This window comes from Panthera leo, chromosome C2, assembly GCF_018350215.1.
Source record: "Panthera leo isolate Ple1 chromosome C2, P.leo_Ple1_pat1.1, whole genome shotgun sequence".
NCBI lineage: Eukaryota > Metazoa > Chordata > Mammalia > Carnivora > Felidae > Panthera > Panthera leo.
Window position 1 is genome coordinate 2678497 of NC_056687.1, and position 140943 is coordinate 2819439.

Sequence of the window (140943 nt, forward strand, 5' to 3'; positions counted from 1 at the left end):
ACGGGGGAAGAGGGAAGATGCTCGTTTTACAAAATACCGTAAGACCACCAGCATTAATGTAAATCATTCCCATTTTTGGACTTCCAAGCCCCCTTAGCAATCTTCCTAGGAAAATAACATGCATCAAATAGAAAATTGGTATTCTAAATACATTTTCTTCATGTGACACATTCTTGTTGTGGGTATAGGTAATGAGAATGAAAACCTTTTTCTTCTTCCTTCCTTTCTTGCCAAAATGTAGGCATTAAAAGTAAACCACAGCAAACCTAGTGAACTCACCCACAGAATGGAGTCAGGACAGATGGAGACAAGGGTGGATGGAGCCCAGGGCACCCGGGTCCAGAAGCATCGCGGGACCGGCAGGCGCATCTCTAGGACGCTCTGCGGGGGCCTCTGAGCAGACGGGCGCGCGTGTGCCACGAAGGGCAGGCCCGCGCTCGGCCGCAGAGCTGGCGCGCAGTCTTGCTAAGACACCTGCACGCTGCTGGATTATACGGCCCGTCTTTAAAGCTAAAGCGAGAACTGTTAGAAAAATAATCTGGCCAAGGATAACAAAACGTTTTTTTTTTAAACAAAAACTTAAAAACATTTGAATATTCAAATCTAACCTTTTCACACGATCCGATTTGGTTTTGAAGGTGATTTTAAGTATTTTACCAAATGCAGCACATAACCCCATGCAAGCACCACCACAAAGTCACCTCGTACGTTAAGACTTCTCGTCACAATGACTACTTGACAGTTCAGTGTTTGTTAGTTTCCTCGTGGCCTAATTGTGACAGCTTTAACACAGAGCAGGCAAAGGACAAGGGTTACGCTTCCTTCCCTAGGGGTCACCTGACCCTGCAGAAGCAGTATTGGAGATGAAGCCCTGCCACGATTACGTGATTAAGAAACCAAAATCAAATCAACACAGTCCCACGATCCCGGGGGCGCCTCTTGTCACCCGAAGTGGTGGCTGGTCCCACAGAGGCAATGCTGGGGTCCCCTCTGGGGGAGGAGCGATAGGGGTGGCAGCTGTCACTCCTGGGAGGTCCCCTGGGCAGAGAGCGGGCCAGGGAAACACTGGGCACCCGCGGGCCGGGCCTACAGACCCCCAAATCTCCTATCTCTTCCTCAAGTGTGCGATTTGTTATTTCGTTCACTCAAAAAGGAGCTGGGGCGCCCCGGTGACTTTCCTTGGGCAAAGACCTGATGTCTGAATCTGTGCCCCGTCCATCACGCGGGCTCAAGGGACAGACGTAACTTCCCTATGCTCTGTTCCTGTTTTTCCAACTGAAGTCTGAGTGCCTCCCACTGATGTGTGTAATTAACTAAAATCAGAACTCTATGAAAATCTCAAGTGCAAGCTTCAGTATTTCAGATAAAAGGTAGCTGCGAGCAAATAAATATGCACGAGGAACCCTTAGCGGCTGCTTATTTCTGCCTTCTGGCAGGAACTCGGGTTTTCAGACGCTGTTGCCACACCTCTGAAGAAATGAATTTTAATCTGAGTTGGGAAAGCTGCTTTTGGGGACACCAGTCACTTTGGGTGCTGGCGCAAAGGCTCGCGTGTAAAGAGGAAGGGAACCGGAGCACGAGCCCGGGAGGAAGGCGCGTGCTCGCGGTCCCAGGTGAGAGCCGAGGAGGGGCACTCACCGGTGAAGACACTTTGGGCTGGCCTGAGAGGTAGGAACACAGGGAAGGAGACGGGCCCAAGGGCCGGAAAGAGGCGCCCCGAGGACAGAGGCTCTTCTCCCCCCGCCCCCACTGCAGGGACACTCCCCCCCCCTCCCCCCCCGTGCTGGGCACGCAGAGAAACTACCACCGAGTTGCTGACTGGGGTTCGAGCCCAACACAACCTGCCAAATGCCCGCAAGGCCAGGGGAAAGGTGGAAAGCCACTGGAAACCAGCCCAGCACGGCAGACGCAGCGCTGAGCACCCAAGCTCCAAACAGTCGGCTGGCCAGGACGTCCCCTCCAGGCTCCCCCGGGGCCTGCAGCAGGGGGAGTGACGGTCACACAGCTCAGCTCCCGCACCGGTGGGGGTCAGAGAAGTCAGCCGCGAACGTGAGACCCCGGAGGGCTCACGCACCAACAGCGTTTGTGGCAAAACCATCACCAAGATGCCCGCAGAGGGGTGGAGGGCTAGCGGCTCTGCTCAGACCTCGTTTGTACGATTTACGGTGATTTATAAAACAATAAAAACCGCCCACCTTTTCAAAGTTATAATTTATAGAATATCTGTACAAAAACAGTCTCTAAAAGGACTCTGCTGCTGCCCTAGAAAAAGTCCATAGCCGTGGGCCTTCTCTTTGGCGTGGCGCTCAGCGGCTTCTTGGTCCCCAGGGGGGCGCCGGTGGGTGAGCCGGTGGCGGTCTTTAGCACGCCGTGGAGGGGCCTCTGCTCAGGGTTGAAGGCCACTCGGGAGGGGCCCGTGGGGCTGACCAGGATACTCTTGTCTGTCTTCTTGAATTCTGTGGCGGGTGAAAGCAAGGCCACGCGTCACCAGGACCCGCATCTCTCCGTCCCTCCCGCCCGCCCGAGCAGCGTCCCCCGTCGGTGCTCTCGCCGCTTCACACCGCCGGTGGCCTCGCGCGGGCTGGGCCGCTCGCTCCGTCACGAGGCCCTGCAGCCAGCGGGCCGGGAGCTTTTTGAGGGAACGGGAGTCCCTATCGAGGATGCCTCACGGGAGCGCGTGAACAAGTGCCGAGGACAGCGCTGGGGGGGGGGGGGGGCGGGTTCTGAGAGGGACTCTGGGGGCCCGGTGGCGGCGGAAGGCAGACGGACCCGAGGCTCGAGCGGATGCAGGAGGAGCCTTTCTCTGCAGGTGACCTGCCACTCCGGCCGTCTCCAGCTCCCGGGACAAGGCCTCCCTGACGGTCCCTCCCCACCCTGCACGCGCACACGACTACTTGTGGTCCCTACGAAGAGTCAGGTCTTAAACTCATCGTGTACTTTCAGAACGTGTGGTTTCCGTTGAACCGAACCAAAGCAGTGAGCGGCACCAACACCAAAAGCAATGAGACGAGACTGTCTCTCTTTTCCTGTCTCCTCGTGGGCAGGTGACTCCACGTGTCAGCAGAGGCAGCTATGGCTGGGGGGCCGTCAGATGCCCCCAGGCTCTGAAGCGTCTGGGTGGGCAGGTCCGGGGACACAGCCTCCTTCCAGAGGCCCCGAGTCCCCACGACCCTTGCAACTCTGGACAGCAGGACCTGCAGGTGCCCCGCGGGAGACGCGCCCCACACTCACCCGCAGTCGTGTTTCTGTTCAGCCCGAAGGTGACCTTCTTGGAGCTTGAGGGCGTCTTGTCTCGCTGCAAAGGGAGAACAAAGGGGAGTAAGTCGGTGGCGGTGGAGGCCCCGGACCTGGCATCTCTGGCCACATAGCGGCCTCGTGCTACGTCCTTGGGGAGGGAAGCTGAGCACGGTGGTGTCTAACAGCTTCTAAGCGACGGCAAGCAGCTCGCACTTCAAGGCCGTGAGGACCCCACCCACTGAGTTTTAGTTTTAGCGTGTACGTGGGACGGGACCACGCACCGGGACGGGCTCTTGCTCAGGGGGCAGGACGCGCCTCCCAGAGCCTCCCAGACTCATCTCGGTGTCCCAGCAATTCATCAGTTAACTAAGTCGTTTCTCATTTGGGAAACTCCTGGACGTGGACCACTCTGCATGATGAAGCACCTGCCTTTGCTGCGTGGATCCCACGATTCCACTCTGCACCGTAAACGCTTTACCGGAGGAACTAGTCCTCTGTGCGCCAAGTCTCAGGCCCTCAGGCGAGTGTCCCTACGACGCCCTACCTGGGACTAGTTAACATGGCAGTCACGGGTCCAAGGCTATTTACACAGCAGCTACTCCCCGGCGAGCCTGTGCGCCGGCCTGTCCCTTGATCCGCAGCACTCAGGGGCAGCTGGCAGAGCTGACCCTGTGCTCCACGACAGCCGCCGCCCTCTCCCGCCACTGTGACGGGGACAGTGCCTGCTCCTCCCCGCACCTGACCAGCCCCGAGTCCTGGGCGAGGGCCCTTGTCCCGGTCCTCCCCGTCCTCTAGGCCCGTTTCATGAATTCTAAGGTGAGGCACCACCCACCTCACCTGCAGGTGCCCTGACCAATCCCTCAGTCCCTCCCAGGTCACCAGGAGACAAGCCCCAGGACGGCTCGGGCCCTCTGCCCAGCAGACCCGGGCTCCCTGAACAGGCCCCCAAGTGCCATGCCGTGGGCAGAAGCAGAGTCCCGGCGCACAGGGCCCCAGGCGTGGCCTTTAGGCAGGAAGGGGCTGTGTGGCTGTGGGGAGGGCGGAGGTGGGGGCAGGGGGGCCCAGGGCGCTGGGCAGAGCTCACGGACCTGCCCGGCAGGGCGCACAGAGACGGCAGAGGCACTGCTGCTCTTGGCTTTTCTGAAGAACAGGGGCTTCGGTAAGAAGGGGGTGTCGAACCTCACGAAGTCATTCTCCGTCCTCAGCTGCTGCTTCTTTGAGGGGCTGAGAGCCCCCTCACCGCCCTACGTGAGGGAAGGGCGAGAGGAGAGGAGAGGAGAAGGGAGGGGAGGGGAGGGGAGGGGAAGAGAGGGGAGGGGAGGAGAGGAGAGGGGAGGGGAGGAGAGGGGAGGGGAGGAGAGGGGAGGGGGGGAGAGGAGGGGTCACACCCAAGCACAAGGAGGTGAAGCGGGACGGGGGAAGGGGTGCGCACGCAGCCAGGCGGGGCCCCCAGGATGCAGCGTCTGCAGCTCAGACACCCCACGCCCGCCGCTTCCCAGACGAGGTTGACGGCACCTCTTCACGTGGCAGGGCGCAGTCACGCGCACACGACGGCTTCGCTCTCGTGGCACCGTGCCCACCGGGCCAGAGGGTGCCTATCCTCCCACCCACAAGACCCGCCTTTGTGTATCTTTAAACTTAGGTCCCCTGTTCTGAGGATTTCTGCCTTTCAAAGGCCACCTGTTAAGTAATTCGTTTTCTTTTTTCTTTTTTAAAGTTTACTCATTTTGAGAGACAGAGAGAGCAGGCAGACGCAAGGGGCAGAGGGAGAGAGAGTCCCAAGCAGGCTCCACCCTATCAGCGCAGAGCCCAACGAGGGGCTTGAACTCACGAACCACGAGATCACAACCTGAGCCGAAACCAAGAGTCTGACGCTCAACTGACAGACCCACCCAGGCGCCCCCATTTTCTCATTTCTGATCCGAGACATCGTCCTCCACTGAAAGTTCGGTAAGAAAGGGCAAGGGTGACATCTAGTGAGGCCCTGCGGGTCCCTTACGGGCAGATAAGGAACATTCACTGGGTGTCTAACAGCTGACCAGCACCCACGGCAAGGACCCCGCTCCAGCTCTGGGGTCCCCGGGGTCCGGGAAGCCCAACGTAGCGGACGTCGCGTTGCTAGCTTCCACCAGGTCTTGGTGTTCCTAGCTGGGGAGCGGGCTGCCTGCCCTCGCAGAGCCCACAGCGCTGCCGGCGAGGGGCAGACCCGGGGGGCCTCTCTTGTGGACCTTCAGCCCCACTGGCGGAGACACAGGGCCTCGTTTGGGAGGAAAACCTCCCCGTGACCCCGGGGCTTACTTCGCGGTAGTTCTAATCCCGAGAGAGGCTGCCAAGGGCCGGAGGAACGAGACAGATTTCCCTGATGTTCTCGGCAAGGAAAGAGCGGCAAGTGAACGTGTGAAGGGCCAAGGGGCGACGGTACAGGCGACAGAGCTGGTCAGGGAAAGGTCAAAGGTGAGAACAGGCTTTCCCGGAGCCCGCTGGAGAGTTCCGAGGGCTTCCCCGGCGAAGACTCGCTCTGACCACAAGCTGAGCTAACCGCTCGGAGACGCCGTCGTTCTGGGATCAGCACATAGCCCGGCCCACTCAAGTTCCCGCTGAGCAAGGCCTCGGCGAGCTAACCGCGCACGGCAGCGCCGGCAAGTGCCAGAGCGGGACGCGGTGAGCAGGCCTGTCCTGGAAGGGCGGGGAGTAAATACTGCGGCCCCCACGTGACTGGCGTGGCTGGTGTCCCAGCGGCACTGTGCCGTCACGGGTACAGATGCCTCCCAGAGCTTGACCGCTCGCTTACGCTGGCTCAGACGTATAAGCAGAGGCGGCCTCTTCGTTAGAGAGCACAAGAGAAGAAAATCCCGGGCCCCGTCTTCTGCCGAAAGGGCCTGAGGACCGGCCGGGAGCTGCTGATGAGCCGAGGCCAGCGCCTGACGGCGACTCGGTCTGCGCACTTACGCTGCGGGACGGCGGCGCCCCCCACGGCCCCACCCTCCCGCAGCCTCGGGGAAGCCTCACGGGGGACGGGGAGGGCCACCGAGAGTCTCGATCTCCTCGAGGCTGGACGTGCCCCCCGCCTGCCCCGCGACGGCGGCCTTACCAGAGCCCGGACGAGCCCGGCTTCGGCCTCCGACCCTCCGCGGCGCTCTGAGTCACACGCCTCTTTCACCTTCTTTCTCTTCTCCAAGATGGTGGCCTTCTGATGAGGCGGGGCGCAGAGGTCAAGGCCGCTGGGCTCCCCCTGCCGTTTCTTCGGTCTCCTGCCCGGGGGCAGGCCGGCCGGCCGGCCCTGCTGCTGGGCTGGGGGCCAGGCCAGCGCGGGGGGGCCGCTGCCGTCGATCGGGAGGGCTCCGGGCGTCCTCTGCCTCTTGTGCACCGGGGCTCCGCTGGCAGGGGGTGCCGGAGGGGACGGTCCCCGGGCCTCGTCCCCCCGGGGCAGTGGTGGTGTGGACTCCGAGCTCTCGGCCTGGACCCTCAGGCTTCTCTTCCTCGGTCGTTTCCTCTTACCCTGCGCTGGGGCGGGCCCCGAAACGCTGTGCTCCTGGGGGCGAGGGGCAGCTGGTGCCCCCGGCTCAGCCGCAGGCATCTTCTGGGCTCTTCCCGGACTTCCCTCCGGCTCCCCGCCCCCGTTCTGTTCTGGGGGCAGGGCCGGAGCCCCCGACCCTAAATGCTCTGGTTGGAGATGGACCTTCCTCCTCTTTTTCCCTTTTCTCTTCTGAACACTGCTTTCGCTCTCCTCTTCTTCAGCAAGGAAGGACTTGTTTCCTAGGGACACACACGCCAATACACAGGTGCCCACGGCGGGGAGACGGCTTCCCCGTGTCCCACCCCCAGAAGGGCCCTGGCCCTCCGTGTCCCCCACACCCCGCAAGCGTTGTCGTGGGCGCCATTCCCTGTCCCAGCTGGGACCACAAACCCTCCTAAGGCCTGTTCCCACAGGGATGGGACGGCCATCACCACGGTTTTCAGGCCCTACGGCACTCCCCACGGGCCCGGGGCGGAAACAGAACACAGGCTCCCGAGGGCGGGGTCTATCTGGTTCTCCACCTCCTTGCCACCACCCTGAAGGGGCCCGAGGAGGAAATGAACGCTTGTAGCTTAGGAGGCTGTAGCGGTTCCGCAGAAAACAACACACATTCAAAGCTGACGCTCGGCTCTGGAAGGACCTAGGGAGACCCGGCCCAGCCTGCCAGGGCTGCAGGGGCGCACGCCGCTCCCCGTGGGCTGCCCGCATCCTCCACCCCATCCCGCATCCACGGCAAGCTGTGCAGCTCACCTCCTTCTTCCTCCGGGTCGCTTTTCTCTAAAAGTTTATTTCCTTTTTTCTTGTGCTTTCCTCTGTTGAGCGTTCGGTCATCTCCCTCAGCAGAAATGTCCTCAGCAAAACTGAGCCGGGATAGGCTGCCTGCTGGACACCAAAGCCACTCTGGTCAGCTTACAGACTGGCAGACTCTGTCCCCACCTGACACGGGAAGATTCCCCACCTGAGTCCTGTGTGCTCATCTGGGCTCCTCACCGCCTCCCCAGCCCAAGCCTGCCAGCTACCGATGGGGACCGCACACGACGGGTGACACTGTGGGGCCTGCCCGTCTCTGCACCGCAACCGGGGTTGGGCAGCTGCCCCCATTCTAAGTGCCCAGGCGCACGGGGGGCTGGGGGAGCCACCAACTCACTCGTGTCCCTGTGGACAACAGCTTTGCTCCAGGGGCTCAACTGACCACAACAAAGGAAAGGGGCCCCGAGAGCTTAACTTCTCTTCTTCCTAAGGAATCAAACTGGCACCTTCCTCGACCACCAGAAATCCTTCCCGCTAAGACAACGATGCCCCCCTCCCTCCGGCCTCAGGTCTGGATCCGCTGGGTCCCCGGGACGGGAAAGCGGGCCGGCTGGAAGAGGCCCGGCACCGTGGCTCTCACAAGGGCCCTGCCGAGCTGACGCCTTTCACAGGAAAAGGCTGCTATGTCTTGTGTTCCCAGTCAGTGTCACTCAAGCCCGTGTTTCGGTATCTGGCGTGAGCGTCTCAGTGGGGCCCTGCTCACGTAACGTCGTCAGGGGTAATCCTCAGACATTCTCACCTTCGGAGAGATCCCGAAATCTGAAAGAGAAATCAAGAGAAGTTCTGAGAAACCCCCTTCTTTCCGTGCTCTGCAAACACCTGCACATAACTTTTAAGATGTGCTATTTGGACGTGTGTTAAGTTCACTTCCTTCTCCCTCTAGAAGGGGAGGCTTGAGGCAAAGGCCCAAAGTGGAGGACGAATCGCCCTCAAGGCCAACATCCTCCAGGATGTGGTGATCCAGAGATTCTATCTTGGTTCATTCACATAAACTGAAGAGATGAAAACTTCCTTCTTCAGGTTGAAGCTGCCCCTTCTCTTCTCTGTTCGCCCAGAGGAGAAAACGCTCCACCCGGTGCTGGTGTCAGGACAAAAGGGTGAGGGGCCGCGTGCTGGCGGGAGGCAAGGACTCCGGCGGCAGAGCACCGGGGAGGGGGGCGCGGACAGCAGGTCTGAGTCCAGCCCTGCCACCTGGTGGCTGCGGCCTCGGGCCAGCCGGTTACCTGCCCTGTGCCCCGGCCGGCCCATCTGTGAGGTCAGGAGTGACAGGTCTTACGGGGCCTCTCCGAACATGACATGATGCATGTCAAGTGCCCCGAAGGGCGCCTGCTCCACAGAGGACAGTTAACTTCGGGTGCCCCCTGCCGCCAACCACGGTGCTCTGTGCCAAACCGCCGGGATGGCCACAGTGACACCCACTACCACATCTGGCCCGGCTGCGGTGGGGGTGAGGGAGTGGGTTCTCGAAACCCCTGCCCACCTCGAGAACACCTAAGCAGCATACTTCATGCCCTCAGGACGCGGCCCGGGAGGGGAGCTACGGGCACGTGAAGCATCCGCTGCAGAGGTGGGGGGGGGGGGGGCAGCCACGTGCGTGCAGTGCTGCTCTGGCTACAAGCGAGGAAGGCCGGGCGGACGTCAGCGGAGCGCCCGCCAGTCACTCACTTCTTGATGAGTTTGGAGAGACGCTTCCTGTTGAAGGGAGGGGTGTTCTTCCTGTTGGTGATTTCCAGGAGTCGGTCAGCAACAGCCTTGTAGTCGAACTGCGTGAGAACAACGAGACGTAAATGAGACGTAAACCCGCAGCCAGACCGCTGACTTAGAAAGTCATTCCCACTGCTAAGAGAAAGCAGCAGCGTGGATTCCAGAAGCATCCAGCAACAAGACGGTCTTATCAAACACAAACGAGTGCTAAGGTTTGGTGACCAGATGGTTAAGCAGTATCTTTGAAAAATGTGCTGTTTGTTCTTGGGGAAACGATTCTTTATCTGCTTTATTTATTTGTTTATTTAAACAACAACAACAGCAACAACAAGACCTGTGGGAAAGCACACCACATAAAGTTTGCCTGGGTGTGTGCTTCTTCGCAAATTCAGCCTCGGTGTCCAACTCACACTCGGTGACACGGGAACCTTTCCTTATGGGAGAAGCACCGAGCTGGCCTTGTCGGTACGAATGGAACAGATCCCAACGGTTCAAGCCAAAGCGAAGACTGACATCTTTCAAAATTCTGTCACGTTTACGTTTCTTTGTCTCCAATAAGCTCGTGTAAGGAAGGTGACTTCGGCGGGTGAAGGGATTAAAGACGACTTAACAGGCAGGCCTCGTGGATAATGAGCTCTGACCCTAATTCCCAGCCGGCCGGGCCGCTCCACGGCAAACCTACGTCGTACCGACCTGGAGCAGGGGCCCGGCGTCCTCCAGGCGCCCGCCGCCTCTCGCCCCGTCGTCGCGGACGCCGTCCATCCCGGAGCGCTGCTGGCTCAGTGCTGTCAAAACACACCCAAGACGTAGCTGCAAACACAAGGCAACGACTTCTTCCGGAGGAGCCACTGCCTCACTCAGCGTCTCCTTGCAGAGAAGCCCCTGCAAATACACTTATGATCTCCCCGAAGAGTCTCGTTAGAGGAACTCTGGGAGAAAGCACACATCACACATTCTGCCTTTTAATCACATCACAGACACATCAGCTGCCGCCCTCCGCGCCCCCGGCCCAAGGCCAAGGGGTCGACCTGCGGTCGTGGCAAAAATCTACACCGTTATCACACTAACTTCTCACGGAGCTGCTGCAGGAGACAAATTAATACCGATGCGACTTGTAGCAGTCAAAGGATAATTCAAGGAGTGCTGAGGCCCATGAAGAAGTAGATAAAGACTCACAATTTTTCAAATCCTGTGAGTTCGTTAGTGGTGTGGCCTCAGGGCACAGCCTGGAGAAGAGAGCAGGACCTTGTGCTTGCTAACAAGCACGACAGAGGAGCGTGGGAGAGCGTCTCTGGTTCAGACAGAAACCTGGTGCGCAGGGGTGAGCCAGAGACAGGTCCCGTGACCACACGACACTTGCTCAAGGTCATCTGATTAATTCTGTCACCTACGTGGAATTTAAGATGAGACTTTTTCTCCCTTTTTAAGATAATGATTTTTCTGGTTAAAAACTAATGTATGGTCACTGTGGAAAACTTACAACAGACAAAAGTACAAAGAAAACAGAAGTCACCCATAACTGCCACGCACGACCAACAATTGACATTTTGGTATCTTTCCGGATTTATTTTTATTTTTTTAAAGCTCATGTATTTATTTTGAGACAGAGAGCAAGAGAGCACGAGCAGGGGACGGGCCAAGAGAGAGGGAGAGAGAGAATCCCAAGCAGGTTCTTCACTGAGTGTGGAGCCCGATGTGGGCTTGAACCCACGAACCGTGAGATCGTGACCTGAGCCGAAATCATGAGTTGGACGCCTAACTGACTGAGCCATCCAGGCGTCCCTCTTTCCAGATTTTTAAAGGCACAATGTTAAAAACACACTTGGCTCCTTGCACAGAGAGAGTTTGGTGTTCTGTTATTAAAAAATGTGTAGATTAAATCCCATTACTTTTTGAAATCTTTGCTTTTTAAGGGCTAAATGACATTTCAGTGCCGCGCCGAGACGCCGTGAACCACCGCCAGATTGGATGGGCTGCAACTTGGGACGCAGGCTCCACGTGCAGCCGCTACAGACGCAGGAGCAGTCCGCACGGTGTCCGCACGGTGCCCGCCCACAGCGAGTGTTATCCACCCAAAGCGAAGGAGCCCTGGAGGGACCTGGGAGACCAGGCAGCAGAGCTACAGAAACAAGCGTGTGTTTGCAATGTGACTGCTGAGGACCCCCTTGCAGATACAAGTCAACATTAGGATGTTTTAGACATCCAAAAACCCAAAACAATAACAACAAATAAAAACCAAAGGAAGAGCAAAACAATGTAAAACCTTCGAGGGAGTCGTGGTCCCGGGAGAAGGCACGTGCCCGCCACCCAGGGCCCCTGGGCAGGTGTGGGCCTTCCACGCAGCTCTGCGCCCTTTCTCTGGGGGAGCCCACGGCCGAGCCACCTGCGCTGACCTCCAGGTCGTAGTCAGCAAGATTCCAGCACATATATCAAAAAGTGCTCATCCGATGAGAACTTTGTGTAAAAAAAAGACTGCCGCAGGAAATTCTTACCGGTCTTCTTTCTACTGACGGTTTGTCTCCACACCACCTCGTTTTCAGGCGTTTCTTCTTCAGAGGGCTCACCCTCGCCCGCCTGAGGCTTCTGTTCCTCGAGGGTCTCTTCAGGTCCAAGAGGAGACTGGTCCACGATGACTTCAAGAACACCCCTAGCTATAGTCTGCACCAATGTCTGGCTGAGGGTGTGTAAGAAGAGGGACGAGAAGCTGGTTACAACAGAGGGCCTGGCCCTGGCCCGGGAGGGGTGTGGCGGGGAGAAGCCACCGGGCACCTGGTGTCACCCACTGCCGTCACCCACCGGCTGCCGCGCTCCAGAGCCGGCCAGGTGCGGCTGTGGCTGTGCAAGGCCGGGGGTGGGGCTTGTGCTGAAAGCAGGCAGGGCTGTGGCCGAGGGAGGGCGGGGCTCCTGGAGGCCTGAGACCACACCGCAAAGCCAGTGGAGCCCAATTAGGATTCCGAGCTTCCAGAGTCCGGCTTCCAGAAATTCGGAGCTCAGCCGTCCCGGCTCTGGATTTTAACCAGCCCAGGTACTCGCATGGCACTTCACAAGTTTACCACCATCACCCACAATGAAGCACCAAATGAAACAGAAAACAAACACGGCAATCACTTACTCCTTAGTCTTGGCAGCGACTTTGCAGAATGGATCAATGAACCTGAGATTCTGATCTGCCAAAAGCTGAAATTTAGAAACAAAGTAGGGAAACAATGAGGGGAGAAAAAGAGCCTTTGCTCCTGATAGGTCCTAGAGAGAGGAAGCATTTGCAGTTTTCACGTAGGCTGATGAAGGTCAACACCTCTCCCGGAGAGCCGCTCCCAAGATCCGCTCTGCGTGAATCATCCAGACGCTCTGGGCCAGGCTAAAGGTCATCTAAGGGTCACGGCTGTCTTCCAGCCACCGGGGCATCAAAGAACCCCCCCCTCCCCGCCATCAACCCGTGCTACTCTGCGTTCTCTCCCTTACAGACAGGCTCTGCTCGGACACCATCGGAAACTGTTCGGACCGAGGAACTATCCCTGCTTTCTTTTAATGAAAAGAATACGTGTTCGCTGCGGAACACTCGTAAAATAGTGTGAAACTAAAACAATAAAAAAGGCCTGGTAATTCCAAATGCAGATGATCACCTGCAGGCTAAAAACACGTCTCCTTTCCCGCACTGTCCATTCACGCGTAAACAGCGTGGGAAGAGGCGCGCCACTGGCACTGCGGCGTCTGTGGCTTTTTCCCTCCTGCTTTTTAAAGAGTCAACACCGCGAGCACATCCTGCTGTTATGACTGGACTGTGTAAGCGGCTTTCAACTGTTTTACAAGGAAGCCTTCCGAGAGCGCCCTCAGTGCACGATCTTCGTTCACGTGCCCCACTGGCCGCTTAGGATACATTCCCGCACGGGTAAGGGTTTGTCAAGTCGGGTGGGAGAGGCGCTGGGGACACAGGTGGCGACAGCAGCCTGTCCTCCGCCCTCCAGGCCCACGTGGGGAAGAGCCAGAGTCCGGACCAGGCGAGCAGCCGTGTCACTGCCGCTGGCGGGAAGTCTGCTCCTTACCTCTCTCCCTCCCACTTTGGACAGTTCGTCCAGGTAAATGCCGATGAAGTGGAACTTCACTCCATCAGGAGACTGGCTCTCAGGGTGCAAGATCTCCTTCATCAAGACGTCTAAGAATAGCTTGATTCGGCTGAAGAACACAAAGCACACGGCTCCATTAACCGCAGCGTGGCCGAAGAACACAGTCACGTTCACCCCCGGGGCCACACCGCCTAACACGACGCAAGGCTGAAACAGTCCCACGAGGGAAAAGCAGCCACCGAAATCGGTCTGAAGTGCGGCGTGTGTGCTCAGCCCCTCGAGAAGCCTCTACCGGGCTGTGAGCTCTTCACGCGTGGGGAGCTCTGCCTCTCACAGCAGGTAAGAGAACGGGAGGCAAAGAGGAGCCACTTCGTACGAGCTCATGGAAAGGCTTGAGAACACACTGCTACCTCGCAGGTTTCGAGGCTGCCCAGTGCCTTCCCAGATCCTTTACCGACCTTTCTTCCCAGCCATTTCGCTTCAGAACTTCAAAGGACTGCCTCAGGACCAGACGGATCAGCTAAAGACGGACAACAAATTGGTTAAAAAAGGAAAAGAAAGGTCAGTTGGCACAGCAAAGACCCCAATGGAACTGCTACAGCCTGCATCTCCGAAGTGAAAATATCGTCACGACAACCGCATTTACCTTTTCTTTTTCAATGTTTGTTTTGAGAGAGAGAGAAAGAGAGAGAGACAGAGGGAGACAGAATCCAAGCAGTCCCCACACTGTCAGCACAGAGCCCGACGCGAGGCTTGATCTCACGAACCGTGAGATCATGACCCGAGCGGAAATCAAGAGTCGGACGCTCAACTGACTGAGCCGCCCAGGCGCCCCGCATTTACCTTTTCCTTTTCCGCAGAGAGTGTTAACTAAGGATCCCAAACTCCTCCCCAACAGCTGAAAGAGCAGAGCCGACTTCGAGCACATATTCGAACGCCCTCCCTTGATCGCGTTACCTCTCAACACACTAAGCCTGGAGCCCCCTCTGCTTCACAGATAAACCTTTTCCCGTTGTTCTCAAGACGCTCAACATCCCCCCTTCAGGGGCTTCTGAAGCAGACGGGGTAAGGTGCTCAGATCTTACCATATAGTACTTGCCCAGGCGCAGCCGGTCTATCCCCTTCCACTCTCGATTCATCGTTTGCCAGAAGGTTTGAATGAACAGGTGTTCTGCAGTGAACAAAAGGCTTTGAATGCTTGGTGTTCACACTCATGCGTTACCATAAAGCAAGAAAGTAACAGAGAAACAAACTAGCATCACTTGTCATTTACCTTCTCCAAGGGTTTTCGGCAGCTATTTGGTCAATAATTAAATACGCTCGGTGATTTCCTTTGTGTTTGAATAAAAACCTACTAAGACAGGAAGGCTGGTACTATCTTGATGTTCAGCTACAATGCTCTGTGTGGCCTTTGTCTTTATCGACTTACAAGGCCAAGTCTATTACAATACTTCTATTAAATATTTTACTAAAATATTTTTGGTCTATTAAATATTTTTATTAAAAAAATATTTCTATTAAAATAAAAAACTCTCTGAGCCACATCTACGGGCCCTTCCCACCCACCTACACCTAACAATGGATCCAAAGCCCTTAATTTTGATGAACACTTGGACGAGCTGCGTAGAAACTCAGCTTTTTGTTTCATGTTCTGTGTCAGCTGGATGAGCTCTAACAGAACATTCTATTTTTGTCTTCTGGGCCATGAAACTACCACTTTTCCACCCAAAAATAACTGTTGATTTTCTTGGTTTGTTTTACTTCTTTTTGCATAATTCTTTCTTGATAAGTGAAAACCTAGACGATATTCCACGTGCGGAAGTCGGCTGGGACCTGGCTGAGACCTGGACAGCCACTGGGGTCACTAAGGCCGGGTGGATGGCTCTGCTCCAAGGAGCACCAAGCAGCACCCACCAACTCTGCCGTCTGTTTCTTCCTTTGTCAGTGATCAAAGCCTGAACGTCTCAGGAAGAATTCACCTCTCCCTCCGCTCTTCTTGGTACAGCGGGGCTATTTTACGGTTTATTACCAATGACGACCTCAACTGGCTCCGGTCTCCAGGAGGACAGCCAGGCATGCTGAGCTTATAGCGAACACGGGCACAAGCACAAGTGGCCCCTGGGAGTGTTAAAGCAACTCAGAATCTGGAGACTCTGGAGATTTTCATTTCTTAAACCACTGTTTTGAAATCTTTTGAGATGTCACCCGTGATTCAACCGCACAAGGTGCCTCTTTTATCTGCCCTCTTTTGGGATCAACATCTAAGCTCATCACGGCTCTCCCACAGGGAAGGTTTGTCGCCTGACATCTGCACACTGGAAGGAAGCCCCAGGTTCACGTACAACAAGCCCCCTGGAAAACTGGAACTTGAAGGAAGGAGAAGAAACAATATTGCCTAGTTTCCTAGGCAAGTTACCAAAGCTGATGAACAAGAAAGTTTGGAAAGTCATGAAAACATCAGGACTTACGGGCCTCCGAGTTGTTAACAACGTGGACGAGCTGGGAAATAGTGTTTGCTAGCTCCTCCTGCAAAGGCGGGGTCGGGGAGAGACAGCGGGGTTATTAGGCGGCAGCACAGAGAAGGGGACAGCACCGCAGCCTGCTCTCCTCCCGCATCTGCTGGGGTCTGGACCTCCTGTCACGTCAGGATTTGAATTTTACCGGACGTGGAACTTCTGATCCCAGCGGACTACAACGTAACATGCCCGTGAGGGTCACGCTGCCTGGTTAGAAAAGTATCTCTAGCTTCAGCTCCAAACGAGCCGTCAATTCCTGGCTTCAAAAATATAGACCTTAAAGTGAGATTCTTTTCTAAGCCCCCAATCCCGGAACACGGGAGCCGGCGAGGGGAGCGCCGACGGGTAGACCCGGGGACTGCCACTCCGCAGGGGTGCGTGTGGAACCAGGAAGTCCTGTGCTGGGCTTGCTCGGAGGCAGGCTGCAGAGGCGGGGGTGGGGGGGTGAAGCAGAGGTTAACGGCTCCCCTCCAGGCTCTGTCCAGGGCAAGGGGTCAGGTGCAGAGCGCCTGCTACAACGCAGCAAAGCTCATTTGTGGGGAGACTTGGCCGGGCTGGCTCTGAGAAGAGGCCCACCCTGGGGAGCGTCAGCGAGAGAATCCTGTTCACAAGTTACGAAAGAAAAGAACAGTCCTCCTCGGCATTCCTTGCGCTTCACCTGGCCTCGAGTCCTCCTCCCCCATTTTAACTGAACTCCAGACTGGAAAATGACGCTCTCGTTCACGTTTTCTTCCTCCGCTAAAGCCGTCGGCTGTTACTTTTGAATGTAACTTACAAATATTTTGCCCTGCTGTCCTACTCAAAATATGTTCAGTGCAGTAAAAGCAATAAACCAAAGCCCGCTACTACGCGGTCTGGGAAAGTGGCAAAGTTGCACGTTAAAATCCAGACAAATACAATCTGTGGCGTTTTATCTATCGAAGCGTTTCACACCGCGTTCCTCAAGGCTTAGCCTCCACTAGCTGTTACACACCAGAACAAAGGTCTGCGGACACCGAAAGCCGTTTCCCTACAGCGCCTTGGTGGTGGGGCTCAGGGTGCTTGGCAGACGGGTCCAGAAGCACGTGCACATCTGTGCGTCTCCACGGACTTCGAGGGTGGGATGTCGGGTGGGGGGCCACCGCTTGCTTTACAGAGATCCTGGCCCCGGCAAGGTGGCTGCCCGGTCCTGGCACCCACTTAAATCATGGCAGAGGTGAGCCCAGAGCCCGGTGCTCACAGGCTCTCGGACTAGTGCCGTGCCCTTATCGACCACGAATAATAGAAGAGGAAACAGAAACTAAAATAAGTCACGTGACACCTACCATGGAACCAGCCTATGAAAGCATGACAGCGAAATACCCAATCTCCCTTTATCCATATTCTTTGTCGTTTGAAAAGGTGACTTGGGCACCGTGTCCCTCTCTAGATGGACGAGAGGTGGGCAACTGAACCCCGGGCGGTGACTGCGAGCTGTTTCTGTGCACGGGGGACCGACACAGCAGGGAACGAGCAAGCCCCTTCTATCCATCTGGGCCACAACACCCAGACAGAGGACAAGGGAACTGTGTGTTACCTGTAGGAGGGGTTCGTCCTGCACCCACATGCAATAGAAGAGCCCTTTCCATATTTTTAGGAGTTCTTCTTGACTGAAACCTCCTAGGGGACAAAACAGCACAGACGTCTTACTTCAGAATCCTCCCATTTCCTGTCCCAGCACCTCGCGCTGCCTCACGGGCAGCGACAGCAATACCACATTTTCATTCTTTCGCCCGCAATGTCTTTTTAAATTTGAGGCACACACTTCCTTGTGGTACAAAATAAACACACACAGGCCATGTAGCTTTATCATCTCATCCTGCACACCAACACTTTCATCAGTCTTACAAAATAACACCGCAAATCCTACGAAAGATGAGGATTCGCGTCCCGTATACCCGGCCCCACGGAAACCGGCAGAGCCCTGGGATATTGTTGCAAGGATACCTTTTTAAGGATCCTGCCAAGAGGTCAAACTCGGCGAAACCCTGATCTCTTTCCCTCCTGGTTATGGTTTTCGTTTACTGGGCAACGATAGCCTGTTTGAAGGGACATCAACCTGGTCAGCCTTCTTCTGACTCATTTTCAAGCCCCGTACCATACCTCTGACTGAGCTACATCACACATAGCCTTCTAGGTCCTGGGCAGACCCCAGGTGTCATGGAGAACAAACACAATCCTCGAGTCTTGGGGCATGTTGCAAACGGCCTGTGTTAATACCTCACTAGCAGGTACTAGGAAAAATCTTTCGGAATATCGAAGTAGGACAAACGAGGTAAACCTCACAAGTACCTCACAATACGCATACGTTTGGAATCAATGTAATTTCAATGTACCAAAAGAGAATTAAAAAGTGGCAAACAAATCCTTTTTGATGTACTGAAGTTTACTTAGTATATTCGGAGTGAGCTTCGTACCTTTAAAGATATTTACATACCTAGGTATTGGTTTCCAAGTTATTGAAGACCTTTCTCATATCAATAATTTTATTAGGGCACATTTTTATTCTTTGTGATAGTTTCTCACTTAAAATCCATATACCAGAAACTACAGTGAAGTTTATTACAATACATTTCCTTTAGGGGTTGGGCAAATCATGTGGCAACTGCCCCCCCCCCCCCCCACGCTTGTTATGGCACAAGCCACGCCTGGGCGCCTATCGCTAGCACAACTATGGCGCCGGTGACTGATTCCCCCGGACCCCCAGATCGGAGACCGCCGCAGTCAGGACCACAGGAACTCTGTCAAAGTGACCTGTACTTACATTCAGTCCTGTTAAGACTAATGAATTTGGGGTTGGGGCAAGGATCACCAATGGCTGGGAAAGCATCAGATGAAAAAGCACAGTGGAACTTGGAATGGATACATGAGGCCGGCAACACCCAAACCTACTGACCCATCTGGGCCCGTGACGCCCGCTGGTCCTTCGGGGCCCGCAGACCCGACTCTCCATTCAATGCAAGATGTGATGCAAAAGAAGGGCACAGCACCCCCCGGTAAATAGTCTCACCGAAACGAACCGACATCATGTCGAATCTATTTAATATCAGCTTGGGGGGAAATACAGGGGACAGAGGAGTATGTCAAGTGAGACCATGGCATGTAGCTAGCAAAACCCCAAACACGAGAGACTCCACGGGGCAAATGGCGCAGTTCCGGCAACAAGCAAGCTGCAAGAGGGAAAACCACGGATGGGCGCCGCAGACCGAACGACCACAGGCAAACCGGGTCCTGCTTGGATTCTGATGAATCCTAGAAAAATGGAGATGATGACGGGAAAACCCAACAGATTAGGTATTTCATATAAAGGAGTTTTTTTAAGAAAGATGTGATAAGGGTACTGTGGTCATGTTAGAAAGAGTCCTCATCTTTTAGAGATACATACTGAGGTACGTGGGGAAGAAATGAGATGTCTGAGATTGCTTCCCAAGGCTTTCGTGGGAGGAGGAAGTGGGCAGATTACACAAACCGGGTATTAACAGATGCTGCAGCAGAGTGACGGGTACACTTTTTATATGTTTGAAACAGTTGTAATAAAAAACAAGGAAACAAGCACTGTATGAGGTCACCACAGCGTTACCATGGGCTGTTTCAGTTCTCTTTGTGTAGAAAACTCTTCACAAGGGGACTAGAAAGCCATAACCACAGGCAAACTTACGAGCAAACAAGACTGAACGTCGCTGGTTCCTGTGTGAGGCCTGGTGCTGGGTATCCCCGTTTCTGCCATACCGTTTGCCCCTCCAGCGCTGCCCCCTACCAGGCAGGGCCCAGCGGGGGAGGCAGGGGTCTAGGTGGGGCTCGCCAGACACAGAGGGGAGCCGGCAAGCTGGGCTTATTCCAAATTAGCCTGAGTCCTCTTGGCCACAGGGCTGGTTCGAGGCACAGACGACCTCCTCGCCGAGGCTCCTGCTCAGGCTTCAGGAGAGTCGCTCTCTCCCAGCGGACTGGAAGGGGACACAGTCCGCACCTGCACTCGGCCACCGTGCCACGTGCTGGGGAGCCTGCCTGAGAAGGGAGCCGATCTAGGGGAGCAGAGTCCGCTGTGTAGGAAACAGTTCTGGCACTATCAGTCGAGCTCCTGCATGAGGCTGTGCTTGGCTTTTCCCCTTCAAACTAGTCTGGCTTGGACATTCTGTCAAGTTGTAACTGAAAGAGTCTCATTCAATAACACACTTTTATTGCAAAAAATTCCTATTCGTATATTACACCAGAAGTTACACAATCAAAGGTGCCTTGTTCACTACCTCCTGGACCCCAGAGGGACCACTGCTATCTGCCTGAGGTACATCTTTCCATCCAGATCTTTCCTGTGCTTCGACGTAATACTTACATGCAGCACAGAAATGCACAGATGCATAGCTGTGTATACAACCCGAAAAGCATCGCATGTTCTACATACTCCAAATTCTGGCCTTTTTCACTTAAAAATAGCACCGTGTATGTTGATCTCCGGAGGACTGTTCTAAATGCACCCGTGTGTCAAATCAGCACCGAGTGACGATGCGACAGACCAAGTAACTGTGCCGAACCCACGCCTGTAGGAGTTGGAGGTGCGGCAAGCTCTGGAGAGGCTTATGTAACGGAAGACTGTGGATTTCAGCAGAGTAACAGAGCGACAGTGGATCCCAGACGGCGGGCAGGAAAGGGGCTGCACGTGAAGACATATTCTCAGTGTTTCATCCTACGTGAGGCAGCAAAAGTGTGGTGGTCACAAACCCACGGTGAGGCCCCAGCTTGCTACTTACTAGCTGTGCCGCAGCAGAAAACCGTCAACGAGCCCGTAGGCCTGTGTCCTCGCCTACAATACGTGCACGGCTTATGGTCAGGGACAAAACTGAAAGCACGTATGAGAAGCGCTTCGTAAGAGTGAAGCACGACCCAGTTGGCAGGTGTGAGGATTGTCTCGTGTTCTCCACCCATAGGCCACTGGAGCTCTCTTCCCTTTGCAAACATGTATTTTCAATACACGTAGAAAAACCACTCATTTTCACCCAGGAGTTTAGGCGGTAAAAACCAACTACCAGTTTCTTTTAAACTTGTTTTTAAGTCTTTTTAAAATGTTTATTTACCGACTGAGAGAGAGAGAGAAAGGGAGAGAGAGAGGGGGAGAGGGGGAGAGAGAGAGGGAGAGAGGGAGAGAGGGAGAGGGAGAGGGAGAGGGGGAGAGAGAGAGAGAGGGAGAGAGAATTCCAAGCAGGTCCGTGAGGAGCCTGATGTGGGGCTCGATCCCAAGAACCATGAGATCATGAGCTGAACCAAAACCAAGATTCAGAGGCTTAACCGAATGAGCCTCCCAGGCGCCCCTGGGGTTGAGTTTCTTTAACTTAATGTCGCTTAAGTTTCTGGCAACAACATAGGTTTAGTTATTTCACAACAAACGGGGTGAACATGAAGTGAGACATGGGCTGAGTAAATTCCAACAAGCTGTGAAATGAGAAAGCCTGACGGCCACTGTCAGCGCACGATGAGCTCAGGAGCCATGTGAGGTGGGTGTGAGTCCACACCAGGGTCAGTCAAAACATCCACAGCTCTTGGGGAGCCTGGGTGGCTCAGTCGATTAAGCGTCCAACTTTGGCTCAGGTCATGATTTCACGGTTTGTGGGCTCGAGCCCCGCGTTGGGCCCTGTGCTTGACAGCTCGGAGCCTGGAGCCTGCTTCCGATTCTGTGTCTTCCTCCCTGCCTGCCCCTCCCACTCTGTGTCTGTCTCACCCTCTGTGTCTGTCTCTCAATAATGAATAAATGTTAAAAAAAAAAGCAAAAACAAAAAAACAAAACCACATACACACACACATCCACAGCTCTCATTTATTCTCGCTTCTCGGTCCAGGAACCCCCAAACGTGTCAGAATGAAGAGACACTTTCCCCATCACTGTATCTGAGACCCCGGCAACTCTCAGTTGTACAGTTATTTTATGTGTCACCAAATGAAAGAGGGCAAATAAAAGTCACAAGGTGGACTTCAAGATACATCTCAGTTTCTGTAGATGTAAAATGTATCAAGTTGCAGAATCGATAAAACTGGGGGGGGGGGGATTTGTCTCTTTTGTTCACTGCCCTATCCCTGGGGCCAAGAATAACAATAGCACGCAGTAAGTGCTTTGTGTTTGGTGAAGACAGACGGATGATCTCTCGTGAGTAAAACCACAGACAGTGGTCATTCTGTGAGTGCTCTGTGTGAACAGTTAAAGCACCAGAGCAACATTTAGCTCCTTTAAGCACTACAAAGATTTCCAGTTTGTTTCCAAAATTACAAGGCTACGGGGGCGCCTGGCTGGCTCAGTCAGTAGAGCATCTTACTCTTGATCTTGGAGTCCTGACTTTGAGCCACATGCTGGGTGTAGAGATTACTTAAAAACAAAAAATCTCACAAAGCTATTTATGTTGCTCACGGGCAGTTCTTTGCATCAGTAACATTTGAGATTTTATTTACTATGCCCGAGACAAAAGGCAACAGACTTCGGGCCTGCCGGTGAGATGCAAATGTCAGGACAAGTTATTTCCCACCTTGCATCTCACGTTGATGGGAGCATAGTGGAGGCAGAGGCCTTGCCTATTTTGCCGCGCCTACGACATTCGCCTTGCAGCTCCTCTTATGCAGGCCCAGCTTACTCCACGCAGCGTGGACATGGTGGCAAACAAAAGCGTGAAACAAATCACTCTCAGTGTGATGGGCGCAGAGCAGACAGGACCCTGGGGGCACTGGTGTAAACCCCCTGGCATCATGGCCCTGTGTCCCCTCAGCATCTCAGATCCTGAGCCTGCTCATCAAAAAGGTTTGAGCAACAGGTTCTGTCTGGCCATCTTGGCCCGTATGTACTGCATCTGGCCTCTCTTCCCTTCTTGTGTTCAGACAGGTGAGTCCGCGGATGCCTGCACGCGCTCCCACTGCTCCCACTTCCAGCCAAGCAGACAGACTGGAAACTTCCACTGCCGGGTGGGGGGGAGGGGGCGCAGAATGATACACTATGATACACTAACAGGTTAGGAAGAAGCGACCTAAGTGTTGCCACTGAGACCCACTGGATAGTTTGGAATCCTGGAGGGGTGGGGTGAGATGGGAGGCAAGGCACTCTGGAGGAAGCTGTGTTGAACGGGATGCTAGGAGTGAACAAGAGAAGCAAAGGTAGAGAGCTGAGAAACAATGCGGATCCAGGACGAAGCAGTCACGTAGGGGCCGAGGTAGGAAGAGAAAGGGAGGACGGACCATTACCTGCAGACCCGGAAACCCAGGGACGTAGGTGACGTGATCGGAACCGCCTTAGGAAGATGGCCCTGGGCTGGTTGGCGGAAGATGGGTTTAAGAGCGGCGCCGACGGAGTTAAGGAGACTGGTTAGGAAGTGATCAAGTTCAGAGGTCTGGCTGAGATGAAGGGGGTCTTCAGTGAGGTCAGAGGATGTCAGACGGGGAAAGATGGTAGAAGCAAGACACAATGGGTGAGGGGTGGGGAGCGAAGATCCGGAAGGAGTCTAGGCCGTCACCACGTGTCCAGCCAGAGTGAGCAGAGAGTGGGGACAGCATCCAAGATACGAGAACACAGGCGGCAGACGAGAAGCAGGAGAGAACGGGTTTTAGGGGGAGGAAAACGAGTCACCTGTGGGCCTCTGAGTCCGAGGTGCCCAGGGGACACCCTGGCGCAAGTGCCAGATCTGCTCTAGAGACTTAGACTTAGGAACCTTCAGTGTACTGGGGATGCCCGAAACCATGTGAATGAAACCCCTCAGGGAGGTCTCCCTAACAGAACTGAAGTTACGAATTCGGTCCTCATTCCTTTCTAGCAGACTTCCCATCAGACTGTTATTTTCTTTTCCCTGGGCAGTCTTTTTGGGATTTCTCCTCCAAACAAAACAAACTAAGAAAGTCAGTACTGGGATAGATAGTACCCGTTCTTTCAAGTAGACTCTAAATGCATTAGCATTAGCAGTAAATCCAAATTCATCCCTGCACAACGTAAAAGCTCCACCGCCTATGGTGGTTCATGCTCTCGAGGGTTTACAGACCGCACCTTGGCTCAAGTAAATGAAATCCTTCAACAGCACCCCACTGCAGTTAAGAAACGAACTAGAAGGCCCCGTGTGACCTGGCCACTGCTGTCTTTTCCAACTTTAAGTCCTAACACCCTCCCCCTCTCTCACTTAACTGGTCTTCCAGCCACTCCTAGGGCAGCTTCGCTCTTCTCTCCCGCCTGTTGGAATCCGTTGAACGTCACCCAGAGGCCTTCCTGGAACAGCCTATGTAGAGGAGCTCCCTCTTCCCGTGATTTTCCTTTCCTTGCCTCCACTTGTAAAACTCTCTTTTAGTTATCCAGCCCCCGCCCCGATTTACTAGTGCAACTTTCAAAGTAGGGATTCTCTCGTCTCCTGTAACTCCCGCACCTCAGGTGGGTGTGGGTCAGATAAACACGTGCATCAACGGAGAGCACAGCAGAAGAAACCGGGCTCAGTTTGGTGACTCAAGGGGCAGGCTCGGGGTCGGACAGACTCGTCCACTCCCGGCTTCGCCACTCGCCGAGACCACCTCGCCCCTGCGGGCTGCAGCCCCTCCACCGTCACACCCGGCTGGCCCCAGCAGGAAGCGGGTCCCACCGCGCGGAGGCACACAGGGCCGCGGCGGGAGTGCGAGTCCGCGCCCGCCGCTCTCCAGGCTCCCCCCGGCCCCCCTGCCCGGCCGCCATGTGGCGCGGCTGACCGCCGGGCGCCCACCTGTCTCCCTCTGCGTCTTCACGCTGATGTACCGGCGCAGCTTCTTCACCGCGCGGTCCCGGATGCCCTTCTCGTGGGACGCCAGCCGCTGGGCGAACTGGAGCTCGGCCGGCTGCATGGCGGGGGCCATCGCGCCCGCTGGACCATCCCCGGCCGCAGCCTCCCGCCGCCCGCAGCCTCCCCCCGCGCCGCCGCCGCCGCCGAGCAGCCCGGGGCCGCGTCTGCGCAGAAGGCGGCTCGCTTCGGCGGCGGCGGCGGCGGGCGGGGGCGGCGCGCGGGCTGATGGCGTCACAAAGGCGCCGGCCACCGCTCGCAGCGCGTTCTGGGTGCGAGCGCGGCAGACCCAGGCAGTGGGCGGTGCAGCCCAGCTCGAGTTCCGTCTCGGTTTCGCTCTCCTGCGCCTCCGCTGTCTCTTGTCGCCACATCTCTGGGCGTTTGGCGGCGAGGTTAGCTAGCGATGGGTCTTGGCCGGGAAGAGATGGATGGCCGTAGTCTACAATCTTTAAACTCACTCTACAAATCTCCATCCGATCGATTACTCACCTACGAGATAGCACTGAGTTTTTAATTGTATTGGACTCCTCGAGCCGCCTCTGCCGGGTGGAGACTGAGAAGATGGCAGTCCTTGGGGTTTTTGGCGGGATGTTGGGGACAGCCCCATTAAGGGGCCGTCTTGACGGGGTCCAGGTCTGAGCCTCTGCTGCTGGCGGAGGCAGGGCCCTCCAGCGTCTCCCAATGTCCAGGTCCCGGGACAGGTCCCAGGGCAAAGACAAGTCCTGGTACAGGGGCAGGGCAGGTCCAGGGACAGGGTAGGTCCTGGTGCAGGGGATGGTAGGGCCAGGGTCGGGTCCCAGTGCAGAGGATGGCAGGGGCAGGTCCTGGTACAGAGGATAGCAGGGGCAGGGCAGGTCCAGGGACAGGGCAGGTCCCGGTGCAGGGAATGGTAGGGACAGGGTCAGGTCCCAATGCAGAGGATGGCAGGGGCAGGTCCCGGTGTGGGGCAGGAGTTTGGAGGGAGTGCTTGTGAGTCCATCCTTAGGCCTGGAGAGCATTCAGGGAACTCTGGCAGTGTTGGCTTCCTGCCAGCTTAGAAATAAACGACGTCTTAGTTATCGTAGTAACCCAGTACATTTGAACCTACAGGCTGCACCCTATTTTGTGAATTTAGTGGTCCTACTGGGGCAAGTAAATGGACTAGGTGGCATCTTATATGGTGGTCGTCTCAGTTATTTAGCCAGCTGGCTAGACTGACCTTCCCTATCCAGGGCTGACTTCGCGAGGAGTCTGTTGTCGGAGAGTTTCGAGCCTTGCTATTGGAGCTTAGAGCCCTGCGTGGGAGCATGGCCGCCGGCTGCTTGGCGGCTGTTCCTTTGAACACACAGCCCGTTGGTCTAGCGTCCCTTGCCAAACAGGAAAGGCCCAATCCCGATTTGACTTATTTAACTTGACACTTACACTTGGGTTTCACTGTACTTCTATTTTGCAGTTAACGAGTTTAAAGCCCCGGCTAAGCCAGGAGAGCCGACGCGGGATCTCACCATGCCCAACCCTCGTCCGTAAGACCGAAAATGCAGCGCGAACTCTGCGAGGTTTGAGCCTCGTGGCTCGCCGTCCTGACCACCCCCGGCGTGGATACGTTCCCGCTCTTTCTGGCGTGAGGGGGTCAGAGGGCGCGCCGCCGCGCAGGCGCACGGAGCTTTGGCTGCGGCGGCCATGGGCGAGGCAGGCGGCGCTGAGGAGGCCTCACGGGTCAGTGAGGGGTCCGGGCGGCCGCCATTCTCTTTCTCGCGCCGTGTGGCTGCCCTCCTGGGCTTGCCCAGGGCTCCTTGGACAGCCCTGGGCCTCGTCCGCGGGGCAGCGTGGCCCGGGCGGGGGGCTGGAGGCGTGGCGGGGACCCCCGCGCGGGGGCCGTGGGCGCGGCGGCGGGACATGCGGTCCGAGCCCGGCTCTCCTCGCAAGGCCCTAACGCGCCTTCCAAGGCTCAGTGCAAGGTGCAGGGAGAACGCAGGCCACAGGTCGCCACGCTGTCGCCTCCACAGCAGGTGATGCGGGAGAGACCCGGGTTCACGGTCCGGTTCTGTCCCGTTAACGGCGTTACCCTAAGGAGGTCACTTAACCTGCCTGTGCCTCTGCTCGTGACCCGGACAACCTTGAGGGGTTGGGGATGCCAAGTGAGATGACCCCCCCCGCAGGCCAGGTGCCCCCAGCAGGAGTGCAGTGACCTTCCCGTTGCTCCCGAGGAGCCGGGTGCCGGGCCTGTCCTTGGCTTTCAGGAGGATGGCTTCAGGCCTCGGTGCAGGGAGAAGACAAAAACTGGCTTCCCCTTGCAGCCTGTGGCTCCAGCTGTCAAGATGTACCCTACGGAGCAGAGGGCGGGCTGGGTAGAGCAGAGCCCTGCTACGGAAACCTTCAGGAACGTAGAGGCGCTAAGGAAAGGAGGCTGCCTAGGGCTGTGGGTCGGGTCGTTGTCCTCCACAGAGGAATGTTAATAATCTTAAGATCTGCTTGTTGTTTCAGCAGGTGGGATCTAAAGAAGAATTTGTGAAAGTCAGAAAGAAGGACCTGGAACGCCTGACGACTGAAGTAATGCAAATCCGGGACTTCTTGCCCAGAATTCTAAATGGGGAAGTGCTGGAAAGCTTCCAGAAGTTAAAGATTGTAGAGAAAAGTGAGTCTTACCCTTAGCAGCCATCGACGGCGACGCTGTCTGTTCCAGCAGACCAGTCTCCCGTTAACAACCGTGGGGCAACTGTGAACACGCCTCGAGGTGCTGCTACAGTCCTTGTAATTCCTTTTGGGAGAGTCAGATAAGACCTAAGGAACAGAGGTGCCCTCACATGAGGGGCTCAGACGCCTAAGCTCGTGTTGGAAGAAGGGCTGCCAGCTCTTCCGGAGTATCGCACCAGCGTCTCTTCCCCTCCACCTCCCGTCCCTGGCAAACACGGGTGACGCTTTTGTCATTGAAAAGCGCTGCTCTGAAAATTAAGCGCGGCAGTTGAAGATCTTGCCCCGTGGACGGCTTGCATGGAGTTAAGCGTGTGTGGAGAGACCGGCGCGTGCGTACTTGTCTCTGGGTGGACGGACAGGTCCGTGTCTGGCCCTGATTGAAGTGCGGGACTGCCAGGACTTGTCCGTTCAGAGTTGGAGATGTGAGCTGGGCTGCCCGTCGGGTAGCAGTCTGGGCGCCCGTTGACGTCCTCAAGGCAGCCTCTGGGGCTGACTCTGCGCTTGCGTAGCTGAGGCCGAATTATAGCTGAGTCCGCCCGCGGCGCTCCAGGCTGACGCGCCACACTGCGTCGGACCGCTCACCATCCCCGGTGGTCTCTAGGAAGGCCGCAGGTCCCCCGCGCTAGTGCCGACGAGAAGGTGTGGGGATGGCACGCCGGGTTTGCGCGCGTGTCCCCGGCGGAGGGCGCAGCCGCGTCCGCTGGACGGGGAAACGCGCATGCCTGCCGGAGTTCCCTGCCCTGTTTGTTTTCTCTTTGGAATCCTCAGACCCGCTCTCCTCTGCCCTGTGCTGTGCGCCCCCAGCAGTGGGCTCCTGCGGACTGCCCGCCTCTGACTTCTTGCTGGCTGCCCGGGGCTCACCAGTGGAAGGCGTCAGGGGCGGAGACAGGGGTTGGGGTGTTTCCTCCTGTGGCCTCCACAGCCGTGGCTTCCACCTCAGGGCCCCGGAGACGGTCTCAGCTCCCGCCGAGTCTCTCCCATTCCCTCGTCGGGTGCGCTGTCGCTAGTTTCTGGGTGCCTCAGCAACCCCGTTGTGTCCCCTATGCCGCTCTCCTCTCTGTAAGTAGTCCTTTCCGTGCATCTCAACATCTGGACCTCTGTTTCCCGCTGGGACCCTGCCGCATGTGCTCGTGTCACTGGTTACGCTGTCGCTGCAGGTCACTGGCCTCTGAGTCCCTGCTTCTGGTCCCGTGCTCCTCCGACGACCCTCGGAGAGCAGTCCCTCGCCGCACGCGTTTGTCTTTGGGGAGGCGACGTGCCGACCCGTAGCAGGGTATGTCAGCGTGCTGGGTGGTTATGTCTCTCCGCGGGGTAGTCAACCTGCGCTCAGGGTCTCACGGATTGGTCAGCACGAGTCAGTCTTTTTTTTTTTTTTTTTCTTTTTAAAGGCAGAGATGAGGAAGAGCATTGCTTTTTTTTTTCTTTTTTTTTTTTTTAAGCATGAGTCAGTCTTTAGAGACACCACGTCAGATTGAGGTGCGTGCAGGAGCGAGGGCCACAGAAGCATCCGCGGTGACTCGATCACAGGCTTTGGGAGCTCTTCCCGCCCATCCCCTGGTCTTCCTCAGGCCCCGCGGCCATCTCTTCCCGCTCTCTGGCCATTCTGTCTTGGCCTGCTTTGCCGATGTGTCCTCCTCTGCGGCAGCCTTTCGACTAGTGGAGCTGCCTGAGGTTCAGGCCTAGGCCCCTTCTCCCCTCACTCCGTGGCTTTTCCGTGGGTGGTCGCCTGCACACACAGCTTCATGTCTGTCTCCATGCCAGTGGCTCCCGGGTTGATCTCTGGTCCTCGGCTCGGCCCAGACCCCCAGGCTTGCGGTCCTGTATCCGACTCCTCCTTGGTGTTTCTTCTTGCTTTTTTTTAACGATAGTTTCCAATTCTCACTATTTGTCTTACAAGTAGCCAGCCTGCAGCCATCAGGAGGGACCCGCAGCCCGACGAGGGAGACCACACAGCAGAGGAACGGTGGGCCTCTTGACAACAAAAGGCCGGCATTGCCGAGGGATTTGGGGAGGGACGGAGTTCAGGTGAAGTGCACCTTAAACATGTTTTGATGGGCTCCAAGTAAAATCGGGCCGTGTGTGGGGCTGTCACCATATCCTACTACAGTGGACCCGGGCCTTGTCTTTGAAAACCACAAAATGTAGATAGATGTGGAACATCGTGTCTGAAGTGCCTTATTTGAAGCTCTGCAGCCAGCAGGAAATCAAGGCTGCTGCTCTGTGTCCCAGTGACTTTGATTGTGCAGGGAACAGGAGGATGTTTTCTTTTTAGTGGTATAATTCCAAACAGCAGAATTTCTGATAGTCTGGGATTTTACAAAACAAGCTTTGTATGAATGAGTGGTCACCGAGAGAGGGGTTGTTAAGACATTGCAGTGTGTTCTTTCCCGTTAACTTGGCAGCTGGCTCTATATGTTTGTTAGCCCAGCCTAACAAACTGCAGGACACATTGCTACTTTCTGACCTCTGACTCGTGGTATCCATCCTCCTACCCCACCCCACGCTGGGCTGGCTCAGCCTCCCCAGCACCTCCATCCGCCTAGAGACCTGGGATCCTCCTCACTGTCCGCCTCTCCTCCCCCGCACCCCCAATCTCTCGTCCCATTAAGTCCTGTACGTTGCCACTCATGGATGCATCCTGAATTCACTAGCCTGCCTTCACTGCCACGGCCACGGCCACCACCGATCCGAGCCCAGGACACTGTTGTCTTGTTGTTTCGTGTTTTGCCTGAAGCTCTGCCTCCTGGCAGCGTCCACGTGTCGTCACTTTCCAGTCTGTCGTGTGCACTGCAGCCCGTGCAGTTTTTAACCGTTGTTAGCTTGTGTCATTCCCCTGCTTAATTCTTCAATGGCTTCTCGTTGCTTTTAGGATAAAGACCAGAAAAACACCCTCTTCCCCAAGAAAGCAATACCGCCCGAAAACCTAAGCAAAACTGTACCATGGCTTAAAAGATTTTGTTATTGGACTTAGACTCAGGTTCAGATTCACTTTCTTATGTGACTGTCTAGATAAGATCTGTCTTCCTGTTAGTCCCGTTAGATGTCGTAGCACACCGTTCTTTTCCTTCCGATAAAGTTTTATTCTCATCTTACGGTGAGAATGGGTGGGAGGGCAGGGCCCCTGTTTTTGCCTCCCATTTTATTCTCTGTGCCTGAATATTTGGTCCTGAGGTTACTTCTCGCCCGGTGTCTGCGTTCTCTTCTGTCCAACTTGCTTGCTATCTCATGAAGCTAAGGTGCCATAGGCCCCTCGGTGCTGGGAGAAAGGACCAAAGTGGACTTTGACGTAAATCAAGAATGGTCAAGATTTTAAACCTTTTGCTGTGCAACCTCAGGGTGTTTTTCAGTTATACCGATCTCGAAGCTTGAAATCAGGGTTAGGTACTTTGGTTTCATAATTACGTCACAAGGTCTGATAATTCCTTGTCTTTCTTGATTGGCACTGGTTCACTTAGAGAAACAGTGAAAAAGTCACTCAGCCTCTTTTCTTTTCTCCAAGTTACTTAACATATAGCGTAACAATGGTTCCAAGAGTAGAATTGAGTGATTCATCACTTACACTTAACACTGCGCTCAGCCCAACAAGTGCCCTCCTTGATGCCCATCCCCCCACCCCACCCCTCCAGCAACCTCAGTTCTCTGTATTTAAGAGTCTCTTAAGGTTTGTGTCCCTCCCTGTTTTTATGTTATTTTTGTTTCCCTTCCCTTATGTTCATCTGTTTTGTCTCTTAAAGTCCTCATGTGAATGAAGTCATATGGTTTTTGTCTTTCTCTGACTGACTAGTTACACTTAGCATAATACTCTCTAGTTCCATCCACGTAGTTGCAAATGGCCAGATTTCATTCTTTTTGATTGCCGAGTAATACTCCATTGTGTGTGTGTGTGTGTGTGTGTGTGTGTGTGTGTGTATCTGTAGATACTTCTGTAGATATAGATACATATATGTATTTATATATACCACATCTTTATCCATTCATCCATCGATGGACATTTGGGCTCTTTCCATACTTAAGTTATTGTTGATGGTGGTGTTGTAAACATGGGGGTGCATGTGTCCCTTTGAAACAGCACACCTGTATCTCTTGGATAAATGCCTAGTAGTGCAATTGCTGGGTCGTAGGGTAGTTGTATTTTTAATTTTTTGAGGAACCTTCATACTGTTTTCCAGAGTGGCTGCACCAGCTTACATACCCACCAGCAGTGCAAGAGGGTTTCTGTTTCTCCACATCCTTGCCAGGATCTATAGTTTCCTGAGTTCATTTTAGCCATTCTGACAGGTGTAAGGTGGTATCTCATTGTGGTTTTGATTTCCCTGAGGTTGAGCGATGTGCGTTTTTTCATGTGTCTGTCGGCCATCTGGATGTCTTCTTTGGAGAAGTGTCTATTCATGTCTTTTGCCCATTTCTTCACTGGATTATTTGTTTTTTGGGTGTGGAGTTTGGTAAGTTCTTACAGATTTTTGGATACTAACGCTTTATCCGATATGACATTTGTGAATATCTTCTCCCATTCTGTCAGTTGCCTTTTAGTTTTGTTGATTATTTCCTTTACTGTGCAGAAACTTCTTGTCTTGAAGAGGTCCCAATAGTTCATTTTTGCTTTTGTTTCCCTTGCCTCAGGAGACATGTCGAGTAAGAAGTTGCTGTGGCTGAGGTCAGAGAGATGGTTGCCTGTGTTCTTCTCTAGGATTTTGATGGTTTCCTGTCTCACATTTAGGTCTTTCATCCATTTTGAGTTTATTTTTGTGTATGGCGTAAGTGGTCCAGGTTCATTTTTCTGCATGTTGTTGTCCAGTTTTCCCAGCACCACATTCAGCCTGTTTCAATCTCCATTGTCCTATAGACCACTTTTCAAACACGTAGGTTGCCTTTGAGATGTTAGGTGATACAATTTAAAAACAACTTGATGTCTTAGTGGCAGTCAGATCTCAGAGTCTTGAGTTGTGATCGTATAATTTTTCGTGTTGACACCAAACATAAATTGCAGTCTTATTTCTAACGTTTTAAAATCTGCAACATTAGTTTTAACCTTTTAAATTTTACTGAAATGTGTTTATTTATCTATTACCGTGTTAATATTGTGAACCAGCCTTGTTTTGTTCCTTGAATATCAGTAATGAATACAAACTAGTGTGGCCATGATATACTGGAGAGATATTTGACTAATTTTCTTTAGCAATAGAAACAAGTTATTTTGTGTACTTTAAAATACAGCACCTGCTGCTGCACCTGTGCAGCAACATCTTGTCTCTGTTGGCATTGTCCAATAGAACTTTCTGTGATGATGAAGTTCTTGTATAATTCATGCTGTCCCTGTCTATTTAAAAAATAGTCACTAGACAAAAATTGAAAAAAAAAAAGGGGGGGGGGAAACGCCTGGGTGGCTCAATTGGTTAATCGTCTGACTTCAGCTCAGGTCATGATCTTGCAGTCCGTGAGTTCGAGCCCCGCGTCGGGCTCTGTGCTGACAGCTCAGAGCCTGGAGCCTGCTTCGGATTCTGTGTCTCCCTCTCTCTCTGCCCCTCCCGTGCTCATGCTCTGTTTCTCTCTGTCTCAAAAATAAATAAAAACATTTAAAAAAATTAAAAAAAAATAGTCACTAGACATATGTGGCCAACTGACCCAGCCCCATTTATTAAAAAGACAGTCTTTCCTTCCTTTAGTACAGAGACGGCTTTGTTGTAAATGGCTGTGTATGTGTGAATTTGATTCTGAATTCTTTATTAGTTCTGTTATTTTTTTTATGTAACTTAGGATTAGTATTTATTAGTTTTTATATTGATACCCACTTGGTTGTGTTTTATTGTAGCTCCCTGATGAAATTCTGTTTTTGCCTTTTTTTTCCTGTAACATTAATTACAGTTATTTTAAAGTCTGAATCTGATAATTCTATTTTTTACCTTTTACTTTTTAAAATTTATTTTTTAGAGAGGAAAAGAGACAGAGTGTGAGTTAGGGAGGGGCAGAGAGAGGGAGACACAGAATCCGAAGCAGGCTCCAGGCTCCGAGCTGTCAGCACAGAGCCTGATGTGGGGCTCGAACCTACAAACTGAGATCTTGACCCGAGCCGAAGTTGGACGCCTAACCAACTGAGCCCTCCCCGGTGCCCTTGAATCTGATAATTCTAATATCTGGATCACCTGTTGATCTGCTTGTATTGTCTAATTTCCCTCTTGGTAGTCTTTGTAATTTTTTATTGATTAGGGGAGTTTTTAAGTGAAACTTATAGAGACTTTCGGTGATGGTATTTTTCTCCAGCAAGTGGTGCCCCCGCCTCCCCCCTCACTGTCTGCTTTCCTCTACAGCCTCTGTGTTCTGCTTATGCTCTGCTGAGTGCCTGCAGGAGAGAGACAGCTCCGACATCAGCTCATTTTTCTGTGCTCCTGTCTCCTCTGGGATCATGGCCCACCCTAAGTCTTGGCTGTCTGATAGCTCTGGAATTTATTTTCATTTCCCAGCTCTGTGCCACCACTGGCTGCTCTGCCCAGCTTTGCTGCCTCTTTCCCTGTGCTGCTTTGGATTATGCCAGGGTCTTTGGGAAGAATGAAGTGGGAAGCTGGGGTCCTGTACCTCAGGGCACTTTCCTCGTCTCTGGGTCCTATAGCCTAAAGGCCTGTGTGACTCAGGAGCTTTCACATACTTTCAGAGGAGTCCATTTTTTTAAGTTCTGGTTTTGTAATTATTCTTGGTGGGTAGATTGATCTGTTCCCTCACCATTATAGCTGGAAATGTAAGTCCTTCCATATATGTGGTTGTGATTTTTAAATTGTTAAAAACATTTGGTAATGTCCTACAAGAAAGACAGACTATGGAGATGTTCCAGATTAAAGGAGGCCAAAGATACAATGACAGTCGAAGGCAATTCCTGACACTTGACTGGTTGTTGTGCCTTGAAGGAAGAAAATGCTATAAAGGACGGTTTGGGGTCATTTGAGAGAATTTGAATGTCGGTGGCAGATTAGATAGAGGTATTAATTTTTCTGAAGTTGACAACTGTATAGAGTAGGTGTCTAGGACATCCCTATTCCTGGGAAATACCCACTGAAGTATTTAGAAGTAAAGGGCTGTGATAGATGTAACTTACCTCAGCTGGCTCATAGTGCGTATTGCGTGTGTGTCTGTCCGTGGTACAAGGGATGAGCAGATGTGAAATGTTGCCAGTAGATGAGTCTGGGGAAAGGGAATGTGGGTATTCTTTGTATGATTTTTATTTGTGTGATGTTTCGTAAGTTTGAAATTGTTTCCAAATAAAAAGTTTAAAAAACCTGGTAAAGTGGAAAAACTGTTCACAGAGCCGTAAGCGTCCCTTAGGTGCTCTTGGGTTGTTAGAAGCGGGTGTGGAAAACCACTAGTACCACATGGTCTCTCAAGTGTTGACGGGTGTTTGGAGATTAATTTCCCGAGTTTAGTGTTAATGAGAAGAGGAAGACCTCTGTTTACAGCTCAGAGAAGAGTGATAATTTCTGGGCCACAGAAATGTGAACCAGAGAGAGAATCGCGAAGAGTGGGATGGAAGGAAGAGTGAGTGCCAACAGGGCATTATCGGGGTGCCCAGCGGGCTCAGCAGGTGGAGCCTGGTTTGCCGCATCTTGGGGTTGGGAGTTCGGGCCCCGCGTTGGGTGGAGAGATGACTCAAAAATAAAATCTTAAAAAAGAAAAAAAGATTATTTGATACGACAGAAAGTTTATTGTGACCCAAATGAGATAATGTCAGAGTGTCTTTTCCCCATGTGTTGGCAGGAACAAAAGGGGTAACGTGGAGCGTGCTGTGGAGGGACGGGTGTGGTCCAGGTTTGGGGAACCCACGCTAGGGAGCTAGGGGAGTGGGGTTCCAGGTCCTCCCCAAGAGCTTCCAGATGCGCAGGAGGGCAGGGGCCTGCCTCACCCGGAAGGGGAGTTGCTGCCACTGGAAGACGGGCAGCGATGATGCAGTGGGGAGTAAGTGCCCCAGCGTGTCTCCTCTTGCCCCTGCCCCTGTCCTGGTCTAACAGGAGCCTGGGTGCTGTGGGTGTTCACTTTTGCCTCTTGGAGCACAGAGCACGGAGGAGAGTGGATCTCAAGGGCACGTGGAGATGGTCCAGAGCACAGGGGACTGGGAGAGAGGAAAAGAGACCTAATGGGCTTTTGGACAGAGGAAGGGGGGACGTAGCCGCGATGGAGAAGGCAGAGACGTACGTTATTTGAACGAATCGCTCCCGACACGCAGTCGTTAACATTATCTCTGTATGCCAATAAATGAAACGTTTCCCAGCTCAACAGTTTGAGAAATGCTTTAACAGAATTCATTTGAATTTGGCAAGATTGATCTTATTTTTTGTGATGGTGTTTATTTTCAAGTCTTCCAGCGAATGTGGTGGATGAGTCACTCAGGTAGAGGTGCCCTGTCTGCCTGGTGTTTGCCAAGCGTTGCTAGGTAATGTACGGACATACAGAGGATGAAATCCGGCCCCTTTTCTTTGGCATTTACCCGTGGACTAAGGGGCTCCAACACACAGATGTTGAAGTTAGTGATCCGAGGTGCTGCCACGTCCATTGGCAGTGCCACAGTAGAACGAATTCCCGTTGGTCACACATTTTCTTCTTCCTACAAGAGACAACTCCAGTGGCCTTTAAGGTAGAGAAAGAAGAGTGGTTTGGGGAGCAGGTTTTTGGCAGTGCAGGAGAAAAAAATGCGATTTCCATGTTCCGGTTCCACCTCTTTCCCCCCACCCCCTTTGATTTGTTTTAAAAATTTGACAGCTAATCAAAGTGTTGTTTTTCTGGCTTAGAGTGGGTAGCAGGATTTCAGATTCACGTAATGTCTTTAAACGAAGGATTTTTTTAAAAATGAATTCTGAACTACTCTCATTTTATCACTTTTTGAACTTACATTGTTGACAGGCTGATTATGTTAAGATAAGACAAGGTCTTTAGGGTGGGCCCCGATCCAGTATGACAGGTGTCCTTACAAAAGGGAAATTTGGACACCGAGAAAGAAGATGTACACGAGGAAGCTGATGTGAAGAGAGCAGGAGAAGGCCAATGACAGCGGAGGCGGATGGGAATTTTGGAACAGCAGGGCTGCTGAAAGCTGGAGAAGGCCAGGGAGGATCCTCACCCGCGGGTTTCAGAGGGAGCCTGGGCCTGCTGACACTGTGGTCTTGGACCCATGGCCTCCGGAACTAGGAGAGGAGACGTTTCTGTTCTAAGCCGCCCAGTTTGTGGTGCTTTGTTATACACCCTCCAAATCTCAGTTCAAAGTAAATGGAGTCCGTAGCGGCTAACTGTAAATCCTTTTCTGAACCTATTGGAGAGTGATGCAAAGGGAGAAGTTAAGGGCTGTTTAAAAGCTTTCATTTTGGATTTGAGACTTTTGGCTCTTTTGATCAAAAACAATACTTTCGTATTAACGTACGTGGAACAACTGATAGTTTGCTTTGCTTATTATAAGCATACCTGGTGATCAAAAAAGGGTAGGGAAATCGATCTCTTGTGTGGGTTACATTTCTTTGCTCAGTGTTTTAGAAATGCTGCTTTTCAGTTATAGCTCTGTCTCCTGCCTGTAATAGTTCACTGTACCCTTCCCACCAATAACTTAAACGTTAAGAGATACAGGCGTTCTCATGTTATTGGAACTATCAAAAAAGGATTGTAAGTTTCAAACCAGTTCGACGTTGAAGTAGCCTGTGACGTAGATTGTGTTTATATATTGGTGGTCTGTCTTGGCCGCTCTTTTAATTAGTTAACAGTTAAATGGAGGAGGTTTCTCCTTCATTCTGGACACTAAAGGTGAGCAGTTGAAAGAATCTTAGGCTGGGTGATCCTATTCTGATATTGAGGCTGCGTAGGATAATGTCTTGGTTACACATAGTGGATCATTTACTGTCCATATTCTTTCTGTCCCTGGATTTAAAAAAATCATAAAAAAGGTATATTCTCATTATGAGAACGAGACAATCAAAGTAGCTGTGCATTTTTCTCTATTCAAGGATTAGCAGAAGGAATGTGTAGAGAAGTGGAATTTATTTGTGTGACATATTTATAAAATTCCGTGTGCTGTTCTAGGGATTTGGGATGTATCAGAAAACAAAACATGAAAATCCCTGCCCTTGTGGTGTTTGTTCTGGCAAACACCGCAGGCACTGCTGGGGGCCAAACTGACAAGGCAAGGTGGGGGTTTTGTTGGACAGTGGTGGCAGTGCTCCCATCCGGCCACAAGGCGGCGGCCTCGGACAGCAGAAAGGCACCCTCTGCCTCCGGGGGCTGGGGTGGGCTCATGGTGGGCGGGTGTGGCTTCCCTGATGCTGAGTTTGAATTCTGTGGGGCACCTGTAGGAGAGTGGGACGTTTTGACCGTGTCCTGTGTTATGGTAGCCTATGATAAAGTTGTATACAGGTATATAGAGCGAGAGATTATGAAGTTACTGTAATGAAAATCTTCTGGGTGGTCAGAATTAATTCCTCCATATTTTACACATGGTAAAGCTTGTAAGGATGTAATTTTCTATCTTCTTTGCCATGTTTGAATGATACACCGCTTAATGATACAAGAGAATGTAAAAGTGAACTGCAAAGAAAAAATTTGCACCACTAATTTAGTTCCTTTTTTGATTTTCTTTCTTTCTTTCTTTCTTTCTTTCTTTCTTTCTTTCTTTCTTTCTTTCTACCATATGCAATTTATGGTTCATTCATAATTGTAAATAATATATGTTTTAATTTAACTTTGTTACAAAGGGCAACTGTGTAGTTTTTTTAAAGCATAGTACTTGAGGGGTGCCTGGGTGGCTCAGTCGGTTAAGTGTTTGGCTTCGACTCAGGTCATGATCTAAGCGTTCGTGAGTTCAAGCCCCGCATTGGGCTCTGTGCTGACAGCTCTGAGTCCAGAGCTTGCTTCAGATTCTGTGTCTCTCTGTCTGCACTCTCTCCCCCCCCCCCCCCCATGCTCTGTCTGTCTCTCTCTCTCTCTCTCTCAAAAATAAACGTTAAAAAAAAACAATAAAGCATTTGACTGATCATTGATTTCTTCGGTGGCCACAATTGGTAGGGCAGAGTGTAGAATTGGGAAAATCCTGCTGTGGCATGATATGTTATAGAAGGGGAGAAAGAGAACTGATTTAAGGGAGAAGAAATAGTCCCATATTCACATAGTTTCTCAGAAACACATTTTCAGTGAGAAGTTCTGGCCAGTTTCATAATCTGTAACTGAATATTAGCTTCAGGTGCTAATCTCCCTTCTAGGGTAATGGGCCCCTGGAAAATGCAGACTCCATTCATTTCTCCAGAGCTTTTGGGATGCCCCTGCTGTTCTTGGTGGTCCCCTCTTTGTCAGACCCCTGGGCTATGAAGCCACAGCCCTCTCTGGTCTGCACTTCACTGGGGGGAGTGCTGTAAGCCACCTCCCCTCTCAGGTAGGGGAAGGCACCAGTTTTCGGGCTGCTGCCCCCGCCACCCTCCATTTCTCCACACCCCGTGCTCCTGTGGCCGGGCTCCCTCATTTGCTGGTGCTGATGGGTGTCGATTTCATTTCGTTAGTGACCAGAGGCCGGGCCGTGGTCCCGAAGCAGTCTTTCTCAGAGTCTCTTCCCAGATCAGCAGTATCAGCCTCACCTGGGAACTTGCTGGAAGTGTAGGTTTTCAGGCCCCACTCAGTCCTCCGAATAGGAAACTCTGACGAGGGACACAGCAGGACACAGGTGGACTGTGTTCCACCTCAAATCTTGGTTTACATTAGCATAAAAATGGATGATTTCTCAGTCCCTGAAGTCGAGGCACTTAACATTTTAAGCTCTAGACTTCTTTGCTTTATGAATGTCATAATATCTTTTATTTAAAGTTGATAATGCTTTTGATTTCAGACTCATTAACATGAACGTCTTTGGGGAATTGTGTTGGCTGTTTGAATCACCATCTAAGCGAACGTGGTTGAGAGGAAGAATGCCGTGGTGCCACGCTGTCGCCGTGGCCTTTTTTGTGTGACCACGTTATTCCCACCCTCCATTGACTGCCGCTGTTCCTCCTGAGTCAGTCTGCCAGTTGGTGAGACGCGCTTTGTGAATCAGCCCCGGCTGGCACCGTCTACTCGCTGAGCTGCCTTCTGCTTTTTATGGAGCAGATACAAGTCTGTGCCACGAGACAGTCGGGCTTCTCAGCCCTGCCTTCAGTCCTTTAAATAACCCACTTTCTTAAAGCCTCGAGTACACGTCTGGCAGTAAAACGAGGTCTTAAAAACACACGACCAGAAACAACAACAAAAATAGTGCTTTCTGCTATGGGCTGCAAACTGATGAAAACCGAAACGAGCAGGACTCTTAGAATATGGGTCAAGGACTGGTTGTGAGCAAGCAGTGCTGCTTTTCCTGAAAGAAGATTAGGCAAAATGGATTCTTACCAAAGAGTAGTGATTGAGATATTGAGTATTGTGCCTCTTTTTTCTAGACCTGGAAAGGAGAGAGCAAGACTTAGAGCGACTGAGAATGGACTGCGAGCACTTTAAAGCCCGCCTGGAGACCGTGCAGGCTGACGGCATGAGAGAGAAGAAGGTACGATGCTCACGGGCCACCGCTTAACACACTCGTGTCACAGCTGCGTCCACAAAGTGGTGTTGCCAACAGCTTGTCTATTCAGCCTCGAGAGATTGTGCCTTGAAACGCATATATTCCGAATGGGTTGGAACATAGTCAGACGTTGGCTTTTATGACCATTTAACATGGAGAACATTTGCTGGGTGACTTGTGATCGTCACTTTCTGTTGATTTTCATGTTTAAAAGACCGTTGCAAAGCTTTAAAAGTCAGAGTATAGTAAGAATCTTAAAAAGTGTACATCATAATTCGTAATCAGAGATAAATGTATTACCTACAAATATTAATGATTAAGGGATCATTCACCGATATTTTATTTTATTTTTTAAAATAAATTTTTCAGTGTTTATTTTTGAGAGAGTGTGTGCGCAAGTGGGGGAGGGGCGGGGGGGGGGGGGACACAGAATCCGAAGAGGCCCCAGGCCCTGAGCTGTCAGCACACAGCCCGACGTGGGGCTCGAACCCACAAACCGTGAGATCATGACCTGAGCTGAAGTCGGATGCTCAACCGACTGAGCCACCCCGGCACCCCCATTTAGTGATCTTTTAGAAATAACCAATGTATTTTCATATTTAAGAAGACTAATAGGATTTCTCAAAAATTACACGTTTTTACTTTATGGAACAAATATTTCCCCCTTTTTTCTGTAAAGCTACAACTATCCTGTCACTTTGGATAAAATGATAAAATTCGGAGTGTGCATGTTTTTTTTGTTTTTTGTTTTCCCAGTAATAACACTGTAACAGTATTAGTAACAGCAGCTAGGTATTTGGTTCCCTGGGCCCCGGCGGGTGCTGCCCCTGCCAGCGGGTGCTGCCCCTGGCTCAGCTGGACCAGCAGGCGCTGTTAGTGCGAAGGAATGTGCGGTAGCCGGTCGCAGGCCCACTGCCTCCTCTGGCGAAGGGATTCCAAATGCTTGAGGCTGCCGTGGAGGCGTCCCAAAACTGGTGGGTCTGTAGGGACTTGAATATTGAGCAGGTAGAAAAAGGGAAAGAGTTTTAGTCTCAAAACTGAGTTGAGTGTCACATAATTGAAGTTGAAGTTTTAGTTTTGTCATGGTTTGGATCATGATCAACGAAGATGCCAGTGTGGCTAATTTGGGCCTGAAAGTTTCATGGTCTGAAAGAAGTTGACCAACATACAAGAAGGAATTTGGTAAAAATCAGCAATGCACCTGTTGGTTCAGTACTTACTTAAATTACTAAACATCCTCGTTAAATTGAAACTTAACTGGGCAGAATCTTCCTGTTTGTTTTTTTTTTAATTGTTAAGCATAGGGAAAAAGTGCATGTTTTGTGGGCATTTTAGATGCAGTGCATAAAAATAAGCCATTCTGGTAAAGCACCAGTCAGTATAGAATGGATGAAATGACCTTGGTAAAGTAGTGTCAGATCACCAGCGTGTTATTGCCCTGACACTTTGACCTTAGTTACAACATGGCAATATTTTAGATTAAACTATTTCCTATTTCCAGCTAAGTTTCCTGTTTAACTCTCCTGCCAACTTGATACAGATGGGAGTCCCTTCGTGTTGGCCATAACAAGGCCGCATCTCTTTTTGCTGTAGAGAACTGAGAGCTGCCTCCATAGCCTCTTCTCTGGTCTCTGCCCAGGTGTCTACAGATCATGGGGCTGGACGCTGGAAGCTTATTTTAGAGTTGAGGAACCAGGAAAGAATTCAGGGACTGGATCCCACATTAGAGCACTGCTAGTAAGAACCACAGTATGGGTAGACGTCATTAGGAAAAGACAGCGGTTACTGGATCCACATGTAAGCAAAGATGAGAAAAACACAGCGTGGACTCAAAGTCATAAAGAAGCGTGAGGGGGGAGCGACAGCTCCTGACCCGGCCCCCCCCCCCCCCCCCCCCCCCCCGCGCCCCGGAGAATGGCTGCCGGACAGGGGAAGCTTGGTTCCCGGCCTCAGTTGAGCTGTTTCCTCAGCAGTAGTTGAATCCGGTCAATGGGAGTCCAGCTGGGCCTTGATGTGCATTCACATCACATCCCGGCTGGCCGGGAGAGTCCTCCTGGCAGTGGCAACCTTTGAACTCTGGAGAAGAAAGAGCCCAGCTTTCCTGGTGTGGGCAGAGCTGTCGGAGGACATCTGACTTGCTTTTCGTAGGACTGTGCTGTCCCTGTGAGGTCAGACGAGGCTCCCCACAGAGGGTCTGCCGGTTTTTAGTGTGTGACCTGGCTGTCCCACGTGTGTGAACTTGGCCTACGTGAGGTGCGAGTTCACCTGTGCTGAGGGGCATTTCGGTCGCTTGCCTGTGGTTTCGTTTTCTCTGTGTGTTTTCTTGTGTGCGCTCCTTTCACAGTTAACAGACTTGCATGTGACTGCCCATTTTTTGTTATCTGTGTTTTTGATTTGTTAGCGAAGAGTTGCTACTTTTGTGATAGCAAATGGAAGCTGTTGCAAACATTGTATTATTTCAGGAAACTTTGTAAAGAAAAACTGATAGTATGTTTCAGTTAAAATCAGAAATGAACTACAGAGGATTTTGAAGGAATCCTGAAAGCTTTATGCTCGGTACTCTGTTAGGTAGGAGTATTCACTTTAAACAGGTAACTATATCAGGGTTTGATTATTGTTCCTTTTTTAAAAGCAACTTTATTGAGATGTGTTTTGCATAACATGGACTTAATCTGCTGTAAAAGTGAAGCTGGAACATTTTTAGTAACTGCATGCAGTCCTACAGCTTTCGCTACAGTGCAGTTTGGTTTTGGTTAAAAGGTTTCAGAAAGAATCACAGATTTGCAGGAAGGCACAACAAGTCCACGGGAGTCCCTGTACCCTCCACCCAGTTTGCCCCCGTGTGGCGTCTTGCATCACTCCGGCACAAGGTCAAAGGCGGGAAACTGACACTGGTACAACCCACACAGGCTGTCTGGGTTCACTGGCTTTACCTGGGTTCGTTTGTATCTCCTCAAGTGTGTGTGTACGTGTGCACACACGCTCAGTTCTGTGCCGTTTCAACACATGTGTACATTCGCGTATCCGTCACCAGCACGTTGAAGATACCAAACAAAGATCTCTCCGTGCTTCCCTGCTACAGCCACACCCACCCTGTGCCCCGTACTTCGCTCCAGGCAACCACCTGCACATAGTTGTCACACATGAATCTCTATCATTTTAGGGCACCTGGGTGGCTCAGTCGGTCTTCGGCTCGGGTCATGATCTCATGGTTTGTGAGTTCGAGCCCCACGTCAGGCTGTGTGCCAACAGCTCAGAGCCTGAGGCCTGTTTCAGATTCTGTGTCTCCCTCTCTGTCTCTACACCTCCCCTGCTTATGTTCTGTCCCTCTCGCTTTCAGAAATAAATGAAGATTAAAACAAAATTTAATCTCTATCATCTTATTTCAAGAATGTCATGAAAATGGAATGTCATGAAAATGACTTTTTCCGCTCAGATTCATCCAAATCGTTGCTTGGATCAATAGTCTGTTCCTTTTTATTGCTGTGTAGTATTCCACGGTATGGCCAGATCACACTTCGCTTAACTGTTCTCTCATGGAAGGACTTGTTGGGTTGTTTCCGGTTTTTCGCTATTAGGAGTAGAGGTGCCATAAACATCCGTGCATAGGTTTTTGTGTGATTGTATGTGTTCATTTCTCTGGGATAGATGGCTCAAGAGTGCGGTCACTGGGTTATGTGCTAATGCATGTTTACTGTTGTGAGAAATTGCCAAGTTGTGCAGAGTGGTGGTTCCATTTTACATTCCCAGCAGCCATGTGTGAGTGATTCATTTCTTCCACACCTTAATTGGCATTTAGTATTATCACTGGTTTTATGGTAGCCATTCTGGTAGGTGAGTTGTGGCTCTGATTTGCATTTCTCTAGTGGCTGATAATGCTGAGATCTTCTAACACGCTTATTTGCCATTGTATATCCTCTTCTGTGAAGTACCTGTTCACGTCTTTTTTTATATATAAATCTTTTTAATATTTATATATGTGTATGTATATATATATTTTACTGTTGAGTTTAAAGAGTTCTTGATATATCCTAGACAAAAGTCTGTTACTGGATGCGTGGTCTGCAGATAGATTCTCCCAGTGTGGAGCATGTTGTTTCATCATCTTCATGGGGGCTTTTATGGAGCTAAAGGGTTCAATCTGGGTGGCGTCCAGTTTGTTAGTTTTCCCTTCCATGATCAATGCGCTTAGTGTTGTAAGGACTTTTCTTGTAGCCCTTGGTCCTAAGGACTTTTTTCCCCTAACGGTTTTATATTTTTATATTTCACAGTTACGTTCACAATACATTTTGGGTTAAGTTTTGTATAAGGTATGAACTTTGGCTGAGGTTCTTTTTTTTTCGGTCCAGCTGCTCCCATGCTTCGTGGGAGAGGTGATCTTTCCTCTTGTAGCTCTGCCAGCGATCGCTTAGCGTATTTGCCTGGTCTGTTCTGGCTTCTCTGCTCTGGCCCATCGATCTGTTCTTCCATCAGAGCTCACCGTCTGATTACTGTGGCTACATAGTGAGCCTCAGCGTTGGATAAAGTGATTCTTCCCGTCGAATTTTTCTTTTCCAAAATTGTCTAGACAGGTCCTGTGCTTTTCCAAATACATTTTGTCATAAGATCATCTGTCTCTGTAAAAATTTTTGCTGGGATTCAGATGAGAATTGTGTCATTTCTGTAGATCAGCTTGGGGAGAACTGTTGTCTCTGTTGCATCTCGCAGTCTGCAAACAAAGCATGTGTTTCCATTTACTTAGGTTGTCTTTAATTTCTTCCATCAGTGGTTTGTAACTTTCAGCACACAGATCCTACACGTTTTGTTAGATTTTTACCTAAGCGTTTCTCTTTTTTCCTTTCTTGATTCCAATGTTTTAATTTTTATCTAACTGTAAGCGAATAGCTGAATTAGTAGAACGTTCTAAAACTCCAGATTGGCTTTTCTTACACCAGAAAAGAGTGATCAATTTAACGGGCGAAGACAGGGGATTTCTGACAACCTCTCACCCGGCATGCAGCTCATCTAGATGGCTGTCTCTTAACTGCAAAGTGACGCTCCCTCTTGCCTTTTCCAGTACTGCTCTTTAAAGGAACCAGAGACACTGACCCCTAGTAACCAGTCTGAGATGTAACACACTGGGGGTTAGTGGACATGCCAGCTTCTGGCTGTCTTGGTGAGAGACGCTGTCATGAAAATGTGACCTAGAAGATGCCATTATGCACAATATCTGACTTGGGCTGGCTCACAAAGGCAGAGGCAGTGAATCAGTTTTTTGTTTTTTTGTTTTTTTTTTAAACCTTCCTTAAAGATTCTTTGATGCTCTGCTCTATTACTGTAGACCTGGTCTTTTTACCTGAAATTTTTGTTAAGTTCTGGGTTGCTATTATGTTAACAATTTGATGATCCCATCCTAGTACCAAAATGTCCCCCAGAATGGAGTTCAGATTTGGTCAAAACATAAATCGGGGTGTGACACTGTAGAATTATAAAGGGTAGGCAGAAGGAAAAGTCATCCTGAACCACTATGTGATGGCTCAGGTCTCATCTGTGAGAATGGGAGTGGGGAAGGGGGGACATCTACATGCGTCACTGAACTTGAGAGTACTGCCGGGGACCCCCAGGACACTTCCATCTCCTGGCTTCCCTCTGCTTCCCAGACAGCTGCTCATAGAGCTGGGCGCACAGCCATCCCATTCAGCCTGGTAACGCATGCTGGCCGTCAGGGGCCTGAGCTTGCACTTTTTGCAGGCAGATGCCACTTCGAGTTTCCCACAGCGGTCTCCAGATTGGTTGCCGAGAAAGGGCTCGGCATACTTCAGTGGCCCATTCTGCTCATAAACCAGCCAGACGTAAAGGTGAAGGCCTCGGGAGGCCCAGATCCCACGTAATCGGAGAGGACTCTGCCACTGCCGATGTCAGTCATTGCCCTTCATGTTGACCACCAGAAAATGGTGCCATTCCCTGTATTTGGGGTCCTTCCTGCTGGGAGCGTCTGGGTCTGTCATGACCAAGGGGCGGCATTTGCCTGGATCGGGGCCTCCTGTGCGATCCTGGTGGGCCAGTTCCTTACCTGGGTGGGCGTCCCCCTTTGTCCACCTCATTGACCTCTGCCCCAGCGTATTTGACCTTCAGTGGGATTCTGCAGCTGCCTGTCTGCTTCCTGCAGGCTCAGAGTCCCAGGCCACTTGCTCAGGTCTCCCGGTGTTGCAGGGCTGAGCCGGGCAGACAGCGGGGAGTCTTGGCAAGGCCCGGGCCTGTGGCTCTGACTCAGAGCACTCTGCAAACTGGCCCCGGGAGGTATGGGACCAGCGGCCAGGGTGCTTTTCATTTTCTGTGGAACAGTTTTAAATGATGTTGTATTTTTTTAATTTTTATTTATTTTTTTAAATGTTTCTTTTTGAGAGAGAGGGAAATTTCGGGAGAGAACACACGGGGGAGGGGCAGAGAGAGGGGGAGACAGAGGGCTCGAAGCAGGCTCAGAGCCTGATGTGGGGCTTGAGCTCACAAACCATGAGATTATGACCTAAGCTGAAGTCAGACGCTTAACTGACTGAGCCACCCAGGTGCCCCAGTGATGTTGTGTTTTAAATTTTAGGTTTCATTTTGTTGTTGTTAACGTATAGAAATGTCATTGCTTTGTGTGTGCTGATCTTGTAACTTGTGACCTGGCTGAAGTCACTTATGAGTCTAGAAGTTTTATTTACTTTTTACTTTTACTTTTAATTTATTATTATTTTTAATGTTTATTTTTGAGAGCGAGAGAGCGTGAGTGGGGGAGGGCAGAGAGGGGGTGGACAGAGGATCTGAAGCGGGCTCTGCGTTGACAGCTCTGTGCTGACAGCAGCCAGCCCAGCATGGGACTCGAACTCACAAACCATGGGACCATGACCTGAGCTGAAGCAGGATGCTCAACCAGCTGAGCCCCCTAGGTGCTCCTGTTTTTTAATTTAAAAAAAGTTTATTTCTTTTGAGAGAGAGAGAGAGAGAGAGAGAATTCACACACAAGCAGGGGAGGGACAGAGAGAGAAGGAGAGAGAATCCTAAGCAGGCTCTGCATCATCAGTGCATGGGGCTCAGTCCCATGAGTCATGAGATCATGATCTGAGCTGAAATCAAGAGTTGGGCGCTTAGCCGACTGAGCCACCCAGGGGCCCCAACTAAGAGTTAAAAAAAAATTCCTTGAGTTTTTTTTTTAATGTTTATTTATTTTTGAGAGAGAGAGAGAGGGTGCATACGTGTGCATGTGTGTGTAGGGGGGCAGAGATCTGAAGCAGGCTCTGTGCTGATGACAGAGAAGCCTGATATGGGGCTCGAACTCATGAGCCGTGAGATCCTGACCTGAGCTGAAGTTGGATGCTTAACCAGCTGAGCCATCCAGGTGCCCCCAGTTTGTCTGTCTTTCTTTTTTCTTTTCTTTTCTCTTTTCTTTTCTTTTTTCTTTCTTTCTTTCTTTCTTTCTTTCTTTCTTTCTTTCTTTCTTTCTCTCTCTCTTTCAGACAATCATGTCATCTACAAACAGGGACAGTTCTGTTTCTTCCTTCTGCTCTATGTACTTTTTGTTTCTCTTGTGTTATTACACTGTAGGGAACTTCTGACACTATGTTGAATAAGAGAGACAAGAGTGGACAATCTTGCCTCGTTCCTGATCTTGGGGGGAAAGCAGTCTTTCACCATTAACTATGATTTTTAAAAAATAGAGCTTTTTTTTGAAGTTTTTATTTCAATTCCAGTTAACATGCAGTGTAGTATTAGTTCCAGGTGTACAATATAGTGATTCGACACCTCCATACATCGCCTGGTGCTCATCACAAGTGCCCTCCTTGATCCCCATCAGCTGTGTCACCCCCCCCCCCCCCCTCTGGTGACCATCAGTTTGTTCTCTGTAGTTAAGAGTCTGTTTCTTGGTTCGCCTCTTTTTCTTTTCCTTTGCTCATTCGTTTCTTAAATTCCACATATAAGTGAGATCATATGGTATTTGTCTTTCTCTGACTTCTTTTGCCTAACGTCATATATACTCTCTAGCTTCATCTATGTCACTGCAGATGGCAAGATTTCACTCTTTTCTTATGGCTGAGCAATATTCCAGTGTTCACAGCAAAACTGGAAAATAGGGAGATATTCCCATGTACCGCCTGCCCCCATTCATTTGTAGCCTTCCCCATCATAAACGTTAAGTATGATTTTAGCTATAGTGTTTGGTAGATGCTTTTTATCAAGTTGAAATTCCCTTCTATTCCTAGTTTGCTGAGAATTTTTATCACGTGTGCTTGCTGGATTTTGTTCAATTTTTAGAACGTTTCCATCACATATCTGTTTGTAGTTAGTCCTTGCTCCAGCCCTAGGCAACCACTGATCTGCTTTCTGTCTCTATAGATTTGGCTTTTCTGAATATTTTATAGGAATGAAATCATACAATATGTAGTCTTGTATGTCTGGTGTAATGCTTTGGAAGTTCGTTTATGTTAGCACGTGTCAATTGTCCTTTTTATTGTACCATATTTTATCTGTTCACCAGTCGATAGACATTTAGTTGTTTCCAGTTTGTGACTCTTGTGAGTAATACCGCCGTGAACATTCACGTACAAGTGTTTGTGTGGACGTATACTTTAGTCTTTTTTGGGCAGGTACCTAGGAGCAAAGTTGCGGGTCATGTGGTAAGTATATGGTCAACTTGGTGAGGAGCTGCCGAACTGTTTATCAAAGTGAGTGTGCCATTCTGCATTCCACCCAGCGATGTGTGAAGGTCCTACTTTTTCTGTATTCTTGTCAACACTTGGTGTTGTTGGTCCTTTGAATTACAGTCATGTTGGTGAGCGTGTAATGGTGACTCATTGTGGTTTTAATTTGCATTATCCTCATGTTGAGCGTCTTTTCATGTGTTTATTATTCATTTATATATTTTTTTGGTTAAATACCTATTCACATCTTCTATTTAAATTGTTTTATTTGTCATTGAAACATATTTGACCTACAGTGTTACATGAGTTTCAGGTATACAATCTTTTGACTATTTTTAATCGGATTGTTTATTTTTGTGTTGCAAGAGTTCTTTATATTTTCTACTCATAAGTCTTTTTTTTCCTGTACAATTTAGAAATAATTTCTTTTAGTCTATGGCTTGCGTTTTTACTTTCTTAATGGTGTCTTTTGAAGAGTAAAAGTTTTAAATTTTGATGAAGTTAAATTTGCTATTTTTTAATGGATTTTGACTTTGTTGTCATATCTAAGAAATATTTGCCTAACCCAAGGCCACAGAGGTTTTCTTCTAGAAATTTTACATTTAGGTCTGTGATTCATTTTGAGTTACTGTTATTTTTATTTCTTTGCATATGACCATCTCTCTAGTTGTTTTTGTGATCGTTTTGTCAAAGAGACTACTTTTTCCATTGAATTGCCTTGACACTTCAGTTAAAATCAGTTGCCATAAATGTTAATGTTTCATTGATCTGTATGTCTGTACTTATGCCAGTACCACACTGGTTTGATTTCTGTAGCTTTCTAGTAAGTTTTTGTGTTTTGTTTTTGAAATCAGGCAGTGTTATTTCCTCCTTAACATTGTTTTTCTTTTTATAAGTTTTTTTTTTTTTTTGCATTTCCATACGCATTGCAGAATCAGATTATGATTTTGTACAAACAAACCTGCTGAAATTTTGATAGGAATTGCATTGACTCTGTAGGTCAGTTTGGGTAGATTACCATTTTTCCAGTATTGACTTTTCCAGCTCATGAACATGGTATATCTTTGCATTGATTTAGATCTTCTATATTTTTTCTCAGTAATGCTTTACAGTTTTTACAGTTTTGTACAGGTCTTGAACTGCATTTTTTTTCTTTTTTCTGTTTCCCACTCTTCTCATTTTCTTTTTTGAATTTGTCATTTTGAAATTGGCCTTGAGGTGGGGTAGAGTAGCTTGAGCTGGCTGAACATCTTTTTTTTTAATTTAAGTTTTTATTTATTTTTGAGAGAGAGAGAGAGAGAGAGAGAGAGCGAGCATGCACAAGTGAGAGAGTGCACAAGTAGGGGAGGGACACAGAGAGAAAGGGACAGAGGATCTGAAGCAAGCTCTGCACAGACAGCAGAGAGCCCGATGTGGGTGAACCATGAGATCTGACCTGGACTGAAGGCAGATGCTTAACTGACTGAGCTACCCAGGCACCTCTTGAATTGCTTTTCTTAAGTTTATTCCTAAGTATTTTTTTTTTTTTTATTTATGATGTTACTGTGAATGGAATTACTTTCATTGAGTTTCTTTTGATACAGTACTGTATGTGCAGCCCTGTGTTGGGGCATGTCTGCATGCAGCCACCAAATGTGACCGTAGTGAAGACCATCCTGTCCGGTCGTTCTCAGCAGCTACTGATCGCTCAGCAGCGATCTTATTGAAGAACTGTCATAACCAGACTAATTGGGACGCAGACTGCTTCAACTGTGAGAGAGGCTAGAGTTGCTAAAGCATATGCCTGACGTAGGTTTGCACGCATTCCCACTACTTGAGTGGGTTCAGCTATAGACACCTGAAGAATGAGTCTAGGAGTCCAGACTCCTGTTAGGGTACAGCGAGCGTTTGTAATCACCTAAGGCAACATTAGCATGTGTCACAGGTTCAGTGACCATCCTTCTCCTAAAGTGAGTGCGAATATATGTGCTGATGTATATGAAACTCTGCATACTAAATACATCATCCCTAGTAGATGTGAATGGCCACCCTAGGCCAAATTATGAAGTCAACAAAGTTTGATTTGTGGCCCATTTCTTCCTTTTCTTTCCCCTTGATTTGTCCTGCATTCACCTCTCCAAAAGAAACCCCTAAAACATCTAAAATACTTTAACTTTGAGGGTTGTTGTTCTAATCATGCTTTGGTATAGATGTATTCAACCAGGTTTCTGTATTTCTTAAGCTGATCTCTTACCAAGTAAGGAAATGCTCTCACCTTTTGGGGGAACTGCAGGTAACACCAATAGTGCAACCAGCGGTGGTGGTTGGGAGGGTCAGGAAGCCCTTTCCTGCCCAAGAGCTACCTGAAGTGAACCTTTAGGACTGTTTGCGTGGTCAGAGGGACTATCAGGACGATAGTTCATTGCTAAGCGGCCCAGCCGAAACTTGCCAGCTCTGTTCTTCGGAAGCCGCCTGTGGCCTCCGTCTCGGTGTCCCACTGGTGCTCATCTTGCTGTGCACGGCTTGCCTGGGAGGCCCTCCTTTGCACTTCTCCCTGCCTCTGTCACATCTGTCCCAGCTGGGCTTGGCTGTGCCAGGTGGTGTGTTCCCAGTGGGGTGAGCCATCTGGAGGTGACTGGCTCTTCTACTACAAATGTTGCTCTGCGGACTGCTGTGTTCGTGGTTACTTCATTGAGGTGTCCCAGGCGCCATTGATTCTGGGTGTGGCCACTGGGGGCCTGAGGCTCCTTATGTTTCATTTTACTTGAAGTTGAGTCTTGGCAGTATTTATGTTTTTTTTTTTTTAATTTAAATGTTCATTTATTTATTTTTTTGAGAGAGTGGGAGTGGAAGATGGGCAGAGAGAGAGGGAGACACGGAATCCAAAGCAGGCTCCAGGCTCTGAGCTGTCAGCACAGAGCCTGACGCGGGGCTTGAACCCACGAACCGTGAGATCATGACCTGAGCGGAAGTCGGACACTTAACCGACTGAGCCACCCAGGTGCCCCTTGGCAGTATTTATAAACTCTAATACAGCAGTATGTTCTTTTTCCAGAGTGTTATTTTTCAATTTTTCCTCTAAAGTTAAAAAAATACGGGTTGTAGCTAAGGACCAGTTTTCATTTGCCAACTGTTTCCTATAACTCCGTATGCATTGTTCTCAACCTTTGAATGAGAAACACAATAGAGATATCTCAAGGGTGAATGGTATTTATTTTGCTGATTTTGCTTTGATTTTAGGAGAAACTCACTCTCCGACAGCAGCTGCATGAAGCAAAGCAGCAACTCCTGCAACAGGCAGAGTATTGTACAGAGATGGGGGCGGCAGCCTGCACGCTTTTGTGGGGTGTCTCCAGCAGCGAGGACGTCGTCAAGGCCATCCTGGGAGGAGTAAGCATGGCCCCTCGGCTCCCTACGTATCGTGGATCTGGGTTTATGGGATACCGAGGGTACAGCGTGCCTGCTGAGGCACCTATGGGTGACATCCACGTCTTTTGTTCACGCATCAGGCGTCGGCACACCCGCTGTGCAGAGTCCAGCATAAGCTGCTCTAGGCGGTGTGTCAGGTCAGTGGGATAAGGTCCCTCATCTCCCACAGTCTGTATAGTGCTCGCGGAGACAGTGCCACTCCAGTATTGTTACTTGGCATCTATATGCGTTTGACAAGGTTTTTATTTTTTTATTTTTGTCTCAATGTTTGTTTATTTTTGAGAGAGAGAGAGTGTGTGAGCAGTGGAGGGGCAGAGAGAGACACACACAGAATCCAAAGCAGGCTCCAGGCTCCAGGCTCCGAGCCGTCAGCACGGGGCCTGACACGAGGCTTGAACTCATGAACTGTGAGATCACGACCTGAGTCGAAGTCGGACATTTAACCGACCGAGCCACCCAGGTGCCTTGCCTTTAACAAAGTTTAAAGTGCTTTTATATACGTTACCCCGTGGGTAACATAAGAATTAATTTGTTGAAAGTGGTATGTTTTTTTAACATACCTATGTTAATAGTACACACACACACACACACACACACACACACACACACACACACATCCCCCGAGAGACTTCCCAGAGGAAAAGAGATTTGAAGTGGGCTTTGATTAACTTGCATAGGTGGCAGTGGCAGAGAATGGGGAGGGTATCTCAGGAGGAGAGAGAAATAGCCTAATCAGAAGCCTGGGGTGAGAAGTCTGAGATTTGTTTTAGGGCCTGTGTGTGGGTCAGTTGACACACAGTGGAGGGGCAGCGTGGTATAGTCGTGGTGAGATGACGCCCCAGAAGTAGGGTGAGATTTTGGAAGCCCTCAAATGCCAGGTCATAGATTTTATCTGGTGGGTGGTAAGACTGGATTCCCTGAGGGTTTTGAGTAAAAGAGTGGTGGGGCAGGAGACTCTGGGAAGACTATCCTGACCGTGAGCGAGGGTAGATGGGAGGCGGGCTGTGGGCGTGGAGGTGGGCCAGGAATACCAGCCCAGAGGGCCCTGTGGTGGCTTGGGCAGCACCTGGTATGGGGAAGGGGCCAGGGTTGGCAGGGGGGGGGGGGGAAGGGGGGGGGGTTCGGTGCCTGAGGCAGGCGTGGTGCCAGAGGACCAGAGGGACCAAGGAGGCTGTGGCTGCCCTCGAGGAGAGTGGTGTGGTCGTGAACGGAAGTACAAGTCAGGGATGTCTGGCGGGAGACCTGCAATGAATTACTTATGACTTAGAGAAGTAAACACGTGTGACTTTAGGTGGAGAGATTGGTTGTATTTTCACATTTATTTATTTATTTATTTAAAAAAAATTTTTTTTTCAACGTTTTTTATTTATTTTTGGGACAGAGAGAGACAGAGCATGAACGGGGGAGGGGCAGAGAGAGAGGGAGACACAGAATCGGAAACAGGCTCCAGGCTCCGAGCCATCAGCCCAGAGCCCGACGCGGGGCTCAAACTCACGGACCGCGAGATCATGACCTGGCTGAAGTCGGACGCTTAACCGACTGCGCCACCCAGGCGCCCCTGTATTTTCACATTTATTGAGGTGTAACTTACGTACCATATAATTCACCCGTTTGTGAGTGTACAATTCAGTGGTTTTAGCTCATTTCCAGAGTTGTGTGATCATCAGCACAGCCCAGTCTGAGAACACTTGTATCAGTCCACGAAGCAGCCTCGCGCCATCTGCAAGCACGTTGGCTTCTCAGCTATTCCTTAGAGCCCCAGCCCCCCCCTCCCCCCCCCCCCCAGGAAATGCTTCAGAGGTTCTGCAAACTGGGAGATACTTTTGCCAAGTAACGCAGATTCATTAAACTGCCAGACAAGCCTGCTCACTGCCTTCATCTCTTGACAAGTTGAAGTTTCTGTTGCGATTGTATTTGAAAATCCATTCTCCAAAGGTTGCAACCTATGGTTTCATGCCTAGAACAAACACTGTATTTGTCTAGCTCTTCCTGGTGCGTGCTGGGTGAGCCCACTCTGATGCTTCCACTGCTGCACAAATTTGAGCTCTTCCCTCACATGGATTTTGTTTTACTTTCTGTCTGCGAGGGTAATTTTTCTACAGTTTTCCAAACGTCCTGTTTCTGGTCTTTTCAGTGGGAACTTGTCATGAAGGAGCAGACTTCTAACCACTGCTTCCGATAATTAAAACAAGCTTTTCTTCTGCGCCCTTGCACTCTTGTGTTTTGTACTGGCATTGGTGCAAAAGTGTGATACTTTTCATTTCCAAACTTTCAGGATAAAGCTTTGAAGTTTTTCAACATCACTGGTCAAACAATGGAGAGTTTTGTGAAGTCACTGGACGGGGATGTCAAGGAGCTCAATTCTGATGAAAATCAGTTTGTGTTTGCTTTGGCTGGGATCGTAACAAGTAAGTAATTCTTTTTAGATGCAGTGAACTGTCAGAGGTGTGCCTGGAGTGGTGATTACAGCCAGGGGTGTGTGTGCAGGAGCATCTCCAGGAACTTTCCAGATGCCCTGTGGTCCTGACCCTGGAGGGTCTGATTCAGTGGGGCCGGGCCAGTACCAGTACCCAGGTGATTCTGATAAGCACCCACCGGTGAGGAAGGTGACGGATCCAGGAAACAAGATGGGTCTGTGTGTTCCGTTCAGTTCTGCGCATGGAAAGAAGTCAAAACAAAACTTTTAAGTTTAGCTACTTGTTATTTGGAGATCTGGTGATTTTGCTAATGTCCAGCTAAAGTAGAAGCCTTAAGCTAAGCGTAAGTGAGGCTCTTGCTGTTGTTTTGGTATGAAACCTAAGTTGCTTCCCAAAGATTATAGTTATTCTTATGATACAAATACATGATAAAACTATAAGGGATAAAGCCAAATGACTAAATAATGTAATAAGTCATATCTCAGTACAGCGGGAAGTGATACATACTGGTGAGTGTCACAGTTCTGAAGTCAGTAAAAGAGATGTGTTGCCATGACTGTTTTGTTCTTTACAATCTTCTCTGTTACGTTGCTCTGTCCTCTCTGCTGTATCCTATGCCACTCTTAGGGTAATTCTCTGCTATTAAAGAGAGAGGAAGTCTTATTTTCCTCATGGCATCATCTTTCATCTACTGAAGTCCTAATGAGGCAGATCCTGTGTAGACATGCTCTTCGTGATTCCTGCCAAATCGGTGATACTTCTTTGAGGTGGATATTGAGACTCGGGTGGTGTCTGGGGTGGTCCTGACCGAGCCCAGCCCTTTTCCAGGACGGCACTGCGTGCTTCCAACATCGCACCTTGGGGTGGAGGGGGCTCGCGTTGCTCTTTTAAAGTTGTTTTCAAGTCTCTTTTTAAACCAAAGGCGTTTGCCGACTTGATTGGGTTCTCTGCTGTTTTCAGGGGACCCAGAGGTCTGTGATGAATATGATTTGTCATTCTGTTGGGTTGTGAATCTGAACCGCCTGAATTACTGCTTAGTGTGTGGGCTGGGGCAGTTGGCCAGCAGGTAAAGCAGCCTGTTGCCCAACTTACAAACTCAACTTGGCTTTGTTTTTTCCTGCCTGGAGTTGCTTACCTGGGAACTCACAAAGAGAAAGCGTGCCTTCTACTTCGCTTACACGTTGGTCGAAAGCTTCAAAGATAGTAATAAAAGATAAATCAGTTCAAAATGGGCCAAAGTCTTGAATAAACATTTCTCCAAAGTAAACATACAAATGGCCAATAAACACATGAAGGGATGTTCAACATCATTAGCCATCAGGGAAGTGCAAATCAAAACCACAATGAGAGGGGCACCTGGGTGGCTCAGTCGGTTAAGCTTCCAACACTTGATTTTAGCTCAGGTCACAAACTCTCGGTTCATGGGTTCAAGCCCCACGTCAGGCTCTGTGCTGACAGCATGGAGCCTGCTTAGGATTCTCTCTCTCCTCTCTGCCCCTCCTCTGCTCTCTCTCTCAAAATAAATAAACTTTTAAATGTTTATATGTATTGGGACGCCTGGGTGGTTCAGTCGGTTGAGCATCCGACTTCAGCTCAGGTCATGACTTATGGTTTGTGAGTTCGAGCCCCATGTCGGGCTCTGTGATGACAGCTCAGAGCCTGGAGCCTGTTTCAGATTCTGTGTCTCCCTCTCTCTCTGCCCCTCCCCCACTTGTGCTCTGTCTCTCTCTGTCTCTAAAAAATAAAATAATGTAAAAAAAAAACTTTAAAATATATATATTTAAAGATTATTTTTTATTATTAAAATTATATGATTATTATGGTAACAGAAATATCTATAAATATCTAAAAAATGTTGTTAATGTTTATTTATTTTGAGTAAGAGAGAGAGAGAGAGAGAGAGACGGAGTGTGAGCTGGGGAGGGGCACAGAGAGAGGGAGACACAATCTGAAGCAGGCTCCAGGCTCTGAGCTGCCAGCACAGAGCCCGACACGGGGCCTGAACTCACAAAGTGTGAGATCGTGACCTGAGCCGAAGTCGGACGCTTACCCGACTGAGCCACCTATCCGCCTGCCCCTCTACAAATAATTTTAAAGGAAAATAAACTGAGAAAAAAATGGGTACATTTTAGCAGTTTTCTGCAAAAACTACAATAGAGCAACCCTTTTTGGTGTAGTCTTAGAGCTGACTCCCGAGCGTTCCCGGACAGATGGACTAATCCTGGAGCTATTTGTAGGCATTTACTCACGTTTATTTACCTTGTAGTTTGCTCTGTAGTTACTGGTAAGTCAGTGAAGTACAGGCTCGGCGTTTGCTCTCACGATACCGGACACGTGGTCTGGGACTTTATTTACCAGTGAATTTGCTGTGTTTCGTTGGGTGCTGTTGCCCACCGAGGTGTGTTTTCTGCTCTGTAGCTTTTTCTTCACTGGTACCTTAGCGATGTCCTGTTCTCCATCGCTTGTACCAAAGCACCTGAAACTTCAGGTCTTCAAACAAGGACAGTCGCTTCTCTTGCTTCGGGCTTGGAGGGTGAGGTGCCACTCTGCGCTGTGCGGGGCCTCAGCTGAGGCGGCTCCGCTTGCCTCCGGAGGCTGGGACAGCTGGGGGCTCACCCGGTGTCTTTCTCTTTCTCTCTGCAGGTGGTCCCAGGGCTTCCCTGTGTGCTCTCTGGTCTCTGCATCCCATCTTGGGCAGACTTTTCCGGACTCTGAAGTAACAGCGATTTTGATGCTTTTTTTTTTATCTTTCTGTTGCAGATGTTGCTGCCATAGCATGTGGTCGAGAATTCTTGGTTAATTCAAGTCGGGTGCTGTTGGACACCTTTCTGCAGCTTCTGGGAGACTTGAAGCCAGGACAGTGCACGAAACTCAAAGTGTATGGTGGATGATGTTAAAAAGCTCATGTTTATTTACCTATTACTTAGAATTTGCCGATGGGGCTTCTTTTTCAAGTAAACACAGTTACTTTGGCAATAATTCTAAAAAAATAGAAGAAACACGTTGCCCGGAGAATTAAGGGATGCACTCTTTGTTCAGTACTATTTTAGAAAAATAATAAACAAAAGGAGTGTTCTCGTTCTCACCTTAGAGCAATCGGTGAGTCCCAAATGCTATCATGTGACACTTTAAGGTCATCTTAATTACCTCAAAGTGAACTTAAATAGGAGATTGTTACAGCAGTGTCCTACCTCCAGGTGCCAAAATCTGCCTTTGTTTTCTACTGGGTAACAAACTTCGTGGCCCAAACGGCACCTGCTTCACAGTCCTGCGGGTCAGGAGTCCGAGAGAGCTCACCTGGGCTCTCTGAGCGGGGCCTCACATGGCCAAAGCCGAGGTGTTGTCCAGGCCGGGCTCTTTTCCGGAGGCTCCAGAGGGCCCACCTGGGGCACGTTCAGGATGCTGGCGAATCCAGCTCCCTGCACTTATAGGACTCAGGTCCTCGTTTCCTCACTGACTGGCCTGTGGGGCTGTCTCAGCTTCCTGGGCTGACGGAGTTTCTGATCCTGTGAGGCACCCGTCTTCAGGGTCCGGTGGCTCACTGAGTCCTTAACCTGGAAGCTCTCAGACTTCCTCTTCCGCTGCCAGCCAGAGAAGATGCTGTACGTGGATGGGCTCGGGGGTGTAGCTTAGGCATAACTGGATAAACTCCCTTTTGATAAGCCAGAGGCACCCGATTAGTAACCTCAGGTAGGTGTGCCGAGACTCTCCGCCGTGTAACTGAACGTGACCGGGGTGTTATGTGTTCAGCCTGGGGGTCAGGGCAGGAGGTCTTGGGCCATTTTAGGGTTCTGCCTCCTACACTGTTCATTCTGAGCGGTGGCTTTCCTCCTTGGAACATTTTGTTGTCTCTGTCATCTTGGCGTGGTGTCTCTTGGTTATCTTTTCCCATGTGAGTTGGGATTTTTCCTATTTTTTTGTGTGCCGAGTAATTTTGGGTTGTACTGTGGATATTTGAATATTATATTTTGAGACCCTTGGTCTTTTTTAAACTGTGGAAAATGTGGATGTTTTTGTTGGAGCAGACAGCCTGGTTGGGTCCAAGGGACAGGTTCTCACCTGCCTCCTCTGTATTGTGTTTTCAGCGCCCTTTGCAGTTTCAGAAAGCCTTCGCAGGACAGCTGGGTCTGCCCCTCCCGTGTACCACCCGCGTCAGCCTAAAACCCTGGTGATTGCTGGCAATTTAGTTCTCAGGCTGGGGTACGCTCTTTCTGATTAGATTCACACATGCCTAGCTTGGCGTGAGGCCGGGGCTTACGAACCACCTTGCGGGGTCGCTCGCCTGAGCTCTTGAACTCTCCGCGGTGTGCTTGGTACTTGTTGGTTACCCAGGGCTCCCCTTCCAGCCCTTCGCCTGGAGTGCCGGCGTTCCGCGTGCCCTGCTGCGTCCTGTGCTTCTGCAGCTGTGCCCGGCAGCAGGGGTTCAGAGGGTCACAGTTCCTTCCGGCGGTGAGGAAGATTTCCTGCCCACACGGTGGGAGTTATTGGGGGGCCCCGCTGCCGGCAGAGCCCCTTCCTACTGCTCGAGCCCGACAAGAGGTCTTCCGGTGCGCGTTCCTACACGAGTCACTGCCACGCCTGGGCTTGGGGGCTGAGTGGTGAACTCGCTGCGTGTTTGCTGGTTCTTCTAACTCTGGACTTGTGCCCGTTCTGTCTGCTGCTGTTTCCTTTTCAGGGGCTTCACATCGCTGCTCCGTGTATTCTGTTCAGAATTCATAGCTGCATTCAGTGGAACCAAGAGGGTGGGGCATGTTCACCCCCATCTTATCTGGAACCAGATTCTTGAGTCTGCTCCAGTATTTTATACTAACAAATACATGTCCGCGAGTGATACATATAATACAACATAACATATAACTTGTATAGTTTTGTGCATATTTTTGCGAGTTGTCTGTGCCCGTAGTTAATTCCTTTGAAATATCTTGCACCAAAAAGATGTAACATTTGGATTATCTTATCCCAGATTGATGGACATTAGGTTATTTTCAGGTTTTACTCTGCAAATGTAATAGTGTAGTGAACATCTTTGGCAAATATCTCCTTGCTAACCTGTGTGAGGCTTTCTTTCTCTAGGAGTTTTCCCAAAAATGCAATGTTTGAGAAGTAAGACGTGCACATTTTTAGTTTGATAAGACGCTGCCACATGGGTCACCAAAGTACACACTTCCACCCACAGGGCATCACAGTTCTGTGTCTCCCACACCTTCCTCAGCACTTCACTGTTTATTATTTTCTAATCAAGGATATTTGTATTATCTACATCCGTCTGCCTGTCTTTAGGTGTATATTACTGGTAAGGTTGAACCTCTTTTCACTTTTTCGTAACATTGTTTTTCCTGGGAATTACCTGTTCATGTCTCTTGCCTGTTTTCTGTTGGGTTGTATTTTTCATAACGACTTGCTGTTTTTTTGTGTTCTGGATACTACACCGTTGTCTCTCGTGCCTCTGTGGTCCGTACAAGGTCAGTGTTTGGGGGCCAGTTAGCCCCCTCCTGCACTTCTGAGGCAAGGCTTTGTACAGGGTCTGTGTGTCTTCTAGTCTCTCTGGTTCCAGTACGTGAAGCTCTGGGCCTTTGCATGTTAGGCAGCCACTGTCCTGCACTGGGAGATGGGCAGACTTGCCATCTCGTTCTTGCCAAACGTTCAGAGACGTTTGCTTGCCAAACTTGCCAAACGTTCAGAGACGTTTGCTTGACTGCTTGGCAGTTTTTCACCTGACAGAGAGCAAAGCCTGGAGCAAAAGTGGATAGACTGTTCGCAGACCTGCTTGGGATCTCAGCCTGCACCAGCCTCTTGTGGGTCTCCTCACGTTATCATTTTTGGCTGCCTTCTGATTTGCGTGCCATTTGTTCATGCTTTTCTTCACTGCTAACTCGTGACCTTGAGTCCTCTGGAACCAGGACCTTTTTTGTACTGTAAGTAAACTTTTCTTTTTGGCCTCTCCTTGTCTTGACTGTAACTTGCCTCTATCCTGGAAGGTTTGCTTTCCTTTCTGCTTCTGTGGCTAAAGGCTACTCATTTTCAGCAGCTTGGGTGCCTTAGACCCAGAGAAGGGGATTTTTTTTAAAAGACTTAAATCTTTTAGAGCAGTGTTAGTTTCACAGCAAAATTTACTGGAAAATACAGAGATTTTCCATATACTGTGTCCCAACACATACATAGCCTTTTCCACTATCAATATCATTCACGAAAATGTTTTTTTTTTTTTTTTTTTTTTTTTTTTTTTTTTCCAGTCGTGAACCTGCACTGACACAACATAGTCACCCAAAGACCATAATTTACCTAAGTTTACTCTTAGTGTTGCACATTCCGTGGATTGGGGCTAATGTATTATGGCATATGTTCATTAACAGTATACAGGGTATTTTCACTGCCCTAGAAATCTTCTGTGTTCTACCTGTTCATTTCTTTCCTGCCCCAGCCCCTGGCAGGTCTTGATCTATGTATTGTCTCCATGGTTTTGCCTTTTCCACAGTGTCATACAGTTGAAAGCATTCTCAGACTGGCTTCTTTTACTTAGTAATCTTTTAAGGTTCTTTCATATCTTTTCATGGCTTTGAGTTTTTTGAGAGTTCTTTGTATATTTTGGATAATATTCTTCTATCAGCTATGTCATTTGCAAGTATTTTCTCTCAGTCTGTGGCTTGTCTTCTTAATCTCTTGACATGGTCTTTCACAGAGCAGAAGCTCTTAATTTTAATGCAGTCTAGCTCATCAAGTATTTGTTTTACTGGACCTCTGGTGTTGTGTCTACATAAGGCATCACCATGTATGGGTCATAGGTGTTCTCCTGTGTTACACCCTGGGAGCCGTATAGTATTTTATTTTACAATTAGGCCCGTGATTCACTTTGAGGTAATTTTTGGGAAGGGTGTAATGTCCATGTCTAGATTTATTTTTTTGCGTGTGGATGTCCACTTGTTCTAGTACCACTTGTTGAAGAGACTGTCTTTGCTCCATTGTGTTGCCTTTGCTCCTTTGTTGAAGATCAGTTAACTATGTTTGTGTGGATCTATTACTGAGCTCTTTATTCTGTTCCATTGATCTACTTGTCTGTTCTTTTTCCAGTATCACATCATCTTGATCACTGTAGCTTTGTAGTGAGTCCTGAAGTCAGGTGATGTTAGTCCTACAACTTTGTTGTTATTCAGTATTATGTAGGCTATTCTGGGTCTTTTGCCACTCTATATAAACTTAGAGTCAGTTTAGTGATACCCACAAAACAACCTGCTGGAATTTTGATTGGGATTGTGGTGAATCTAAAGATCAAGTTGGGAAGAACTGACATCTTCACATTGAATCTTCCTATCCATGAACATGGAATATCTCTGTCTATATGTCTTCCTTCCTTCCTTCTTCTCCTTCTCTTTCTTTTCTTTCTTTCCTTCATTTATTTAGTTCTTTGATTTAATTCATCAGAGTTTTATAGTTTTCTACGTATATATCTTGTACATATCTTGTTAGATATATACCTGAGTATTTAATTTGTAGGGGGTGCTAAATATGAATGATATTGCATTTTTTAATTTCAAATTCTACTTGTACATTGTTGGTATATAGGAAAGCAGTTGACTTTTGTATGTGAACCTGGTATCCAAAACCTTGATATAATCTTATTAGTTCTGGGAGGCTTTTTTGGTTGATTCTTTCAGATTTTCTACATAGATGATTATGTTACCTGTGAACAAAGACAGTTTTATTTCTTTCTTCCCAATCTGTATATCTTTTACTATATTTTCTTAACTTCCTGCATTAATAAGGACTTGCAGCATGATGTTGAAAAAGAGTGGTGAGAGGGGACACCCTGACCTTGTACCTGATCTTAGTGGAAAACATTTGAGTTTCTTACCATTAAGTATGTTAGCTATAGGTTTTTTGTAAATACTGTTTATCAAGTTTGTCAAATAAACTATTCCTAGTTTACTGAGAGACTTTTTCATGGATGGATGTTGGATTTTGTCAAATGCTTGTTCTGCATCTATTGGTATGATTTTGTGATTTTTTTTTTTTAGTCTGTTGATATGATGGATTATAGTAATTGATTTTTTTTTAAACGTTTATTTATTTTTGAGACAGAGAGAGACAGAGCATGAACGGGGGAGGGTCAGAGAGAGAGAGAGGGAGACACAGAATCGGAAACAGGCTCCAGACTCTGAGCTGTCAGCACAGAGCCCGACGTGGGGCTTGAACTCACGAACCGCGAGGTCATGACCTGAGCTGAAGTTGGACGCTCAACCAACTGAGCCACCCAGGCACCCCATATAGTAATTGATTTTTGAATATTGAACCAGCCTTGGACACCTAGGTTAAATCTCACTTGGTCATGGTGTAAATTCTATTTATACTTTTTAAATTTCAGTTTGCTAATATTTTGTTGAGGGTTTTTCCATCTATGTTCATGAGAGGTATTGGTCTGTAGTTTTCTTACAATGTGTTTGTCTGGTTTTGGTGTTTGGGTAATGCTGTTCTCAAAGAATGAGTTAGGAAATATTCTCTCTGTTTCTCTCCTCTGAAAGAGATTGTAGAGAATTGGTATAATTTCTTCCTTAAACATTTGGTAGAATTGACCAATGAACCCATCTGGGCCTGGTGCTTTCTGTTTTGGAAAGTTATTAATTATTTTCTCAATTTCTTAATAGATAAGGGCCTATACAGATCATCTGTTTCTTGCTGTATGAGTTTTGGCAGATTGTGTCTTGTAAGGAATTGATTCATATCATCTAGGTTATCAAATTTGTGGGCATAGAGTTGTTCATAGTATTAGGTTATTATCCTTTCAATTTCCATGGGATCTGTAGTAATGTCTCTTTTTATTTCTGATATTAGTAATATGTATTCTCTGTCAATTTTATTGTTCTTTTCAAAGAAACAGCTTTTGGTTTTATTGATTTTTTTTCTGCTGGTTTCCTATATTAAGTTTCATTGATAATCTTTTTCTTTTTTAATCTTTATTATTTTTTTTTTTTTTGAAAGAGAGAGCGAGAGCGAGAGCATGGGGGGAGAGGGCCAGAGAGAGAGGGAGACACAGAATCAGAAGCAGGCTCCAGGCTCTGAGCTGTCAGCACAGAGCCCAATGTGGGGCCCAAACCCACAAACTGTGAGATCATGACCTGAGCCGAAGTCGGACGCTTAACTGAGCCACCCAGATGCCCCTTTAATGTTTATTTTTGAGAGAGAGAGACAGAGAGAGAGCATGAGCAGGGGAGGGGCAGAGAGATAGAGACACACAGAATCTGAAGCAGGCTCCACGCTCTGAGCAGTCAGCACTGAGCCCGAGGCAGGGCTCAAACCCACAGAGCATGAAATCATGAAGTCTAGCTGAAGTCAGATGCTTAGCCGACTGAGCCACCCAGGTGCCCCAAAATATTTTTAAATTTTTCTTGAGACTTCTTTAATTCGTGTTATTTAGAACTGTGTTCTTTAATCTCCAAGTATTTAGGGATTTTCCAGTTATTTTTCTGTTACTAATTTCTAGTTGCATTCCATTGTGGTTGCAGTGATGTCAAAGTCTCCAGCTGTAAGGTGGATTCATCTTTTTCTCTTTGTAGTTCTATCATCTTTTGCCTCACTTAGTTTGACACTCTGTTGTTAGGTGCATATATGTTAACAATTGTTACGTCTCTTTGGAGAATTGACCCCTTTATTGTTATGTAATACCCTTCTTTTTTTTAAGTTTATTTATTTAGTTTTGAGAGACAGGGCATAAGCAGGGGAGGGGCAGAGAGAGAGAGGGAGAGCAGAACCTGATGCGGGGCTCAATCTTATGAACTTTGAGATCATGGCTTGAGCTGAAATCTAGAGTTGGACGCTCAATTGACTGAGCCACCCAGGTGCCCCTGTGCAATACCCTTTTTTATCACTGATAATTTTCCTTGCTTTGAAGTCTGCTTTTTCTGAAATTAATTGAGCTGCTCCTGCTTTCTTTTGATTAGTGTTAACATGGTATATTTTCTTCCATCCATTTATTTTTAATCTATATTTATTTTTATATTTAAAGTAGATTTCTTGTAGACTACCGATGGTTGAGCTGTGTCTTTTGATCCACTCTGACGATCTCTGTCTTTCTGTTGGTGCACTTGGACCCTGGACATTCACAGAGGTAACTGGTGTAGTTGGGTGACTGTCTGCCATCCTTGTTTCTCTGTCGCCCTTGGTCTTTGTCCTGTTTTTGTCCTCCACTCTTTTTCTGCCTTTCATGGTTTTAACTGAGCAGGTGAGATATGGTTCCATTTCCTCTCCTTTCTTAGCATCTCAGGTTACTTCTCTTTTACCTTTTTCAGTGGTTGCCCTGCAGCTTGCGATACATTTACAGCTAATCCTGATCCCCTTTCGGATAACGCTGCCTGCTCCCAGGTACAGGGGCCCCTTATGGTAACACGACCATCCCGCTCCTCCCTCCCCTGCCTCGCACAGTGCCGTCGTTCATTTCACATACTCATCAGTCACCACGACTACCCTCCTTGCTGTTACTTTGAACGAACTGCTGTTAGATCAAGTAAGGAAAAGAGAAATACAATTTGTAACTTTTCCTTCAGTGACTTATGTTCCTTTAAGGAGTTTAACATTTCTTGCAAGGCAGGTCTACTGGCAACAAATTATAATTTTTGTTTGTCTAAGAAAGTCTTTGTTTCTGTTTCATTTTCTAAGGATACTTTCACTGGATGCAGAATTCTGGGTTTTTTTTTTGTTGTTGTTTTGTTTTGTTTTTTCCCTTCTCAACCCTTTAAAAATTTCACTGTCCTCTCTCTGTGCTTGTGTGGCTTCTGTAGAGAAGCTGATGGAATCTTATCTCTGGTCCTGTAGGTGAGGTGTTCTTTTCTCTGGCTCCTTTCAGGACTTTTTCTTCCTCTTTGATTCTCTGCAGTTTGGCAGTGCTGTGCCCAGGGGCACATGATTTTTGCACTTACCCTGCTTGGTGTCCTCGGAGCCTCCCAGATCTGGGGTCTGGTGTCTGATGTCAGGGTAGGGAATTCTCAGCCATCGTTGTTTCAAGCATGTTTCTGCAGCTTTCTCTCTCTCTTCTCCTCCCGGATTCCCGCTGCCCAGAGGTTACACCTCCCTTATCGTCCCACAGTCCTTGGGTATTCTGTTTGGGTTTTGTCTTTGTTCCCTTTGCTTTTCAGTTCTGCAGCTTTCTGTGGCTGCATCGTCCAGCTCAGAGATGCTTTTGCCAGCCATGTCCAGCCCACTAGGAAGCCCATGAAAGGCATCCTCTATTTCTGCCACAGTGGTTTTGTGTCTAGAATTTCTTTCTGGTTCTTCCTCAGGATTTCCATCTCTCTGCTTACGTTTGCCCGTCTGCTCTTGGATGCGGTCTGCTTTATCCATCAGAGCCCTTAGCTTATTCGTCATGGTTGTTCTGAATTCCTGGTCTGACAACTCAGGCATCTCGGCCGTGTCTGGCTGTGTTGCTTGCTTTGTCTGCGAATGGGTTTTTTTTTTTGCCTTTTGCCTTATGATTTTTTTTCTCGATAACCAGCCAGGTGACCTGGGTAGAAGGAAGTGCTGTAAACAGCCTTTTAGTAACATGGTGGTGAGATGTCACGGGGAGGACACATTCTGTAGTCCTGTGACCCGGGCTCAGTCTTCCAGTGAGCCTGGGCCTCTGGACTGTGAACTTCACGAGTGTTTCTCAGCTTTTTCCTCCCCTGCCCTCCCCCCACCCCCCTGCCTGCCATTCCCTTCGGTCTTGAATGTCTCGATCATGTTTGCGGTGATGCTTTCAAGGCTGCTTGCCTTTCTCAGTTCCAGAGATGCTGCTGCTCTATACCGTGAATAACCCAGTCTTGCCGCCACGCATTTCAGCCTCTGACATGGCAGAGCCCACTGCGGCGCTCAGGTACATATCCTCTCTATTCCTGCTCCCTCCTCATTGCCCCTTAAGCTCCTGCTCCTTCTGACTGTCACCCTCCCTGGCCAGCTTGCCTTCTGTCGCACTCGCCGGGATCCCGTTGTGGAACACACCAGGTTTCTACTTGCCTGTTGGCAGTCACAGGCCCCCCCCACCCCCCCTTTTCCTGATGCTCCAGCCTTGGACCGGCCATGGGCCTTCTCCTTTCCTACGCCAGGGCTGCTCAGTGATGCTTGACCAGAAGGTTCCCAGTGCAGCCATGCCATCTCACCCTTTCCTGGTCTGAAGACCCTGCCGGGCCCCTGTCTGTGTCCTCCCCAGTCTCCGCTTTGGTCTTCAGAGTGGCCAGGTCAGACTTCAGACTCTTTGTGACCTTGACCACTTCACCGTTCCTCAGTCCCTTGCAGATGTGTTCCCAGCAAGTGGCTTTCCTTCCTGCTACCCAGGGAGCATTGGGGGATGGGCGTGACCTTACTTATGGCGGCTGCCTCATTTATGCCCACCCACTCTCTTTCTTCTCTGTGTGTCAGAGGAACCTGAGGCCTTATGGGATTTTGGGTGACTGGTCCTTCTGCCTCTGGTTTTGATCAGCTGCCCTCTGCGATTTTGCTCAGTTGGTCGTCATCTCTTGCTTCGGCATTTTCAAATCCTCCCTCTCTACTGGCCCTTATCAGCCTTTTTGCTCCCATTTGTGCTGTGACATCCTTCATCCAGGCCCATTTGTCAGCTCTGCTGGAGTTTGGGTGGCCTTGGGTTTACCTGACATAACATGAAGGGTGGTGTCTCATGGTGCCTTGTTCCTTTTGCTTCCTCTTGAAGTCCCTGTGGGCCCCGTGGGCCACTGGCCTTGTAATAGACTTGATCCTACTGTGGGACCCAGTAGGTCTCTTGGGTGGCACACACCCACAGGGTGACAAGTGAGACATTCTTGTGACTTGGCCTTGGTGAGTTCTTTCAGCGTCCTGTCCTCTCAGCTTGTGTAATTTCTCACTTGTCCTGGCTTATCTGCCTGTTTTGGGGGAAGACCCTTTTTTAACTCCAAATCTAGAAGCTTCCTATATCTGGTAGCCAGACGCACCGGCGGCTGCTGGGCCTCTCCAGGTGCTTTGTTCTGTTCCAGCAGGATGGCCGGACTGCCGTTTGCTATAGTGGTGTATCTCGTGAGCCTTGGCATCTGGGCCTCCGAGGGGATCGTCTTCCTGCTGCCCCAGCCAGGACCGCCTTCCCTGTGGGTATTTGTCATGTCCTCACACAGCAGCCTCTCAGCCCCTCAGCCCAGGCCGGCCCTCCACCAGGCTCCGTCAGCCAAGGCGGGGGAGGTCAGCGCTACCAGCCGCCGGCAAGCCGCAGGGGCTCCCGTCCACCTCTTCTCCAGCACTTCCGTTATCACCTGGCAGTCCGTGCGGGCCAGGTCAGCAGCCCCCGTCGCCACCGGCACCAGCTCTCATCCTCCGCCTCCAGCTTCAGTCACGCAGGCGGGCGCGCGGCACCTGGCGCACCCTGCCGTGTCCGGCTTGTACCCGGACCTTGGGGCCGCACAGGCCAACGTGCGCCGCGCTGGCACTCAACCTGCTGTGGTGGACGCTGAGCCTCTCCTGGTTGGGTCTTGTCCCTCCCCACTGCTGTAGCGTGACACGGGTGTTGTCGTTCTTGACACTCGAGAGCTGGACCAACAAAATCTTTGTTTCACGTGGGGGGTCTGGATTCCAGGAATCAGAGTAACTTGGGCCTTTCTAAGTACCTTCTATTTCTTTTGTACTTAACTTTCTCAGTAACTGATTGTCATTGCCTTGCATCGTGGTTTTACCAATCCTATCAAACAGACCATGCGAGGCCTTTTAGCATCTTGTCGTAGCTGCTACTTAGGGCCACTGAACGGGTTTGCTGGAGGCCCCGGGTTCACGGTGGCTCCCCAGCTGGCGAAAGGGGACCTCAGGCAGGGCAAGCTATTGGAGGTTGCAGGGTGGGGGGACTTCTCCGCATTCCCGAACAAAGACCACTGGTTCTCAGCGGAACACCATCCCCAGGTTTGGGGTTCATCTGCAATCTCCAGGAAGGGGGTGTGGTTACTCGGGACCAGCCATAGGTCATCGGCACAGCATGTTCCACGGTTCAGGGCCCGGGGAACATACGGTGTTTACAGTCAGGGAAGGCTGGAGAGCACAGAAGCTCCGCAAAGGCGTTTTTCGCCCAGGCACATGGAGGGACGATTACAGAAGCACCTTTGCAGTAGGGGATGTACTTGGCCCCGCTACTTGAAGTTGTTTGTTGGTCCACTTGACCGCTTCCCAGATGTCATCAGTAGGGTTTAGTCAGTGAGAAGTCTTGTACCTGCAGTCTCCCAGGTGCAGAGATTTCCTCTGGTGCAGAACCAGCTTGTGAGTTCTGCAGAAAACCAGTTCATACTTTATGGCCAAACTAGCATTATTATGTTTTGGAACGGATGCAGTCTTGCGTGGTCATAGCTACATTTGCAGAGCTGAGCCTCCTTGAGTGATGATTCCCCATCCTAAGGACCATTGGGCTGATTTTTCCCTTGGAATCCCAGTTTCCAAAGAGGAGAGAACTTGGAAGGTGAGAACCCAGACTGTACTTTATAAAGATGGTTCTAGAAGCATTTCCCCCAAATGTCATAGTGGCCGTGTTTTAGGACTACACTTAGGACTCTAAGCTTGGAGAGGGAACTCTGCAGGCACCACAGTGCACTCAGTGGATGCATTGCTCATCTCTCCTCCCTTTGCTGGAAACTTCTGGGTGCCACAGACCGTGCTTCAGCTCTGTATTCCCAAGGCCTGATACACAGAAGGTACTCAGTAAATGATGCTAAATGAGCAAAGGAGGCAGACATTCACTCTCTAGGGTCTGGTTATACCTGTTTGTTGTTAAAGTCGTACAGAGTGTAACCAGCATTTGGGTGAGCTGAAACCTTCACATAAGGAACAGCTTAATTCCAGTTGAAAAGAAATCTTCAAACGTGATTGCGTTTTCTTAGTTGTTACTAAACTTTATTAATCCTAAGTAGTAGGAAAGCTATTGTTATTATTTTGTTTAGTGTTTATTTTTATTTTTGAGACAGAGACAGAACATGAGCAGGGGAGGGACAGAGAGGGAGACACAGAATCTGAAGCAGTGTCCAGGCTCTGAGCCGTCAGCACAGAGCCCGACGTGGGGCTCGAACCCACAAATCGAGAGATCATGACCTGAGCCGAAGTCGAGACGCTCAACCGACTGAGTCACCCAGGTGCCCTGGGAAGTTATTATTATGGACATTACAGCGTATTTCTAGGATGGTGGTTAATGGTTAAATATTTTGAAGAGGGACATACATTGGAGGACAAAATCTTAGGTTATGTTCAAATTCCTTAGAGTTGGCAGCATTTCCAGATATTAACAAAGGTCAACAAAGCTTCTAAAATGTTTCTAACATTTGGGGCCTGGGAGCTACTATATTTTATTTTTCAGGCGGTAGAGCTTGCAGCCACAAAATGTTTAACACTCAGTGAATTAGTCAAATGCTAAGTTTTCAATTGGTAGGTGGTAGTTTGAATATAACCTTGATTTTTCTTAAAGGCATTTTAAGGGTTTCAGCCTACCCAGTTTGATCATTCTATGTACACTTTTTAAAAAAACAAAAAATCTATATTTGGCATTTTCATTAAGAAAAAAGCAAATAATGTAATACACATATGGGCAAAAGAGATCATCAGGCAGTTCACAAAGGAAACACTGGCAAGCTTCATAAATATGGAAAAAGATTCTTGGCTTCAATCATAATGCAAATTATTACCATTATGAGATAACTTCATTCTATCTCATTGAAAAAAATCAGTGTCTGACAGTTAAGAGCTGTGGAGAGATGCGAGGCCTGAGAATGCTTACACCTGTCCGCTGCTGGTGGGAGGGAGACGAAGGCAGGTGGGCAGCATCTGTTGAGGTTAATATGCTTATGCCTGGAACAGGTAATCCCCTTTTGCGCACATACTCCAGAAAAAGTTTTAGCTGTAAACACTAGGACGCTAGTGCAGAAGTGTCATGGCATCTGCGTTTGTAATAGCACGTACTAGGAATGATCTAAACCTTTGTCAGCTACAGAGTAGGTAGAGTGTGATTAATTCACGTGAAAATACTGTTCAAGTCAATGTGGACAAACATCTCACTGTGGTGTGGAATATTACGGCACGGTATGCTGCCACCGATACAGACACGGAAGATGGGATTGTCGGGCTCTGCGCGTGTGCTGTGAAAATGTCTAAAAGTGCGTGGCTGTGTCATGGGACAAATGGAGGTAAGGTATGCATTTAGACAGAGTTCACAAAGGGGATTTGACTGTGGTGATAAGATTTTTTTTTCTTAACCAGGGAGGTGGGTATTGTATCGTTCTTTCTATCTTTTCTGGGCCTTTAATGCTACACAGTAGGTAAAAATTAATCTGTAGACATTTGGTTAGGGTTACATACGCTGATTTGTAGGTTCTAACTTGATAAGGGGGCGCAGAATCTAAAAAAGCAGATTATGTATTTAATTACTGTACTTATTGGAAAAAAGAAACAACCAAACAATCCTAAAATGTGTATGGAACCACAAAAGACCCTGACTAGCCACAGTGACCTCGAAGAAGGAAAGCAAAGCTGGAGGCATCGCATTTCCAGATTTCAAGTTATATTACAAAGCTGTAGTTATCAACGCAATATGGTACTGGCACAAACATAGACACGTAGATCAATGGAACAGAAATGAACCCACAACTATATGGTCAATTAATCTTTGACAGAGCAGGAAAGAATATCCAACGGAAAAAAAAGACAGTCTCTTCAGTAAATGGTGTTGGGAAAACTAGACAGCGACATGCAAAAGAATGAAACTGGACCACTTTCTTACACCAGACACAAAATAAATTAAAAATGGATGAAAGACCTAAATGTGAGACAGGAAACCATCAAAATCCCAGAGGAGAATGCAGTCAGTGAGGTCTTTGACATCAGTGGTAGCAACTACTTTCTAGATATCTCACCAGAGGCAAGGGAAACAAAAGCAAAAGTAAACTATTGGGACTTTGTCAAGATGAAAATCTTCTGCACAGCAAAGGAAACCAACAAAACTGAAAGGCAACCTGCTGAGTGGGAGAAGATATTTGCAAATGACCTGTCTGATAAAGGGTTAGTATCCAAAATATAAAAAGAACTAATAGAACTTACCACCCAAAAAACAATCCAATTAAAAAATGGGCAGAAGACACGAACAGGTGTTTCTCCAAAGAAGACATCCAGATGGCCAACAGACGCATGGATAGATGCTCAGCGTCACTCATCATCAGGGAGATGGAATCCAAAACCGCAGTGAGCTACCACCTTACACCTGTCAGAATGGCGAAAATCAACAGCACAAGAAACAAGTATTGTCAAGGATGTGGGGAAAAGGGAAGCCTTGTGTTGCGCACTGTTGGTGGAAATGCAAACTGGTGTAGCCACTCTGGAAAACAGTATGGGGTTCCCTGAAAAAGTTAAAAATAGAACTACCCTATGATCCAGCAATTGTATTACTGGGTATTTACCCAAAGGATACAAAAATGCTGATTCAAAGGGGTACATGCATCTCAACGTCTATAGCAGCATTATTTACAATAGCCAGGCTAGGAAAGCAGCCCAAATGTCCATTGATGAATGAATAAAAATATGGTGTGTGTGTGTGTGTGTGTGTGTGTGTGTGTGTGATGGAATATTATTCAGCCTTAAAAAAGTGAAATCTTGCCATTTGCAACAACATGGTTGGATCTAGAAAGTATTATGCTAAGTGAAATAAGTCAGAGAAAGACAAATACCATACCTCACTTATAGGTATGGAATTTAAGCAACAAAACCAGCACAGGGGAAAAGAAGAGAGGCAAAGAAAGAAACAGCCTCTTAATTGTAGACAGCACACTGCTGGTCACCAGAGGGGAGGTGGGGATGGGTGAGATAGGTGATGGGGCTTAAGGGGGGCACTTGTGATGAGCACCAGGCGATGTATGGAGGTGTCGAATCACTATATTGTACGCTTGAAACTAATACTATGCTGCATGTTAACTGGGATTTAAGTAAAAGCTTAAAAAATATTTACTAGGACAGGTACTTGCTCCTACAGTTGGCCCATGGCAAATGCTCAGTGAGATTTCAAAAAATATGTATATGTTGGTGGGCCTCAAACTGCCAGTTTCTGTGCATTGTTTTGTCTGAAGTATGGTGGTGAGGCTCTGCCGTTTGCCTCTCTCGGTTAATATGTGCGGTCTCTTATAAGCATTTTATTGCTCATTGTTCCCTAGCTTTACTTGACGGTGCTAATTTGGCTACTTTTGGTTTTAGTCCAGATGACCAGTCGGGGCTTTTGTTTCCTGAGGTTATGCCTTTTTGTTTATTTTTGTTGTTGGCTTGTTTTGAAGTGTTGGGTGTCTCTGTTCTTTGTTACTTCCAGTTGTCATTTCTTTTAAGATGAGTAAGGTAATCCAGGAGTGTCACCTTTACTTGTAATGACTCAGCCTGTCCGTCAGACTGTCAGGAGGGCTTCCTGACTTCTTATCAGGCCGATCTATGCAGCCCGGCCTGGGGAAGCTAGGCGGAAAGAGTGGGTTTGCCAGTGTCTCTCTCGTAGCCTGGGTTTCAGTCCTCTCTCTGTCGATATCAGATGTGTCTGCAGTTCCCAGCCTTTGGAGCCTTCGCATCTGTTTGTAACGAATCTTCTGCTTAGCTCTGTGGAAGGAAGCAGAATCCGCCTACCTTTTTTGTCACTGGAGGGAAGTCGGACTCCTGGTACTACAGCAGTTTGGGAGATGACATTTACTTTTAATACCTCAGTGCCAGAAGAGTCGATGGTGCAGTTTCTCTTGACTTTGCAGTTGGAAACTTGATACATTATTTACAAAATATTTGTGGTTAGAATAGAAATCTTGGAACAGAAGGTTTTCTGGGTTTGTTGTTTGCTGAGTCCTGTGTGACCTTGGAGAAGTCTCCGGTCTTCTGTGAGATACAGCCTGGCAATGACATGAGATCACTGCGATTACTTTGTTCCCATCTTAGCTGCCTCTGGATGGCTGATTTTGACCAAATGCGAATTTTAAAGGTATTTATCAATTTTGTGAGTCGTTTTTGCCACCTTAAATGGCAGTCAATGGAGCGTTTCAACTGGCTGTATTTCCTGGGTTTGCCCTGTATTCCAGCTGTCACTCACATGCCGATTGTGCCTTGTAAGGTTTAAAGATTAGCTAGCTTAAAAAAAGTAAAAAAGATTAGCTAGCTTATTTTCATTCTCTAAGGCAGGGGTCACAAACTTTATCTGTAAAGGGCCAGAGAGAAAATACTTTAGGCTTTGCGGGCCACATGGCCTCTGTAGCAGTGACTCGGCCGTGCTGTTGTAGCATATGGAAACGCGGGGACGGTACGTGTAATTTGGAGAAATTCCGACTACCCGTGTTGGTGATCTGAGAAAAGAACTTCTCTCTTCTTAGATTCCTGGGTTGGAGGCCTCAGAAAGTTCTAGTTAAAGTGCTGAATTTTCGTCATGAATACCGACATTTGAACCGCTCTTAGTAACTCATTAAATAGATTACTAATGAATAGGTTTTGGATACGCGCAAACGTTCGCGGGAAACCTTGAAAGGATTTGCAAGTTTGGCTCCTTTTGTGGCCCGTGAGAAGGCAGAGGATCATCATCTGAGAACTGAACATCACTGCCCTGGAGGGCGCTAGTCTAGCGTTGTCTTCTTGAACTTGGTAGCATTACTTTGACCCATGGGAATATGGGGAGAGAACGCCTTGTCTCTGCGTGCTCGGCCCTGCTGGGGCTCTCAGTCGCTGGGGGTTGGTGCCCTTTCCATATTCAAACTGAGTGCTTACAGGCCCTGCAGCAGGCTGTGTGGCTGCAAAAATGAATAAGCCACGGAGCTTAGAAACCAACTATTTTAACAGAAATGGTAAACACAGAAGTGGTAAACATTTCTGTGGCGTGCATGTGAGCGTACCACAGTTGATTTAATTAGTCCCTTGTTAATGGACCGAATCGCTATTGATTTTCTTTTGCTTCAGGCTCCAATGTGTCTTGGCATGGCACCGTTACTGATCCCTTCTTTATTTAAAATGTTGACGTATTGCTTATTACAGAGTTTTTGCAGTGGTTTTGATTTTTTAAAAGTTTGCTGTACAGTACGTTAAAAAAAAAAATCTTGTTTGCTGCCCGTTTTGGCACCCCTTGCATTTGCACCAAAGAAATGCCTTCTCTCTGCACCGTAGTGGGCCCTGCCGGGTAAATCTTCCAGCGTCCCCTGGACTTTGCAGGTTGTCTTTGTGGACTCTGGGTTCTGTTATCTCTTCCTGAAGGGAAAGAGTTTGTCCTAGCAGGCGGTTAGCTTTACCTGACTCTTAAACTCCGGCTCCCCTGAGGTGATCAACACACTCGGGGCCCTGTCCTTGGTTTTCCAGCCCCTACTGCTCACGGGGCCTCTTCGGGACTGCCTTGTGGAGGCCCCGAGGCCGGGGCCACGGAGGTTTTGCCCTGCACTGTAGTGCTCCCGGGCGGCGTCCCGGGCCGAGTCCCCGCCTGCCTATGCTCCCTCCTCCCCGCCTGTGCTCTGCTTGCCGTAGCTCCTTTAACTCCTCCTCTCTCTCTGTGTGGGGCCTCTCCTTACCAGCCTTGCCACTGCCTCAGTTTCCCTTGAGTTTCACCATTTGATTGTTACCCTTTCACTTTTTGTAAGTTCTAGGTCCTCCTTTGAATGGGCTGGCCACTTGTAATACTCCATAGCTCCTTTATCTCGTTTCTTAAATTTATTTTTGTATTTTTCTTAATATTTATTTTTATTTCTGAGAGAGAATGTGTGCAAGTGGGGGAGGGGCAGAGAGAGAGAGGGGACAGAGGATCTGAAGCAGGCTCTGTGCAGACTGCAGAGAGCCCGATGTGGGGCTCGAACTCACGAACCGTTGGATGGTGACCTGAGCCGAAGTCGGACGCTCAACCGATTGAGCCCCCCAGGCGCCCCTCTTTTTGTATTCTCTGTACCTACTAAATATACCCATTTTCTGTTCTGTGGTTGACACTTCCAGGGTGTGCCACTTCTCTCTGTAGAAAAATTCTGACTCTCATTGGTTCTTTGTGCTCTCACTTGTGACATCTCGTTTCTCATGGCTTTCATGATTTTTGTTATGGACTCACATTTGTTGGTACTGTATTTGGGGCAGTTCTTTGAAGATCGGGTTGAGGGTTCTATCCCAGCTCTCCTTTGTCTTAAAATTATTCGCTTGTGGATTTTCAGGCCATCCACAAAGTGTGGATTCATGCCCAGCTTGACAACTCACTCTCTCTGGTTTTCCGCAGGGCTCTGGGATCTGAGTCCCTGTCTCGTGTGGGTCTGAGACCTTTCCTTCTGTCCTGCTGCCCATAGCCACTGTGCTGCACCATAGCTGTGTGCTTCTGGAATCTGTCGTCATGCCTCCCTGAATTTGCACTCTCACCGAGTTCCCAGTCAGGGGTATTTTCCCTTCACTTCTTGCAAGCTCATCCATTCTTTCAGGGGCTTGCAAAATCTTTGTGTAGCTTGTTTTTTCTTTTCTTTTCTTTTCTTTTCTTTTCTTTTCTTTTCTTTTCTTTTCTTTTCTTTTAAATTGCTTTGCAATGTGAGGTTTTGGGATCTCTGTATTCTGCAGTATTACTAGAAATCTGTCTGACAGTTTTCCAGTTTTCATTAGACTCTAACTTAGCAGTTGTCAGTTCTTACGATAGCTTCTAAGATCCTGATTAACTCTAGATACTGTCTTGTCGGTGTTAGAAATGGGGTTATGGCATTCTTCATCCTCATGCTGTGGATTAAACACATTTGTATGGCCTGAGTGGGCTACCCAGACATCTGGATAATTTCCATTGAATGAGAAGATAGGATTCAATTGTAAGCAGCTGAATTGAACTGTTAGCACACAGTATGCTTGTGAATTGAGGGTTGCCTGTGTGTAAATGCAGGACTGGTAATAAAAGAGATGACTGCATAAATCTGGTCTTGAGGTTTCCTGTGGGACCCTCTCTGCAGTCGTGTCCCTTGATTAGGTGCACTTTGCGAAGGTGGTTTTATGTGGCCCTGTTGCCGGAGCTTCCCATTTTCCTGTAGCGTCCTGGAGGCCTACACCCCGTTTCCGGCCCCTGTCACCCGGCCTGTTGAGGGGGACCCCTGCGGTGTTCACCAGGAGGTGTGCTGGGGGTGAGACTCCACGTGGGGCATCAACTCAACCTGCCTTCTTTACATTTCAGGTTACTGCTGATGTCCCTGTACAACGTGAGCATCAACCTGAAAGGCCTGAAGTACATCAGCGAGAGCCCGGGCTTCATCCCGCTGCTTTGGTGGCTTCTGAGTGGTGAGGAGAGAGGGGTCCCCCGTGCATCTTCTCGTCCAGCCTGGGTGCCTGCCCCTCTGTGGCTGGAGGAAGCTGTAAGGTTGGGATGGCGGGCCCAAGGGTATTAGCATTTTTTCAAAGAAAGCTTTCAAACTATGAAGAGCTCAGTGGGGTGCTAGGTTATTTCTGGTTCTGCTTCTGGAGTATTGCTCTCAGTTATGATTCTGTGACACAAAGAAAAATGATCTTCTAGAACAGCTGGCAAGGGGCGTTCACCCATCCCTTTCTCTGCGGGCAATACAGCACTGAGTGTGTCGTCTGCTGCTCCGAATGTCAGGGAAAGAACGTGGGGAAAAAGACATCAGGGAGATTGAAGCCCTGGAGTTACATACGTAGTATGTGTATGTGGCGTTGCTATTTTCTTTGAAATAAAAGCTCTGTCTACTTTCTTTGTGTAGTTAACGTTCGGTGTTATATTCGTTTCCGCTGTATAATATAGCGATTCCACATTTCTCTGTGTTACTCACTGCCCCTCATGATAAATGTATTCTGGATTCCCTTCATCTATCTTTCCCCCCCACCAACCTCCCCTCGGGTGACCACCAGTTTGTTCTCTATAGTTAGGAGTCTGTTTCTTGGTTTGTCTCTATTTTTCCCCTTTGTTTGTTTCTTCAATTCCACTTAATTGTGAGTGAAATCATATGGTACTTGGCTTTCTCTGACTGGCTTATTTCACATGCCATTATACTCTCTAGATCCAATCATATCATTGCAAATGGCAAGATTTTATTGCTTTTTATGACTGAGTGGTATTCCATTATACGTATGCCACATCTTCTTTATCTACTCATCAATAGATGAAACCGCTCGGGCTGCTCCTATAATTTGGCTCCTACAGATAACGCTGCAGTTTACGTAGGGGTGCATATATGCTTTCGCTAACGGAATTAGCGATTTCATACTCTTTGGGTAAATAACCAGTAGTGTGATTACCGGGTCATAGGTAGATCTGCTTTTAACTTTTTGAGGAACTGCCATACTGTTTTCCAGAGTGGCTGCACCAGTTTGCATTCCCACCAGTAAATAGTACATGAGAGTTCTCCTTTCTCCACATCCTCACCAACAGCTCTTATTTCTTGTGTTTTTGGTTTTAGCCATTCTGACAGGTGAGAGGTGGGATTTCATTGTGGCTTTGATTTTCATTTTCCTGGTGATGAGTGACGTTGAACATCTTTTCGTGTACCTGTTAACCATCTGTATGTCTTCTTGGGAGAAATGCCTGTTCCTGTCTTCTGCCTATTTTTAAATTGAAGTATTTGTTTTTTGGGGTATTGAGTTTTATAAGTTCTGTCGTGTATTTTTGATACTCCCCCTTTATCAGACATGTCATTTGCGAATGTCTTCTGTTCTGTAGGTTACTTTTTTATTTTATTGGTTTGGTTTGCTGTGCAGAAGCTTTTTATTTTGATGAAGTCCAACAGTTTATTTTTGCTTTTGTTTCTCTTGCCTCAGGAGGCACATCTAGAAAAATGTTGTGGCCAATGTCTGACCACCAAGTTAACACAATTCTGTCCCAGTCTGTTCATCATAACTTTTATTTATTTTGAGAGGTAGTGCGCACGTGCGTGCACCCAAGTGGGAGCGGGCGGGGGAGGGGGAGGGAGAGAGAGAGAGAGAGGGAGACAGAGAATCCTAAGCAGGCTCCAACACTGTCAGCATGGAGCCTGACATGGGGCTCAATCTCACGAAGTGTGAGATCATGACCTGAGCTGAAATCAAGAGTCAGACACCTAACCAACTGAGCCATCCAGGCGCCACCATCATAACTTTTAACACTGTGTGTTTAGTAGGTACGTATTTCACTCAAGTGTGCAAAAATAGACTTGCCTTATTTTTTCATAACTTACGTCAATCTCCCCTGGAGCTTCAGTGCCACTTGCCGGTGAATGCTTCTTTTTTGTAACAGCAGTTTGGAGGTATAATTGACATGCAATAAACACACGTTTAAGGCAATCAATGGATAAGTTTTGATGTAAATATGCACCTGTCACCACAATAAAGATAGTGAACGTGGCCATCACCCCCAAAAGGTACCTTGTACCACTTGGTGGTCCCTCCCTCCCATCCCTCTGCTTCTGTCTTCCCACTCATTCACCACCTTTTTGCACTATAAATTAGTTTTCATTTTCCACGAGTTTATATTCCTGGATTCCTGCATCTTGTATTCTGTTTTGCCTGGCTTCTCTCATTCAACATGATTATTTTGAGATCCGTCCGTGTTGTTATTATGGACTGATAATTGGCTGCTTTTTATCGCTAAATAGTGCCCTGTGATGTGGGTGCACTACAGTTGCTTTATTTATTCAGGTGCTGATAGACATTTGGGTTGTCTCTAGGTTTCGGCTATTATAAACAAAACTGTTGTGAACATTCTAGTATGTCTTTGCATGGATATATGTTTTCATTTCTTTTGGGTAAATACCTAGGAGTGGAACGTCTAGGTGTATGGTAAGTGTATGCTACCATTTTGCACACCCCCCAGCAGTATGTCAACTGCTGCGTAACCTTGTCAGTGCTCGCTGGTCTCTCTGTTTAACTTTAGACTTTAGATAGTGACACCTCACTGTGGTCTTAAGTTGCACTTTTGTTATGACTAACGATGTTGAACACCTTTTCATGTACTAATTTCCCATCCATGTATCTTCTCTGATAAGGTATCGTTTCATATCTTTTGCCCATTAAAAAAAATTGGGTTGTTTTAATTGAGTATCGAGAGTTCATTGTATATTCTAGATACAAATCCTTTGTCAGTACGTGGTTTGCAAATATTTTCTCCCAGTCTGTGGCTTGTCTTTTCATTTTCTTTAAAGCATTTTCAAAGAATGGAAGTTCTTAATTTTGATGAGGTTTAACTTCTTCTTTTTCTTTTATGAATTGTGCTTTTCGTGTATTCATGTTTTATTTATTTTTGAGAGAGCATAAGCAGGGGAAGGGTAGAGAGAGGGGGACAGAGGATCTGAGGCAGGCTCTGCGTTGACAGCAGCAAACCCAATGTGGGGGGGGACTTGAACTCATGAACCGCGAGATCATGATCTGAGCTGAAGTTGGATGCTCGACTGACTGAGCTACCCAGGTGCCCCTAAATTTGTTTTCTTTTAATAGTTCTAAAGTTTTGAGTTTTATAGATTTAGGTCTGTGATCCATTTTGGAATAACACTTGCGTGTGGCAGGAAGTGAGAATCCCAGTTCTTGTTTTCTGTACGGCTGCTTGGTTGGTGTAATGCCATTTGTTGTGAAGGCCCCTTTCTCCACCAGATTGCCTCTGAACCTTTGTTGAAAATCACATGACAGTGTATGTGAGAGCGCGGTTTTGGACTTACTATTCTGTTCCGTGGATCCATTTTTGTCTTTATGCCAGTATCATACTCTATAATAAATCTTACATCAGGTAATGTAAATCCTCCAACACTGTTCTGATTTTTCAAAGTTTTTTTTTTTCGTTATTTCTAAGTTCTTTGTGTTTCCAGATAATTTGAGAAATCAGCATGTCACTTTGTACCAAAAACAAATCCTATTGGGATTTTTATCGGGGTTGTGCTGAATTGACCTTTCATTTGGGGAGAATTGGCATTTTAGCAATATTGAGCCTTCCAGTCCACGAACATAGTATATATGTCCATTTATTTAGTTTTGTTGGCAACAGGGATCTCTCATGTTTCTTTATATCTTAAGAATAGAGGAACTGACCTCCTTTGTTCCTAGCTGTTTTTGCAAGGATGCTTGCATAGTGAGCACCCTTAGTAGGTAGAGATGCTGTCTATCTCCAGAGCCAAGGGTGGGCTTGTTTACAAGCATGCAGTAAGGGTAATGCTTCCCTCTAGGGCAAAGGTCAGGTGGGCTTACTACCCATTATGAAAGATCTGGGGTTCCTCCTGTGTAAGGCAACCCATGGCCTGTTCATGGCGCTGTAGAATTGGGTCTCACTGAACTGGCCCAAGTGTGGATGTGGCGGTTACTGGTGAGTAGTGCAGTCCTTTATCTTGGACTCAGGAGTTTCGAGTCTCTCCTTCCAGCACCTGTGAAACTACAACCTGCTGAGCTGTTAGCTGGCAAGTAGGATAAAACACCAGACTTCCATAGTCTCAAGGGCTGTGTTTTGTACAGCGTGATAACTCCTAGCCCCCAGGGTTGGATGCTTGACCAGACAGCTTTTACTCTCTTGAGAGTGTGAACTAAGTAAGGGCTGTGGACTCCAGCATGTGTCCTGGACCTGACCTATCAGGTGCCCATCCAGCCCAGTTGTCATAGGCACATCATGCCCACGATGCCAGTTGGAGGGGGAGGAGGTGGTGACAGGGAGACAATAACTAGATACTTTCTGAGTGGCAGTCACTGTTGTAAATGCTTTACATATATTCACAGATTTAATTCTCTAAATGCCATTATAAGGCAAATACTGTAACTTCTCTTTTATAGATGAGGCAACTAAAGGCACATAAAGGCGAAGTGACTTGCTCAAGGTTGTATAGCCTCTGAGTGGAAAGCCTGACAGGTGGGCTCCAGACCCCATCTCTTGGCCTCCATGTTGGACTACTGCTTTGCAGAAGCACCTCAGACGTGGCAGCCTGGTTCTGGGTGCCTCCCTGCCTTTACCTGCCTGTAAGCTGGCTGGGCTTGGCCTTGGACACGGGGGGTCCTGCAACCATATGCTCCTCTCTTTTTAAGCTAGCACCTTCTGTCCGCTGTTTACTTTCTTATCAAAGGAGGGCCTTAAACGTTCTACAGGGTCCTGTTTAGCTATGGTACTCCAGAAATTGTCTGCAGCTGAGAGAGAATTGTTGGGTCTGACTTCAATTTATACAGCTCTCTAGGCATGAGCAGTCTGAGTGGCCCTGACGCTCACTGGAGACGGTGCTCTTTGACCCGAATGGACTGTTCTGCTTAAACTTTGGATTGTGTCCAATAGGGGACCGTGGTGAAGTTGCCTTAATGCCACTTTTCCCCACTGTGGCATCAGTCTTTCTTGTCCGTGAAGACAACTGTTCTTTTGACACAGTGAACAACCCAAACCCTAATCAATCTTTTACAAGGTCATTTTGCCTGGTATCTTTAGAGCTGTTATCACAGTCAAACAAAGGCAAGGTCTAGTAAACCCAGGACGTTTGACCCTCGAATTATTTGTGGAATTACTTCAGCTTAAAAATTGAAATTTGTTGGGGTGCCTGGGTGGCTCAGTCGATTGAGTGTCCAACTTCGGCTCAGGTCATGATCTCACGGTTTGTGGGTTCAAGTCCCACATTGGACTCTGTGCTGACAGCTCGGAGCCTGGAGCCCGCTTCGGATGCTGTGTCCCCCTCTCTCTCTGCCCCGCCCCTGCTGGTGGTGCTCTGTCTCTCTCAAAAATAAACAAACATCAAAAACATTTTTTAAAAACCTTGAAATTTGTTATAGAATCTGGTGCATGTGATAGGAAGGTGAATATATTTTCTATTCTATATTTTATTATAGAATAGGAAAATAGGAACAAAAATAGTTCCCTGAAAAGTAATCCATGCTGCTTGGTGCTCAATGGATTTAGTGTGACTGTCAGAGCTCTAGGCTCTTGTAACTGCTTAGAGCTAGGACAGAACCTGAAAACCGGCGTGTTCTATCCCTTTGCTTTTAGGTAGATGTGCTCTGTGAAAATATACCAGACAAATAAGAGTCTGTTGTAGTTTTTAGAAGATCTAGGAAAAGAGATTTCATTTCTTCTCTTAATAATAGGGTCCTGCTTTTATCAGCTCTCCTGTTGGGAGATTTGATGTATTTTGAAGAATGTCGACTTGGGATGCATTTGATTAGAATTGCAGCTTTTGTACTTGGGAATTCACCTCACCTTTTAGAATCCCGCTCTTCTGTTCTGCAAAATGGAGATTCCTACCTCAAGAGTCTTAATGTGTATTAAAATGCAGCAGCGCCAGGGCCAACACCTCACAGAGTCGGTGTGAAATACGTTGTGCCGCAGGTAAGTCTTTCGTGCTGCAGCGAAAGCTCACTTCCTTTTATTTCCTTTGACCTAAAGGTAGCAGGTCGCTAGCACGTGTCTGGACTTCCCAACCCAGAGTATAGAACCGGTTGCTGTGAATCACCCCTCGCCAAACAACCTCGTTTCCTTTAACATCTGTCGGATTGCATTTTCCTTCCCTCCGTGCGCCTCTGTGACTGGCTTTTCCCCATGCCGTCTCTACATTCTCAACATTCCTCTTAAGCTGCAGAGCTGGCATGGAGAGCTAGTAAACGGCTGGTGAGGACAGAACGTATCGGGATGATGACCACAGGTTATGTCACTGTGAGCGCAGACTAGTATCTTGATCACGCTTGTAACTCTTCTGCGCTGTGTTTCCTGGCCGTGTGTACGATGTTGACTAGGAAGGCACTTGCCTCTGTCTTACATTTATTTAGTGTGTGTGAGCAGTGCGGGACACTGATAATCCCACCAAGTTTGTATGTTTAGCCCAGACCTCTGTCCTGAACTCCGTACTCGTACGTCCACCTGCCTCCTTGGTGTCCCCACGTGGATATCGGAGTAAACATTCAGACCTCTCCGTGCGGACCTTGTCTGGCAGGCATCCAGACGTCTCCCCGCGGACGTCTAATGGATACCGAAACTCCTCGTGTTCAGGCTAAATTCCTCATCTTTCCCCACACTGACCTCTTGCCATGGCCTTCCCAGTCTCTGTTAATGACAGCTCTATTTTGATTTCTCAGGCCTTTAAAAACCTTATCGTGAATCTTGTCTCCTTTTCCTTTCACACCCACATCCAACCTGTAAGGAGATCTCGATGGCTCCGCTTTCAAAATATGTCCAGAATCTGACCGCCGTCTACCAACCCCACCTGGCTTTGAGCCTCCATCATCTTTCATTTAAAGAATTCCCAGCAGCCTCCTACAGATCTCCCTTCTGTCCCTCCTTGCAGGGCATGAGTGGGGAGCCAGCGGTATGATGGGATAGATCCCAGACCAACTCTCCTTATTGAAAACGGTCAAAATGTTGAGTGAGACGTAAAAAAAAAAAGTTTTTTAAATGCTCCTCTGAGCTAGGAGAAAAGTAATTGTATCTAAAGCACAAAAAAACAAGCGAAAGTGGGACACCAAAGAAGTTATAGACCTGAGCTAACTCCCGCCTTGAGGGCATTTGTCAAAATGACCTTTAGTTTCCATGGCCTCCCAGGGTGTGGGGACAAGAAACAAAGCCCAGGTCCCATCCCAGATGAGTAGCCCGGTAGGGACTCCCAAAGGCATTTACCAGCATTGGAGGGGTAAACTGAGGATACTCTTCCAACCCTTGAGGACTGCAGGAAAATTGCTCTTAGGGGAGGTCGTCGAGAGGACACGACTGCTGCTTGAGACCTGGATGGACCCTGGGAACCGGAGGCTCCTCACCCCCCACCTCATTCTCGGAATGTGCCCTCTGCTTGTCTTTCTTGCTCCCAGAAGCCGTCCCAAGAATGTAGCCTGGAGATGGTGATGTGGCGTTGAGACTGGACAGTGTACGTGGCTGAACCCACTTAAGGCCTCTGTGTAAACTTTTTGGGGGGAAGATAGAAGTGTTTTTATGTGTTTATTTCTTTTATTTTGTAAAGTTCTTATTTAAATTCCACTTATTTAACATTCAGTGTCACATTAGTTTCAGGATAGTGATTCAGCATTTCTGTACAACACCGCGTTCATCGTGACAAGGGCCCTCCTTGATCCCCATCACCTGTTTCACTTTCCTCCACTCACCTCCCCTCTGGTGACCATCAGTTTGTTCTCTGTAGTTAAGAGTCTGTTTCTTCGTTTGTCTCCCTCTGGTTTTTTTTTCCTTTGTTTTGTTTCTCAAATTCCACATATGCGTGAATTCATATGGTATTTGTCTTTCTCTGACTGACTTACTGCAGTTAGCATTACACTCTCTGGCTCCATCCATGGCATTGCAGATTGCAAGATTTCATTCTTTTTTATGGCTGAGTAATATTCCTGTGTGTGTGTGTGGGGGGGGTGTGGGTGTGGGGGTGTGTACATATACATGTATATACATACATGTACATATACCACATTTTCTTTATCTTACTCGGTCGATGGACACTTGGGTTGTTTCCATGTTTAGCTGTTGTAGATAATGTTGCTCTAAACGTCATGTGCACGTATCCGTTTGAATTGTGTTCTTGTATTCTTTGGTAAGTAGCTAGTAGTGCCGTCGCAAGATCATAGGATAGTTCTACTTTTAACCTTCTGTTCTGGTGGGTGAGTGCAGGGATCCGCAAATCTTGTGGATGGCCGAGACAAGCCTCGTGTGTAAGCTCCCTTTGCTTATTAAACCTGCCAGCTGCCAGGCTGGAGTGGCAGCCTTTTTCTGTGGTCTTTTCCTGCCCTCAGTCTGTAGGGGCTGATCTCAGATTGCACCCAGGAAGCTCCCAAGAAGTTGTGAACTGATCATTGTCTGTTTGATCTTTGGCACTGAGCAAACCGGAGGATAATCTCTTCTGAGAATTTACCACCATAGGTTGGTTTTCAAGCAGCTCTGAAGCCTTAATTCTCACCTCCTGGGTGGTCCTCATTTAGAGAACAATGAAGATCTTTTCTGGAGAATTTTTTGACGTCAACCAAGTCCTTAAAGAATTCTTACAGATAAGGTTTTTTTTTTTTTTTTTTTTTTCAACGTTTATTTATTTTTGGGACAGAGAGAGACAGAGCATGAACGGGGGAGGGACAGAGAGAGAGGGAGACACAGAATCAGAAACAGGCTCCAGGCTCTGAGCCATCAGCCCAGAGCCTGACGCGGGGCTCGAACTCACGGACCGTGAGATCGTGACCTGGCTGAAGTCGGACGCTTAACCGACTGCGCCACCCAGGCACCCCCAGATAAGGTTTTAAGAACCTGAGCTCACATACTAAAAATCACAAGAGGCATGGGAAACATCATTAGTAAATAACACATTACATAGACTTGCAGAAGATTTCAGATATATGAATTACTGGGTCACTATAAAATAGATTTAATGTGTTTTAAGAAATAAAAGAGGAGATTTAATATATGACTAAAGAGTAAGACATTGTAGAAGTGACCAGGCATATCTGAAAAAGGATCAAATAATATTTTTGGAGATAAACAGTATAATGATTGCTATTATAAATTTATGGGACAGTTTAACAGCAGATTATACATAGTTGAAGAGATAATTAAATTGACATAGACAGATCTGAAGAAGTGATTGAGAATGAAGCACAGAGATGGAAAAGAGGAGCAGATGAGGGACGTGGAAGAGAGATGCGAATTTCACATGTGACCAACCAGAGTCCGGGAAGGGAGGGGAGCGAGTGGAACAGAAACGACGTTTGAAGGAGTCCTCCAGACTCGTTACTTCATTTGAGAAGTCTACCTACTTGGAAGCAAGATAAATGCAACCTCCCCTCAGAACCATCATAATGAAAACCACAGAGTATTGGAGAAGGTCTGAGAGGCAGGCAGGCAGCAAACGGTGTGCCTTCAGAGGAGTGGCACTTAGACTGCTGGTTGACCCCGGACAGCGACAGTGTCCCATCTGATGCCGAGAGAATAGCTGTCAGCCTGGATTTGCAGGTCTCCCCCTCCCGCCAGTCTCTTTCAGAGCAGGGGTGAGATGGAGACGTTTCAGACAAACAAGAACCGAGGCTTCATCTCCACAGACCTTCCCAGGGTGTGCTTCAGGAGGAGGGTCCTCTCAGGCGGAAAGTATGCAGGAGAGAATGAGGGCCAGAGAGAGTGGCAGATGTGGGGATAAATCGAAGTAGGGGTGGACTGTATGGAACAAAGCCAACAAAACCAAAGCGATAGAATTAGAAACACCAAGAGCAGAACAGTGGCACGTGTCCTGGGTGGGCAATAGGCTGAGTTACAGCATTATGAGTCCAGTGCTGTCCAGGAGGAGAGCAGTAGTGATGGCTCATTTCAGACTTTGATAATTAACACGCAGCTTAAATTTCTAGGGTAACGTGTAGATAATAGAAACAGAACATACACCTATAAATAATATGAATACTGGATAAAATGGAAGGTGAAAAGGAATTCAGAAGATGGCGAGAGAAAAAACAAAAAAAAGATATGCTGGCAGCATTCAATCCAAGTATATGCGCAAGTGGGCTAAATGACTCGTAAAAGGTAGTAATGTTAGACTGGATTGAAAACTATCATAATCAACAAAATACATGTTGTTTATATAGTTCCATCTAAAACTCCATAGTATGTTAATGGTTCAGAGTAAAAGGAAGACAATACGAGGCACATTCTTATCAATTCATCAGAAGGCTACAACAATTGTGAATTTCTCTATGCACTTCCTAATATAGTCTCAAAACAAAAAACTATAGCGTTCTGGGTTATAAAGAAAGCATGTCTCAACAAATTTCAGATGATCAGAATCATGCAGAATATCTTCTCTGGCCACAGTACAATGAAGCTGGAAATTAGTGACAAAAACATGAGTAAAATTAAGTAACCCGTGAGTAGAAGAAGGAATCATAATATCAATCAGATATTTTGAACTGAATAATAGAAATATTACATATCAAAAATGGTGAAATGCACCCAAATAAGCATTTACTAGAAATTGTATTAGTTTAAGGAGGAAAGCAGAAGATTAATGAACTAAACATGTAGCATAAAGATTTAAAAAAAAATTGAAACAACCCAAATAAAGTCCAAGGAGGAAATCTAGAAAAAAGTAGAAATTAATGGGCTTTACTAGGCAGGTTCCACAGCACATTTGAGCCAGTAGTGGGAAGAACCAGCAGACTGAGAGCTAGATAAATAGAGAGTATCTGGTCTGGAGAATAGAAACAAAAACGAGTGAAGAAAATGATCAAGCTCAGAGGCCTGTGGGACATTATCAGACACACCAATATGTGCACAGTCCTGAAGGAAATTCAAGAGAGAGAGGAACAGAAAAAAATTATTTGAAGAAATAATGTCAGAAAACTTCCTAACTTTGATGAAAACAAGTCTACAACATCCAAGAAGTATAGTGCGCTCCAAGTAGGATAAACACAGATCTACATCTAGACAAATCCCAGTCAGACTGTTGAAACTTGAGACAAAGAAAACATCTTGAAATCAGCAAGGGAAAAACATGTACAAGAGAACCACAGCAAGATTAACAGCTCTCTGCTTGTCAGAAACAGTGGTCATGAAGCAGAGGGATGAGGTTTTCAAAGTTCTGAGAGACTGTCTACTAACAATTTTGTGTCCAGCTAAACTATTCTTCAGAAGTGAAGGCAAAATACATTCCTGGATAAACCAGGTCCAAGGGATTTTATTGCTGGCAGACCTTCTTTACCAGAAAGAAAGTTCTTCAAGCTGGGAGAAGATGACAGCAGAACATAACGCCAGTCCTTGCCACGTGCCGAGTGTGATACCTGGGGAGGGCTGGTGTTTCGGAGCAACTCTGTTGAAACTGTTGCTTGAAAGACTCCTAGCGGAAGTGAAAGATCTTGTCCCACTTCTGGGTTATTTACCCAAAAGAATGAAAAACAGGATCTTGAAGAGGTATTTGGATAGCCGTGTTCACTGCAGCAAGATACGGAGGCAACCAGAATGTCCACTGATGGATGAATGGTTACAGGAAATGTGGAGTATACACGCAGTGGGATGTTTTTCGGCCAGAGAGAAGGACCTTCTGACACCTACAACATGGTTGAATCTTGAGGATGTGATGCTCGGTGAAGCAAGCCAGTCCCCAAAGACAAAGTCTGCATGATTCCGCTCATAGGAGGCGTGTAAAGCAGTCACACTCACAAACCGGAAGTAGAACCGCGGTTGCCAGGGGCAGGGGAAGAAGGGTTAATGGAGGCAGTGTCCGTTCTACAAGATGAAAAGAGTCCTGGAGACGGAGGTGACGGCCGCAAAGGCTGTGAATGGACTTAGCACCGTTGGACCGCACACTTGAGAATGGTCAACATGGTAACTTTTATGTAAGTTTTACCACAATTAAAAAAACTGTTTGAAGCGTCCGTCGTACAAGTGTAGCAGAACAATGTGGGACGATGGTTGTAGTGTATCGTTGCCCAGGGAAAGTAGCTTCCCCAGAATGTGTAAATATGACCTCGTTTGTATTATACATAGAAACATAAGAAATCCCCACAACTTTGAATATCCCCCTGTCTGTCCGTGTTTCCTCTTCCCGCTCGTCTTGGAGGCTCAGCTCAGGTTGTACCTCTCAGGAGGCCTCTGCTGCTGCCCCGGTCCGTGTGGCGCTCTCTCTGCTCCGGTTTCCCATCTTACTTAGAGACAGTTTCACATTTTCTTGTTCTTTTGTGTCACAAATGCCAGTTATCTCCAACTAGACCGTCGCGTTTTTGTAGGAACCAGATCTTAGGTTTCTCTGGAATTCCTGTTCTCACAAGCCTGCCTCTCCCAGTGTCCCTGAGCGGTGGCCTCGGCCCTCGTGCCGCGGAAGTGGCCCTGCGCAGCTCGGCACCCTGGGAGCTGGCGTCTGCTCTCCCTCCGGCCGTGGCTGCCCTGCCGGCAGTGCTCATCCTGCTTTCTGCGTGGCCTCTTGCCTCCGTTGTGGCTTTGCTCTCCAGTTCGCCACCAGCCTGAGCCCTGACTGGATCTCAGGGTCTTCTGAATCCATGTAACCTTCTCCTCAGCCTCTGGGGCTCTTCGCCGTGGCCTGCAAACGGTTAGTGGCGGCTCACGGCTGGCCCAGTGTCACCCGAAGACGCCTCCTGTTCCGCACACTCCTCGGGCAGATCCCTCAAATCGATCACAGAGCCCGGACCGAGACCGAATCTCCAAGTTAGGCTTCGCTGGCGGGATTAGCCTCTGGGCTGGGCAAGTGAGCCCTTGACCTGGTCTCTTTGGGGCTGTCACCCTGGTTGCCCTCTGTGCTCCTGCCTTCTTCCTCTGGAGCGGGCCTTCTACCCTGGTCAGGGAGGGACCCAGCAGTGCCGAGTGATGATCTCAGTGATGGGTGTGTGAGCGGAGCAGGACCGGAGTCGTCTTCTCAGACTTTGCTGGTTGGAGCCGGCGAGGAAGAGTATTCTTCCCGCTCTGGGCCGTGGAACTACCAGGCGTGAGTCTAGAGCCGCCTGTGGCGGTCCTGGCTGCCTGGGGAAAGTCGATCCGTGCTGACCATCACCGAAGCCAGGGTAGGGATGCCGAGATAAGAAATGCTGGAAGGAGCCCCGTAGCTGGTGTCAGCTTGGTCCCGTCCTTCCCAAGTCCTGGTCTCTAGCTCTTTCTCCAATTTCAAGTTACTCTGGAATCTTCTATGACTCACTCGTCTTGCTTTTCTTCAGTTAGTGTAAGCCTCAGTTTCCTCTCCATCAGGGCAGTGCGCCTCTCCCGTGCACCCCACACCTTGATTCCACATCATCTTCTTCCATGGCACCAGTCACCTTTAACACCAAGCACAGTTTCCCTCCTCGTTCCATGGGGGTTGTTGTCTGTCTTCCACACTGGAATGGAAGCTTCAAGAGCACAGGGATCTTCGTTTGGTTCACAGATGGAACCAAAAAATAGGTCTCAAGTGAATGAAAGACCAGTTTGTGTGAAACTGTCCATCATCTTGAGATGAAAAGCCATTGTTTGAAATTTGGTTATATCACAGAGAAGATTGGGGGTTTGATTGTATGTCTCTGGGTTATTTTCACAGAGGGAGACTGAAAGGTTTGGATGCTAGGGGAAGTTGAGTTATGACCTCAGTGTCCCTGTCAGCCCAGATATGTGGCTTTTCAAGAGTACTGTCTTATGTCATAGTCCCGGTAGGCTACGTCTCCAACACGTGAACATTGGTGATAACTGTGTGGTTGAAAAGCAAAATATTTATGGCCTTTATTTACAAAGATTTATTTATTTATTTATCATTTTTAATCAAAAATGTTTTAATGTTTATTTATTTTTGACAGAGAGAGAGCACGAGCAAGCACGAGTGGGGAAGGGGCAGAGAGAGAGGGAGACACAGGATCTGAAGCAGGCTCCAGGCTCTGAGCTGTCAGCACAGAGCCCGATGTGGGGTTTGAACCCACGAACTGTGGGATCACGACCTAAGCTGAACTTGGACACCTAACTGACTGAGTCACCCGGGCACCCCTACAAGGATTTTTTTTTTTAAGTTTTATTTATTTTCAGAGAGAGAGAGAGAGTGTGTGAGCGAGCTCCAGAGAGAGAGATAGGAGAAGGGGCAGAGAGAGGGGGAGAGAGAGAATCCCAAGCAGACTCCATGCTGTCAGTGCAGAGCCTGATGTAGGGCTCGACATGAAACATGAAATCATGACCTGAGCTGAGATCGAGCGTTGGACACCTAACTGACTAAACCACCCAGATGCCCCAACCGCTTCATGTCTTGAAGGATGTTGGGAAACATTTGGCTTACATATGTCAAACCCAACAAGTTGAAAGCCATCTAAAATTTACCATAGTCTGACGTAGGTATAATGAACTCACAGTCGCAATTTAGGAAGGGGAGCTAGTGTATGTGGGAAGATGAATTTGGTGTGGGACATGCTCAGTTTGAAGTAACAGTAAAAAATATATATCCAAATGGAACTCTCCAGAAGGTCATTGGCCATCAGAAACTTCAGGGTTTATGTGATAGGCCAGAGGCCTGGGGTATGGGGTAATTCTACGGTACTCAGGCTGCCATTTGTAATACTGTTCCTGTCTTCCTCAAAGGGAGGCCATGAGAATTCAGTGGAGGAGTAAATGGAAATGCTGTCTAAATTTTTTAAAAGGGAGAAAATAGTACTCTGAGAAGAAGAGAGTCTGATGGTGTCAGATGTAACTTGAAGAAAATGGGAATGGAGAAAAGGCTTGGACACGGAGACCCACTGGTGACCTGTGAGCCGAGTGTCTGTGGGGCACAGAGTCAAGAGCAGGAGGCACATGGCGGGGTGGGGACAGGAGGCGATTGTGAGGAGGTGAGTGCTGCCCTGGTCAGCGTAGCAAGAAGAGAGTTTCGGGCATTTGTGCTAACGGCAGTCAGAGTCTAATTTTGCAGATTTTCAACTTCGAATAGGAAAGAAGTAATTAAAAACTAAACAAAAATTAGTATGTCTTACTTCAAAACACACCGTGACTTAACATTTTCTTGGATGAGGAGTTACTTTCCCTTGCAGTTTGTCTTTAAATGGTGACCTCTCTTCTGGCATATAAGTAGGTTACTAAAATGTGGGGGGCGCTTGGGTGGCTCAGTTGGTTAAGTGTCCGACTCTTGATTTCTGCTCAGGTCATGATCTCATAGTTTTGTGAGTTTGAACCCTGTTGTGTTGGGCTCTGTGCTGACAGCATGGAGCCTGCTTGGGATTCTCTGTCTCTGTCTCTGCCTCTCCTCTGTTCGTGCTCTCTCTCAAAAAAGAAAAAAAGCCCCAAAACATAAAAAAGTAGGTTTCTACAGAGTGAAATTTGCTTCGTTTTTGGTAGTTTGTTATACTATTGGCCACTAACACTAGAATGATTTTTATGATCACTTTCTCCACATGGATTCTGTGTCCTTTAAGAAGAGACCTCACTGCCTATTCTTCATTGACTCACTGATGAAGGATCTGGTGCTTAGGATTATTGTTCTTTATCAGATTATTCATCCTCAGCTGGTGACGTTTCCCACTGGATTTGCACGCCGTCCAGCTGCGAACACACTCTATCAGTGACATTAGTTATGTAACCTTCTGGAAGCCATCTTTATTCAGAAGTCAAAAGAAACCCTTTAGAAGGTTTCTAACTGGGGAGTTAGTGTTTACCAAGTATTTGTTGGGTTATATTTCTTGGACACAAATATAACACGGCAGGTGCTATAATTGTAGAGAAAAACCTCTGTGTCCCAAGGTCCCAGGGTCCCAGTAGAGGTCCCGGCTGGACCAGCAGGCACACGGCCGGAGCACCCTCTAGTCTTGCCTGCATCACACTCCCAGCCAAGTGTCCCAGCAGGCCACAGAAACCTGTGTAGAGCAGAGACGTTGCCAAGGCACCAAAGGCCATTGTGACTTCAGCCGAGGAACAGCACAGAAGGCGGGGATCCTCTGCCCGCCCCCCCCCCCCCCACCTTGCACTGTAATCTGGGAAAGTACCCGTGAGAGCTCTGCTTGCATCACTGCGGGCTACAGAGTCGTCTCCCTCACGATGGGGCAGATCATAGCACTCTGAGATCACCACTCCTCTTTTGTATGGCATAAAACTGGGCACTGGGCAGGGGCACTGCACCCTGGTGTAGCTGGGATTAGGAACCACACTGTCTTTCTTTCATGATGTATTTGGCTGTGGCTGCGCGTGCAGGACCCTGTGAATGGCTTATCCAGCACCTTTGTTTTCTTCCTTGGATCTAACTATTCGAGGCTTCACTTTCCCTTTTATGGACAATGTGACGTAGAGGTAGATCCTAAACTCCAGTAGGGGTTTTTGTGGAAGAAAAAAAAAAGAGAGAGAGAGAGAGAAAGAAAGAAAACACATACACGTGCCCTGATATTTGTGCTTGGGTCTCCATCCCTAAAGGCCACAATTTAGTTATTGGGAGTGGGGCCCAGGCGTCCAGCTTCTCCCATCTGCCCATTCCCTTCGATGTGTAAGGCAGGTGGGAGGGTTAGGGCTCTGAGGCAGCCGTGGGAGTCCTGCCACCGTGCCACCGAGTGGCTTCAGCCTCAAGGCTTATGCCATTCGGTGCATGGCATCCTCTGTCCGCAGTCACTGGTCCACAGAGGGACGCATGAGCTAGGTGGGCCCATCCAGACCGCAGGGGTGGAGCAGGGGTTTCTCCCTCACTGGATATGGACAAGGAAGCACGTTATACCTCAGCGTGAGCAACGTGAGCTACCTCATAGGAGATGCCGTGGGGGAGAGGACAGAGGGAAGAAAGGGTCCCGGCCTTTGATGATACAACCGAGCCACCGAATCCAACCCTACTTCTGCACGTGACATGAGACGATAAGTTATCACCACTCAGGCCACTGAGTTGCAGTTTGATACTTGGAGCTGAACCATTTTGACTCACTGCTCTGCGGAAAATCCAGTAACACTTTCTAAACCGGTTTCAGGTTTCTCCATACGCAGAGTGAAAGCGTATACAGGGGGGATAGTGGGAGGGGACATCTGTATTTGCTTTAAAACACATCCCACCAGCGCCATCATACCGGCTTTTCTCTTCTTTTTTTTAAACATTTATTCATTTTTGAGAGTGAGAGAGACAGAGCATGAGCGGGGGAGGGGCAGAGAGAGAGGGAGACACAGAATCGGAAGCAGGCTCCAGGCTCCGAGCTGTCAGCACAGAGCCCCACGTGGGGCCTGACCTCTCGGACCGCGAGATGATGACCTGAGCCAAAGTCGGACGCTCAACCGACTGAGCCACCCAGGCGCCCCTGGGCTTTTCTCTTCCTGACAAAATATGTAGTACGAGACCAGAGAAATCCACGGAGCCACTACTGTGCTTGAGAAGGGGCAAGGAGAGGTGGGAGTGTGAATCCTACTTGTTTGTTTTGTCTCTGGCAAGTTTGGTGACCGGCCTGTGCCTCCAGTCTTCATCTATAAAACAGTGATGTTGACGTGTGCTTCCGAGCATGTATGAGAGCTCAGTCAGTCTGCAGACCGAGCGAGGCCAGCACGGGGCCACACGGAGTCGCCAGCACTGGTGCATTTCAGACCCACGAGTGACAGGTTTCCCTGGTTTAGCCGAGCAGTTTCTTAACAATGCTGGCTCTTGTGTTATCGACAGTGGGGAACGGGGACAAGGATGGCAGCAGGATCATTAAAAGCACTATTTTGGCATCAAATAATGTGCAGTGAAGTTTCTTTTTAAACTGAGTTAGCTGTTTCACTTGACTTTACACGATTTTACTTGTCAGCCAAAAAGGTAACTTACACGTTTGATTTTCAAGCCCGTGCACAGGGTGCTTAGCTCTTAGGAATATAGATCAGAATTATGTCTTTCTTTGAAAAGTTTGCATCACCTGGCACAAAAACAGACACTGAGATCAATGGAACAGAATAGAGAACCCAGAAATGGACTCACAAATGGATGGCCAACTAACCTTTCACAAAGCAGGAAAGAATATCCAATGGAATAAAGACAGTCTCTTCAGCAAGTGGTGCTGGGAAAACTGGACAGCAACACGCAGAAAGAATGAACCTGGACACTTTCTTACACCAGACACAAAAAGAAACTCAAAATGGATGAAAGACCTCAATGTAAGACAGGAAGCCATTAAAATCCTCAAGGAGAAAGCAGGCAAAAACCTCTTTGATCTTGGCCACAGCAACTTCTTACTCAACACGTGTCCAGAGGCAAGGGAAACAAGCAAAAATGAACTATTGGGACCTCATCAAGATAAAAAGCTTCTGCACAGTGAAGAAAACAATCAGCAAAACTAAAAGGCAACCGACAGAATAGGAGAAGGTATTTGCAAACAACCTATCAGGAAAAAGGTTAGTATCCAAAAATCTATAAAGAACTTCTCAAACTCAACACCCAAAAAACAAATAATCCAGTGAAGAAATGGGCAAAAGACATGAATAGACACTTCTCCAAAGAAGACATCCAGATGGCCAACCGACACATGAAAAAATGCTCAACATCATTCATGTCTAGGGAAATACAAATCAAAACCACAATGAGATACCACCTCACACCTCTCAGAATGGACAACATTAACAACTCAAACAACAGATGTTGGCGAGGATGCGGAGAAAGAGGATCTCTTTTGCATTGTTGGTGGGAATGCGAGCTGGTGCAGCCACTCTGGAAAAGAGTGTGGAGATTCCTCAAAAAACTAAAAGTAGAACTACCTTACGACCCAGCAGTTGCACTACTAGGCATTTATCCAAGGGATACAGGTGTGCTGTTTCAAAGGGACACATGCACCCCCATGTTTATAGCAGCACTATCAACAATAGCCAAAGTAGGGAAAGAGCCCAAATGTCCATCGAGGGATGAATGGATAAAGGAGATGTGGTATATATATACGATGGAGTATTACTCAGCCATCAAAAAGAATGAAATCTTGCCATTTGCAACAACATGGATGGAACTAGAGGGTATTATGCTAAGTGAAATTAGAGAAGGACAAATATATGACTTCACTCATATGAGGACTTTAAGAGACAAAACTGATGAACATAAGGGAAGGGAAGCAAAAATAATACAAAAACAGGGAGGGAGACAAAACAGAAGAGACTCATAAATATGGAGAACAAACTGAGGGTATACTGGAGGGTTTGTGGGAAGGGGGATGGAAATGGGGAAGGGGCATTAGGGAATCTACTCCTGAAATCATTGTTGCACTATATGCTACCTAATTTGGGTGTAAGTTAAAAAAATAAAAAGTTGAGCATCACTAAGGCAAGGCTTTCATCTGTGAGGGAAGGTAGTAGAGGGTCGACTTCTATATAATATTGTGAAATACGTGTGTCCGGCTCACATTTTCGTCGCTGCCAGCCCGTGTCATCTCTGCGTGAACCGCAGGGATAGCGGATACGAATACCACTCTTGGGCTTGTGCACTTCCTGCCTGGAAGCCCCGGGGCTGGCGCCCTCACTCACCACATCTCGCGCAGCCTTCCCCGCGGTTGTGTTTTACCCGCAAAGGTGTGGAGGCTCCAAGGCCACACGGGCAGGAGCGCGGTGCTTTAGTAGAGCGGGTTTCAGTGCGTGGGGGAAGGCAGGTTTAATGCCACAGACAGTCATGAAGGCAGAAAACGACTTTGCAGATGCTCAGCCTCTTTTCCACATAGAAGTTCAAGTCACTGAGCTGTGGGCCCGGGAGGATGTAGCCCACACCTGACGCTGATATCCTTACGTGAAATTGGACAAGGGAATGTGGGAATGCCTTTTGAGTTATGATGTCGGTACCCTCAGGACCTGCCGCTGGCTTTCATTCTGACCTAACTTCGTTCTCTTAACTGTGGATTGGAGGAAAGATGCCTTTAGGAATTTTCTCCTCCCACAGCAACATCCTGACGGTCCGTTCCTTGTCCCCGCAGAGTCAGCCGAGGTGCTCTCGTATCGATTTGGCAGGGTTACTTGACGGCAGTGTTTCATTTTCTTTTGGCCTAAGGAGATTTTCCCCGCGATAAAACTGCGTAATGTGGGTGGAAGTGCTCGTAAGTGGTAACTTGCTGGTCACACGTAAGTGGTTTTTACCACCGTCTCCTTGTGGGAAGAACCAGGTCCTCGGAGGGTGGCCGGCAGCAGCCGGGTGGCAGCTGGAGAGAGACATCTTCTCAAGTTCCTAAAGGAGTCTAGACCCCAGGTGAAGGGTGTAGTTCTCCTGCCAGGCTGAGGACTTCACGAAACTGCACGGCTTTGAAGCAAGTTGCGGAGGGAGGGTGGGGAGCCCGAGGAAGGTGAGGTGCCCGTGCGTGCCAACGAGGTGTGTGCGTTCCTCGTCCGCGGCCCACCCCACGTTACCAGCATTGCGTTGTAAATACGCTGTAACATTTGAAAAAGACCAAACCCCAGAGGCGCAGACGGTTTGAGTTCCGATTCTGAATCAGAAGCACACGTGGGCAGGCCGTTGTGAAGGCACAGAGGCGAGGAAGGGGAGCGAAGGCCTCACGCGCTCCTGCATCGGCCGCCGGCATGGGCACCGCGGGTGCTTCGGGCCTGGGAGCAGAGCGGGTGTGTGGCAGGGGGTGTGCGTCTGCCGGTCCTCCTCAGCCACCCCCAGGCAGGACGGGAGGCACGGTGGCTCTGATCTGGCCCGGTTGCGCCAGTCCCGAGGGCGGGACGAGGGCGGGACCGAGATCTGTCCTGCCGATTGCTGGCTGCCTCCATAAGGCAGCGCCCTGTAACTCTGGCGTCCTGGAGGGATGGGTGTGTGCATGTCGGGTGGAGGAGGCTTGGGAACCATCGCTCTCAAGGCAAACACTCAACCTGTAGCTCTGTCGGGTGTCTTCAGAGGAGCAGCCAGTGTGTGGCAGCTGAGAGGTACGATGCTGGATTGGGTGTTGCTGGATCTCAGCGCTGAATAGACTCATGGAGTGAAAGGGCACGGCAAGGGGACTGCAGTGTTTTCCAGGGGAAGGCTTGATGGTGTGTGGGTGTGTGGCAGGGGGTGTGCGTCTGCCGGTCCTCCTCAGCCACCCCCAGGCAGGACGGGAGGCACAGTGGCTCTGATCTGGCCCGGTTGCGGCAGTCCCGAGGGCAGGACCGAGATCCTGCCAAGGCACCTGCCCAGCCCATGGTCTGGGCCTCCTCCCTCTTTTAGGGCCCTCCCTCTTTCAGGGAATGGTCGGGATAACCAAAGGCTGCCTCAGGGCATGCTTAGTCATGCAAATTGAGGGTTTTAGGCAAGGGGGCTGATGGAGTACTTGATCTCGGGGCAGTCATTGCTAGTGACTGGGACCCTCTTGTCTCCATCCAGAGCATCTTCTTCCTGAGTTCTGACTCCCTAGCAAACTACCCATCACAGAGTTTTCCCCAAAACGTGGGGATCAGAGCTGAGGAAAGGACGTGCAGGGGTGTGGAGGCAGAGGAACTGAGACGCCTGGGGCGTCTCCCTCGTCCCTGAGCACGGCAAGTAGTTCCAGGGGTGGGTCCGTGTCCTGCACCACCTTTCGTGCCCTCCCCAGCACTGCCTGTCTGTGACCTGTCGCCCTGCTCGAGCCCGGCCAGCCCTCCATTCACCCGGTCTGCCTCACCAGGGAGGCCACACCATCTGCCCTGTCCCTGCCTGGTACACAGACAGATCTGTGGTTTGAGGCCCATCGTGTCCCATCGGCATCTATCAGATGAATGAAGGAGGCTGGTCTGGCCTTTGGAGACTGCAGCAAGGTCCACAACCTTTTAGCCATACGTTTCCGGTTAGGTTCCTAATTTGTTACGTTCAAAGGATGTGGGTTTTCCTTTTTGTCCCCTGGGAAGTCAGCACTGTGGACAAGCTTTTGGGGGGACTTTGTGTCCCCTGGACTGCACAGGACACAGCCAGTTTATGACGTGCTTGAGCGTCCAGGAGCCTGGCACACGTGGAGTGGGCTGTGGCTGCCCATCTGTCCTGTGGAGCAGTGGCTTTCAGAAGATGGTTTTTCTGGAACCATAGAGCCAGCAAGTGGGGGAACCAGGATCAAAGCCTGCTTTGTGCACCCATGCAGGGGTGTGGCGGGTGATTTTCTGGGGAACATGCTCACTCCTGTGTTCGCTCCCTTGTGGTGTCATTCATTGATTCCCTAAACGTTAGGGAGCCTACGAGTGACCAGGCCCAGCACAGGTGTACTGAGTGGGTGGGGAAGGCGGGGCCTCAGAGTTGCTCCGGTGAGGGGTGGCTCTTCCAGGGCATCATTCCAGTCTGAGACAGGAGCAGTAAGACAGAGGGAACGAGAGGCTGAAGGGCTCGGGATGGACAGAGTGCATTGTGTAGCAGAAGATGGGAGAGGAGTGAGTAAGCCTGGGGGAGAGGAAGCCAGCAGCCACCAAGGAGAGGAGTGTCTGTGAGTGCATTTAAGGCAGAGGAGTGATGCAGGGTCTTAGACTTCCTGTGTCTTCTAGGGTCTAGATTTATATCAGGGACCTCTTTTTTTTTTTTTTAATATTTATTATTTTGAAAGAGAGAGACAGAGTGTGAGCGGGGGAGGGGCAGACAGCAAGTGAGACACAGAATCCGAAGCGGGCTCCAGGCTCCTGGCTGTCAGCACAGAGCCCGACGCGGGGCTCGAACCCACAAACTGTGAGATCATGACCTGAGCCGAAGTTGGATGCTTAACGGACTGAGCCACCCAGGCACCCCTGGTGGAAATATGTTTTTAATGGATATATAAATATATATTGTGTGTTTTTATATGTGTGCTTCATATATGCATACATATAAATAGATATACTAATACTAATCAGAAGGAAACTGCAGTGGCTGTACTGACCTCTACAAAGTGGAATTCAGAGGAGGGATCATGACCAGGGATAAGGAAGGACACTGTGTAACCTTCAAGGAGTCAATTCCTTAAGCAGACGTAACAGTCCTAAACGTGTATGCACCTACCAGCAGAGTTGCAAAACGCATGAAGTGAAAACTGACAGACGTGAATGGAAAACTGAATCCACAGAGGTGGTCACAGATTTCAACATCCCTCTCCTTATAACTGACAGAAGAGGTGACAGAAAACCAGGAAGGATAAAGACCTCAGCAACATTATCATCCACCTTCAAAGTGCAACATTTACCAACATGCCACCTAATAACAGAGGGGCATGCATTCTTTTTCAGAGCGTGTGGAACATTTACAAGACACACTATAATTGGGGCTATAAAATACATCTCACGGCGCCTGGGTGGCTCAGTTGGTTAAGTGCCTGACTTCGGCTCAGGTCCTGATCCTACAGTTTGTGGGTTCGAGCCCCACGTCGGGCTCTGTGCTGACAGCTCAGAGCCTGGAGCCCGCTTCGGATTCTGTGTCTCTCTCTCTCTGCCCCTCCCCTGCTCGTGCTCTGTCTCTCTCTGTCAAAAATTAATAATAAAAAACATAAAAATTTTTTAAATATGTCTCAATAAACTTAGCAGGGTTGGAATTATGCATGGTATGTTCTCTGACCACAGTAGTATTAAGTTAGAGCTCAATAGAAATATATCTGGAAGATCTCCAAATATTTGTAAATTAAATAAGCCAATCTAAAGTAGAACGTGCCATATACAACATATGAAAAAGTAAGGTGGCGTCACAGTTCCCCCAAAGGCAGAAACACTTCGTATTCAACATGGAGTGGCACAGTATGTTAGTCATAGATGATAATGTCGTATTTCACAATACGTTCACATATATTCAGAACGTAAAGATTCATAAGCATTCTCTTCGTTGCAAATTATCCAGGGATCAAGAGGTCACCTGAGCGGCGCCTGGGTGGTTTAGTTGATTAAGCGACCAACTTCTGTCTCTGTCTCTGTCTCTCTTTCTCAAAATAATAAATAACCATTAAGATTTTTTTAAATAAAAAAAAAAACATATTTCCATCCTTTTAACCTACGCTCCCTTTATATTTAATGTGACTTCCACGTGTTGACCTTAAAAATAAAACTGCCAGTTTTTTTTTTTTTAACGTTTTTATTTTTATTTATTTTTGAGACAGAGAGAGACAGAGTGTGAACAGGGAGGGGCAGAGAGACAGGGAGACACAGAATCTGACACAGGCTCCAGGCTCTGAGCTGTCAGCACAGAGCCCGACGCGGGGCTCGAACTCACGGACCATGAGATCATGACCTGAGCCCAAGTCGGACGCTTAACTGACCGAGCCACCCAGGCGCCCCAAAACTGCCAGTTATCTTACCAGCAAAAATGGGTTTATTCTGGAGTAACAGAGAACTGCAGCCCAGTACCAACTACCTAGGGCAACACTATGGACACGTCTGAAGAATAGAGCAGAGGAAGCTATTTTATAGGGGAAAGAAAGGTTGTCTCTCATTGGCTGGGCTGTGATGACCTCTCATTGGCTGGGCTGTTGCCAGGGTCAGGAAGAAACCTTCCTTCCTCCTGCCCCAGGAGTCTCTCCTTGCTGGGTCTGCAGTGGACCAGGGGCGGTGGGGCTGAGAGCTGCTCCTGCTGGCCTCTGGTTCTAAACAAGTTTTTACTTCATTAATTAATTTATTATTTATTAATCATTTATTACATTATTACTCTTGTAAACCATGTATTGTTGGGCCTTGTGTTTTGAAAATTAAATATTACTGAGTATTTAAATCTGTCATCCTGTTGTTTTCTACTTGTTCTATATTTTCTTTGTTCTTTCTTTACCTTCAGTGTCTGCTTTCTTCTGGATTAAGTTAGTATTATTTTGTGATTTCATTTTGTCTCCATTATTGGCTCATTAGCTTATTAGCTTAACTTATCATAGTCCACATTCAAAACCTACTCTGCTGCTCAGGTGTAGGGTAAGAAGCCTACAGCACTGCTGTTCCTTCCCCCTTCCATCCTTTTCTAATTGTTGCCATACATGTGTGGAAAACTCCAGAAACATTTTTATTATTTTTACTTTTAATAGCTACCTTTTATTTTATTTATTTATTTACTTAATTTATTTTAAGATTTACTTTTTTTTAAAGTAATCTCTATACCCAGTGTGGGGCTTGAGCTCACGACCCTGAGGTCAAGAGTCGCATGCTCCACCATTGGAGCCAGCCGGGTGCCCCTAAACAGCTGCCTTTTAAAGAAGTTGAAAAGGTATGAGGAAGGGGCACCTGGGTGGCTCAGTTGTCTGAGTGCCGCCTTTAGCTTAGGTCATGATCTCACAGTTCATAAGTCCGAGCCCCACACCGGGCTCCCTGCTGTCAGTGCAGAACTGGCTTCGGATCCTCTGTCCCCCCTCTCTCTGCCCCTCCCCCACTCATGCACCTGCTCTCTAAAAAATAAACATTAAAAAAAAAAGAGGGGTGCCTGGGTGGCTCAGTCGGCTGAGCGTCCGACTTCAGCTCGGGTCACGATCTCACGGTTCACGAGTTTGAGCCCCACGTTGGGCTCTGTGCTGACAGCTCGGAGCCTGGAGCCTTCGGATTCTGTGTCTCCCTTGTCCTCTGCCCCTCTCCCCACTCACACTCTGTCTCTCTCTCCTTCAAAAATAAATACATGTTAAAAAAAATAAAAAAAAAGAAAAGGTATGAGGAAAAATATCCATATATTTTCTGTTTCTGCCTCTCTCTGTTCCTGTGTGTCAGACCCGAGTTTGTACCTGGGATCACTCTCCTTCTGCTGGCAGGACTTGGAACCGTTTTGAGGCGCAGGTCCGCGGGCGTGGAGCTCTGCAGCTCGGGCTCGGGCTCCGGCTCGCGCAGTGTTCCCTCGCCGTCATCGTCCGGGCCGCGTGCGGGGGTGCGGCCGGTGGGCGTTCTCTGGCCTTCTGTCCACGCTGCTGCTCCGCGGCCTTGGACCTGGCCTGTCTGTGACACACCCCCGTCACTCTTGAGTGTGTCCGCATCACTGGCTCGTGGCCGCGTGATTCTCAGGGGCCGCATGTGCTTCTGTCTGCCCGGGGCTGTGCTTTATAGCTTCCTCGCCTTTGGATATTTTCGTCCGTGGTTTCTTCACAATTTTTATGACTTGGCCTCCTCTCCTTCTGGGAGTCCGGGGACGTGCTCAATGCCGTCCCATGGGTCACTGCTGCTTTTGGCTTTTTTGTGTTTCTTTCAGTCTTTTTTTCATCTCTGTGTGAGGGCAGAAGTCCAGAGAAGAAGATCACAGTGAGGAAAGTTGGTAGCTTTACGTTCTCCTCTGGGGTCACAGCCATCGTCTCCTCCAGAGTCACTTAAAGCTGCACATTCCTGCCACCGCTTGTCCCCACGTCATGCTGGCCCAGTAAATAGAAACACGTCTTCTGCCAGGAACTCTCACGTCTCAAGTGTATTGCCCGTAAGCTCAACTTCCCAGAAGACTAAACCAAAAGGTGATTCTTGGAAGTCTCTTGCGGATAAGATGCCCGAGTTCTGTCAGGCCACGGGCGAGTGATAACCCCACGGCTGAAGGGGGCGCGATAGCCAGGAAGGGTTCTGGTTCGAGTACCCTCCCTGGCACACATCCTTCCGGGCGCTCCCTGCGGCGCTTCCTGACGACTCTTCCAGGTGGTGGGTGGTCTTGCTTATTGACGAGGAAACCGAGGCTCAGAGGATGTGAATGCCTCCCCTGCCGCGGCCTGTCGTTCAGAAGTACCACAGTTGCCGTTCACGTCCTGGCCTCCTGACCACAGACCCTGTGCCTGAGCCTGTGTGATTCCTCCTGGGCCCGGCCGACCGCACCAGGTCCCCCTGCGCCGAATCTGACATGTAGAAATTACGCGTCGCCTTCATTTAATGGATGATGACGCTGTTCTGAGAACTGTGTTTGCCAGCGCTATTTCTGTCACGGCTACTGACAGCTGCTTGTTTTAATGTATTTTGACACGTGTCGAGGCGGGACCGATCTGGTTGCGGTTCAGGCTCTGCCCGTGTGTCAGAGCTCCTCCATCTGCCATGCAAAGAGTGTTTTAGAAAAGGAGCAAATTCCTAGTTGGGCTCAGTGACACCTTTTCCACTTTCTTCTGTGTGTGATCTGTTGTCTAAAGTGTTGGTTTGAAAAAGTTGAGTGATTTTGGAAGGAGAAGTGAGGAGTCTGTTGCTTTAACTGTTCTTGTAGTTTAACAGGATTCTGTGGTCAACCTTTTGTAGTCCCCTTGATGGGTTTTCTCAGTCTCTGTCTTCAGAGCTGACTCCAGACATGCCGAAGCCTGCTTGCCCTCCCTTTTCCCATGCGTGCGTGTCAGGGTTATTACTATGTTTCCCAGGCACGTTGCCTTTTCGTGTTGGTTTCATCTTTCATCAGCTTTTTGAGAGAAGATAGGGTAAGGTGTTGGATTCTCTGGAACTCCTCTCCTAGTGGCACCCGGTGGCAAAAGAGTGCTGCAGCTGGCCGAGGGACCGTTCGTAGAAGGGTGACAAGACGCTCGGCCAGGATTAGATGTCACCCAGGCAAGTATTTGCTCCCAGTTTTTATATCGAAATGCTAAATACGCCCAAACTGCTGTTTTATCACGAGGCTCCTGTGGCCATATCAAACACCGTGAGTCCAACCTGGCTTCATGCTTACGGCTCAGTAACTGCCTCTGGGTTAGAGAACTAGACAGTCAGGTTCGGTTGATTTGTGAAGGTGGATTTGGGTTTTATTTTAATGGGATTCTTTTGATCTAATGGATTTTTCCTCTCCCACAAAGAAGTAATTTTAGAGAATCTTTTGTGGCGTAAGAAACACTTAAATTTATACGCAAGGGCTAGAGGGTGCCATTAATAACCTGAAATAGTCAGATGTCATTGTAGGGGCAAGAACAGTCGTCCCTGAGGAAACAATGCAGTGAACAGCTGAAAAGATTCATAGAGAACATGACAGAAACCAGACATTCTCTGAAATGCTCACTTGTCACTTAGAATGAATGATGTACAGAGTATCATTTGAATTCCTACTTCTTAGATTTTCATTGAGGACACTGGTGGCTTTAGAGATATTTGTACATTGTGGGTTAATGCCCAAGGCACCAATTTCTTCAACCTAAAGAAAAAAGAACCACAAGTAACAAAGGAAAGCCAAGCAAATACTTCCTTTCTTGGCCGATAAGCTGCTGCTGTGATGTGTAGCTTATTTTGAAGGCATGTTGGGTGTTATTCATTTTCAGAATCTTTCCAAGGTGAGACTTGAGTCTAATGGACAGAGGCCCCTGCTGCAGGATATGGAGCCGCTCTCCTGCCTGCCTGGAAGGCTAGATGCGCTTTGTATACAGTGGGGCATAAACTGTGATGTAGCAAGCTTCGCACCCCACTCAGCTGGTCCTCACGTGCAGTATCAGTCAGTCTGTCCAGGCAGGAGTGTCCGGGAGCGTGCACAGCCCTGGATGTGGGTCTGCGGGGGTTACTGCCTCATACCCTGTATTCGAGAACAGGAAATTTGCAGGGAAGGTATATCAGGGTTCCCTAGAGAAACAGAACCAATAGGATTCATTCATTCGTTCATTCTTTTTCTTTCTTTCTTTCTTTCTTTCTTTCTTTCTTTCTTTCTTTCTTTCTTTCTCTTTCTTTTCTTTTCTTTTCTTTTCTTTTCTTTTCTTTCTCTTCCTCCCTCTTCCTCCCTCCCTCCCTTCTTCCTTCCTTCCCTCCTTTCTTATCTTTCTATCAATGAGGAGATGTATTTTAGGAATTGGCTCACCTACTTTTAGAGGCCAAGAAGCCCCCATCATCTGCGCTCCGCAAGCCAGAGGACCAGGAAAGCCAGCGTTTTGGACTGAATTGTCCAAAAGCCCGAGGGCTAGGAGTGCCGGTGCCTGAGGGCAGGAGAAGCCGACCCTTCCCCCCATCCCGGCACAAGCAGTATGAAGTTGCCCTTCCTTCTTGTCTTTGTTCCCCTCAGGCCCTTGGAGTGTGGATGATGTGCACCCACACTGTGAGAGGCTTCTGTGCTCAGTCTGGAGATCCCAGGGCTGCCCTTCTCAGAGAAGCCCTCACAGGTGCACCCAGAAATAGTGTTTCACCAGCGGGAGCATCTCCGGGGCCAGTGGAGTTGACACGTAAAATTGACCATCCCAGAAGACAAGACATAACTGCATTGAGACAGGACAACCATAATTGATGAGGCGATGCTCTTAGCCCCCCTTTCTGAGCGCCTGCTCAGGGCCGGGGCTCTTCCTGAGGATGTCCCACGTGTTCAACCCATGAATTCGCCTCACCAGCCCTGTGAGCTCGTTGCTGGTGCCACCCAGGCCTCAAGTGGCTGAGTTGGAAGCTGAGCCAGGCATTGGGGCCCCTGGCCAAGCAGGGGACCCAGGGTGGAGAGATATGGATGCGGTGGGAGGCCCCGAGGACTGAGCTGGGTGCCGGGTTGTCAGGTCAGGGGCACCGCGGGAGTTACATTGGCCCGGAGATGGCTGGTATGATTTGGGCAGATTGTTATTTCTTTTTCTCTGTCCTCCTCTCTGCCTTCTCCCTTTTCTTCCTCTTTCCTTTCCTTTCTTTTCATTTCCTTTCCTCCTCTTTTCCTTTCTTTTCCTCTTTCCTTTCTTTCTTAATTTCCTTTGATTTCAAAATCAGTTCAGCGAGTGCAGTGTGTTCAGAGAGAAGTGCACAAGATAAAAGTGACAGAGAGAAGTGTTGCACAGGCAGGGCACTGTTGCCAGAGCCCAGGCTGAGAAATGGGAAGTTGTCAGCACCCCAGAAATGCCGTGCCCCTCCTGATCGCTTCTTGCGTCCCCTTTGCCTGTTCTGGAACATTGTATGAATGCAATCGTGCCTCCACGTGGGCTTTTGTATCCACAGCTTGTTCATGAGGTTCTCATGCTGCTGAGCGTCTCTGTGGACGTGCTCGCTGCCGTGCCACAGGGTTCGCAGCACTGTGGCCACTAGGGCAGGACAGCTCTGTGTTGTGGGGGCCGTGACGCGCACTGGGATGTTGAGCGACATCCTGGCCTCTACTCATTAGGTGACAGGAGCACCCTCCCCACCCCGCCCCGCCCCCACCGGCCTCCCGTTGTGATAACCACAGATGTTTGGGATGTTCCCTGGGGGGTTCTCAGTTGAGAACCACTGCTGAAGAGTATTCCATTACATGAATTTTTCCAGTTACTGTTTGGATCCTTTCTGGTTTTTGTTCCAAGACTTCTTGTGCATGTCTTCCGGTAAATACCTTCCTGTCAGGTGTCTCTTAGAAATGGAAGTTTGGATCGTGGGAGTGCATGTCTTCAACTCCAGTAGTCTGTCCTGGGCCACTGTCCCAAGTGCAAGTTTTATCAACGGCACGGGAGCATTCGGGTACTTTCCATTCTCACGAGCACCTGCTGCTGTCGGCCTCCTTCACTTCGGCCACTTCGACTTGGCCTTTTGGATATTGTCTTTGTCAGGTCCTATTCCAGTCTCTTGCCTGTTTTACTGTTGGGTTGTCTGTTGTCTTACTAACTTTTACATTCCAGAAACAGGATCTTTGTTGCTTTTGTAAAAGTTGCAGATATTTTTTTACTGCTCTGTGTCTTACATTATTTCCCTTGATGGTGTGTTTTGATGAACCAGAAGGTCTCAGTTTGAATGGAGTCTGGATGCTTTTTGCTTCTTGTTAAGGGAGGATTTGCCTATCTCAGGGTCATGAACGTACTGTGCTGGGTCATCTCCTGGAAGCCTTCTCTTTTTGCCCTTCACATTTCGTCGCACCGTCTCCCTGATTTGGGCGTATGCTATGTCCTGGGGATCCAGTTTAATCGTTTTCCCGTATGGATGTCCCCTGACCCCATCCCGTGGCTCTTCAGAGCAGCCTTTGTTCCTTTGCCAGCATTCCGCATGTGACCCGGGCCCTCCCCTCCATTCCCTGTCTCTCTGTCGTTCTGCGGTCTCGTGTGGTTTCTTGTCAAGATTGGTCAGTCTTGATAGCCAGCACAGACATTGCCTCCTCCCTTATTCTTCTTCAGAAATGGCCTTGCTGCCCCACGGTTTTAGATCTGCCTGTCAGGTTTCACAGAGGAAGCTGCAAAAGCTTTTGGTTTGGTTGAAATTGCACGGCCGTCTTCACAGTGTTGATGCTTCGGTAGGTCACTTACCTTGTTACTACGTAACGGATCTTTCCCTCCCTTAATAGTGAGTGGTGCTTTCTGCATAGAGGTCCTGAGTGTTTCATTTTGGATTTACTTCTGGTAGCGGTGCATTCTTCTAATTATGTAATTCCTTAATCCACCCAGAAAACCTTTATCCCGCGCCCACCCCTGCGGTGTGCCGGGCACCGTTCTAGTTACCAGGATGCCACAGTGAGTCAGGGCCAAATCCTTGCCTTTGTGGAACTGGTGAGTGAAGAGAGACCACGAGAAAGTAAATAAACGAAACATACTGTGTGTTTTGTGATGTTTACGATGCTGTTGAGAAAAGGAGGGCTGGCGAAGGGGATAGGAGGGCCGTGTTTGTTTTTTACCTTAATTTTAAGGTGGTTGCGGAAGGCTCCTGAACAGTTGACTTCCACACAAAGGCCCTTAGGATCTCTGGGAAAGCGCCCTGCAGTCAGAGGGATCGGTGGTGCAAGAGCCCTGGGGCCGGCATGTCCTGCTGTGTTGGAAGGACACCGAAGGCCCTTGTGGCAAGTGTGGGAGTGGGGTGAGTTAGTTCCGTGTACCGTGGGACTTGCTACGTACGGGACACCAGCTACATGCCAGGCGTTGTGATAGCTGCTTTCATACGCCTCCTCCTTTGGTCTTTACGCTAATGCTGTGGATGATTTAAGCCCTCGGTTCATAGATGAGAAGACAACGGCCCAGCAAGCCTTTGTTTAAATAGTTTTGCTAAGGGCCACCTAGGTGACTCCAAGGCTCAGATCATGATCTCACAGTTCATGAGTTCAAGCCCCTCATCGGGCCCCACCTTCGGCTCTGTGCTGACATTGTGGAGCCTGCTCGGGATATTCTCTCTCTCTCTCTCTCTCTCTCTCTCTCTCTCTCTCTCTGCTTCTCTCCCCTTCGTGCTCACTCTCTCTCTCAAAATAAATAAATAAACTTAAAACAAAAAAAAAAAGAGGGAGAAAGACAGTTTTGCTAAGACAATGGTGGTGAGTGGCTCTGAATCACACGTGTCCCCCCATATGCTGCTAAGGCCCTGTCGTGGAGGTAACTGCGGCTCACCTCCGATTTTTGTTTATACGTTCAGTATATGAATTTTTTAAAAAATAAGCGCAATTACCAGGTAATTAAAGAAAGACAAGTGTGTTTGTTTTAATTTCAAGTATGACTGAGAACAGGAAGACCCTCTGAACGTATGTGTGAGCGTATTGAGTGTGTGCGCGCACGAGCGTGTGTTGGAGCATGTGTGCATGGGTGTGTGGGAGTGCATGGGAGCGTGTGTGTGAGCTGTACTTCAGGGGGCCGCTTGGGCTGTCAGGAAATCCATCGGGCTGGGTCTGGTGAGTTTCGTCTGTGTCTGTTCGAGTGCCTGTGTGTGAGGTGTGTGGCCCTCGGAGTCAGGGCCTGTGACGGGCTGTTGGGGGCGTGTGGAGTTAGGGATGTGTCAGGGACGCGTCCTTGTCCTCTAGTCCTTAATTTGCTATGGCTTAATTCCCAGAGTACTGTTTTGCCCCCTCCTTCCTTCCCCTGCTCAGTGGGGCGGGTGTGGGGTAGATGGAAACACCCGTCGCTGTCTGGGGAACTAGTGTCCTGGGGCACCCAGCTCGGGACCCATAGAGCGAACTTGATGGTGATGATGAGTGTGTGTGGAGAATGGGGAGGGACGGTGAGTAGGAAGGGGGGCAAGGGGAGTTCGCAGACCTTCCTTCCTGTGGAGGGAGGGTGTGCCTGTCAGGGGCTTCCCTCTAAGGAACCTGGGTCAGCACCTACCAGCTCTAGGGTAAGACATTTCACTTCTACTTGTGTTCAAAGAAACGCAGTGTAGAAATTCCTTATGTTGTTGAAATATGGTTGCATCCTAACGTGCCAGTTCGGATTTTCCCCCAAATCCCTGTAGGTGGTAACAGGCAAGAGTGTGGCCTGCCACTGAGTCTTTGGCCAGCAGTCAGTGCTCCGGCCCAGCGGAGCCGGTGTCAGGCCCAGCGTGGGTGGCGCTCCCCGCGATGGCGCCCCTCACAGAGCCGGTTGCTTCGGCGGGCAGCACGGATGTGATGCTGTCACTTAAGCCTGGCTACCGTGTGGCTCCTTCCAGATGCTGCTGCCGGGGACAGATGTGACCGCATGAGCTGCATGCTCATCGGAGACATTTGTGACAGATACCAGTGACGTGAGAGCTCTGAGCTGCGGAGGATGTCACCCAGGGAAGTTGCGTTGCTGGTTTATAATTGCCGGTGACTCTCCTGGCTTTCTTCTCTCCCCCACATCCTCCCCACTCCCTGATGTAAAAACAATTACAAAGAAAGACGTCTGTTGTTTGGGGGAAAACACGGTATGGTGCAGCGATTTCCTGTCCATCCAAGTGCTTATTAGTAGGACGTTGTGAGAAGAAAATAGCCCCAGAATCTCAAGAGGGGACTGACTTGATAAAAATGGAGGAAAAAACCAAGCAGAATGTTATTTTATTTGTTTTGAGCTGCCTGAGCTTTAATGATGAAATAGTGCTTTAAAAAAAGTGTGGTCTCATGTACATGATTTTCAAGAACAGGCAAACGGATCTCTGTTGACGGGAACCAGAGCATCACTTGCGCGAGGGCGGGGATGGGCCGCAAGGCAGGGGCTGTGCGGGAGCTTTGTGGGGAGGGAAGTGTTCCGCATCCCCTTAGGATTGGGGTTTATACGGGTGTATACATTTGTCCAAACTTCTTGAGCTGCGTGTGTAAACTTGGTGCAGTTTGCTCTGTGTAAACTTTACTTTCATTTTGACAACACCGTCCAAGAAAACTGCGTTCATTTGTGTAGCTTCACGTTATACACAACAACCAGTCCCTGTCTCCTTATGCAGCTTCTTTCCAGTTCAGGTGAAGCGCAAGTTTTACGTCCCTCCATCCTTTATCTTCCCCCATTTGTTCTAAAATTGTCTGAAAGATTCCCTCTGTTTACATTGAGAACCACATCCGACACTGAAGTAATTCCTGCCTCAACCAGCAAATGCAATTGGGAGAGCTCAACAGGAGAGGCAGAGTTTCTTGTATGTACCCTTATTTTTATGACAGAATTTCTTTTGTCATTCTTTCCCATTCCGAGAACTTCCTTGAGCTATTTTCTCTTCAGTTCACTCTTTCAGATTTTCAGAAAAGTTGCAGAAATTGTACATCTGAGATGGAACAAAGAAAGAAAAAAATGTAGAAAGCCAACCAGAGAAATGGTGTATCACCCGCGGGAGCAAAACAATTCAGTGATACTCACCCTGCTTCCCCTAATGTTAACACCTTCCGTAACCATAGACCACATTCACGTGGAGGACGTTCACATTGGTGCACTGGGAGAACCTCATCTTCAGCTCTAATTAGAATTTTGCCAGTTTTCCCACTAATCTCCTTTTTCTAAAAACAGATGTAACTCATCAGCCATGAAATTCAACTGTGTATAGTGTACAACTCAGTAGTTGTTAATATATTCACAGAGTTGTGCAAACATGACTGCCACCTATGTAATTTTAGAATATTTTCGTCACCACTCGTGGAAACCACCATGCCCATTAGCAGCCACCCCCCCCTTCTCCCCACCCAGCCCCTGGGGGCTGCTAATCTGCTTCCTGTATCTATGGATTTGCCTTCGTCTAAGCCATTCATAAAATTGGAACTTTATAACTTGTACCCTTTTGTGTCTGGCTTCTTTCATTTAGCATGTTTTCAGGGATCACCCGTGTTGTGCCATGTATCAATACTTTATTCCTTCTCATTGCCAGATAACGTTCCGCTGCGTAGATATACCACGTTTTGTTTATCCATTGACCACTTGATGGACGTTTGGGCTGTTTCCACTTTGGGGCTGTGTTGTGAATTGTCAAAGTAGCCCTCACTAAGTGGAGCACAGGCTGCTGGATGGTGAGCTGTGGTCTGACAGTAGCCCACAAGAGAAACTGAAAAAGAGGTCCTGGAGGACACCTTGAGGGGGCCCCACAGGGAAGTCGAGGCCGAGCGCAGACAGAGAGAGGCAGGACCTGGGGCCTTAATGAGGGTCTGCGGCTGGGGGGCTTTGGGATCCCCGGGCTGAGGCTGGACTGGTCAGTTGAAACCAGAAGGGTGGGGCTCTTACCTAAGGGGCCCGTAAGGGGAAGGTGCGAGGGGGTGGGGGTGGCGGTGGGGCGGGGGGCCGTCGATCGCAGGGCTGTGGGAGAAATCAAATCAGGGACTTACATTTGCTTGTGGCTCTGTGGGCTGCTGTCTAGGGCACCTGCATGCATGAGAGGCTGCCGTCAGTTCAAGGTCCCTTCGGGCCATTTAACCCACTGAAACGGATGGCGAGGCAGCGCCACCAGGGAACAGCTGAGCCACACTCTTGACCGGCTGTTACTGAGTAAGCTGAGTAATGCTGCAGTGAACGTTCCTGTGCACGTGTTTGTGTGGCGCAGCCAGGCCGTCACAGTAGGGTCTGCTGGCGACAGATTCTCTTGATTTTCCTTCATCTGAGAATGTCTCGACCTCCTCTTCATTTCTGAAGGACATTTTCACTGGGTATAGGATTCTGGGTTGATGACTCTTTTCTTTCAACATGTGGAAAATGTGTCACTTTATTCTGGCCTCGGTGGTTTCTTTCTTTTTTTTTATATTTTTTAATTATTTATTTTGAGAGAGAGAGAGCAGGGGAGGGGCAGAGAGAGAGGGAGACACAGAATCCGAAGCGGGCTCCAGGCTCCGAGCTGTCAGCACAGAGCCCGACGTGGGGCTCAAACTCACGGACCGTGAGATCATGACCTCAGTGGCAGGAAGTCGGACGCTTGACCAACGGAGGCACCCAGATGCCAGTGGCCTCTGTGGTTTCTGATGGGAAATCGGTATCATTGTTTTTCTCCTATATGTGATGTGTCATTTTTCTCTTGCAGCTTTCAGGATTTATTTTCTTTGCTTTTAGTATTCAGAAGTTTGGCTGGGATGTGTCTTGGTGTAGATTTCTTGGTGTCTGGCCTGCTTTGAGTTTGCTCACCTTTTTGGATCTGTAAGTTTGTGTCTTTGGCCAAATAGGGTAAAATCTCAGCCATTGTATCTTGGGTATTTTCCAGCCCTGCAATGACATGAATGTTAGATCTTCTTTATAGGCCTTCTGGACCCAGGGGCTTTGTTTCTTTTTTTTCTCCGTCCTTTTTCCTCTCTGTTCAGATTGGTTGATTTCTATTGTCCTGTCTTCCTCTTCACGGATTGTTTCCTGTGCCCCTTCCATTCTTTCTCTGTCAAGTTTTTAATTTCAGTTACTGTTATTTTTCAGTTCCAATGTTTCCCTTTTATTGTTCTTTATATCTTTGATTTCTTTGCTGAGCCTTTTTTTTTCATTTGCTTCTGGCATGTTGTGGTTGCTCATTGAATAACTTGAATATCAGCTGCTTAAAAACTCTTGTCAGATAACTTCACATCTGTGTCATTTTGCATTGTGGTCAGATGAATGCCTTTTCTCGTCATGGTTGATTCACTCATCTCCAAACTCATAATTGAGCCATCTACAGGAATGTTCTCAGTCTCAGGTAATAAGGTTTTCCATGATTCTTTTAAAGGGTAAATTGAGTAGTTATAACTCAGAATTTGCTAATCTGTGGCCTGAACAGACCCGAGTTCTGTGTTATTCTCCTCGCTGTATGGTTTTGGCACATAAGCTGATTATCTTTCCCTTAGTCTGTATTTCCTTCCAGTGCAGTCACCAGGCTGATTCTCTTCTTTTGTGTTGGCCTTCCCATTTTTGTGTATCTCATGTTGTCATTTCTTTCTTGTATAGACTGTGCTTTTCATTTGATATCTAAGAAATCCTTGCCAAGCTCAAGGTCACAAAGGTTATGTCTTGTTTTCTTCTAGTTTTGGGTTTTACATTTAAGTCTATTATTAATTTTCATGTAAGTTTTATATGTGAGGCAAGGTATGGATTAAAGTTCTCTGTTTTTACATACGGATGTTCGATTTTTCCAGCGACAGTTGTTGAAAAGGCTATTATTTTTTTAAATATCTATTTATTTTTGAGAGAGAGAGAAAGAGACAGAGTGGGAGTGGGGGAGGGGCAGAGAGAGAAGGAGACACAGAATCCAGAGCAGGCTCCAGGCTCCGAGCTGTCAGCACAGATCCCGACGCGGGGCTCGAACTCACAAACCACAAGAGTCTGACCTGAGCTAAAGTCGGACTCTTAACCGACTGAGCCACCCAGGTGCCCCAGAAAAGGCTATTTTTTTTAAATTAATTAATTAATTAATTAAACCAAAAAGGTGGTTTTATTAAAGCAGGGAGACAGGATCTGTGAGCTGAAAGCCCTGCACTTGGGATCGTGGGAAGTGACTGGTTATATGCTTTTTGTGGAGGGAGTGGCAAGGCTAGAGATAAGTTTCTGAGGAATTTCTGTTTGCTGCAAGGAGAGTGTACTGGACCTTGAAGGTCTGGCTGTCTGTCAGGGTAGGTTGTTTTTAGTCTTTAATGAAACATCAACATTAAGGCAGCCATGAGTTCTCTGATGAATCTTTTTTTTTTTTTTTTTTTTAATTATTAAGTAAGCTCTAGCCCAATGTGGGGCTTGATCTCACGACCCCAAGGTCAAGAGTCGCACACTCTACCGACTGAGCCAGCCAGACACCCTGAAAAGGCTATTATTTTTTTTTTATTATTATTAAAATGCATTAATATGTTTTTTGAGATTTTACAAAACTGTGGTCTGTTCCTAGATTCTCTAACCCTATACCACTTATCTCTGTGACTATCCCTTTATCAGTATCACACTGTCTTGATAACTGTAAGTCCTGAAATTGAGTGGTCTGAATCTTTCAGTGTTTTTCTTTTTTGAAATTGTTTTGGCTGTCTTAGTTCCTTCTCTTTCTCAAATAAGTTTGTTAATTTCTACAAACAAGCCTACTGGGTTTTTGGGATTACATGGCGTAGATCAGTGGGGAGACTGACATCAAAACTGTATTAAGTCTTCTATCTCTCAAATTTACTTAGGTTGTCTTTTTTTTTACATCAATGTCTTACAGTTTTTAGCATACAAATATTGCACATATTTTGTAAGATTTATAGACCTAAATGTTTTATGTTTTGGTGCTCTTGTAAATGATAGTCTTTTTAAAAATTTAGTTTCCAAAAAAAAAAAAAAAAAAAAAAATTTAGTTTCCAGTTTATTGTTACTGATATGTGGATACAGTCGATCTTTGTATGCTGACCTTGTTAAACTCAATTAGTTTGGGTTGTTCAGAGGTTCTGTGTTTTTACTGATTTCCTTTCCTCCTCTTTTAAAATCAATAATGGAAATAAGGACATGAAAGTTTTCAACTCTAATTGTGAATTGATTTGCCCTTAGAGTTCTATCATAGTTTGCTTTGTGTTTTTCGAAGCTCTGTTATTAGGTACGTACGTAATTGAGACTGTTCTGTCTTCCTGAGGCATTGACCTCTTTACAATTATGCAGTGTCACTCCTCAGTCCTGGTAACATTTCTTGTTCTGAGGTCTACTGTGTCTGGTAAGAACATAGGCTCTGTAGCCCTCTTTTAATTAGTGTTTATATGGCGTATTTTAAATATTTTTGTTTATGTTTAACCTTTGTCCTTATATTTTTCTTGGGTGTCTTGTGGACAGTGTATAGCAGGATCTTGCTGTTTTGTGCGTCCTCTGCCTTCCAGTCGGTGTGTCTATGCTGTTTTCATTTACTGTGTCCAGAAAGGAATGCAAACGTATCTCTAGTTGTTTCTTTCTTCTTTTTTTGTTTGCTGTTGGATTATTTTAATATTCCATTTATCTACACCGTTGGCTTATCATTTGTACTGTAAAAACTTTTTATGATTTGCCCTAGGGTATCCATACAATCTTTAATTAATCTTTAAATAGTACAGCACTGCTTCAGGTGTGCCGTAGGACCCATACAGCAGTGTTTTCCCGTGTATTAATCCTATTTATTCCCAGTTTCTTTTCTAGTTGTTGCTGTATCCGGCTCATCTGTGAGTCTGGTGCTGTTGACTACTTTATCGCCACTGTGGGTGTTTGGTTTCCCTTGCTTGGTCTTTGTCATTTCTGATTGGATGTTGGACGTCGTATCAGGGCAGGAGAGCAAACGTTTTGTATAATGGGTTGGATGGTAAATATCTTAAGCTTTAGGGCCACATGTGGTTTCTGTTGCATATTCTTCTCCGTCTCTTTCTCTTTTTAAAGTAACTCTTCAAAATGTACACATCACTCTTCGCTCCCGGCCTGCACAGAAATGGTTCCCGGGCTGCATTTGGCGTGGCGTGGCCTGGTGTGCCGGGCTCTGCGGCTCTACGGTCATGGCGTCGGCTTGCGGACGTGGCCTCTCATTGTGCTGGGACGTCCGTGGGGGTGAGAGGGGTGTGGGTTTTGTCGTCGCTGTGCTTGCCTCCTGTGTACTGCTGGCTTCGGGTTCCTCTCTTCTCCTTGTGCTGAGGGTGAGGGCTGAGCTCCCCGTGTGTCTTCCTCAGTGTCCTCTTTGCACCCTTAGCTCTTGGCCTTCCCTTTGCATCTGTGTTCGCAGGGGTCTCCTCCCCCCGCTGTAGACCGCTCTCCTTGGCCGCCGGTGTTTGCCGGACTGGCGCTGGAGGATGAGGTTCTCTGTCCATTCGGTTCGGTTTCTGTCCACCCATGTCTGGGTGGTGGGGCCTTCCCGGTGATCCCTGCACACGCTTCCCTGTGGCAGCCACGCTCTTCCCCGGGTCTCTGGCGGGTCTGGTACGAGGAAGAGTTGCTCTCCCCTCCCCCAGAGTAGGAGCGCTGTAACGGCCGGCACCCAGGCCGTGTTGCCTTCCCTCCTGGGTACAGCACGGCAGCTGTCGCCATGCCCTGGGGGCCCTGGGGGCCCTGGGTCAACAGCAAAAGCCTCTGGGCAGCTCTGGTGTGTGGCACTTCCCACTGAGGACTGATTGAGTCCACTCTTTCAATCCATTCACTTCTTGAAAGGTTTAAGTATAGCGCTAGGAAAGAGGTTCCGATTACAATATTCAATCAAAAGTGAATCGATGGCAAGGGTGCCTGTGGGGCTCAGTCGGGTGGGCGTCTGACTTCAGCTCAGGTCATGGTCTCACGGTTTGTGGGTTCAAGCGTCATGTTGGGCTCTGTGCTGACGGCTCGGAGCCCGGAGCCTGCTTCGGACTCTGTGTCTCCCTCTCTCTCTCTCAAAAATAAAATAAATACAAAAAAAAAACCCCAACAAACCAGCAAGAAGTGACTCGATGACATACTAAAGCTTCCCAGTAGGGAGAAGTAGGAGGAGAGTTGCATCCAACCTGGTTAAGGTTGTAGCTGTGTGTTGGGCTCTTTTTGGTGGTGCCACCACACGTGCAGGGTACCGGCTTCTGCAACTCCAGAGGCAGTTCCTGAGCGGATTCCTTGGGGGGACAGTGGAAACAGTGGACTTCGGAAACTCAGTGGCCCTGAAGAGATTCAGCGTCAGTATGTGGCCACTGAGGGATTTGATGCACGGGGAGGGCAAATGAAACAATACCTTTCATTCATTCATTCATTCATTCATTCAATGTCTTATTTACTTATTTTTTGAGAGAGGGAAGGATAGAGAGGGAGAGGGAGAGGGAGAGAGAGAATCCCAAGCAGGCTCCTCACTGTCAGCACGGAGCCAGACAAACCACGAGCTCATGACCTGAGGTGAAATCAAGAGGCTGACGCTTGATGGACTGAGCCACCCAGGTGCCCCTGAAGTAACACCTTTCAAAACTATCCTAGAAGTGGACAGAATTCTAGCAGACAACACGAAAGGCCCTCACATTTTTAGTTCGGCATCTTAAAATGTTCTGACTGCGAATAATATTTGAAGATGGATGTTACTAGAATGGATGGTGATTGAGTTAGTTGTGTTGCTCTTGTGAGCTAAGCTTTTACGTCCAGCGGGGACACTTTCCCGGTGAGTGTGCAGTTACCAAGTGGTCGGATTTGGCCCTCAGAAAGACCAAGAGCCCTTGAGGGGTAGGTGTCGCCGCGCGTCCTGGAGAGGGTCCCTCTAACCGGAAGCGCTCCCTCTCTCCCCAGACCCCGACGCGGAGGTGTGCCTTCACGCGCTGCGGCTCGTCCAGTCTGTGGTCCTGGAGCCGGAAGTCTTCTCCAAGTCTGCCTCCGAGTTCCGGAGCTCCCTGCCCCTGCAGCGCATCCTGGCCATGGCCAAGAGCCGTAACCCCCACCTGCAGACCGTGGCCCAGGAGCTCCTGGAGGACCTCCGCGCCCTGGAGCGTGATGTGTAGGGGCGCGCGTGTGTCCCTCCCCCGCCCCCAGGTCCCCACTTTGTATTCTGGAACCATCACCGCGTGCCATGTGTCCCAGACGGTAGACCGTGAGTGACTCAAGAGGGACGTGAATGCATATGTATCCACACAACTTCCTCCTGGAAGCAAAAGTTCCTGTGGGTGGCTGGGTGACCTTGCCAAGGTGCCCGTGGAACAGTCCATCCTTCCGGAAAGGCCCATGTCCTGTGCCTAAAAGAGGGCCGCCTTAGAGCGGCCCCTGCTGCTCAGGAGACTTTCTGAGACCTGTGGGCTCCCTCGTACAAAGGGGGGTGAAATGATCACCTGCCCCACCGGTCAGCATTTTCCTGAGATACATGGTTTGAAAAACAATTCATTCTCTCTTTGGTAATTGTAATTAATACCCTAAAATGCAAGTTTACCTTTAAAGCTTTGGTGAACCTGCTATTTCAGGTGACATTGGACATTTTAGTTCTTTTTTTTTTTTTTTTTTGCCTGTTTTATTTTTGAATAAAGAAAGCCAGAAGAGTCATTGATGTGCACACTGCTGTTTCTGGAATATCATGATCTTGGTATCAGGAAGTGGTATATTACAATGCATTCAGCGCATATACTCGGTAGAAAAAACCTCTCCTTATATTGTTGTGGGCTGTTGGGCTATAAACTCAAAAGTCTGGTTTTTCACATAAGATACCATGAAAAGGGCCTCACGGACAAGAGCCCATGCACTGGTCAAAATCCTTTAAATGATGTACACGGCTGTGTGCCAGAGTGCCCTCTCTATGCGGGTCCTTCTCAGCTGCGCCTTGGCCACTGGCACAGAGCAGAGAAGGATACACCCCATCTGTCACAGACAGCCTGCGTGTGAGAGGAAGTGCCGTCTACATCACCCCTACAGTCACTTGAGGGAACACATTCGTTCCTTTCTCGTGCTCCTTCCCGCACACTGTCGCTGTGGGCCCTCAGGCTCCGGGCATCCTCTGAGGGTGACAGCAAAGGCCGGCGTCGCTGGATGGTGGCGGCCTCGCATACATGTATAAGCTCTTTCTGCTGTGTGGCGTTTAGAATAACTTCATTTTCTTTTAAGTAGATTTTATAGGCAATGCGTGGTTCGTGGCTGAGGCTGAAGCAGGAGCTTAGAGGAAAGGCTCGGTGCTGAATCTCACGAGCCGACAGATTGTGGAATAACTACTAGCTCGTCAGAGCCAGAGAGATGTTGTAAGAGGTGATTTGAAATTCACGGATGCAGAAATCGGTCCATCTGTGCGCCGTGGCTCTGTAGGTCTGATTATTGGCAAATAAAATCGAGAGCATCGTGTGTTTGTACTTTTCCTAGCATGGTATTTTCTTTTTGGTTATTTGTTTGATAAGGTAATGGGAGATAAACTAGTGTAATTAGTTTGTGCTGCCTCTAGAAATGCAGGGTCTTTTCCTGCCAAAGACGGATCCACAGTGTATACAGAGACCCAGAACTGGGCCAGCCCACGAGTATTGTGTAGTTCAGCTAATTAGTAGATGGATGTGATCGAGAAGGATACTTTTTTTCCTCATGAAAACTCCTTCAGGGAGAAACACATGACAAATGCATGTTTTGAATGTATATCACAGGAAAAGTACTTGAGGCCAGTTTTAAGGAATGGCTAGTCTTTCAAATATTTCTGTTCTTCACGTGAAGGTCAAGGGGAACACGCGAGTGCTAACAAAATCTCAGTTTAAAAAGTATGTTAAAGCAGGCTCCTGGGTGGCTCAGTCGGTTAAGCGTCCGACTTCAGCTCAGGTCAGGATCTCACGGTCCATGAGTTCGAGCCCGACGTCGGGCTCTGTGCTGACAGCTCAGAGCCTGGAGCCTGCTTGGGATTCTGTGTCTCCCTCTCTCTCTGACCCTCCCCTGCTCACACTCTGTTTGTCTGTCTCTCTCACAAATAAATAAATATTAAAAAAAAAAAAAAGTATGTAAAAGCATGCACTTGGGGGGCTCAGTTGGTTAGGTATCTGACTCTTGATCTCAGCTCAGGTCCTGATCTCAGGTTCAAGCCCCATGTTGGCCCTCGTGCTGGGTGTGAAACCTACTTAAAAAAAAAAAAAAAAAGCATGTACTTGGCGGTGTTTGAAGTCTCTTGTGAATTTAAAACCAGAAACAAAAGCAGTAAAATGGTATATATATTTTTAAATTTAGCTTTTAAAGAATCCCTCTCTTGTTAAGTTGAGGAACTCTTTCTTTTTCCCTTGGTGCTGTCAGTATTTTCTGTAAAAGCCTGGAGCCTCCCAGGCCCGCAACCAGCCCTTGCCCCTGCCCCCCACGGGTGCTCAGAGCAGCCCTCGTGCCCGTGGACCCGAGAGGTCCTGGTTCAGATGCAGACGGTGCTGTGGCTTTGAGGACGGTGTTTCATAGCTGGGTCTGCCCGTGGCGCAGAGTGGAGTAAGGAGTCCTCGTCCTGGATGTTTACATATCCCTGTGCCTTTCACTTATTCAGGGGGGTTTAAAATTAATTGGGGTGCCCCGCAGAGCATTGCAAGTCTGGGGCTTGAAGGAAACCCGCACAAGGCAGGCAGGCAGACCGGGGCGAGGAGGTGTTTCCCGGAGAGCTGTAAATCTGCCCGTTTCACTGGTTCCGCCAGACCTGCCGTTAGCTGTACTGCCATGACTCGAATGTGCTGGAAAAGTGGGTAGACACTTTTGTAGACTTACTAGCTTCCTGAGGAGCTCTGAAGACAGAGTTTTCTCTGTGTTCTCCTGGGACGCAGATCTGACCACCCGAGATCTGGCCAGAGCGGGGTCTGGGCGTAGGCCCTGGGGTGGCGCAGACCCAGCATTGGCTGCAGCACCCCGTGGGCAGTACGCAGGCTCAGCGGAGCGATGGGGCCGGAGGAAAGTCTCTGATACTTGTCCAGCCCAGGGTCAGGTGCAGGGCTGAGAGACGCCGGTGCACCTGCGTCCCTGCAGGACTTGTCCCCAGTGCTCACCGGCGCCCCTCCGCTCGGAGAGATCACACCTTAAAATCGTCTCCACGTGCAGGACAAGGGGACCTTTGAATGTGCTAGTGCCTGTTACAAAATGAAGACTTGTCCTTTTTTTATTTGTAATTCTTCAAGTGTTTTTTAATTGTGGCAGAACTTACCACATAGACAGAAATGGTAAGCATAAAATTACCATTTTAACCGTTTCTAAGTGTAGAATTCGGTGGCTCACAATGTTGTGTAACCACCGCCACTGTCTATTTCCAGAACTTTTTATCATACCAAACCGAAGTTCTGTCCCCATTCAGCAAGGTCTCCTCGGTCCCTAACTGCCCTCTTCCCAGCCTCTGGCATCCTTTGCTCTCCTTCTGACTCTGTGAATTTGACTGTGTCCTCGTATAAGTGGGATCATAAAGTGTCTGTCTGCCTGGGTCCAGCTTGTTTCACCTGAGCGTAAAGTCTTCAGGGTTCTGCCATGTCGTGTCACGTGTCCTAATTCCGTTCCTTTTTGTGGCTAAATAATATTCCATTGTATGTACACACAGGCACACCTTGGAGACATCGCAGGTGTGGTTCCGGACCCCCGCAACAAAGCGGGGCAATAAAGTGAGTCTAATGTTTTGGTTTCCCAGTGCACGTAAAGGCTGTGTTTTCACTACGCTGTCGTCTGTTACATGTCCGGTAGCCATATGTCGAAAATCCACAGTGTATGTACCTTAATTAAAAAATACTTTAGTGCTAAAACATGCTAGCCATTGTCTGAGCTTTCAGGGACTTGTGATCTTTTTGCTGGTGGAGGGTCTCGCCTCCATGTTGGTGGCTGCTGAAGGCTGGGGTGTCCGTGGCAACCTCTTAAGACAGCAGTGAACTTTGCCACAACGATCGACTCTTCCTTTCACCAACGATTTCTCTGTAGTTTGTGGTGCCGTTTGATAGCATTCTACCCACAGAACTTGTCACACCCTGTTGCTGCTCTGTCACTTAAGTGTATGGAATATTCCAGATCCTTCTGTCATTTCAACAGTCTTCACAGCACCTTCACCGGTGGTAGATCCCATCTCAAGAAACCACCTTCTTTGCTTATCCCTAAGAAGCAGCTCCTCGTCGGGGTGCCTGGGTGGCTCAGTCGGTTGAGCGTCCGTCCGACTTCGGCTCAGGTCACGATCTCACGGTCTGTGGGTTCCAGCCCCGCGTCAGGCTCTGTGCTGACGGCTCAGAGCCTAGAGCTGCTTCGGATTCTGTGTCTCCCTCTCTCCTTGCCCCTCCCCCGCTCATGCTCTGTCTCTCTCTCTCTGTCAAAAATAAATAAAACATTTAAAATTTTTTTTTAAAAATGAAGCAGCTCCTCATCTGTTCAGGTTTCTCCTGAGGTGCAGCAACTCAGCTCCTTCTTTCAGGCTCCACTTCTGGTTCTGGTTTTCCTGCTGTTTCCACCACATCTGCAGTGATTTCCTCCACTGACGTCTTGAACCCTTCAAGGTCCTGCCTAAGGGCTGGAGTCCACTTCTTCCAAACTCCTGTTCGCGTGGATAGTTTGACCTCTTCCCACGAATCTCAAATGTTCTTTAATGGCATCTAGAATGGTAAATTCTTTCCAGAAGGTTTTCAGTTGATTGATTTTACCCAGATCCGTCAGAGGAATAACTATCCGTGGCAGCCAAGCCTTACAAAATGTATGTCTTCAGTAATAAGACTAGATGGTTACGATTACTCCTTGACCCGCGGCTGCAGAATAGGTGTTGTATTAGCTGACCCGAAAACAACGTTCATCTCCTTGTCCACCTCCATCAGAGCCCTTGGGTGATCAGGTGCACCGTCAACGAGCGGTCATATTTTGAAAGGAATAGTTCTGGGGCGCCTGGGTGGCTCAGTCGGTTAAGCGGCCGACTTCGGCTCAGGTCATGATCTCGCGGTCCCTGAGTTCGAGCCCCGCGTCGGGCTCTGTGCTGACGGCTCAGAGCCTGGAGCCTGTTTCAGATTCTGTGTCTCCCTCTCTCTGACCCTCCCCTGTTCATGCTCTGTCTCTCCCTGTCTCAAAAATGAAAAATAAAAAAAAAAAAAAAAAAGAAAGGAATAGTTCTTTCTGAGGGTAGGTCTCAGCAATGGGCTTAGTGTATTCACTAAACTGTGTTGTAAACAGGTGTGCTGTCATCTAGGCTTTGTTCCATTTGTAGAGCGCGGGCAGAGTAGAGTCAGCTTAATTGCTGAGGCCCTAGGACTTTCAGAATGGTCAGCGAGCACTGGCTTCAAATGAAGTTCACCAGCTATGTTAGCCCCCGAGAGAGGAGTCAGCCTGTCCTTTGAAGCTCTGAAGCCAGGCACCGACTTCTCTCCAGCTATGAAAGTGCTAGATGGCATATTCTTCCGATAGAAGACTGTTTCTTGTATGCTGAGAAAACGGTTTCGTGTAGACGCCTGCGAGAACTATCCTGCTACATCTTCTGGAGAACTCGATGCAGCTTTTGCCTCAGCACGTGCTGCCTCACGGCGCCCTTTTCTGTTATGGAGACGGTGTCTTTGCTTAAACCTCCTGGACCAACCCCTGCAGGCTTCAGACTTTTCTTCCGCAGCTTCCCCACCTCTCCCAGCCTTCACGGAATTGAAGGGAATTAGGATCTTGCTCTGGATGAGGCTTTGGTTGAAGGGGATGTTGTGGCTGGTTGGACCTTCTCTCCAGACCACTGAAACTTTCTCCATTTCAGCAATCAGGCTGTTTCACTTTCTTATCCTTTATGTGTTTGCTACAGCAGCACTTTTAAAAACGTCTTTCAAGAACTTTTTCTTTGCATTGCCTTTTGGCCGCTGGGCGCACGAGGCCAAGCTTTTGGCCCGTCCGCTTTCGACACGCCTTCCTTACTAAGTAAGCGTCATCATTTCTAGCTTCTGATTCGTAGTGAGAGATGCGACTCTTCCTTTCATTTGGACACTTGGAGGCCTTGTAGGGCCGTTCATTGGCTTAATTTAGACATTATATGTCTCAGGGAACAGGGAGGCCTGAGGAGAGAGGGAGGGTTGGGGGAACGGCCAGTCGGTGGAGTAGTCAGAACACACACAACACTTCCCAATTAAGTTTGTTGGCACCCAAAAACAAGTACGAGAGTAACGTCACAGATCACCATAACAAATGTGTAGTAATAACAAAGTTTGGAATGTTGTGACAATCACCAAAACGTGATGCAGGGACATGAAACGAGCAAAGGCTGTTGGAAAAATGGTGCTGACCGACTTGACTGAGGCCACAAACCTTCCCTTTTTGAAAAATGCGGTATCTGTTCACAGATACCTGCTGAACAGATCCTGTTCGGCACAGTAAAGTGGAGCGCAGAAAAACAAGGTATGCCCGTATGGTATTCTGTTTATCCTCTCGTCTGTTGATGGACAACTTGGGTTGTTTCCACCTTTTGGCCGTTCGGATAATGCTGCAGCGAATATTGGTGCACAGGTATCCGGGTCTCTGCTTTCGAGTCTTTGGGGTGTGTACTTAAACGTGAAATTCCTGTATCATGTGGCGATCCTATGTTTGGCTATTAAAGGAACTGCCGAACTGCTTTCCACACCAGCTGCACAGTCTTACTCCCCACCAGCGCCAATGCGTGAGGGCTCGTGTCTCCGTGTCCTTGCCGACACTCGTTACTTTGTTGTTTTTCTTACAAAACTCGTTACTTTGTTGTTTGTTACAAAACTCGTTACTTTGTTGTTTTTTTGTGTATCTTCTTTGGAGAAATATCTATGTAAGTCTTTTGTCTGTTTTTCAGTTGGGTTCTTTGCTTCTTGCTGTTGAGTTCCAGGAGCTCTTTATATATTCTGGATACCAGTCCCTTATCGGATATATGATTTGCAAATACTCCCATTCTGTGGGTTGTCTTTTCACTCCATTGGTAGTGTCCCTTGATGTACAGAGTTTTAAATTTTTATCAATTCTAACTTAGTCTCTTTTTTCTTTTGTTGCTTGTGCTTTTGATGTCATATCCAAAAAATCATTGCCAAATTCATGGTCATGAAGATTTTCCTGTTTTCTTCTAAGGGTTTTACTGTTTTCTTTCTGCAGGTCATGTCTTTAATCCATATTGAATTAATTTTTGCATATGGTGTGAGGTCAGGGTCCAGCTTCATTCTTCCAGTTTTTCCAACCACTTGTTGAATTTTGTGATCATCATTTGGAAATATTATTGCAAGTATGATTTTCAGAACACAATTTTTCATGTATATTATACTCATTGTATTTTGGAAATCTTTTTTTTTTTTCATGAGTTGCTTTTACTGTAAGGATTGTAAGTTGTTCCCAGTGGAGCTCCCTCAGCTGTTACTTTCCCACCAAGAATGTGCGTATGTAATATTCTTAGAACATATCTAACCCCAAATGACTCAAAAAAGAAAAAAACATTCTCAGTCATATAGTTTATTACATTTTTTAAAAGTTTTGTTTATTTTGAGTGGGGGGGGGGAGGAGAGGACAGATAGAGGGAAAGAGAGAATCCTAAGTAGTGTCAGCACAGAGCCCAACATGGGGCCCGATCTCATGAGATCGTGACCTGACCTGAAGTCACAAGATGGATGTCTAACCAATTGAGCCACCAGGCGCCCCTGGTTCATTACATTTTTAAACTGAAGGCATATTTGTAGCTCAGCTTTTTAGACTAAATGGTTTTATTCAGTTGCTCTAGAACATCTGAGAAGAGAGTCCAGGCAGCAGGAAGAGGACGTACAGGGGCCCTCGAACCCCTGTTTGGGGTGAGTTTGAAGATGGCAGGGAGGGTGTGGGTACAGGCTTTGGACAGACTTCATGGCTTGCTTTGTGTGAGGGCAGATTGTTGGAGAGCTAGGGGCAGGGCAATATCTGATTTACGTTTTATTTATCTTTTAATTTTTTAAAAAATGTTTTTTTATTTATTTTTGGGAGACAGATACAGAGTGCGAGTGGGGAAGGAGCAGAGAGAGAGGGAGACACAGAATCCGAAGCAGGCTCCAGGCTCCGAGCTGTCAGCACAGAGCCCGACGCGGGGCTCGAACTCACAGGCCGCGACACCATGACCTGAGCTGAAGTCAGTCGCTTACCCGACTGAGCCACCCAGGCGCCCCTGATTCACGTTTTAAAACGTAAACAAAATTGATTTTGTTCTTAGGATCAGTGGGTGGCCACACTCGGACTTGAGCCTAGTGGTGCCTGCCAGCTCTGCCCCCGTAAGCCGCAGGGGTTAAGATACCCAGACCAGGAGACACACACTTCCCCAGGGGACGCCTCGGTGTCCCAGGCCAGTGCCTCCCACACTCGGACCCGAGGCCCGGCGTGCGGGTTCTCACCGGGCCCTGCACCTGACTTGCTGCCATGCACAAGCATCATGCAGAGCACGGGTGAGGGGGAGGTGACGTGTCCCTGTGGGGGGAGGAGAGCCACTCGGTCCAGCCTGCTCTCAGCCAGCCCAGCTCATCAGCGCCTCAGCTGTGCCCGGCCCGCTGTCTCTTGCACCTTCGGTCAGAGGTTCTTAGCGATTGTGGACTCCTGGAGCACCTACCCAACCCCGTAAGCTTCTCTCCACAGTCCTACGTGGAAGCACGTGTCCCGTCTCCTGTACAATTTCTGGGGACCCGTCGGTGGTTGGTAAGGGACCCGTTGCCCCGGGTGTGAGAACCACACGGCCTGGTGCAGGGCCGGCCCGTAACGAAGTACTTGGGTGCGACGGGCACGTGATTGCACCGTGATTTCCGGGAGAACGTGAGGCCTCCCGCGAGCACGTTGGCCCTGTAGCTGGCGGTGGCAGTCACAGGGCTGTGTCCGATGTGCGGCAGCTGTCTGCAGGCAGGGGACAAGCCCCAGGCAGTCGAGCCGCTTGCCTGAGGGCAGAGCTGTGATTTGAGCCGTTGGTAGTCCCTAGTCACAGCCTGATGTCACCTCCGCCCCTCTGGGGGCGTGTCCACCCTCCTCTGTGGTCACCTGTTCTCCGGGCCGGGGTCTGGTCCTGCTCTCAGAACTTCCCGGCTTACAGCTCCTTTGGCGTCCTCTGGCCTGCACGCTCTGGGTGCTGCCGGCAGGCCCACGGAGGGGCGGCGGGAGGCCGGGGAGGCAGCGGGTGTCCACCACTTACCCCCTCGGCCCACCCACCTGAGCGGCGTTCGGACAGCACACGCGGGTACGTGGCAGGCTCCCGTGGCCGCCTGGTCACGTGGTAACACGGAGATGACACGGAGGGAGATGCAGCTATTAATCACCAATATTAAAATGTTATATTTTTGAAAGATTCTGTTCAGTATCTGTAGTTCAATTTACGAAATTAATATTTCCTTCTGTCTCAGGGAGCTGATTGTTCCTGGGGTCACTGCAACCTGTTTTACCTTTGCCTAGGACAACGTAGTGTTTCTCTATGTCATTCTTTGAGATCCCCTAGAGCTGAGACACATGGGCCAGGAGCAGACTCCTGCCTGCTCTGGGCCAGCAGGCCAGCTTCCGGAGCCCGGGCCTGGGCTGGGGTAGGGCTGACGAGGCAGGGCTGTGGGGGCAGGGGGTGGAGAGGCAGCCCCGTGCAGAGGGCTGGCACTTCTGCTTTTCTTCCCCATCTTTACCCAGATGCCCATGGAGGGGAAAGTAAGGGCAGCTGGAGCTTGGAAGGTACCGCTGAGGGCAGAGTGGGGCAGGTCCCTCTTGCTGGCACAGAAAAAAATGCATGTTTTTTCTGGGGCTGGAAACTCACCTCTTAATCACCAGAGCTGCTTTCTGAGGTGAACCGTTTTCATGGCAATCTTTATAAACACATCGCACACTGGCTGCCTTTATGCGTTGTACTTGGAGCACTGAGCTCTCCTGGATGAATCAGTGTTTCCCCCGCCTGCCTCCCCGCCAGGGCATATCTTAGAGCCACACTGTAGCATTGGAACGTACTTCCTCCAGCTATGAGAGTAGGAGGCTGTTTCTCACATCGGGATGGGTTTCTCGCCTGCCTCCGTGTACCTCCTGGTTACAGGGGCGGGGGCAGGGGCACAGACGGTGGCCCGGGTCCCTGGGGGCAGGGGTGGTTTCTGTTTGGTTCTGGCCAGGCATAGGGGGTGGCCGGGCTTTCTGCCCCAACGAAACTGTGATCCTGCCAGGATAGGAGCCTGGGGCGTGTGGGAACAAGGCCCCAGGGTTCTCTCCTCAGGGCCTTTGAGGACCATGCAGGGAGTTGGGGTGGAGCCTCTGCCTTCTCTTCCTGCCTCTGGGGAGCCCCTCTGGCGGTTGTGCCGAAAGGTTTGCCCTTGGGTGAAGAGGGGGCAGTGCCCCGCTGGCTCCTAGAGCCCTGCCTCCCTTGCTTCTCTCCTGTCTGGATTCTGTGGGAGCCCAGGCTCCCTGCGAGTGAGGAGGGAGAGGCTTTTCCAGGTGGCTGAGGCCCTGGGCTCCTTGGGTTCTCTTGCTCTGGACCTTCCCCTCCTCTGGAGCACTTGCTGGATGGCCTGGGGTGCCTCCGGCTAAAGCCACAGCTGCCACTTTCCTGGGGCACCTGCTCCCGCTGATGAGCTGTCCCCTGCCTCCCTGTGGCTCTCCCCACAGACACAAGCGCCGCCTTCCCCCCAGACACTTTCTGCCTGACTCAGGTGTGGACATAGTTCAAGCCTTTGCAACGATGCCCCCGACAGCTCATTGGGTAGATATGGCCGCAGAGCTTGTGTGTGTGTGTGGGTGGGTGGGTGTGTGTGTGCACGCGCCTGTGCATGCGTGCGTTGAGTCCGTCATCCCTTCCTTCAGCAGTGAGCCTGCGTCTTGGCTCTCGTCCAGCCAGGTTACCCTGTCGTATCTGTCCTCCAAGCCCATGAAATCCCAGTGGGGATTTGGCCACAAACAAGAAAACCCAAGTCTCCAGGTGTAGATTTCTTTCTAGGAGTACAAGGGAAGCACATAAAAGAATAAAACTCCAGAAGCAGCAGCATCCTGGGAGATTGCCCTCCAGGGCATGGCCTCGGCCACATTCTCAAGCAAAGAGCGCAGAGGGGACGGCTGGGCCACGGAGCTTCCCTCATGAGGCAGGCCAGGCACTGCGTTTCCTTACCTGAGTCCTGACAGAAGGACGGGTCACAAAGCGCTTGTGATTTTCTGTGTGATGTCATATCCAAGCTTTTCCTGCATGGAGCTAAGGAGATGCGTAGTAAGGTTTTCCAGGGCACACGTGGCCCTCCCCCACGGGGGCCAGACTGTGGTTCTGGGCTGTGGTTCGGAGTAGATGTGTCTCCTCCTGACCCCTCACTTTGAAACCCCATGTTGGATGGTGCTTGGGGTTTGGGTGCTCAAGGGACAGCCCATGGGTGCAGGACTCTCAGTGACATCAAACGCATTTGTATCCCATGTTTCTGGGGATGTGTATCTGTTTATTTTTGGCTATAGATCAAGTGTACTTGTGGCCAGACATTTGGTTAGGCCAAAGGAGATGGTGACAGGTGACATCTCTGAGCTCTGCAGGACAAACCTAAAACCTCTTCCTCATCCAAGGCCGGCATAGGTCAGGCTCACATTTGTCCTTAAAACCAGCAATAGAATGACGGGTCCTGGGCTGCAGGCCGGCCTGAGGCAGAGCCCCCCTCTGCTGCTACCTCTGCTCTCCACTGTCCTGTGACCTTTCTCAATCTTGTTTTCTCTGCTGTGCTGGAAAAAAATCCCATTCCTGGAAATTTCCAGCAGAAAAGCCCTATCTTTAGGCCAGAGGCCCAGGCTTTAGAACAAGAGTCCCTGTCTCAGAGGCCCAGATGCCTGCCATTCAGCTTCCTCCCTCCGCACCATCCAGACCAGGCACTGCCTTATGCCCTGTGGACGTCACCAGCACAAGAGACTCCAAGCAGGGAACAAAAGTGCCTGTACTCTGGGGCTCCCGATGCTATCATCTGCTAGGAAACCCTGACTGAGCTCCAGGCAGGTGAAAAGCTTTCCTGTCTGTCCCGCAATCAGTCACACAGATTCTGGGCCAAGACCCGTCGTCTAAACCGATATTAATCCCCAGGCCTGGAGGTGGCAGCTGGCCATTGCCGAGGGGGCACCACAGAACTTCGGGCAGCCGGATGGCTTCGCTTTTCCCATTAATTGCAACTCCTGCCCTGCTCAGCACACGCTTCCAAGTCCTTCTGGAACATTTTGCTCTGGGCTACGCTTTGCCCTGCTGGGGAGAGGCAGCCTTCAGCACAGAAGGAGGCTCTGACCCTGTGCTGGGAGGGCTTGGCCTCCTTCCAGGGGCCGCTGCTCCAGCTGGGGGTGTGGGGGGAGGGGGGTGGGCAGGGGCAGCTCCCAGAGTTTCCTCTTCCAGACAGCGTGGGGGACATTTGTGCCTCGGGCTTCCCGGGGACTAAAGGATGTGCACACCAAGAAAATCAAACAAACCAAACTTCACCTTGTTTCTGTTCTTTGCAAATCTGCATGTAGTATCTTTCCAGGGCGGGGATCAGATTATCTGTTGCAGCCGTCTGGACCGGGTACCGTATGAACCCGCAGGCGTGTCTTGTGGCTCCCAGGCCTGCTGGCGGTGGCCAGACCACCACCCCATCGCTCCCGGCGGGCAGCCCTCCCTTCTAGAACAGGCAGGAACCAGAAAGCTCTTGCCACACTGATGTATGTCCTGAAGCCCCATCTGGAGCAAAGCCCCGGAAGTGGGGAGAACGGAGCTCTGGGTTGGGTGCCGCATCACAGAAGAGGAGAGTGTGTTCCCACGGCCACAGGCCTCCGTGGGCTCTCGCCCTTCCATGATCTGATGGCTGTTCGCTCTTAGAAGTTCTTTTAATAGCAGACAGGGGCAGGGCCACGCAGAGAAACCCCAGGTGTGAGTTCCGTCGCAGACCAGCTTCCACTTTTGACTTTGGGTCATGTCGCATGGTTTCGGCCCCAGTATTCATTTTTTCCTGGTTGCGTTTAGGTTGGGCCCCTGTTAAAATCTGCATTTCCTTAGCACGCCTTAAACACACGAGACGTGGGAGGTGGGGCTCCAGCCAGGGACCCGAATGTTCCCGTAGACGTTGTACAGCAGGGGCAGGCGACGCTGCTGAGAGAAGCCTGTCCTGGTACAGGTCCCCAGGAGGCCGGATGGGGTGGCTTGGCCCCGGGCCCCACCCTGCTGGCTCTCCCGCCAGCCAGCCCTCGACAGCTCCTGGCAGTGTGGATGCATCTGAGACCCACCTGGCTGCCCTCGCTGCCTGGTGTCTCACAAGTCGGCCTTCAGTTTTCCTAAAGGTGCCAACGAGGCGGGAGGCCACTAGGGGCTCCGCAGAGTTTCTAGCCTGGCCCGGAGAGCTTTCAGCCCAGGGTTTCTTTCCACGTGACCCAAGCAGCAATCTGTTGTGGGGCCTGGACCCCTGGCTCGTCTTTACTCCAGCCACCCCTGCCTGCACATGTAGCCTGCAGCCTCCCCCCAGCTGCATCCTGTCCCCCACCCTAGCCCCAGGCTCTTTGGACAGGGCACTGGGACACCTGGACCCACCTGGCCGGCACCCCCCTGGGCAGGGCACGTGCTCCGTACTTCCGGCTCAGGGCGGGTGATGCTGGCGTGTGTTCTCCCCAGCTCCTCAGAGGGCCCCCAGGCACTGAGCCTCGGTGGTCACGGTGACTGCCTCTTTGTGCCCCCCACCCCCGCCCCGTTCATGTGTTGAAGCCCTAACCCCCAACATGACGGTGTTAGGAGGTGGGATCTTTGGGAGGTGAGTGGGTCATGAAGGCGGGAACCTCATGGTGGGATTAGTGCTCTTGTAGGAAAAGACACAAGAGATGATCTCTTCCTCTCCCACGTGAGGACACAGCAAGAAGAAGGTTGTCCATGACCCGGAAAAGGGGTTCTCCCCAGACACCCATGCCTTGTCCAGGGTCACATTTCGAGGAAGACTGAGCCACTGGCAGTAGTTCTGCCACAACAGAAGGAATTGGGGCTTGGAAGCAGGGCTCTGCCAGGGGGTCAGAGCATGGTCTCAGGTGGAAGGAAGGATCCTGGGCAGGGGACAGGATGGGGCCCCCAGGGGTTGCTCGACGGGAGCGGGCTGCTGGGGTCCCCACGGCCTTGGCAGGCTGGCCGGGCCCCCTCGTGGCCTCAAGCCTCGTGTAGCTGGTCTCCCAGTGTCTGGACCAAGCATCGCGTCCGTAAGGCTGCTGAACGCTGGTGAAGGCCGCTTGCCTCGAGGAAACGAAGGCCTGGGGGGAGGAGGGCCATGAGGGAAGTCGGGGAAACAGAGGACACGTAGGCTGGTCTCAGCCGGGGTCCGACTTTCCTTCCTGCCTCTCAGTGTCCGAGCTGCGTTTCATAACATGGCCAGCAACTGCTCCGGTGAGGCTTGATTTGAGGGACGATTACTGGGCCTAAGTGGGTTGTCATGCCATGAGGAAGTGCCACATCGGCGAGGGGTGTGTTGTTTCTGGGAGGCCAGGCCAGAAAAGGGAGGTCACGCTCTACACGTCCACGCCTGCCGGAGACCGACTCCCCCGCCCTGCTCTTCTCCTGTGGCAGCCTGGGGGCCACGGCTGGCACACCCTGATAGGGCTGGCGCGGCACGGGTGACAAGAACGGGCCCACGAGGCCATTCTTTCTGGGCGGAAGTCTCTTGGGCACCAACACGCTTCCTGCTGGTACGGCCTGGTGAGAAGGGGCCCGCGGTGCAGCCTGGCTGGAGGTGGACGCTGGTGTCAGGCCCCCAGGCCCTTTGGGGGCCGAGGGCAGAGAGGGCCGGCACGAAGGTCAGTGCTCTGGCAGGAGAGGGTGTCGTCAGAGCAAGGACTCCCAGGGCCTGCCGGCTCCCTGGCAGCGGAATGTTCCAACAATGTACTGCCCTTGACCCTGAGCTCTGTCTTTCCTGGACATTGTCCCCCCCCCCCTCCCCCGCCCCCGCACCGTCACTTCCTAGAAAGTCGGTTACTAGAATTTTCCTGCAGGCTCAATCCCTTCTTGGGAAATAGTTGGGAAGGCTGAGTGTGTGTCCGCGTAAACATCTGCTTAGTCCTGGCCTCTGGGCTCACATGTGGGATTGCAGACCTATCCTGAGTTGGCAAGGAAGGGCTGTTGTAACATCTCGGGGCCTGTGTCCTGACCCCTCCTCGTGTTCTCTGATTGGGCTAGCCCGGCCCTGCGCACCAGGGAAGGGCCTCTGAGCTGGAGGAGGCTGAGGGAGGTCACCTCCGGGCCTGCGGAGTCTCAGTCGTGGTCTGGGGCAGTCTGGGTGGGGGGGGGGGGGCATGGGCGTACCTGGAGAACTGAGCCGTGAGCAGGAGGGAGGGTCCTGCCCCCAGGAGGCTCTGCGGCTGGCCAGGGCATGAGGTGTGCATGTTAACTGGAGTCCCAGAGGGAAGGAAATCTCCTGCCGGACGGACCTCTCTCTGGCGCCTTGTCTCCCAGCGTGGCCTGCCTCTTCACCCCTTCTTCCTTGTGGCTCAGCCATCCATCCAGCCCTAGATCCGGTCGCCACCCAGGCCACCCAGACCCTTGGCCCTGCTGCCCCTCACTGCTGCTCGTCTGCTCTAGGACCCCCCCTCTGGCCAGCAGGTACCCCACTTGGACCTCCCGTCCCCACTTAGAACACTTCCCTCTGTGGCCGGACATCACCCCCTTGCGAATCCTCGCCTGCCGGCCCGCTGCCATACTCACCCGGCAGAGCCAGACCCTGAGGAATGAAACGGCTCAGTGGCTCTGTGCTGTACCCAGGCACCTGGCTGGTGCCGGGAAGAACCTCGGCACTCCTCGGAACATCGGGGACGGCACCTGGCTGCCGAGCAGGTGCTACGGCCCTGTCCCGGGGCCACGAATGTGCCACCAGCAGGGCCAAAGTGGGCCCCTTGGTTCCCTCCTCAGTATCCCTCAACTTCCCGAGCTCTGGCCTCTGTGCCCAGTTCATTCTCCACCCAGCAACCAGCCGGACCTTGTCAATAAACCTGACCACGTCATTCCCTTGCTTAGACTTCTTTTGTGACGTCCCGTGGCCCTTGGAGCAGGTGTGCAGAGCCGAGCTGTCGTGCCCTGGCTCCGTTGCTCCCAAGCACCGCAGATGCCTGAACCAGCCAGCCTGGCTCCGTGGCTCTTGCTGCTTATTTGGTTTTTGCTTTCTCTCCATGAGGAGGGGGCCTGGAGGTCTGCCAGACCGAGAACCAGGCCTGGCTCACGTGGACGCAGGAAGTATAAGGTGAGTGAACCCCGCCAGGGGGCCGTGCCGTCTGGGGACAATGCCGTCGGTCCCCTCTCGGCTCACCTCTCGGGACCCATCCACCCTGCGGCGTAGCCGGGACAGAGTTGGTTGTGGAGGGTGCAAGGCTGAGCGGCCGGCAGGTCCGAGTCTCCGAGCCTGAGCCGCACCTGCCCTGGCTTCTCTCTGCCATGGGACCTCACCCAGGCTGTGCATATTCGCTGCCCACATATTTTGCACCCACCCCGTGTGCCTTCTAGAAGAGGCTGGTGGAGCATTCCCTGTGGACAGCTGGTCCGGGGCTCCTTCCTCTCCTGTGCCGACAGCTGGGCTGGTGCCGGGCTGTGCCAGGTGCTTCAGAAACCCACTGTCCCCTCCCACACTGGGCAGATTTTCTGGTATTTGAAGAGTGCCACTGTCCCCCTCCCCCACCCCCCCGCCCCGATCTCCGGTCCCTGGGAGCAACAAGGATGACTTTCCGAGAAGACACAAAGGAGGAAGGTTCTCCAAGGGTGACTGGAAAGAAATAGTTGGCTCACAGGTGGACATGCTGTCCCAGAGGACTGACGTCCTCTCTGCTGGGCGTACAGGAGAGGCTTCTCGGGGGCCTTATAGGTGTCTGGGTGTCCGGGCCCTCGGGTTGGCGTGGGCCACACCCTTGGGTGTGAGCCGTTGGGTGGGGCAAGAGGCCTCTGCACCCTCCCTTCTCCTTTGAGGATTGCTGCCCAGCCCCGACCTGAGCCCTTCTCTGGGGTTCCCTGTAGAGCGTGCAGGGGCGTGGCGGCCAGGGTGACAAGGCGGCTTCCCGGCTTTGCTAGGAAATGAGACGGACACGTCCCCCAGAGCTTGGTGCCAGCACAGCACATCCAGTGCTCTGGCCCCACCTGGGACTAGGGGAGTTCTCCCCAGTGAGGGGTGAGGCCGCTGGGAGGCTGACTTCACAAGGAGGACAAGGAAGACGGGAACAGGCGTCCCTGCCCCGCCCCGCCCCAGCTTCCCGCCAGACAGAGACCCACGTGCTCTGCCGGCCACATGTTTCCTGAGCCGGGAGGGATGCTTTGGCCCCGCAGGGTGGGCGGCCGTGCCATATCCCCGCCATCCACCACGCTGTCTGAGGGCTGGGAGGGGCCATGAGGGGCGTGGTGACAGCCCCGTGCGACCCTGCAGGCGCTGCTCCCGTCCTCTGCTCCAGCGTGGCCTGCACGGGGTGGGGGCGGTGGGAGGCGGACCAGGGCACCGGGCCGCAGCCAGGAGGTGGGGCCCGGCTGCACCTGCATTTCCCAGCGACTCTCGGTGCACTGCTGCATCTGAGAATGGAAACAAGGGCTCAGGAAGCCTCTGGGGAGCGGGGGGCCCCAGAGCACCCAGTTTCCAATGTCTGTCCGGGGCTGGGCCTCCGCACCACAGGCCTGGAGACCCTCCGCCCCCTCGGCCCCATCAGCTCGACTGACATGAGCTTGTGCTTCGGTAACTCGGCAGTAAGGGGCTGACGTCTGGTCTTCGTTAAAGGTGACCACGCACGGACCCTGGGCCTCAGCTGGGGGGGGAGGCTCGTGGTGACACGGGCACTTGGGGACAGGCCCACGCCCGTGTGAAAGCACCAACAGATGTGCTTACTGAGGGGACGTTTAGTCAGCCCCATTCTCTGGTGCCGCCCCATGGCGGGGTTCTTAAGACTCACTCTTAGGGCAACAGTACTTTGGTTCGGGGTCAGCTGTGCCTCCTGCAGCTCAGACAGGCGGTGTCTGCCTCCCAGGGTCACCGTGAGCCTCGGGTCGCTGCCACCTGGCTCTTCTACCTCGATACCCGGGGTCGGTCTTCTCGCCGCTTTGGAGAGCAAAGTGGTGGACGCCGAATGAGCCGCAGGCAGAAGTCTATTCGAGGATCAGATCGGGAAGGGAGAACGGTAGGAAAGCTCTGTTTACAGAGAGGGCACACTGAGCGGCGAATGCCAGGGACAGTAGGCAAGGGTGCTTGTTTTTTAAGGTTCTCAGATCCTACCCTTGCTGGCTGGTCACCTGTAGATGCTGGGTGGTCCATTCCTGATTGGCTCGTTTCCATTGTGTGAGGGGTGGTCTATGGCCAGTCGTTCCTCGTGGGTCGTATGTTTTATGGGCCACTGATTTTAAGTCAGGTCTTTTGTCACATTGCTGAGGGGAGGCTGACGGGGAGTAGAAAGTGTCTGTTACGTCCTTATGAGGACCCTTATGCCCCAGGGGCTTTGCTGTGGTCAGACGCTCCCCGCATTGTTCCCAAATGCCCCCCTGCCCCCCCATCTCACATCCTACCCTTTCCTTCTCTGCCTACCGAAGCCTATCTTGTCCTATCACAGCTCCGTACCAGGTTCCGAAAGCATCTCACGAACCCTGTGTTAACAGTGTGTGTGCTTACACGCGTGTTTGAGTGCAAGTGCACACGGGAGCTTGTGCAGGACTGCATGTGGCTCTCCCCTGTGGGATTCTCCTCGCACGGCCTGCTTGGGGAACCAGGTGGGCCCGAGCCTGCTCCGGACGGAGGACACGGTGAGGCCAGGGCTCCTCGGTGGATGGCGGCCCCCTGCCCTGCCTGAGAGTCACCCACAGCAGTCCCGGCTCGGGGAGGCCCCTGCCGCGTGGTACGTGCTGCCCTCCCTCCCAGGGACAGCTGTCCGTGGGTCTGAGGGTCTGGCAGGGAAAGACCAGATGTGAGAACACAGGCCGGCTCCGTGGATGCGCAGCGGCCTCGGAGCTGGGGGTTTCCGGCTGCCCCCTCTCCCCAGTGAAACATGCCTTCTCGACGACAGGGGCCCGGCAGCCGCGGGCTGTGAGCGGTGACCCTGGAGCTGGGAGCGAGGTGGGCGTGACGGGAGGAGACAGCTGTTAGCAATCGCCTGGGGAGAACGGAGGACCCCCCACCCCACTGATGGCATCAGGATGCCTGCCAAGAGTGGGGCCGCGGGGAGAGCCTGCCTGCGTCGGTGCAGGGAGCCCCGTGGGCAGGCCGGCGCCCGCCTCGGCCAGGCCGGGCACGCCACCGTCTGGGCGTGTGCCAGCTCGCTCGCTCTCTCAGCTCCGGCTGCCGGGACAGATAACCACAGACCGGGAGGCTCAAAGAGCAGTTTGTTGTCGTCTGCTGGAGTCCAAGGTGTGGGCCGGACTGGCTCCTCCCCAGGCCTCTCTCCCGGGCGCGTGGACGCCGTCCCCTCCCCGGGTCCTCACACGGTCGTCCCTCTGTGTGTGTCTGTGTCCTTGCCTCCTTGTCTCACAGGGACGCCAGTCACGTTGGATCAGGGCCACCCTAGTGACCTCACTCTACCTTAACCACCTCTCCAGAGACCCCGTCTCCACACACAGCCACGTCCTAGCTGCTGGGGGCCCGAGCTCCAGCATAGGAATTTGGGGGACACGACTAAGGCCACATCACCGACGTTTCCCGGGAGCTCCGTGGCAGGCACCGCTCGGCTGTCGTGCACGTGTTTCCGTGTCTGTTTTCCCGTTTAACGTGCGGCTGTTACAGCCCGGGTTCCCAGGTGGGGACACTGAGGCTCAAGGAGAGGTGTGTGCAGAGGTTGTGACAGTCCAGCAGAGGAGAGCGTGTGCACGCAGCGCCTCAGCACAGCGTGAGGGACGAGTGCTGTAAATGTGGCACGTGAGGATGGGGAGTGAGAAGGGGCCATCATGCCCTGGCCGCACTTCCCTCATGTTTCCTGGCGCCCCCTGGCAGTGTGTTCCGTGTCACCAGGGACCCTGCTAATCCCGGACCGCTTGCGGCCGAGTGTCGGTCGAGAATGGGCAGCCTGCGTGTCACGTGGCCACGGCCTCCCGGCCACGGGCAAAGCTGGCCGTCTGCGTGCCGGTCCTCGGCTTCTGGGACCTTCTGTTCATGCCCCAGTTTTATCCAGATGGGACCGGCCGCGGGCTGCTCTTGGTAGGAGACTGTCCAGAGAAACCCTCCCCTGTGGTCATGTGCGTCAGACTTGGCGCTGGCCGTGCTGCGGTCGGTCTGCTTTATCCTGATCGCCGACGTTTCTGTCTACGAGCCGAGGCTGCCGCGCTGACTCAAACAGTCTGTTCAGTTCAGTTCTCTCAGCTGCGCTTGGTGCTGACTCAGGCCGAGCCTGGGGCCGGGCTCTCTGGTTGTCCACTCGCTCCCGGGGGCCACGATGAAGGCCACGTGCCTGTGAGGACAGGGTGGGGCCACCCCGCCTACAGGCAGCTTCGACCTCTCAGGCCGGTCCAGGGTCTGCGTCCTCATGGGCCTCGGGGGCCCCCCGCCCCGGTCAGCTCTGACCCTGCCCCGGCACTCCCTCCTGGGCTTTGGTGCATGTGGGCCCCTGACTCCTGGGTACCCCTGTCCCGCTCGGGCCACTGAGGGGGCCCTGGCCGTTTGTCTGGTTTGTTTGTTTTGGGGCGTCCCTCCAGCCCCTCCTGCTTTGTGAGATGCCCCGGAGAGGTATCCTTTCCTGGCCCTGGTTGTCACCGGGTGGCAGGGTCCCTCGAAGCTTGTGGTCTGTCCTGAAGCCAGCAGCGAAGCTGGGGAGCCTCCTCCTGGTGGCCATCTGCCCGGGAGGGATCTCTCTCTGGGGGAGAAGCCACCAGGAGCTTGCAGAGCTCCCCTTGTATTCTCCAGGCTGGCGGAGAAAATAGTGGGGGGGGGGGTCTTTACAGACCCCGAGCAGGGGAGTCCTCGAACGAGGAGACCAGGGATGGGTACGTCCTGAAAGTTTACCAATTAAGAGCGTAAGTTTACCAAAACCACCTTAGGGAGACGTTAAGAGCCAGCCACACCGTGGGGGCAGGTGTCCGTAGCACTTTGAATCGACAGGATCAGTGCGTAAAAAAATAAAGACGCCCTACAAACCAGAGAGACAAGGTTCGACAGCCCAGTGGACACATGGGCACCGGTCAGGAGCTCTGCGCAGCCCTTCCGCCAGCAGGCATGGGAAGAGGCGGTCGGTCTCGCTCGGGCACTGGGCCGCAGGTGCTAAGACGCCTGGCAGTTCCCTGCGGGGGGCTGGCCTTCCTCCAGGGCAGGCGGGAGACCAGCAGCCACGGCGACACCGCGGCACCCATGCTTCTTAGGAGCGGACGGTCGGCCAGGGTGCGGCGGGAGGGCAGGCGACGCCGGGCTTGTGGCACAGCTCAGGACCGGGCCCAGCCCGTGTACGTTGTTAGGCGGAGAGGCGCACGAGAGGGGACTCTGACAAAGACACGGAGGGGATGGTGAACACAGTCTGGGCAGAGGTTGCCTGGTGCCTGGCTGGGCCGGGGCCGGGGCCGCCCGCCAGGCTCCCCGACGGCATCGCTGTGAAAACCGCCGCGCCCGCACGGACGGATGCGGAACGTGTGTCGGGAAGCAAGGGTCTGCACCCCTGGTTCCATGACAAAGGGAGAGGGGAGAAGGGAGGGGGGACGGCCCCCCACAGACCACAACCCAGGGGATGCTTTTCCCTCCTTCGCGACTCCCCTGTTACGGGCCGTTACAGGGCGCGAGGGCAGGGTGGAGTCCTCTGTCTTCTGTCCCCCACCCCAGGGACTCTCGAAGCGAGCGGACACCCGGCTCTGGCCCGGGCCCGCGACAACACGTGTGCATCCTGGGGGTGCAGGGAGGCTTTGGACTGTCCTCCGCCCTCGTGACACCCGGGTGTGGATGGCATTGGCACTCACCCAGCTCCCGCCCGAAGGCTGCTCTCCTGCTCCTCTGCCCCCTGCCCTTCGTCCAGGCCTCGCCTGGGCATCGGCCTCCCCTTCTGTGACAACAGCGTGCAGAGACCACACCGGCCCTTGGAGCTCTTGGCTGCTCTCTCTAGAAGGTTTTGGGACTGCAGGGAGACCACAGCGGCGCAGGGGCCAGGAGGGGAGGGGAGACTCGTCCTGGTTTGTGGTTGGGGAAACTGAGGTACGGCAGGGCTGGGCTCGCCCAGGTCACAGTTGGTCCTGAGCCCTCCTCACGGCCCAGGCCACTCGGGAAGGCCCATTACTCTTTGCACTCGCTGCTAGTTCTGGGAACATGGGAAATGGGGTCACTCTCTGTGCTTCCTGAGGAAGCTTCTCCAGGAAACACGCCAGGCCCCAGGGAGCCCAGATCAGATACTGGAAGCGAACCCGGGGGAGCCTGGGCTCTGGCCTTGCAGGGCAGGGAGCGGGCAAGCTGAGCCCCCTGTCCGCGGGCTTGGGGCCGCGGCTGGGGGGGGCAGCTTCCGTTAATGCTCCAGGCCCAGAGGAGCCTGTGGGGCCCAGGGGCCAGGCTTCCAGGAACTGGCCCGGGGAGGGGGCTCCGGCCAGGGCTCGGGGCCGTGCCAAGGCTGTGGGCCTGTTTTGGGGGCGTGCCTCCAGCCGGGGCTGTCCCCCAGAGAGACACTCAGGCCTTCCAGAGAATGCCAGCCCTCCTGTGCTTGCTGATTCGTTGCTTCAAAAGGAAGGGTCACATTCAGACTCTGGCCCCGTGGCCTCGGGCAGATAGAGCAACCCTCTCTCAGGAAGAGCCGGTGGGGTCAGGACAGGATTCTTGGCCTGGCCTCTCCCTTGGCCAGGACCCTTGTCTTGTCCTGGGAGCCCTAGCAGGCCCTCAGCCATCTGTGAGATGAGGCCAGGTGGCATTTGAATCTTGGCTCTTGGGGTCCCAAGGGAGCAAGGGGCGGGTGCCCCAAGGCTTCCTTCCCAGGATGGTGTTGTGTCTGTGTCCTGATGGCCCAGAGCATGTACCCAACACGGTTGTGTGTTGGGGGAGGGTGGCTTTAAGAATTTGCGCTGAGATTGGTCCTTGCTGTGTGTGGCACCTGTTGTCCCCCACTGGATGCTGTCGTTTGGTCGCTGGGGGACCCCGGGGAGCTCAAGAGGTGTCTGGCAGCTGGGGGTTTCCACCTGCCCAAGGCCTACACTGGAGAGAGCCAGGCTTGGGTGAAGGTAGGAGCCTGGGGACACAGTGCAGGCTACACGGGAAGGGGGGCGGGGATGACTGGAGCCCCAGGAGCATGAGACCTGCCCCACCCTGGCTCTGATGATAGGGGAGCAGCCCTGCCCTGCCCCTGCCCTTTGGTGGTGGTATTAGCACCTCAGGTAGCTGGGCCAAGACTTGGGGCCTTTGCCTCTCTACTGAGCAGCCAAGAATTTTGATTTCCAGAGGAGCCTCCACTGCCTTGGCCATTCTCTCTCCCCTCCCCCTTCCCTGTCCTTTCACATCTCAGCAC

The 140943-nt window shown here is 49.9% G+C and overlaps 2 protein-coding genes across 9 annotated transcripts; one reads left to right on the top strand and one right to left on the bottom strand.

Moving 5' to 3' along the window:
• Positions 1-2196: 2196 nt before the first annotated feature.
• Positions 2197-24807, bottom strand: RRP1B (ribosomal RNA processing 1B). 5 transcript variants are annotated; one of them, XM_042955237.1, is made up of 16 exons: positions 24569-24803; positions 17404-17486; positions 15801-15858; positions 14418-14503; positions 13791-13852; positions 13312-13441; positions 12381-12445; positions 11761-11942; positions 9962-10053; positions 9230-9327; positions 8304-8323; positions 7505-7636; positions 6329-6993; positions 4326-4481; positions 3232-3295; positions 2197-2456 (listed from the first exon to the last, which is right to left on the bottom strand). In XM_042955237.1, exons 1-16 carry the CDS (start codon positions 24696-24698, stop codon positions 2263-2265), a joined length of 2217 nt encoding a protein of 738 aa, XP_042811171.1. In that variant the 5' UTR covers positions 24699-24803; the 3' UTR covers positions 2197-2262. The 5 variants fall into 5 exon arrangements, with proteins under 5 accessions (XP_042811171.1, XP_042811173.1, XP_042811175.1 ...); XM_042955239.1 differs by having other exon boundaries at positions 7505-7633; positions 24569-24802; XM_042955241.1 differs by lacking the exon at positions 17404-17486 and having other exon boundaries at positions 24569-24653.
• A 99-nt stretch (positions 24808-24906) lies between these two features.
• Positions 24907-118251, top strand: LOC122230164 (heat shock transcription factor 2 binding protein). 4 transcript variants are annotated; one of them, XM_042955868.1, is made up of 9 exons: positions 24907-25014; positions 26055-26317; positions 27086-27236; positions 39709-39812; positions 51707-51856; positions 54171-54303; positions 57073-57190; positions 76427-76530; positions 117511-118251. In XM_042955868.1, the coding sequence occupies exons 2-9, from the start codon at positions 26282-26284 to the stop codon at positions 117717-117719; spliced, it is 1005 nt and encodes a 334-aa protein (XP_042811802.1). In that variant the 5' UTR covers positions 24907-25014; positions 26055-26281; the 3' UTR covers positions 117720-118251. The 4 variants fall into 4 exon arrangements, with proteins under 4 accessions (XP_042811802.1, XP_042811803.1, XP_042811804.1 ...); XM_042955869.1 differs by having other exon boundaries at positions 27089-27236; XM_042955870.1 differs by lacking the exon at positions 117511-118251 and adding an exon at positions 76768-77051.
• Positions 118252-140943: the final 22692 nt, after the last annotated feature.

What these genes read in the sequence shown, in the direction of transcription:
- RRP1B (XM_042955237.1), bottom strand. Translation starts at nt 24,698, where the DNA reads ATGGCCCCCGCCATGCAGCCGGCCGAGCTCCAGTTCGCCCAGCGGCTG. An exon ending in CCAAAGTGGGAGGGAGAGAG is followed by an intron (nt 12,446 to 13,311) that starts GTAAGGAGCAGA and finishes TCTAAATTTCAG; the next exon opens with CTTTTGGCAGATCAGAATCT. An exon ending in CTGTGCGCCCTGCCGGGCAG is followed by an intron (nt 3,296 to 4,325) that starts GTCCGTGAGCTC and finishes CTCCCTTTGCAG; the next exon opens with CGAGACAAGACGCCCTCAAG.
- LOC122230164 (XM_042955868.1), top strand. Translation starts at nt 26,282, where the DNA reads ATGGGCGAGGCAGGCGGCGCTGAGGAGGCCTCACGG. An exon ending in TCAAGGCCATCCTGGGAGGA is followed by an intron (nt 51,857 to 54,170) that starts GTAAGCATGGCC and finishes CCAAACTTTCAG; the next exon opens with GATAAAGCTTTGAAGTTTTT. An exon ending in TTTGGCTGGGATCGTAACAA is followed by an intron (nt 54,304 to 57,072) that starts GTAAGTAATTCT and finishes TTTCTGTTGCAG; the next exon opens with ATGTTGCTGCCATAGCATGT.